At 42.2% G+C, this 124,036-nt stretch overlaps 1 protein-coding gene across 2 annotated transcripts; it reads right to left on the bottom strand.

Moving 5' to 3' along the window:
- Window positions 1-8,535: 8,535 nt before the first annotated feature.
- Window positions 8,536-75,190, bottom strand: LOC125893444 (nuclear factor of activated T-cells, cytoplasmic 1-like). Of its 2 annotated transcripts, none has more exons than XM_049584141.1 (10): window positions 74,623-75,190; window positions 70,244-71,351; window positions 67,631-67,790; window positions 58,340-58,542; window positions 54,307-54,479; window positions 53,190-53,330; window positions 42,669-42,724; window positions 40,585-40,717; window positions 31,321-31,986; window positions 8,536-10,445 (listed from the first exon to the last, which is right to left on the bottom strand). In XM_049584141.1, the coding sequence occupies exons 1-10, from the start codon at window positions 74,741-74,743 to the stop codon at window positions 10,390-10,392; spliced, it is 2,817 nt and encodes a 938-aa protein (XP_049440098.1). In that variant the 5' UTR covers window positions 74,744-75,190; the 3' UTR covers window positions 8,536-10,389. The 2 variants fall into 2 exon arrangements, with proteins under 2 accessions (XP_049440098.1, XP_049440099.1); XM_049584142.1 differs by lacking the exon at window positions 74,623-75,190 and adding an exon at window positions 72,540-72,691.
- Between the last annotated feature and the right edge of the window lie 48,846 nt (window positions 75,191-124,036).

Below are 124,036 nucleotides of genomic sequence, written 5' to 3'. Positions count from 1 at the left end.
GTCTGCGTGTTTATCCTTCCTCCACTCCACGGGGACAAATAGGAATGAGGAACTCACGGCCAGTCAGAGTCTGATTCAGATGCCAGTGGTTCCTCAGTGAACATCTGGGGTCATCATCTCCTGGTGTCTCACACTTCGCCTATTTCTCCTTATCTCCTCCTGCAGTTCTATGACTTATGGTGTGCTGGGTTTAAAAGCTGCAGACCCTGTTTGGAATGACTTTGGCAGCAGATAAAGTTTGGGGATACATCAGGTCCATTGTCAATATGTTTTTCTAATGTGGTCTGATAGAAAAATTGAACAGGTCCCTTTGAGTATTGTGAAATGATACAAATGCACTGAGATTCAGGCAGGTGGACAGTCTGCCCAGTATGAATGTGGGTGGCAGGATGACACACGTAGAAAGTGGGACTCTTCTTTATCTTCCTGCCTGCCTCTGTTTCTCCTTCACTCCAGCTATTTTGATATCTCCTTTTCCCCAAGCTCCTTGTCTTCCTCGATTCATGCATATGGCAGACTTTGTGACCGTAATTTCAATTTAAAACACATGAGGGGGAAATCCTAGCCCGCGCTGCTCTTTAATGGGCCGTCATGGGATTGGAGTATGCAGAGAATGATTGAATTTTGTGAGAAGGCCAGGAACGATCACGTCTCGCCTTCCGTTATGCAATCGACCATTCCCCGCTCACAACGCGACGTCTGGTAAAAACCTAGAGGAGGAGGAGGAGGAGGAGGGGGGCTCAGGGCTGGAAACCTCAACGTCTAGACTGAACGACAGAAAAATATTTTTTCTTCTAAATGACTCAAGACTATATAAAAGAGTAACTCAGCTATCATGTATAAAAGGAGCCAAATGAGATCTGATCCAGCACATCAAAGGCAGATATGCTGAACTGAGCTGCTTTTAATGGTTGTAAATGAGTCTTTTTACACTGTAACGCATGACATCCTATATTTCCTCACAGACGGAAACATATGGATCCTATACAAAGCCTGCCATACTGTTTTATTTATATGATTGTGTCATGTCTGTTTTCTCCCTTGACTCACTCCACCTGTTCGTCCCACTTTGACAATGTCAAGATAAAAACTCTCACTGCAGGACACTTAAAATTACCACTCTGTGCAAAACTTTTTCACACCCACTGTGTTGGATTACACCACTGCGATATATCCTTTCAATGAAGCAACAGAGACTACCTTTCCCGTTAAGTCCATTATATTCAAATGGGCCGGGGCCTTTTTCTTTTTTTCTTCTTCGCAACAAGACATAAAGTAATCAAAAGTTAAAAGCAAACACTCAAGGAGGCACTTAGCAAAAAGAAAAGCTTTTATGATAAAACATTCATATACAGTGCAGGAGACAGGTAATCTTTGAGGATGATAGGGTTGTCTTGTGGTCAGTTTCAGTATAGTATGGCTTGGGGAGCCTTGTAGATGAATGCTCCTAATAACATCCCCGCCCACCCATCATCCAGCGGAGCATCCAGGCAGAACAACTAATACCTGAGTGTATTTCTTCAGTGGTGTGAAGTAGGCCTTAAAGAGCTGTTGGAGGCTGCAGTAAAGTAGGGTTCATTACCTTGACAGACTGATGACAGCTACGACTGGCTGAGATGCGCACATATACATGAAGGCTAAATCATCTGCAAACCTTGTGCGATGCACACACAGTAGGATCTTTATGTAAAACAGAACACCTTAAAAAAAGGAAATATATCAATATTTTCTGAGGCTCTAAAATGTAAGAGTCCTTTGAAAGTCATTTGCTGAAGGCATCCCAATCGATATGTGATAAACATGCTGCAGGAGCAGATAAAATATCTGTATTTGAAAAAGTTTAGTGGGAAAAGGTTGTAAAAGAACGCTTCAACATTTCTTCCTGAGAGCTAAGTAGATGAGAGAAAAGATAACACACGGTAAAGATGAAGCTACAGCCAGCTTAACAGAAAGACCGTAAACAGGGTTAAACAGCTAGCCTGACTCCGTCCTAAGGTAAAAACCTACCAGTACCTGAATGAAGTTACGTTGTTTGTTTAATCTGTACAAAAAAAACAAAAAGTAAAAACCAAAAGTTGTTTTTTCATGGCTGGTTAAGGGCTTAACTATTTCTTGGCTGGTGGCAGTGACTTCCAGTGACTTTTACTAGTCGAGATATATAATGACATATAATGTGTAGGTCATGGTGTTTTTATGCACATTTTGAAGTATTGCATTAGAACAGTTGTATGGAAATGGCAACATTTGTAAAACTTCCTTTGAAAGGTTTTTACACTCACCTAAGTTGGTTTTGCTAGTTGATGTGCTAATTGGGATATGGCAGGGGATATGCCGATTTAGTTCTAACACTGCAAACATTTAACTCACTGTTTCTGCTGTCGGCGTCTTCCTGTGCACTAGAGTTATTGCATTAATTTGTCTTTATTGCCAGAAAGCGTGAAACATGGCCTACACTAGCTAAGATGAAAGAACAAAAAATCTTGCCCAACTGAAACAAATTCCTAAAGACCTCTCTCCATTTTTCTCTTGTAGATGGGTTAGGTCATTGACTATAAAAATAATGTCTGTAACTACTATGATGTCACGAATGGTTTGTGGATTGCCATTTTGAAGTTTGGCATTTTGGCAGTCACCATCTTGTTTTTTTTTCCTAAACAGGTGAGTTATGTAAAACAGTGCAGTACAGCACAGTTTTCACTGAATTTAGCAATAGAGGCAAACATGTTTGTTTCTGCTCTAAAGTTGGACACTTTAACATTGGGATCTATAGGGATTCCGAAGCCAGCCTCAAGTGGTCATCCATGGAACTGCAGTTTTTGGCACTTCCCTGTTGGCTTCATTTTTCAGTCCTGAAGTATGCCACTTGGATTAGATGACCGAGGTGACTTTTTTCTGGTTCACAACATCTACTTCTACTACTCTGTTTACTAGTGGATTATAGCCACGTGTAAAACATAGCCTATCCTGCCAACTTGTGATGAAGTGTATCCATGTTTTGCGTAGCCTAGTTTCCAAATTAGCTGATGGACATGTGTCCAGTAGAATACTGTAGGGAAAAAAAAGCTAACATTACACTATAAAAGAGCACACCACAGTTGCATGACTAATGCTGCCACCACAACAAAGCTGTAAAGCCATGTGTAGTGTGATGTGATGACGTTGTGTAGTCTCGTTTAGCCACTTGTTAGCAACCACCTTTTGTATGACACATAAAAGCTTTCAAATTCACGAGTGGGGTATATACTGATGTATTTTATGTTGTAAAGCAAAACATGGTCTAAATGTAGTCTTTTCAGCTTTTGTTAACCACAGACCTTATTTCAGGCATCAAACCCAAAATCCATTACAAATAAAACACTGACTTCAAGACGAGGGTAACGTGAGTGGTAAAATGCCAACTCATTATGGGTATGAGGATTTATTTCTGCACCACTCTCTTTACATTTTTTTTCTTTGTGACATTTCAAAAGTTTGCAGAAAATTCACTTGACAATTTATTGGGAACATGGTTAGAGCAAGTTTTATAGGTGCAGGGAGGCAGCTTTTTTTTTTCTTCTTTTTTTTTTTTTGGACAGAGCCAAGCTAAGTCTGTCCTACAAATTTTATGGTCTTCATGCCAAGCAAAGCTAACTTCTCCTTTGCTGTAGCTTCATACTAATCCAAAGGCAACAAAATTGCAACAGTGACATCTCGTCGCCACAACCAGTGGAAACTCAAGTAAGTAATATGGCAGGCCAAGAAATAGTTTGAAAACCAGAACATCTCATTTTTACTACGTTTTTGTACAGATTAAACAAACAGATACCATGAGCTAGAAAGTGTGCTTTCGGGGTGCTGGTAGGTGGATTTTGTTACCTTTGTTCGGAGCAGGGGTAGCCGTTTTCCCCGTTTGTGCTAAGCTAAGCTAACTGGCTGCTAGCTATCACCTTATGTTTACCTTCCAGAACTGAGAGTGGTTATCAATTGTCTTATCTTACTCTCAGCGAGGAAGCAGAGAAGCAAATTTCCCAAACTGTCAAACTAAGACTTTAATAATTTGAGTAAAAAGCATACACAAAGTTTTGGCTAGTGACATATTTATAGATCACATGGAAATTGTGTTTCTACAATGATTACAATTCCTCTTTCTTTTTTGACAAATTATAACCAATCTAGTAAAAGAGAGAAATAACTAAAGCAGCGAACTCTCACTGCTTCATGTCGGGAAGTCAGGTTGCATGGGTTGCATGCGGGGTCAGCTTTAGGTCACACTGGGCATCCATTAGTGGCCTTATTTAGAGTCTTATTCCTTTAAGAGGAGTGATTGGCCAGCAAAGACAAAGAATCATTACCTTTGCCCGCCCCCTCCCTGCCAGCAGTCAATAATGAGGGATCATTAAAATGAATAGATGGACATTCCCCTTTTCTCCGGATCCTTATTGCAAAATCAGTGTCAGGGGAAATGAAGATTGAGCTTGGAGAAGGCGTCTAAAAGCCTCACAGTGATTGTCGTGAACTCATCTCCAGTGCCAGGCTCCTTTATCTACTGTAAGAGTCTGCACCTGCCTGAACTCTTGACTAGCAAGGGCTTTTACTGTAGCCCATTAAGAGCATCCCTAATGTGCGCTACAATGTACTTCAACATAAACATTCTGCATATGTACCGAAACATTTACAGCAAACAATGGAGGAATGATTGCTTGGGATGTCTTGGACTTTTTTTGTTCAATGAAGAAATAGAGCTCTCAGAGTGAACTAGGAAGGGACTTTGATGTGGAGGATAGAGAACTCACGTGTTGTGATCATATAAACAGACTCTTAAAGATAATTCTCACTTTTCACATTTCTTAAGCTCAAACATCTGTCCCGCCGCTAAATTTGTATAAATCCTTGCACAACATTTCACGCATCACAAAAGAGAGAGTGAATCAAGCTGAATGATTGCAGATGGAGAATAAAAGACGGCACAAGATTTTTTCCAGGCCCCATCTGGTTGCCTTTCGGAGCGTCTCTTAAAGTGTCTTTTAAAACAGTGATTTGTCTGTGGGTCCGCAACGACGTGACCAAGTCAGCGGGTCATCTGCTGGTCCTGTCACACGTGAAAAGCTCCCATGAAAGGGGTCCGTGTACACCTGTGGAGCCCCAGAAACCCCACCCTACACATTAAAAAAACCACATGTAAACACATGCTTAAATCCACACACATATGGTTTTCATCTTCTTTCTTTATCACTCTAACGGTAATTGATAAGACGGTCTGTTTATCGTCATCTGAAACACGTCTCTGAGGGAAAAAATTAAATCAGATCACAAAAACTGACTCAAGGGAGCAAAAAAGATCAAATGTAGAGCTGTCTTATGAGACAAAACAATCAAAGGTCCCTCAGTATGGTCAAGCAATTATCTCTTAAAGCGTCTCTTAAAGCCACCCCCATGGTTCTCTCAACATGCCCTTCATAACAGAGGTATATTGAGGATTTACTGTGTGCAGATGGCCGATGAGAGACGAGGGCAGCAGCTCCAGCGCTGTGCCTATGCACTTACTTTATAAAAGCCCAAATCAAGGGCTCTATGGGAATACAATGGGGGAGGAAGCGAGGCCGTAAAGACACTATAAATCCACACAATGAAACTTCTAAGTTGTGCCCTCTGCCAGGTTCCGTGAGCATGCAGACCCTGGGGAGAAAATGGCACGCGCTACAATGATTATGATCAGGGAACGCTTTTTGCTCGTCTGTGCCGCTGTCCCCGCTGCAGGGATGCTATGGCCTTTGAATGGCGGAGTCTGGGTCTGTCAGTTAGTCTGAAAGTCATTCATTCAGTCTATCTGTCAGTCAAATCATTTAGTGTCTGGACAGGTGTGTGATTATTGATGACTGACAGAGCAGATGTGTATGCTGAAGCAGACAAAAAACACAACTGCCTGTCAAAACCACGACTTGTAGTTTTCACACAGTTTTTGCAAGGCTATGGGTTAGTTACTGACTTTTAGAGGGGCTGGTAGGCAGGCGGAACCAAGCTACCTGTTAGCTCCGTTTCCAGCCTTTATGCTAAGCTACCTCTCTACTGGCAATAGCTTCATATTTAACGGGCAGCTATGAGAGTGGTATCGATCTCATTTAATTCTTGGCAAGATCGCAAATAAGTATAGAAGAAATGCAGCTCAGAGTGCTTTACAAAAAATGTAAAATGTACACCCTGGCCTATATACTGCAAAGTATAAGCAGATAAACCTTTTTAAGCATTCATTGTTGAAGCATGAATAATTCAGCTGTTCGCTCTTACAGCTGAAAACCAGTGAGAAAATATAATGCAATGACGCAAAATGCTTGAATTCCACAAAATATAAAAAAAAGCTGTGTTTAGATTCTGTGCTTTTGATCATCAGAAAACACTGCAGATCTTTCAGCAGATGTCAACAGATTTTGAAGCTCCATTTGTTTTCATATCATGGATATTCCACTGCTTTAGTTATTCTCCCTGCTTGACTGCCGCTCCGGTGGAAACTATGGCCCGGAGTCATCTCTCCACTGTGTCAAAGGGTACGGCGGCATCAGAGGAAGACTAAGGTAAGGAGGACAGGGTGCCAGGAAAAAGGGGCGTGACTGCATCTGTAAATAGTGGGGCTATTTTGGGATCACCACGGCCGAACGGGGGAGCACCGCCTAGGCCTGCCTTCTGTCACTATGGGGATGGGCGCTTCATAACTTTGCTGGATGGAAAAAAGTCTGGAGGACTGGCAGGTGGTACACAGGAGCGTGGCACAGCTCCCATGGTGAGGAGCTGTTTCACTCATAACTACCCACCGCTAACAATACTCACCGGAAAACACACAGGTCTCTGCTTGTACTTGGCATATCAGCAGCTTGTTGCATTTTATCCTGCTAAAGTACAGTGTAGGTTTGTTTGGATTTGAAACTACAGTGGAAGATCAAATACCATCTGTTGATTGATTTAAGTGCCCTCTCTGCTGGCAGTTGCATCGGAAAAATTGTAGATGTAAAACACAGAGTAGGAAGAATTCAACTATTTGAAGCAATTGGAATTGTAATAAAGCAAAATAACCTAATGTAAATATTCATTTAAAACTGCGTAATATACTACATTTTGTGCACCCCCAAATAAATACATAAAAATAAATAAGTAGGGAGAAAAAATAATATTTCTCCCTACACTTGTCAGTGTCTCCATTTCAGGTTTTATTAGGGATATAGGTACAGGTTGGAACAGTCAGAGGTTTACTAAGGTCAAGCTATATAACACAAGAAAATCACACGGCCAAGTTAAAGTGGAGGCCTTAAAACTAAAGCATAGCCATATGGGCCATACATGTAATAGTCAAAGAATGCTTTTAGAGGAGAAAAAAGTGAGGAGAAAAGACTGAAACCATTACCAAGTGATTCACTGTTCTTTTTTTAACAAAATGTATTATCTCAGATAAACAGAACTCATTAAAGGTTCTGTATGTGACTTTCAGAGCATTAATATAGCAGCAAAACACTATTTGCTACGTAAAGATATAGTGGAGTGATGGCGCCCTGGGCAGAGAATGAAGTCACGTTATCTCCTTGTGAGGAGTAATCTGTGCTTCTCTGTGGTTTGTTGTGGTAAGCTGGTCCGGCCTTGCGTGCATGTGTCTCACTGGCTAGCTCATCACTGCCACTTTGCACTGTGCTCGTACAGCAGTTACCGCTGATATTGGGATGGCATTGTCATGGAAGTGTAGCACCTACTCTCCAGTCATTTCCATGGACCGTGATACAGAGTTGGAGGCGGGGCCCTGCACATTCCTATGCAAGCTGCTTAGTGGTGTGTATGAAGCCAACACAGAAAGTACCTGGATCCTCTGCACTGTGGGTCCCATAGAGCAAGCGCACTGGAGACTTTGGGCCACCTAGCATGACTGAGCAGCCCACTTCCATTGGCCAAGCTGCTGACTTCCGGTTTAGTGCTCCACTAACTTAATTGGGGATGAAATGAATTAACCATGAAGCTCTTCTTTCGAAATGTTATCGGACAGAATAGATCAAATTCTGATTGTGAAACGAGTCATTTTGGGGGGGTTGTGACAGTTAAAAAAAACTATCCACTGATTTACAGACGTCTCTTTCCCAATGTAATTCTATGGAAAAAAGTATTTTGGGGCCCCGTGGCATCGTGTGACGGACCTGGTTGTTGTAATTCCACTTTTGGCCACTATGTAAAATTGGCTTCAAAGCCAGGTGCTGTTCCTGGGGGCTTGGTTCCCACCTGGTTAACACTGTTAGCCTGGTTAGCACTGTTGCTGTTGTTTAGCACTGTTTATGGAGTTAACACCGCTAGCTGCTAGCCCAGCAACCTCCATGTTAAGAACCATTTCCAGACAACTTGCACTCTGATTTTCATATGTGGCCCCTTTGACTTTCTGCAATTAATTAAATACCAAACAGTGAAACAGTATTTTCATTCATCCTTAATTTTTTTTTTTAGTTTTACTTATACCACCATAATGGTACATGCTTTAATAGTAATATGACACCAAAATAACTCAGAACTTAGGTTAAGTATGGTCACCATTATGCCATTTATTAATTCATTGTTGAGAACACATTAAATGCACTTAAAACACATTTAATTTTTTTCATAAATATTTCATATTAAAGAGAAATATGTTTCACCTTGTGCCTACACAGAAAAAGCATTATAGAGTTGCGATGATCTCGTAGCCAAGAAAGAGAGTAAGGCACAAAATAGAAACCTTATTCATACAGTTTAGTCATGCTATTATACTATATGTCCAAAAATGTATTAGGAAGCTATATTGTAAGCTACTGTCAGCTAAATGATCCCCAACATTAGTACGATGTGCATGCTCCAAAAAGACAGATAACATGGAAAAGACTGCAGCTGTGTGAAAGAAGAGCAGACGTTGGTACGTTTGTGACACGACAGTGGAAATCAATCTACAATATTTGGTCTGGAAGCATGGAAACCTGCTCTGTTTCTACGGTAAAGTGCATAATGTTTTTTGTTTTTTTTTGTCTTTTTGTGTGGGGGAACCGCTCTACGCTAAAGTTTCCGACAGAAAAAGGAAACTTGGACAATAATTTCACCAAAGATAAAATCCTTTGGTTTACTCACATCAATTATTGCCAGCTGTAAGTAACAGTCCTGCCAACTCCTCAGTGGAATCACCCAAGTGACGAGAAAAACCAAGCCTGCCGCATACTTAGGTTTTCCCTGTGCCTATTTACATGCAAACCTGCAGTGCAAGAAGTAAGAGACAAATATGTATTGTCCAGGAAGTTTTCTCATCTAAATTCAGCAGGTAAGCATACCATTGTTCAACTATCTTATAGCTGGGGGGAGAAGAAAACTCTGATACCTGCCTTTATAAGCCCCTGCAACCAGGAACTGTTGTCATAGGATATGTACTGTATATTTCTCTGATTGTCTGTGCATTATTATGTCATGGTGTGGGTGGGAGGGCTGGAAGACCAGGGCAGGATGATAAAAAATAGGCACTAAGGTGAAAAGCATAATGCAGGGGTAGTAGAAATGGTACACATCAGGGGAAGACGAATGGAACAAAAAAGGGGAAGCTAAATAGGAAACTGCATGATATAAGCATAAGGCATACATAAGTACATTTTCAAATACATGTTTATACAAAAGAATATCATACAATAACATTCAGTATAAATGAACAATGAGATAATAATGAGGAAGCAAGAAAAAAATACAATTCTAATCTATTCACATACTCCCTACATATTTTCCAGCCTTTTTATTCTGTTTCCCTGTAAACAAATCATTGAAATGATACAAAAATGTCATATAAAAACTTCCACTTTGGGTTACAATGAACCGATTGCATTTGCTGCTGTTGTTTGCTGTCAATATCACTGCTGTAAGGCACCAATTTGGTTGTCGCCGACTGACTGCACAAACAAATGAACCAAAGTGATGAAGCATGACACTTGTTGTCCCATTTAGCTTGTCCATGCATTAACGTACAGATCACACTCGAAATGAAGATTGTCATTTTGTCAACGATAGAAGGAATTCAGTCTCATTGAGCTGTTTGGTCCACTAAAGAACATCTGCTGTGAATTAAGGCAAGTGTAGCTGTATACTTTGCCCCTGATATCACTTCCCTTTTTTTTGTAAATATAACATTCATCTGTTTATTCAAATAGAGCTTGCCAGTGATTGTCAATGTGAATCTGCAGCCAGTCTTTGAGTGAGGAGGAGCTGATGGTGATGACGGTCAGGTGGGAGATCCTGGTCAAAACTTATTTCTTCATCATCTGGATCTCTGGGTTTTTTGTCCTCTTTTTGTTGCTGCTGCTTTTTATGTGTGTGTGTGTGTTTGTTTGTTTGTTTGTGTGTGTGTGTGTGTGTGTGTTGCTGCAGAAGACTTCTGGACGTCTATGCATGAGTGTGCACGGAAATGCTGGAGAGGTCGTTCCTGATGATCTCGTTAACTGCGGAAAGAAGAGAAGTTGCGGATCATTATTAAGTAGTCACATTGAGTAACAATTCAGATCATTAAAACACTATCACATTTAATGAAGAGAGGTGGCCTGGAAGTTACAGAGACAAGGCTTGTGATGGGAAGGTTGTCAGTTTAAATCCCTGTCGATGATAGATTTCCAGCCAAGCAAAGTCAGCAACTGTTTTAGTGCCCTGAAACCCAAGGGCCCAGAGAGTCCTTGCTTTTTGTGTGTCAGTTGGTGTGTGCTAATTTAAAGGGTCATGCCACAGATTTTACACATTACAATCAGTTTACGTGTCAACAGTTGTGCAACGTCTTACAGTATGTGACTGTGAAGCTGAAAACATTATTTCAGTTTTGACTCTAGCCTTTATGGCAAAATACCTTTGTTGCAAACTAGGGGTGTGGAGTTTGAAAGAAGGCTGTTCATCTGTTTTGTAAAAGGATGAAAGTCTGCAGAGTCTACTTGTAATTTTCTACACAAAAAAAGGGAAAATATCGGAGCTCATGGTGCTTATAGGTTATTATGTGATGGTTTTATTGGTCCGGCCCATCTGAGATCAAATTGGGCTGTATGTAGCCCATGAACTAAAGTTTGACACCCCTGATCTAAATGGTAAATGGACTTGCATTTATATAGTGTCTTTCTAGTCTTCCAAACCCTCAAACTGCTCTTACACTACATGCCACATTCACCCATTCACACGCACACTGGTGGCTGAGGTTACCATACATGGTGCCAAATGCTCATCAGTTAAGCATTCACACGCACTCACAGTATCTTGCCCAAGTACACTTTGAAATGTGCACTGCTGATCCTCCAATTAATGGACGACTCGTTCTACATGCCTCAGCCACAGAAGCCCCAAATGAATGTCATAAATCAAACTACCACATAGTAAATCTGGAGGAAGGTAGTACTGCAGTAACTGTAAATCTGAGTCATGTTTTATTTGCAAATTTTGTGTTAGATTTTCTATTTTGCCTCAATCCATTGATATCAGATTTGGCATGTATTTATCTTCACTGGATACTTGGCATAAATGTGGTCAAGTTGGATAACAGTAGCTGCAATCCAAACATATCACTGTCGTTGCCAGCCTTTAAAACTCATATCGGCCCCATACACACATCTCTGTTTTGAAGTCATCGTCTTGTCTTTCCTGCTCTAGTTCCTGTGCCCGCGCCTTTCCCACAGTCGGGCAGACACAGATCAGTCCCCAGCCTTTATCTGCTCTGTGTTCTTTGGCACAACAGAGGGAAGTGACTGCGAAGATGGCGAGGACCCTGAGCCCTGTGGCTCAACGCAAACAAGAAGCTCCTTAGTCATAGAGCTTGCCGTGATAAAGAGGACTGATGTAGACTGAGAGAGAGAGTGACAAAATCTGGTGAGACCACCATCTGCAGCAAGGAGCCGAGACAGGAAGTCCACCCACTCTGAGGCCCAAAGTGGGCCTGCACTTTGTTATCACTAGATACTGTGTGGTGAACGGTGAAGCATCTGCAGTGATCAAGAAGAAAACATAAGAGGGTAAAAAAAACAAGCCAAGGGCATTTTAATACCCAAACATTTCTATGCTGTGAATTTGGCACAGTGCCACAATGAACAGCTATGATGCTGATAGAAAAATGAAAATAACATACTGTTTCTTGTATAACAATGGCTCTGATGTTGGCTGAACTGATCTATTGGAAATGTGAAGACACATAATAGCAACATGTACACTTAGTACCAAGGATGGAGACGAAAATGAATGTGTAAATAAATAAATAAATAATGTGTCACGGACCGCATTTTTTTTAAATAAGTAGGCCACACACCTATAATAGCATGCTGTGCTTTTTATATGCAGGCAAACACCCACCTATCTTCACACTCACACACACACACACACACACACACACAACACAAACAGATTGGTTGGGACTCACCTCCCTAAACAGGAGGAACTCCCATCGGAAAAATCCCACCTGTGCCAACACTGCTGGCTGTTTTCAACTCTATTCCGCTCCGGGCTAAACAGGCATTTACACGCTGACGTTATTTTTAGCTCTGCCATCGCAGGACATAAAGGAAGTGCAAGCACATGTAACAATTAGATGCTCAAACTTTAATGTTGCAGCTCTTTTCTGTTAGCCAACGTGAGACAACAGCTCCAGGTAATTCTGAAGAAAGGAAAGGGAAAACCCAAAAGCTCTGCGGCAAAAAAAGAAGAAGCCACAAATGTACTCTTTATTTTTTCTCAGAGGGAAAGCAGTGGCTTCCTCTCTTCTTTTCAGTCCCTGTAGAAAAAAAAGAAAGCAACGTCTCTCCACCCACATATCAACTGCGGTGTTATTTTGCTGCACTTTATCAACTAATATTTTCCATTGGCATGCCCAGCGATGTTCCATTCTGAAGAAACGAGTGATAAAGAGACAAGAAAGGTAAAACTCTGGCCCCTGTGTTTTCATCTATGTACTCCGTCAGCGATGTGAGAATCTCAAAAGCAGGATGTGGCCAACTGTTACACCACAAGACAACACCAAGGTGCTATTTTTAGCTGTTTAATGGGGTAGCTCATGTCACTATTTAGTTGCAACAACTTCTGGGAAATGAAGAAATTTGACTGGCAGATAAACAGGTAATGACTGTGAATGAAAATACGTGTGCGTGCTATATTTCAAACCAGTCACGTTGTCTTTGGCAACAGCTTTTCCAATGCATTTAGTTTAATTTTGTTTATTCGATAGATTTTATTTAATTCAAATGTTTTGATTATTTTCTCAAAAACAAAAATCCTCACTGCTGACAAAAGAACCACAGTCCGCTCTGCCAGTGCACATTTCTCTGTTTTTCCTTTTAAGTAGAACTCTCCCGCATGACAGCTCTTCTTTTTTGAGTCTGTCTCACCTTCCATGAAGTGACTAGATAACCACAAATATGCAGCATAAGGGAAGTTGGACATGCTGGGGAACATTTTGTCCAGAGTGGAATTTTGGCTCCGAAAATTCAACCCTTTGCACAATATAGACAGGCAGGGTACAAGGGCTTGTAAAGCTAGTTTTAAAAAACATGCCAGGTGATTTTTCTCTACTTTACTGGTCTATATATGATATTGTAAACAAGAATGCTAGGATACGATACACAATAGTAACATGTTTGTTGGCAGGTACGTACATAAATGAACTCTCTGTGGCCTGCCTTCCCTCTCAACAGCCATGGAAACTTATTTTGTTTTTTTCTTTTTTCAGTTGCCCAGGTTAATAATGGAAAGCTGTAACTGGGAGGACACCCTCTCATGAATAAACAAAAACAGCGGAAAACTGAACTCCAAATATTCCCCTGCTGAAAAAAAAAAAAAAAAAGCGCCCTGCTAGTCTTGGTTAAACAGAGTGACATCCTTTATTAGCCGCAGTGCCAGTGCAATCAGTGAACCGCAGTCTGGACCTGTCAGGACTTATAGTTAGGGCTGGGCGGCTGGGAGATCTATTTCAGGCAGGTGTGAGAGTGACACAAAAATATGACTGTGCGTTACTCTGGTGCCAGCCGTGTTGAACAGTTCAATGGACAATTCAGCTCCTTTGTGAAGGCCTACCAGTGTTTCTTGGCAGTGGCTTGCACCCCGTCTCCATCGGGTGTGACTGCTGGCTGAATGAATGTTGACATCGCTAAAATAATCCCTCTGTATCAACTGTGATGGGAAATTATTTGCCTCTACCTGCTTAGAAGGGGTGGTGCAGTACCTCCTGTTCACATGCTCCCTGTGTAGTGTATACATCAACAATACAGTACTAGTCCACCTTTGTAACCTGGGCATGTTGGTTCTCAAAGCAACCATGTAACACGCAGGGGTGGGCCACACTTTGCTTCATGTGTTACAGGTTGTCTAAGACCGACCATTTCAAATGTAATCAACACATTAAATGACCCTTATCAGTTATCAATACCATTCTAATGCTTCAGATGGGACAAACCAGTTGGCCAGAGGTGAACATTCAACATTGTGAAATGAGATCGCAGTTTTAATAGGTTTAAGCACAAAAACTGCTTGGTTAGGTTTAGGAAAAGATAATGGTTTGGGTTAAAATAAGTATGTTTGTTACATAACCTAAGTCATGGAAGTCAGTCAACATAGGTTATGTGTGTCAGCTTTAACTTTTGGTAACACACATCACACGAACAGTGGTCTCGTGGGTGAAAGTCCTGTGTTTGTTATGAAACGTAAGTTAACATAGGTTACATATGTGATGTATTTAAGTATGTTAGGTAAGTTAACTTATGTATGTCACTTAAAATGAGTCAACTTTTACTTTTTGCAAACGGCTGTTTCCTGAATCAAAGTCCTGTGTTTGTTTGATGCCTTCACCACACGGACTTTGCGCTCTCTACGTTACATCACTTGACTTCCTTCCTTGCTCCCTTCATAATTAGTCCAACCACGAGAGATTGCTGCTAACAACAACCTTAAATATAGGAGGCGGAGCAGGGCAATACTGCCTCAAATCTACGCTGATGACAGCTGAGAATGGTGATTTAATGGGCTGATAACATTTGAAGCGGGTGCTAAGACCAACCATAACAGAAGGCCCAGACTAAGTGGGCTCTCAGACCAAAAATAGCACAGCTTACAAAAACAATGAGGGACTGTGTGGGTGTGGGCATGTTGCTACAGGTACTGCTAACAAGATATAATCAAAGCGAGGAAGTGCATTTAGAGTAATATGTCGATAATTCTGAAGGCTTAACAGACGCCAGAACACTGCACAGGGCTTTATAAACCTACGTACCAGGATTAGAGTTACAATTATGACAGCTTAGCCTCCATTCTGACAATGATGGTGAACAGTAGTTAAAGCAAAAGTTGAGCCAGGCTTAACTTTTTTTTGGAGACTGCTTTGTCAGGACACAAATAGGAAAATTACCCTACCCCCTAATAAACAAGAACACAAAAGAGAATTTTTTTTATTTTGAGGCGTTAAAACCCCCAAATCTTCCAAACATGCAGCCACACTTCCCCTATTTTTGTGGCCATTTTTTCCGTCACAGTCTTTTTGACTCTGGCACAGGAAGATGTCAAGACCAAAAGTTTTTCCAAACGTGAAAAATGAGCACAACACACCTACATAACCACCACCTGAATCACTGAACAACTGTGAATATGGGCAGCGATTCTGATACCAGTCTAAACTAATATGACACATTGTGATTCACGTGATAAGATAAAGTTACCTGTGCTTATGGAAAAAATAACTGACTGATCAAAGGAACAAGAAGTTATGGTGGAGCTGCATTTGTGCCTCCTTTTTATTCAGTAATCCAAGCATGGGCGTTGTGACTTAATTTGGCTACTCTGAGAGTTCAGTGTGAACCTGACCTGCACTGGGGATTAAGTTAGCATTATTAGAGGACAGCGCTGTGCACTGGGGTTCGATAACAGCCAGGGCTTCCTCAGAGAACAGAGGATGCCCTATGGTCTGGTAAGATGCCGAGCCTCGAGGCCTGAGAGCCGCAAGGAGGTTCCGTGCTGTCGTAACACGATCTCCTTCGGTCAAATAAGGCCTGACTGGCAATGACCTGGCAGAGAGTGACTTCACTTTCCCCTGGCTTCCCTCAGCTGACTATCCAAAACACAACCCCTGAACTCAAGGTTGTAACGGAGGCTTCCTGCCAGGGATTTCTGTTCTCACTTGGAGTCTCCTGATACCAAAGTAGCGGAGGGCACCTTCCTGAACTCCTCTCACTTTCACTACATGAATAAGCTGCAGCTGTGTGAGGGTCAAGGACCTTCACACTGCAGCAAAGGGGGAGATTTCCTATGCTTACCCCTGTAGTAGCACATCAGGTTAGTGAGAACGAAGAGGTAGTTTCCTTCTATTGTGGCACAGCAGCATTTGAGGAAGTAAGCCTGAGTCATCGCAGCTCTTTTATATAAACACAGATAAACACTGGCATCAAATCTGTGCAGGCCTCACAAAGAGCAAAAGGAGACTGGCGGCAAGAGAGACTCCGAGTTAAACCTCATCTGAACTGCTTTCATGTGATTTGGTGGGGAAGCCAAACTAAAGCTCAAACTTGCTAGAGAGAGACAATTGAATTTCCTGGTACATATTACTTTTGTTTCCCTGCTATATCAAATCTTCTCTCGGGCCTCAGCAGAAACACTTAATGGACAATTTGCTGCCTCCCACGCATGGCTCAATCGGCTGGACGGAGAGAAGCTCGGACAACGTAACTTGTCTTACGCTGATAACCGGCAGCGTCAGAAACAGGGAGGGGTCAAAGGTCAGAACACACACACACAAATGACACAGAGAAATAAAGATGGAGAGACTGAAAGAGAATGAGGGAAACGCAGGGAGACACAATCATTATTCCCACAGATAAACACAAATGGAAAGAGACAAAGTGTTCCACTAATGCTTCATCATGATAAAGTGCTTCATAAATTCATCCGAGCCTTGCAGGTAGACAGCTTCTAATCCATCGCAGGGATCCCTTTGGGCCTAATGATGTGATGATATGTGCAGACAGCATATTTCATCCCCACAGCTAGGCTGATGTGTGAAGCCCTGGGCTTTCCCATGTGGAACCACTCAGTCTCTGCAACTGACAGAGGAGATGAGGAAAGGAGGAAAAAAGAGCAAAAGAGATAGGGCCGCAGAGCCACAGTTAGTTTCAGAACAAAGCTAAGTTTACCCCGAGAGCTGAGGTTTTACAACTGCCCCGCAGCAGCTGTGTGGCAAAGTGAAAACACTGCTGTGCCATCATCTCCTCACACTGCTGAGGTGAACAATGACGCCAAGAAATATATGATTTAGACGTAGAGTCAAGGGTGTTTTCCACTGGGGAAATCCTGTTTTTGTCCCCCCACCTCCACTTGATAGTTTCAGGTTGATTTTTTCTTTACTTAAGCCTCTCTGAGCATTGTTCTGTCCAGCTGCCACAGACATAAAAATAATCCTTTTGTGGGTGAAGTATTCCTTTAATAATATTGTGACCCTTACAGCAGTATTTGGGACCATTTGGAGTCTAGACCCTCAGGTTAGGAACCACTGATCTAATACACTAACTGCCATACGTGCACTTGCATATTTACATATAGCGTGTCCTTTTTCAACAGAAAGGTGAAAGGATGCCACACTACCGCCCACGCAGTTTGATTGATATATGATGTCAACAAGTGCTGTGCACATGCTCAAACGCTGAGCAGCAAAATGATGCTTTCAGTATGAGTCCACAATTAAGAAGATCTGAGCTAATAAAAATGATGACAACCCAGTCATGGAAAGCAAGACTGCAATAAATGGGTGATCAGAAAGGAGAAGAGAATGGGAAGAGGAAGAGGAGAGGTGGGATAGAGGATGAAACAATGAGACTGATTAAAGCAAAACAAACTAGGAATACTGTGTGGAACTGTGGTTTTTGTAAACTTGATTCAGCTGCACACAGAGCAGGAACGCCAAAAGAGGAGTGATACGATCCTTCTTTTGGAGAGCTGAAGAGAAAAGAAGAAATAAAGCACAGAGTGTAAACAGTAAGTGCTCTGATGTCACTGAAGAGATTTCCAATCAATATGTCTGCTGCTGTTTTTAGACAAGGGCTCCTGGCTCAGTTGGATAAGAGAACTGGAGCGGCCTTGAGAAATAAGGATGACACACTCTCTGCGCCTCTTGTGGAGACTCAAAGTGGAGCTCGGGCTCTAATCTCCACCTGTGAGTCTGTAATGCGTCTCACTCTTCAGAGGACATGCTTTATGGTCCTCTGTTGTCAGCTGAATCTGACATGTTGCCAAAGCAAATGGTCTGACCCAGGAGGATTTAGGTGTCTGATTAAAATCACTTGAAAACAGCCAAATTAACTAGAAATGCTGTGATCCGGGCTTGAGGACAATAAAACAGCAGTATCCTAAATTGGAAATCTAAAGACAAACAACTTTTACTGAGAGCCCCACCAGTGATGTGCTTATTTTGGCCACAGCGGTGCATAACCTTTGTCTTTGATCTCACATGGTGTGCTGCGCCTCTCCCTATCTCACCTCACTCTGTCTCTCTTTGTGAGCCACTTCCCTCTCCTCCTCCTCCTCCTCTCATTTCCTCCTGGGCCCAGGAGGCCGCGGGTGTGCTCGCTTGAGGTCGGTCTCTGGGGAGGATGAGGGGGAGGTGTTTACATGGTTGGAGCTGCTCTTCAGTGCCCTCATCACTGACTTCTCTGTAATCATTGTACAGCAAAATAAACAATATATTGTTACAGTCCAGAAACAATAAACTGATATTTGTTCTTTTTTGACTTTAAAGGAATACTTCACCCAAAAAAGGAACATCTGAATATCAATTACTCTTAACATTTGTTTGTAAAGAAAACTATGTTTCTTGCATGTCTCCATGGTGAACAAAGAACATAAAAATCGAGAAAGTTCTTGACGAATTCAAGTAAATGGGGGCCATGTTTAACAGCAGCAAAACTATATTAAAACATCCCTTTACAAACTCACACAAGTTGCGCAGTATAATCCAAGTCTCTTTTATCCAGTCGTATACTCAGTACCTCCCAAACACTAGAATTTCTGCGTACTAGTTAACACACCTCCACATAAACATGCTCAGGTGCATGTTTTTAGTAATATTAAAGTGAAAACGCATGTGTTTGTGAAGTACTGAGCATGCAACTGGATAAATGAAGCTTGAATCATACTGCATGAGTTGTTTGAGAGTTTGTAAGCAGTTGCTTTGATGTATTTTTGCTGTTGTTAAATGCGGCCCCCCTTTACTTAAATTCATTAAGACTTTTCTCTGTGTTTGGATTCTTTGTTCACAGCGAAGGCACGCAAAAAAAATCTCATTTTTCTTTACTAATTCAACCTAGCATGAGTTTAGTAAATGATATAAAAATTATGCTTTTGTGGGTGAATATTCCTTTAATAATCTAGTGACCCTTACATCAATATTTGGGACGCTTTGTCGTCTAGACCCCCAAGTTGGAAACCACTGATATAATCACTGATCTAATACACTAAATGCCATAAGTGCATCTGCATATTCACATATAGTATGTCCTCTTTCAACAGAAAAACAAAAGGATGCCAGAGTACCGCCTACACAGTTTGACTGATAAATGATGTCAGTGAGTGAGGTGCAGATGCTCACTGCACACTGAGCAGCAAAATCATGCTTTCAGTTGTTTTCATTTCACAGCTCAGTTTGATTGTGTTGAGTTGAAAAGTATTTATTTAGCTCCAGTGGAGGAAAAGCACAACTCAACAATCAAAGTGTTTATCAGAGGCAAACCTAAAAGTAAGAAGCTAAAGAGCTTCTGACATAAAGTGTGTATGGATGACTCAAGACTGTGAGAAAATCAAAAGCTCAGTTCCACACAACTAGTGAAGCATAACAGCATAAAGCAAACACCAAAGCCTGAAAATACACCAAACTGAGTGAAACACACACATCTCTGTGATTGAGATATGAAAGGAGACAGATTAAAACTCTTTGTATGGCTCATTACCAGTGGGTTTATGGTAAAATAACTCAGCCATCTGATAAACTCACTGTGATTGATTCAGAATTAGAAACGTATGCCGATGCAGACGGCCTGAGATTTCACTGGTTTTCAAAATGGCACCCAGTGAACAAATATGAGCATATTGAAACAATCATACTTCAGTGGGTTGCAGCCATCTGAGTGAGAATTTGGCAGCGCACCTGCATATGATACGATTTATAACTGCATTTGTATTGTGCTTCTTTAAATCACCTGTTGCCTGCCAGTCGTTCTGTGGGATTTCAGAATTGTTTTCTTTTATTTATACGTAGAGGAACTGTTTTTAGCATGTCCAAAAAGGTTTACCTCAGTGCGAACTTTATTGTTCGCTATCCATCACAGACAGATAGCTCAGAGAGGCTCCTTCCTGTTTTTTAATGTGCATGTCTGCCTGTGAGTGTGTATCTGCACACCGTGGCCTTTAGTTAACCTGTCTGTTTTGCCATCCGAGCCGTAGCTCTGCTTGCTGTCATCTGCTAGCAAGAGTTTGGCTCTGTAAAGATGCTAAAACTGGTCAGTTCATTCTGTGTTTTTTGTTCCAAACTAAATTGCTTGTGAGGAGAAGCAAGGTCTCTGGGGAACCTGAGCATGTATTTTAGACCTCTCCTCTCTTCTATCTTCCCTCTAAGTAGAAGAACTACAGCCCACTGGACACTCTGGTGCAGTCCTCTTGCTCAAACTGGCATTGCTAGTCTCTTATGGGTTGTTTTAAAGCTTTGAAAAGCATGCTCTGATGAAAGTCACATTTACACTGATCCAGCATCTGGATGAGATAGACAAAGGGTTTTTGCAGGTGTCACCCTAAAGTCAGAGAAAAGGCACTAAATAGCATACTAAAGGTAACTAAATCTTTAAAAAGCTCCTCCTGCACACAAGGACATGGCCTTTCTCTTTTCAACATCCCCGCTGAGCTCTAGTACTCTGTACTGAAGCAGCGTGTGATCTGATTAACACTCTGTCTGCTGACCCCGAGAGCTGCCCTGCAACTTTAAATCCTCAGCGCCTGCAGGGAATCAAAGACACCGAGAAGGAGGTCGCCTCAGGGCACATCGTGGACTTATTCAAGTAGACCAGACCGAGGCGATCTTGGCAAATGCTGCACTTATCTCCTTTCCATCGACCTCGCTTTGATTTCCATAGACAGACAAACTTTGATCCATCTAGAGACAGAGTAGTTTTCAAGAATCCCAGGCTGCGTTAGAGTCAGAGATGAAGACCAGACTACTCTTCCAGGGATAGTAGGTGAGACAGACACGTTCGCTGTCACCTGTAAATCATACAAAGGCATTTTCACCTGCTTCTGTTCGTGCTGTTTCGCACCACACAGTTTTAACAGTTGCTGGGGCTCGGGGAGGGAACCTGCCACTTAAATACCTTAACAGAAGCAAGAGCCTGTTATTTCACTCTATGATGCAGTAAATCTCGCTGATTTAATTAAAATGTACATGACATTTTCATTCACACAGTGTTTAGGAGCTGAGCTTTCCAGCTCCAGCTCCCTGCAGATTTGACGTGACTGATTTACAACATGAGCAGAGAGAGTTGTCTTGTCTTCTCGTATTAGAAACTCCACTGGATTTGAGGAGTCGAACAGACAAGTAAGTTGTCAGTTTCAGTGTATCAAAACCTTCACACGTCTTCCGAATAAGGCACCCTTTATAAAGTGTTTATAAATTGTACTTAATGGCTGTATTAATAGTTATATTAATAGTTATCAAATAAGGTAATTTTCTGATCACTCATAAGCTATACACGAATAACGAACATCATGAGAGATGTCGTTATTAATTGCTATCAGTATATCAATAGTTAATATATGGTTTATGGAAATGTAGTTGTAAGCAGATATTAGGACATTTTTAGTGTTTATTTATGTACTTGCCAACAGTTTTTCTATGAGGCATTTGCAACTGGTGGTACATTAACCAGTGACAGTTGACAAGTGATTGATAACAAAGAATAGCGTAGTTGTAATTGGAACTGGGAGACATGTCCTGAAAATTATATCATGATATTTTTGGGCTATATCTCGATACACGATACATATCACAATATTTTTGAATCTTCTCAAAAGCACTTTATCAATGCTAGGACTGTTGTATTTATGTTCGAAATAAAAATGAACAAAACAATATTTCTGATCAAATACCCTCTCTGATTTTGGTTTGTTTGTTTGTTCTTTTAGAAAGTATTAGCACAATATGATTTTTTTAATCAATAATCATCAGTAATGTGGTCTGTGAGATGATAGTCTAGTAAGATGATACATTTCTATCGCTTTATTGTAATGCAGCCTTTAAAACGAGGGAAAAACACCATTATGCCAGATCACGATATAACGATACCCAAAATCTAAGGGGATATATAGTCTCATATCACGATAACGATATAATATCGTCATATTGCCCAGTCCTAGTGTGTAATTCTATGATTACACACATCCTTGCAATTAAACACATGCACAAATCATTTATAAATGTTCTCATAAGTCATAAAGACACGTTGAGCTTTCACATGAAAAAATCTCAACTCAAGGTCCACTTGCTATATTTCTTGTGGGGCTTTTAGCTACATCTCATGGCCTTCATCAGTGCATGAATGTGAGTGTATAATAAGTATGTAATTAATGAATAAAAATATCATATAAATAATCTGTTTCTATTAATATTTATATGTGTTACAGATTATTATTGTTGACATGTACATAAATAAACACTTACATTTTCCAATTACATTTAAGTTTGCTATAAACAATTTATTACATTTTTTATATACTGCTATAAGGGATGTGGGAGCAGGGTTTGGGGGCGTTTGTCAAAATGTAGTGTTAGTTGCTTTACCATATTTCAGTACTAAACACAGCACAGCAGTTAGTTAAGACCTTTAACTGTGAGATTTGCGTAGCACCACTGTAGCCCTTCATCAGTTAATCTCTCAGTGCCTTCACACTATAAAAAAAGGCTTACTGAGCGTGAAAGGATTTCCCTGTTTGTTAGAACGTTGTTTTGAGAGGAACTGAGCTCAGCTGAGTACAATCAGGAGAGCCAGGGGACCCGTTGAGGTTTATAACTGCCGTGGGTCATATGTCAACAGTAGGACACTTACAGTTCAGTAGTTATGATCATTCCCTCCCCTGAAGTAAACCCATTCACCCACTGCTTGGTAAGTCTCGGCGCTGCAAGCGGGCCGCTGGTGGGAGAGGAAGAAAATTGTGATCTTTAACTTTGGCCGTGTTTATCTTTCTTTGACTTTTAGACTTTGGGTTTTAACAGTTTTAGCTGTGAAAGGAGCACAAAGTGTCTGTGTGTCCGTGTGTGTGTGTGTGTCCATGTGTCTGTGTGTGTGTGAAGAACAGGGGCAGTGGGAGAAGCTGCCAGGGAAAATCACCAAGATTGCATGCTACTTTCTTCCACCTCAGATTTTCCCCTCTTTCTCTTAGTCTGTCTGTGTGTCTGTGTCTCCTTTATTCCTATGGCTGACCTGCTTCTTCTCATGCTCGCTGAATATTCCTGGATGTGAGGACATGATGAGAATCTCCTGACCCCAAAAATTCAAAACCCTAAAATGCATCTCACGACTCACAGCTGTCCCTCTGTTTTAGGCCCATAAGATATGACAACGGATGACACACTAAAAAAGAACACACTGAATCTCTCTTCCAATGTTTGTCTTAGGAAAGTGATGGATTGGGTATAGGGTGATTATTTTGCTTTTACGTTAACCTGCCTGTGTTTACAGTCATTTGTCAATGGGCTGTAACACTAAAACAGGCGAAATGTGCCTTTGGTTTATAGTCTTGTGACAGATTCTACCGGGAATCTCGCCCTTTTTAAGTTTCTATCTGCATCTGTGTTTCACTTTCCATCTTCATGCCCCCTCCTCCTCTCCCTCTTTATGACTCTCCCACCCTCTTCTTTCTGAGGTATCTGCACATGGAGGAGACAGTGAACTCCGCCAAGAGTTGCAAAACCCAACGGCTTTCCCCATCCCCACCGGCTGGATCAGACTTTTCTGTTGACATCCGTCGCTACAGGATACTATTTCACTGAGCTAACAAATTTCAGATGGGGAGCTGTTATTAAGTGGTCTGGGACGGAGACCTGCTCCTGTTTACTGATGCCACAGGTATTTACATCCCCTAAATACAAAACCAAAAACACTGCAACTTCTTGGGGGCGAGTATCTCAGTGTGGTTATGTTTAAATGGGGAATCTCATATGTGTAGCCACATTCAACTGTCCATGACTGCTTACGTGTCCTTGAGCAAGACACCCCGCAAGCATAGGGATGTTGTCCAGAAGGTTTATCCCGACCCCTGACCTGCCTGTAGAGAGTCAGAAAAGAAAAATGTGTCTTTATGCAAATAAATTCTGCTTGTTTGGTGTTTGGTATGTTCCCTGGACCATATGAGTTTTCCATGTGCTCATATTTTTAATGCCAGCAGGAAATATCCAAGATTCAAGGCAAATTTATGGTTTCTGTGACTGTGCCGTGTTTGTGGTGTTCGCAGCAATATCAGTTATCTCCACAGACGAACAGTGTTTTATGCTGAATGCAGTAGTGCCGCAATGTTTGTAGGGATTACACAATGCTCTTTTAAAGAGGACCTATTAAGCTCATTTTCAGGCTGATACTTGTATTTTGGGGTTTCTAATAGCATGTTAACATGCCTTAATGTTAAAAAAACAGTTAATTTTCCTCATACTGTCTGTGCTGGGACAACTGTATTCACCTTCTGTCTGAAATGCTCTGTTTTAGCACCTGTTTCTTTGAGCCCAGTCTGCTCTGACTGGTCAGTGTTTCTGGGCCTTTGGTATCTGAGTGTTTTTACATTATCACTGCAGCCAAGAAATTATTGTAACAAGGAATAGCAGCACTTTATACTGTGAAAAATCACCAATAAAAGCTTCTAAACATGTTCCAGCAGAAACATGATCTGAAATCAGTGAGAAATCAACAACACTGGCGACCAAGGTTACATGTTTCTCTGATGTTAGCATGTAGCTACATGTAGCAGTGTACGTAATGTAAACACTTGCAGTAGCGTGCCTGGAGCAGATGATCATGTAAAGTATTCTGTCTCAAGCTGACATCGGCTTGTCTCGAAAGTAGAAAAACCCGTTGGAAACAGAGTATTCAAAATGGTCTGAAGCCTGAGATTTTTGCTGACAGGCATTACTTTTACATATGTTTAACTCATTATGTGAAACTTGAGCTATGTTTAATATGAACATCCAACACTATAAAATTATATAAATGTAACAGAATATAAGAAAAAGAAGTAAAACAGTTCCCTTTAAACATAAAAAAACAGCTGGTAACGATCACCTGATCATAAACTAGGAAATGACAAAAGGGGCTTGAGTTCTGCACATGTCATAAAGACCTTTTGCCTTATGGCACCTCGAGAAAAGGGGTGTAAATTGAGCCAGAAATACAGACAGCAGATAAGGGTAAACACAACCTTCACCAAGGCACAGGTTAACGACCTCACAGCCTTGTGGAGGAAGGAGACTCTCTCAGTGATCATGCTGTCAACGGCACTGACATATGTCATATAATGATTCAGTAATGAGAGTGTCTGACGTGAGGTAGCCCCATGATCACAGATGTACACAGAAAGATCCCAGCCAAGCCACAGGCCCCTGTCTGAGTCCTGACCCGCTGTGATCCGTGTGGCTCAGCGGCTTTTCAACGCGTGTTTCCTAAACCTCAGAATGTGCGCCACATAAACCGAGCCTCTGAACTGCTGTGTCAGGAGAAACTATAAGAAATACATGACGTATGATGAACGAAGTAATATAATTTTAATGAATAGACTCAAAGTTGTTTGGAGAAGGAAGCCCTGTGGCTTCACTTGGCTATATTTGATTGTATACTTCACTTAAGTCAATTTTGCTGGAGATGCCAGGTAATAGACTTCCATACAAAGTCCACACAGTGTGCCCACTTCCTACACAGCTTGGAGCAATGGAAGAAAATAAGACCCAAATCTTAACAGTAACAAATCTGCCTCACACATTTCTGACATTTGGGTAGAAATAAAACCATTCAAAGTGTCTCATCTAAACGCGTGCGTGTATCAGACCCCAGACACAAAAGAAACCCAATTTGTTTAGATAATTTAGCTGCAGTTTTTCAGCAGACACATTCTTTCTCAGTGACTGTGGATATTATGACGGAGCGACTGAAACCAGACCAGATCCTCTGGCTCACACACACGCACATAAAAGCCAGCACGCTGCGGTAATGAATGGAGTGAATTCTTACAGATTCATCTCGCTGCGCTTATCAAAACTAATAATATTCCCAATGGTTTTTACAAAGAGCTAAAAATCAAAGCGCTAATACTGTGACCCCATTGCCACTGTCATGTGTAACCACTTAGATCTAATTATTTGCTAAACTGCAAGCAATCTTGGACAATAGTGTCTATAATTGAGTGGGTTTCATAATATGTGTTGCAAAAAAAACTGATCACAACCAGGAATCTAAAGGCTCTTATGTTCAGCCAATGGGACAAAGATAAAAGAGTTGTAAGAGGAAACAGAGGGTGGTAAGGTAATCCAGAAGACTTCCACCCAACTGTGAAGGTGTTCCTCATCTATTGCAAAGACACAATGGTATTCTCTGGGTTCCATTACCATGCGTCCATTGTAACTTCCACACTTTTTATTACAAACTAGTGTTTAAGCACACTGTTATCTGCTTTAAGAGTCTCCGCAAGTTTCCAACTGTGTGCTGCCACAGAGTATAAAAACTTTTTTTACCACTAATTTTGGCTACGTTCCTCTTTTCCAATGTTATACAACTACAGTACAGGTCGTAAGTTTGTAAGATGAAGTAAAAAGCATGCGTTTTTAGTAATTTTTTTAAGCTAACTGACCAATTAATATCATCTATTACAAACAGATCAACACAGATTTTCACATTTGCAACCGGGCACGCTCCTTCAAGCACTTGGTGAGGTCTGTAATATCTGATAATGGGCAATAAGAGCCACAGCTGCTCTATTCGCACAGTAAAAGTAAGTAATGGTTTTTCATCCTAATGAGAAGAAATTGAATCAAATCTATTGCTGATCCCAGATGTGTAGTTGTTGATCCATAGCTTAGGCGGTCAATGACTCTTAAAGGCCAGTCCTAGAGAGCAGCCGCCTATTCATTTTTCCTATGACTATAAAACTTCTCCTGCAAGCCCAAACTTTTACTTATATCTCACCGTGTCAAGAGCTGCCAGGAAAGCAGGATCTCTTATATGGGAACGCAAGCAATGACAACAAGAGTAAAGAAACCACATCCTCTTTGTAGTCATAAATAATACAAAAAGCCATCACCCTTCTCCTCGCACCCGTCAATATCACTATGTCTAGAAGGAGACTATGTTCTTGGCATTGCACTTAACCGCAAGGCAGCCTTTCTTTTGCTGCACTATTAGCTTGAGCTTGACCTGCTCCCAAAAGGCCGGGAGGTCAAAGGTGGAGCACTGTGAAAGTACAGGCTGTCACTGCCTCTTCTAGTGCTTCCACATCTCGCTGATTCTACTACCTACAAGAGACAAACACACCACACACACACACCAGTACATACCATCTAAACATACAGGAGCAGCTCTGCTTTAGTGAGTCCCATTAGACACTTGAACCTCCACTTTAATGAACACCTCCCCCCTTCCCCTTAAATCCTCTCTCTCCTCTGCCCCCCTCCAATCCTGAGCCAGCCTTGCGGCACACTCCAATGTTAGCGACTCAGCATGTTTTCAGCGCGGTGCGGACGCGCTCTCAATCATCATTAGGGGTTTTGCGGAGTCCTGGGGTCTGGGCAACTTGCCAGGATGTGTAAAAGTTTCCATGAGGAAAGCCTCGAGTTGCCTTCAGAAGCATCGGTGGTGGACGGAGATCCTCAGGAAGGTTAAAATACCTTTTTTTTTTTAGTTGCCAGAGGGAGGGAAAGGAGGAAAGGAAGGACGACAACAATTCTGTTTTCATTTTGAGAAAACAAGCCTAGTAGAGTTTCAAATGCACCAACCTTGAATTGAGGAGGAAACAATCACAAGGAGAACTACCCTGTAACACGAGGCAATCAGAGCACATATGTCAAATGTCAGAAATCAGCAGAGGCTGCGTTGCACTCTGTGTTTTTCTTATTTTGGGGAATAAGGGCCCTCTGTTTCCCAGAGAGGCAGCTGGTAGAAATCTGGCCCTCTGATTAGCACTCGTTCCTTTGCTGTGTGCTGCATTCAGCTGCACTTCATGATATCACCCATCACAGCAGTGGCTAATGAGACAGGACACACGGCAGCAGCCTCACAAGGCAAAACCTCCTAGACCAGCCAGCACACTACTTCTGCTCGACACACAGATCTGCAGCAAAATACCTATAAACACCCGGAATAGAGGTCCAAATGAAGGGTTTCCAGCAAGTGATGTGGGTTATTTTCCAAAATCATTTGTGTTCAAAAAGCCAAGTCTAAGAAAAAAAGTGTACATGTGTGTTTTTGTGTGTAAATGGACATGTGTGTTAGTGTTTGTTTGAAACAAGAGGGGCTATGATGTCACCAGAACTGCTCCATCAGACGTGTGACAAAGCATGTCGTCATTTTGGCGTTTCTTTTTTTGGCCTAATTAGTGCGGCTAACATGGCAAACTTAAACGCTTCAGACCGTGTTTTTCATAAATTCTATTGTTATATACACTGATGTCATTTGACTGGCGTTTTGCTCACAGTCATGTGCCTTGTAAAGTACAGATAGTGGGCTGTGAGTAAGTACAAAATGTCTGAAACTTCGGTTTTATGTGAGCCCCACTGTGCCTGGTTTACGAGTGAGTCAACAACGCATCCAGGCAGAGCCTTCCAGCAGCGATGGGTGTTTCATCCTCCTCTCTAAACCATGCTGATCTGCTTTAGTCCAGCTATGAGAAGTGAGAATGAAACAGGTGAGAGCCAACATGCCACTGAGTGAAAATGGCTTCTCCGATGTAGATCTAACTGCCAACTGGATTCTTCCCACAAAACCTACTGCAGACACTAGAATCCTTGCCTCATGTCTCACACTATAGTTAGTAAGCTTCTATCACAGCAGAGGGAAGAGTTTAGCAGATTACAATGGAGACTGTGTATGGCAGTCAGGGGGGTTTACATCTCAGACTCCCTCCATACTAACAAAGCTCCTTGTGGTACAGTAGCTCACCGTTGATAAGTTGAGTGATTTCTCAAGGGCTGCGTAAAATCTGGGCCTGGCCAGAGAGACACATTTCCTCTGGCTGATGAGAGCCGGAGGCCTCGGCGTTCGAGCGTGGGAGGTGCTCCACTCTTGGGGAAGATCAAGTGTGCTCCCGCAGACTCCAAATCACCGGCCCCCCAATTGCTGGGGAGGAACGCTGCTCTACATGGCTGGCGTTAAATCACCACCGCTGTGGTGAGGTCATCCGCTTGTCTTCCCTCTCTAATGGAGCGCTCAGCTCGCTAACACACGGCGGTAATGCGTGCGGACGGGGAGCGGGACGCCCTGCGAGCTGCCTTCCGATCTTATTTATTTTAGCTTAGGGCTCATTTGAGGGGTTTGGGATAGGGCCGGGCCTGGGAGCAGTAGATGCCTTTGGAGTATGCTGTTACCACCACACACTTACAGGGACTCCAGGAGCTCACCACAGATGCTTGCACAGACGTTAGGTGATGCTAAAATGGCAGCACATTGAGGTTTTTCGAGGGGCTGCCTCTCTGTCCTCGACCAATCAATACACATTCCTGTGCGTCCCTAATGCAACTGTAATCACTGGCTGAATACATTTGGCCATCGGGTCTGAGAGAGATTGAGCCTGCTAAAGTGACAGTGGATGGAGTAGTGGGAAACAGAAACAAGATTACCTGATTTCACCTTAGCACTGCTATGTACACTTAGTATATCTTCATACTGTTGGTGTAAAAGGACCCTTTCCAACCTCATTACAAAATGCAAAATACAGGTACAGTTTCACTTTATTCAATTAATGCTGACATGAAAGCTTCTGCCTGCCATAGGTATTAAAAACAGTCAGAGAGAATTTCAAATGAGCAGTTTTGTCTCAAATTAGATTTACGGAGCATTGCTACAAAGTCAAGAAAATGAGGCAAGAGAAAAGAAAAGAAAGGGAAAAAAGGAAAGAGAAAAGAAACAGGAAAGAAAAAGTTGGAAATCAGTTTATAGAGCTGATAACAGACAGACACCCCCCCTGTCTCTGTACTGTCTGTTTATGAGGTGAGGACTAATGGGACTCATCAGGACTGACAGATATGCTGACAACTGCATTTCAACTCAATTACAGTTCCACAGCAAAACTCCCCTGGTCCCCTCGTGCCTATCACCCTTCTACTCCCTGAGCTGTTGATTGAAGTGTGCACACAAAAACGCACACACACACACGCTCTAGTTGGTTAACTGAACAAAAAGGTGCACAGGAAGGGTGATATTCCAGAGTTCAGTACGGACTTGTCTTCCCCCCCTCCTCCATTAGGATGCAGGGGGATTTTAACATTTCAAACTGGCACAGCGCCATGATGTGCTCTATGCATACTGTATATATCATAACAACAAGTGGAGCCTCTGTTAACACAGATAACAGGTTGGTGACCTAAGAGACACGATGTTGGATGGACACAAGAGGCAATAAAGTCGACCATATGGTCCCTTGGGTGTGACTGGTTTAATTGCCAGAGGGAGACCAGTGACCCCACAGCCTCCCCTGATGACGACAGCCGCATGGTGTCGACTCCGCAGGGAAAAGACGGGAAAACAAAGCCTCTGCCTTCCGCCTCCCGGCATCCCTCCCAGAAAGATGGAGAGGGGGGGAATGGTTCAGTTCAGGAAACCCCTACCCATTGTTTTGCTTCCTTCATTAGTCGTTGTGTCAACAGTTTGCTTCGCTACGCGTGTGCCACTGTTTTTGTTCTGCTGCACCCCGGCTGACCTCACTGCTCTGATGTTTTGACAGATTGTTTCAAAATCCCATCAAGGCAATTTACTGTTCTAAAGTAAAGCAGCCACTTGGACAACATAAGCCGGACCGCTAAAAAGCAAATAAATCTGCCGGGGTCTAAAATTAAACAAACGTGACGTAAATCTGCTGCCAGGATTTCATCAGGAAATACTGAGAGGTGCAGCAGGGTGCGGCTACAGTATGTGTGGTGGCTTGCAGATAAGCAATAGGTGTTAAATAAATGTGATGTGCTACATGAACAGCCATTTTTGGCACAGACAGAGAGCTCCTACAGAGAAGCTTTCATCTTGAAAAATAAAATGCCTCCTGTTATACTAATTGGTTATCAAATGGAAACTTTAGATGTACACCTTGTTTCTTGTGACTCACCATCATCTAGGTACATCTGGTCCAGTTCCTGGGGCTCCTGTTTGACAGTGATGGCCATCGACGGGGGGCTGGCATCCTCGGGTAACAGGCTGGGTGAGCTCCCTCCGGTCTGGACTGAGCTGGCTGCTGCCTGAGCCTGACTGGGGCTGTAGGCCTGAACGAACGGGCTCTCCGCAGTCGCACCGGGAGTGGAAGGGTGGGATACCGGGGAGGATGAGGGACTGCTGTTGGCATAGATAGGATGGTAACCATGGGGCCCTGGGCTGTTGAGGTGGTTGGGGCTGCCCTGGGAATGAAGCATCCCTAGGGAAGAGTTGTGGTCTGGCGATGCTGGGTGGGCGAGGCTGGGACGGCCAGGGGTCTCCTGGATGGGGGGCACCGCGGGGCCTAGTGGTGCTGCATGGGTGGGGCTGTTGGGGAGGCACTTGCTGTATGCCACGGGGGACAGGTCATGCAGGGTGGGGCTGGAGCTGGGGGACGACGATGGCATGGCAGCATGGCGAGGCGGGCAGGGAGCGTAGCCACCAACCAGACAGGCATCGGGATCGGCTACAGGCATGATGGGAGTGAGCCTGGGCTGGCTGTAATAGGGCTTTGAATGCATGTGCAGTCCAGCAGTCCCCAGAGAATCATATTCATCATTGGGTTCTGTCTTTATTATCGGCACTGGGGGGGAAAAAAGTAGAAAGAAAGGTGGAGATATTAAAAAACGTGCAGGGAATCCACGTGGCACAGTGAGTGCACGAGTGAGGCTGACTAAAGCAGTGAGCAGGCACAATTGTGGCCCGCGATACCCTCCATAATCCAAACAAACAACCACCAGTGGATATGGGCTCGGTGTCAACTTGGCTGAGCTCTCTAACAGAGAAACCCTCACGCCTCTCAACCGCCACCCCTCTTTACCACACCATGAAAAAAAGCAAAAGAATAGGGGGGAAAGAAAAATGGATGAGTCATCAGTGTGGAAAGCCACAGCTGGCTCTAATAATGAATAAGACCTATTTTCTTTGGACTCTCCTCCAGCTCTGATATCCAATAAAAGACTACTTTAAAGCACTGGGCTGCTGCTTTTGCTGCTGCTGCTGCTGCTCAAGGAGCCCAGGACCCCAAGGTTTCCTCCACACTCTAGAAGTAATTGTTTCTCCCAGGACCAAAAGATAGAGGGAGAGAGTGAAAAAAATGGAGATGATTTGATTTTGATTAGGCCGCCTGAGCTCCTTAAGAGGCTGTAGAGCTGCGCCTGTGGTTTCAGGAGCTTCAGGCCTCAGCTAATGCAGCAGAGTGCAGTGACCCCACTTGATCATCCTGCCTCCTCTCTTCTAATTTCTAATCCAGTGCAGACCGTCTGCGCTGCTTCCTGATTAGCTCTGACGGACAGGTATCACATGCTTCCTGTTCGCTGTCAAAAGCAGTTACTGAAAACAACTTTCTATTAATTGAAAATTTCAAAACAGAACAGTGTTGAGAGATGGAGAGGGATCCACTTTAACAAGCTCACTGGTGAGTTATTATATTAGTACATATGCACAGACTGTGCCAGCACAAAACTAATAGGGCAGTGTTAAGATACCCAGATGCATAGCAAAGGCTTCTGAGTCACAATGGACACACTGTTTCTATTTCTACACATTGTTAAAACGCATTAATGGGTGTGGTGAGCGTTTGATGCCAACCATTAAGAGTTTTTGGCTAAACTTACTCCAAGTGACATTTACTCAGAGAGCACAGATGTCAATATGAATAAGATGTCTGTCTAAACTGTGTGTTTGCATTTGTACACAGTCAAACCTTTGAGCGATAGTAAAAGCAAATAAAATGTATGAAGCGTTAGTGTGTCAGGCTGTTATTTTTTTGCGGGAGTTGGATTTGAAAAGACATTGATCAAGTACTGCAGCCTCTGGGGCGCTGAGATGAAGGGCAGTGATAACGCAGCAGGGAGCACATTTACGTCAGCCCTGTCTGCTTTCGGAGCCCAGGGACTAGGCTTGGTGTCTGGGGGAGCATCGTAAGGTGAGTCCCATGATGCACGGGCCTCCTCTCCACAGCCCAGGGAATAACGAGTAAGTCACATGCTTCACACTGTACCCACAGCCACTACCCTCAGCGATTCTCTATCTCGTCCCTGCCTTGTCTTTACTGTGAATGGATGGGGCGGTGTCATGGTGCCGAGATGAGTAATGCCAAAGCTGTCATGTGGAAATGTCATAAACAAATGTGATCATTTTCACATTTTTGCCGCAATTCAGGAACTGCATTGTCATCTGTGAGCTGAGACACATGTTGACCTTTTGCCTCATCAAAGTCCTGTATAAATATCACAAAAAAGGTCATATTTTTGTTTAGAATGTCATGGTTTTGTGGCTGTTCTTGAAATATTCCAGAAGAGTTTGAACTAAGTAAAGCACACTCATCTTTACCAGTCCTCATGTTTAGTTATAATTTAGAGAAAGAAAAAGAAGCCTGAAAGAGGCAACTTGGCCAACGTTGGCAACTGGAGCTTTCTCTGGATGCCCTTTCTAAAATTAAACAAATCTGACGTACCGAGTCACAAGATTTCCTGCCTGTGACCAAAACTAACATGAGAATTTAATTTAACGAAATAGGGTGAATCAGCGGTATCTCAGAAGGGATGAGATGCTGTTGTCCTTTGCAGTCCCGCTTTGTAATCCAGTTAGAGTCTATTTTTAAAGAGTTTGCTTTATTGCAGACAATTCAAAGTTTTCATTCCCAGTGAGGTAATTTGTCAACATTATTTGCTTCTGACTATGAGCAAGACTGACGAAACAGGAAATCAAATCAAAGGTTAGACTAATGGCCTTTCTTTTAACTTTCAAACATTTTTTCCCGGAGATTCTCCCTCCACTGCTACAGATATAAACAGAGGTCTCCCTCCAGCTCCATCCATCTGTGTGTCTCCTTCCCACTTTGTATGAGAGCTGAGAAAACAGATTCACCAGGCGAGTCCCAACTTCAGCTGGCTTCTATTTCCTCCCAACCTGTGGGTTATGGCCCACAGACAGTTGATGTTCAGCACATGGTTTTTTCTCCATCTCTGGCAGTTTCCCCCTCTGTCTGCTCATATTAAACTGATCAGGCCTGATCTGCGTATTTTATTGAGCACTCGTTTCCTCTGAAGGGGAATGTGAGTCGGGACATAGATGTGTGCCTGTATCTGTGTATTTGATTAGGAAGGGCAAGCAAACAGGGCTTGTGTAGATTTGGAAATTACCTTCCAAAGGAGACCTTCTCTGCTTGTAGCCACCAGGCAAATGGAATTATGGGATGCAAAAGGTTCTGATTCTCATTTCCGATGCTTGTTGGTTGGGATATGACATTGTTATGCCACTAGGAAAAAATCATGGATTGTCTCCTTGCAGAAATGCTGAACTCATCTTGTGCTAACGGTGCAATGACATTTAACATTGAGCAGGTGGTAGTTCATTAACTCAAAGGTACCTGGTGCACTGTGTCCCACTGTGTAGGCAATCTGGTCACCCAGTATACTGTTGGCTTTAGCGTGCTGTAGGTGAGTCTGACAAAGCCCCAAGATGACAGAAACAGTTCAGTCTTTGTTCAATTTTCGGAAAAAAACATGACTGTGCAAATATTTACAAAAAAAGAACAATGTGTGGTTCATTAACTTTTTTCCTGTATGTGTCACAGAACATGTTTCTGACTTTCCCCCTCTCCAGCTCCAACCACAAACCAATGCAGCGGAGGGAGTCGGCACCCGTTTGCGTTAAGAATAGAACTTGATATTACAGAGGAATCTCCAAACGGCCTGTAAAAATAAAGGGGTTCCGAGAAGTTCCTGGCTCCAGCTTTTGGTCATTGCCAGAACTCTTTTTCGCCATTTGTTGTTTAATGTGGTTGGTGAGAACTGTTTCTTATTTGAAGAGCGACACGTCACATCTCTACTCACGCAAGAATGATTGGAAGGGAGCTTGGAAAAGCGGGGCTCATTCCGGGAGCCAGACAAGGACACTTGTACTGTATGTGCATCTTAACATCACAGACAAGCAAACCACAAATACTGCTGATGGTACACATCAACAGCACATGTCTTCTTGATCTACTGGCTGAGGGCAGCTGTAACTCATATCCAATAACTCATGAGCAGCAAAAATTTGACATAATTGGCCTCACTGTTGTTTACTTTTTATTAGGGGTATAAAATCAATTGACCTGGATCAAAGTATGGATTCATAACCAACAATCCAATATCATCAAGGCAAAGTGAAAACACTGATCCATATCCTCAGCCTTCAAGATACGCCTCTATGTTGAAATTCCCATGGCATGTTTGTCACTATCAAACAGCACCAGGCAGATAATGGTGAGAAGCCAAGAAAAAAGGAGTATTTATTTTGCTCTCAGGAATAAATCAGCAGTGTGGATTTTGGAGTAAAGACGGTTCGCAAGTCAGAACATGCAGTATGTAAACAATGTTGTTACGAGATAAAATACTCAGGAAACACGACATACCTGGTGGGAATCTTACTCTGCTAAATTGTTGCTCTTGCTATGGCAATATCAGCTGCTCGGTTTCAGAAATGTTAGGCTGAAAAAAAAGGGTCATGCTGGCTGAAATCCAACCGTGCTGTTCTGTTGGGAAATGCAGTGACTTAAACCAAAGTTGAATATAAAAAGTATAAATAATAGATGTCATTTCTTAAACTATGAGTGCAGGAAAAGTCCACTAGCTGCTAGGCTAATTTTGCAATGTGAAAGTGCTTAAGCTAATTATGGTGACTGTGGAAAAACAACTGTTTTGTCTCTGAAGCTTGACAGTTATTATTTAGCCAAAATTTTTATCTTTGTTAACGCCTTGTTTCATCTTACATATGTATACAAAGAGGCAGCACTGGGAAGACCATTGATTCCTTTGGCAATCTCTTTGATATCCAATGTGCCTGCTAAACTCTGTAATATATCAGTGCAAACTTTCCTCAAGTATGTTAAAAAAACAAAAAAAACAAAAAAACGTTTGTGGTGGATTTCAGATCATTTGACAGTGTGCTAGCTTAGCTAATAGGCTGCTAACTAGCTAACAGGTTATTTCCTTCAATTCAGTTGCTTGTGTTGATTGTCAGGTGAGTTTGTAAGATTAAAACAACTTGTTTATCTATAGTAGTTTTAACACATTTTGAATCTGAGTTACGTTATTCTTCTAATGTGGTATATCGTTATACATTATGTACAGTCATATTATCATTATGACTCGTTCAGCCGTTCATATGTCTTTTTAATGAAATATTTAACAAAACATGACACGTACCTGGCAGGTCCTGTTTCTGTCATTGTAATGTACTGGATGGTGAAAAACGGACAAAATTAGCCTCTCCCCCATGGCTGCAAGTAGTTTCTATCGAGTATCTATCCATCCGTAAAGAAATGCACTTCCTTGCGCTGGACACTAGAGGCATCATCTGTATATTTACGGATCAACGGACACCACTCACATATTTAAGTGGAAACGAGGCATAATTGTTCTTGTTGTTAAGCTGTGTTTTATATGTAAGTGGGGTCAATTTAACGTAAACTTTACTGCACTTTAATGTATAGTATGGGTGATTTTTTTTTTGAAAAAACAAAATAAAAACAAACAAACAAAAAAAAACCATGTTTTAACTCATACTAATATAATCCCTCTCAATCATCACTTACGGCCTGCTAGAAGTGTGTGGCAGAGGATTTATCTGCAGAGACTCAGTCCTCTGCCTGCATTATCTTATTTTTTCTAATTTTGCTGTGTTTGGGAAGTTCCTGGCCATAATGCACAAGTGAGGTGAGGACTTCATAAAAAGGTAGCAACCAGGTGCCAGACCGTAAGCAGCAGGCATCCAAGAGAAGGCTACAAAAATCGCAGACAGAGTGCAGAAAAGCACACAAAATCAGAGGAAAGAAAGTAAATCTGGGGCTGGCCTTCTCTTTTACTTTTGCTGGTAATGCTGTTAACAAACAGTAACCGACAACTCATTATTGTTGGCTATTGTTTCGTATGTGTTGTTTTATTTCTTTTATGGCAGTTTCTTATCTAACCATTTGTGTTAATGGACATATATGATTTTGTCCCATAGATCACAGGCCCCTGAATTGAATCATATTAAAATTGTATTGAGGCAGACTTTGTGATATCAGCAAAATATCAAATCTTTGTCCAAAGAACTGATGTGATATAGTGATGTGATGAAACTAGTGATTTACCTTTAATGTATATAACAATAACAATTAATTGGGATAGTCGATCTCCAGACAGTTTGTATCTGCCTCACACACTTTACATAGTACATGTTTAACAGATTAGCTGTGACAACATTTTCTCAGAATTATTTAGTTGAACTTGAACTATTCATTCAACCTATGCTGCCTACAGTAGGTATTGCTTTAAGAATTAAACCTTTAGATAAAACTGTCTGGAAAGCTGAACTTCAGGCTCTGTTGTTCATTACAGCCCCAATGAAGGCCTGCTTTGTTCATAAAGACATTTGACCTACGTGCTCCCTGACACATTGTACAGCGCTAATGACACATTTCACAGAGGATGTTTCTGAGTGGCTCAAATCCTGTTTCAACATCACAATGCATTATTATGGCAGCATTTCAACAGGTCTACAGAACCCCTCTGTTCATATCACTGAAACTTATCTTTGTCTGTCAGCTAGCAGCTACAGTATGACTTCACTACAGACTGAATCTGATGCTATAATTCCACGTTGGAGGCAGGGTGAGGCCCAGAGAAGATAAGAATCTGCTTACATGTCTGAAACAATACCGTCTGTATTGAAATAATATTCTCATTGGAGCTGAGGGGAACATACAGCATAGTGAAACCAACCATCGGTGTTCAGCCCCAGTAGGTGCCAACCGCATTTGCATCAAAGAATAACAAGATGGTCACATGACCCGAATGGAAAATAAAGGTGGTTTTCACTAGCATCTGTGTCCCAGAGTGTTTGCTTCATCCTTCCGCTGTTTCAAACAAGTCGAGCTATTTTAAGGGCTGGGTTCGCCTTTTTATAGACAAGCAGACACCAGAGTGTGAAAGAAATGTTCTCTCTAAACAACGTCAGTGGCCACAACTGTGCTTGAAGTGGGACAGCGGGGCCGGAAGAGTCTTTTCATACAAGCGAGCAAAAAAAAGTGTTGACAACGGTGTGTGTATGTGTGTGTGTGGGTGTCCTCCTCCCCAGCCCACCCTGAGTACCTGGCCACAGTGTTGGTTGTTTTCTCTCAGTGTTGACACACACATACTGAAACCCTCAAAAGCAAACAGCTTCACTAGGATTTCCTCATTCTTTGTTGCAGTATTGAAACCATGAATGTATTACAGTCATCATTGCCTCAGAGGGTCTGTTTACACTGATTATAACCTTATCCACTATTCTTTATGAATGCCTCTTAATCAGTCAGCAATGAGCAAATACATTTTTGTCATTGCATTTATATTTTTAATCTACATTTATAATTACAGCAATAGAACTCACATATAGCCTTCAAATGTCACTGACAATGTATAGCATGTGTAAATTATATTGCAAGTTGCATTTACTGGCTTTGAGGCAGCAACAGAGAAAATCTTTTTTTGTGGTCGCCCGCGGATGTTTCCTTACTGAAATAAGATTATTTTTGCACACAGAGCAGTTCTGTCTCAGCTGTTGTAATATCACACTCTAGATTACGTCTTTGATTGAAATACTCAATATTTGTTTTTAGAAATGCTGTATATTTTACTGTGTGTCTTTAAAAATGTGGTAAATCTCAAAATAGAACTCAATGGCTTGTGATTCGCGGTCTCTCTGGCTGTTACACTTGTGAGTTAATTATGCTCCTTTAAGAAGACATCGGCCCTGCCTGTGTGGTCCACACTGTACTTGTGGTTTACTTGGCAGTAAAAGAGAGAACACAACAAGTCATCTTTTAATTAGGGCTGTGTTTATGCTCAGGGAAATGACTTAGAGATGCATTGTGGAGGCTGATAAGCCTCTACGTCTCTCTTTCTCCTCTCACTCTCCTTCACCGTGGAACTACAATATATGAAATGGACCTGCTATATATGGACACGGTTTGTCGGCTCCACACTGGTCCAGTTACCTACAGTGCTCTCATTCGTCATATAATCAGGCATCTCCAAATAGGGCCTTGCTCTCCTTTCTCTCAGAGCCTCATCCAAAATCCCAATCACTTATCTCCTGTGGCCGTAAATACATCTGCTGATAATCTAAATGTCACATCTTATTAACAGCTGTAGACTTAAGAACACAATGCATGCTCTCCCAGCAGCATTAGACCCATTAGACACTGATCAATGAAAACATGATATCATTGTTTTGATCTAATGGATTCTCACAGGTTATCACGGGGAGGACGAGGGTCTTTTAAATGGAAGGTTGCTGGATGGAATCTCTAAACCAGCTGGGACTATGCTGGGGGTGGGGAGTCTGTGGGAAACCCGCCTTCAGCAACTATTGTTCAGGTGCCAGAAAAGTTCTGCTCAACAGCCAGCAGCAAAGGAGTTTGGCACTATAAATGGGAAGCATTGTTTTGCTGAAAGAAGAGCAAGCATGCTTAGTCAACTTTTTCTGGATACACAATGATAAAACACTATTCAGGCTGGTTGGTTGAAAACGATACTGAAGCTGATATTTCACCTGCGCCCATTGTGAGGAGTCAATAGCTCACAATGTAATTTTGAGGCTGAACTCTAAACTCTCAGCAATGCATTCTTCAAATTCCAATGTGAAAGCCATCTATAAACACTGAGGCCAGGGACACATGATAAACACAGAGAGAGGTATTCCTGGGTTTTCAGGTTGCTACATGAATGACAGGGCAAAGCACTGCCTGGTAGATGCATGTGTGTGAGTGTGTTGGTGAACTGTAGGGGGGGAATTGTGTGAGGTGGAGTGTGAAAGTCAGGTCACCGGGGGATTGACTTCTCTTCATCGACAGCGCTCGGAGGCTCTGTCACTCAGCAGGTACACCTCATCGCTGGGGAACGCGGTCTCACTACAGAATAAACACACCTCACATCTTGTGCTCTCGCTCAAAGGCCATGGCCGAACTGTGCCAGGCGAAAACACGGACCAAAAACTGGCTGCAAATTTCACGTGTGATCTTGACGGCTGTTGTAAACTACAGTTGATGGATGTCAAGAGCTGGAGAAATACTCTATGTGATGAGTGCAGAGTGTGAAAAGCATACGTGTCTTTCAGTGTCACTGGTGATAAAAACAAAAAGGTGGGAAACATTTATGATGATTACCGTTAGGAGGCAGGTAGGTGAAGCGTTGGTACTGGCTCCTCTTCCTCTTGCCGTTGCAGACGTAGAAGTTAACCTGCACTGGGCTGGATATTCTCTGGTTCCTGTACGGCGGGATCTCCACAGCAAGAGAACTCTAATATACAAATAAGATACAGTTAGATATTTCAACATGTGAGATAAGGCAGCTGCTGATACCATCAAAAAATCATTAGTTTTATTTACTCATCTGATTTCACCGCACTCTCTCCAAATTCAAGTTTGTAGCATGACTTCCTGCAGAGTATTAATCAACAGCAATGTTTATTTTACAGCTGGCCTGCATTTAGGGTACTGTTTCCAAGAGGCTGGACTGGGAACTGGTCTAAATGAGCTCGTCTGGACTGTGGAGACATAGTAGTGGAGCCCATGAGGTTGGTCCAGTGCCCGTGTTTGTGTCTGAGGAAAACCCCAGGGCTTTAGCTTCATCCCCAAGAGAAGAGAGAGGTGGCCAGCTTATTTGTTTGCACAGCCATGCTTCCCTGTGGAGAAACTCGCCTGTCCTACTCTACGCCCCGAGGCCAGACCTTGGCAAGTCTGAACGGAGGTGAACTTTCAACTTAAATGGAACATGGAAGAGAATTTGTGAAGTGTTCTAGGGGTCTAAACAGGCCAGAATGGGGCACGTTGAGAGGAAGCAGGTTTCTGTTGGTCATCACTGTGGATGGAGGGAGGGAGCCATGGGATGTGGGCGTGCTGGAAGTGAGGGGGGCTGTGTCCTCAGCCCCGGTCTGCCCTCCAGATGACGACAAAGAAAACATGCAGGTGGCTGATTGAGTGTGTTAACTGTGTGTTTGTGTGTGCACATGGCTTTTCCCTCTCCATCCTAGCCAATGAAAGTTAGCACGCTCTGGATGGCGATAAAAACAGAGTCGGGCAGGCAGTCTGGAGCACTTTAGGGCAGTCTGGTAGCAACTGACATGAGAGGAAGGCCAGGGCTCTCTTGCTGTCTCTCCCTACTTGTTTGTTAGATGTAGAAATAAACACAATGTGGTATTTGTCTTTCATCGACCTCGCCTCCCTACACCGCCACCCCCGGCCGAGCCTTGCGCGCCCGCTAATTTTCCAGCATCTGGGACTCCAGCCACGGCACATCAGCCAGCCCTACAGGCCAATTAGACATCAGAGTCCATATTTACCCTCCTGATGCAACCAAGTCATTTACCTGAGTGAAATAGCAGCAACAACAAGGAGAAAAACACCCTGAAGTTGCAGCATTTAGATGCATGTGGTTTATTTTAGTCCCCGTGCAAGTGTAAATTGCCTCGGTTAGTTTACACAAAAAAAGGGGGGAAGTGGGGGAGGGAGGATGAGACGCTGCTGATGAAAGGCATCGGCAATTCAAAACATACTGTCATCGCTCACGAGCAAACAGGTTTTCGCAGATCCTGTACTTGACTCTCCTCACTGAAAGCAGACCTAACGAACCTCAGTGAAGTCTTAATTAACTCCAGAGCACCAGCTTTCTGTGACACGTAGAACAACATTTGCTTCATTCCCTCTCCCGACGATTCCCTTTCACTCCGTTTTATATTAACACAATCTGAATGTGTGGCTGAGCGTCAGTGAAACGAGTGCGCTGGTTTATTTTCTCATTATGGCTCTCATGAAAAGCAGCAGGTAAAAGCAGGGGCGTAATCTACTCTTGGCTGCATGATTCAGCACAGACGAGGTGTTTAAGTCCAATTCACCACAAAACACTTTGCTGTGAACTAAACGTCTGGCTATGCTGGGAGGACTGTGGCGTGAGTGTGTGTGTGCGTGTTTATGCTCCTATTTTGTAATCCGTGTGTGTTTAGAGGCAAAAACAATATGACAGCCCGTGTTTACTCCGTGAGGGTACAGAGATTTTGTGAAAATTCCACTCAGGATTGCATGGGCTAATCATCATTGTCTATGTTGCAACTTGTAATGCCTTAGCAAAGGTTACATCATTACAGGGGACAGATGAGGAGGAGACAGAGAGGAAAGGAGAAAGTGTCAAGGGAGGGTGGGACTGAAGACGGCGGGAGCATTGCCAATGAGTCACGTCATTGAGGTGTACTCACATTTTTGACAGAGTCCTTGTCAACTTTGGCTTCGGTCTCCCACAGATGATGCCCATCTATTGGGAAGAGAATAAAATACAATATTAAGTATGGCTCATTATACAAACAAGACGGACCTCAAATCAAGGGTGACTAATCTGCAGATGAACCTCATATCAGTTAAGAAGGAGAGATGTGCGCTTTGGCGGTGGGTATTAGGGGGTTTGGCATTCTGTTTGGTGCAGTGCTGAAACAGTTAGTCCATTAAGCAATAAGTAAAAAAATGTGACAACTGATTCAAGTCCATTTATCAAGGAAACATGCAAAGTATTTGCTTACTACTTTTCAATTGCATTTGCTGCTCCTCCAAGTCTTTGAAAACAAAGGAAAGATGTAATTTGGGGATTTCAAGTCAAGTCAAAGTTTATTATAGCTCAGTATCACAAAGCATGTCTCAAAGGGCTGAACAAATAATAAGGGGGATATGATGAGGAGGGGGATATGATGTATGCCATAAAGCAGCCAAATTTTGTAGTCTTTTTTGTGTCCGGGTTCCTACCCGAACCCCGAAACTGCATAGTGCCAGTGCAAGTGAAACAGACACTCTCAAGCAATGACGGAGGTGTCATCCAACCTATTGTGAGTTGATGTACCATCACAAGGATCTCGGATACAATACATAAACAAAGAAGGGATGGGTGGCATCAGCATAATATGCTAAAAACCTACAGAGAGAGACAGCTCATGTGCATTTTTTTTTAAAATTCTGAATGAGTCCAACTGAGCTATTTGTTTAGGAAGACCATTCCAAAGAAGAGGCGTTTGGTAAGAAAAGGTCCTACCACTGATGTTACTTATTTTCGGAATGACATTGGCATTTTGGGACTGTAGCCGTAGCAGGTAGGCTGTATAAGGTGTGACTAGGTGATAAGTAGGATGGTGCAAGTCTGTGTAATATTTTGTAAGTTAAAAGTAGAATCCTGAAATCATGAACAGGGCACCAATGTCATTAAATAAGGACAGGAGGAATATGATCACATTTTCTGGTTTTGGTTAATATCCTAGCAGCAGTGTTTTGCACACGTTGTAGTTTGCTGATAGTTGATTTAGGTAAGCCAGAGAAAAGTGTATTAGGAAATCTGTGATTTCAAATTTATATGAAAATATCATGAGGTGAAACACTGATTGCAGCCTTAGGTCAGTGAAAGTAACGCCTTTTTCTCTTTTTAATGTCAGATCTTCGACTGGGACTTCCCAGAGTCTATTTCAGTAAAACTTATCGCTATTTTTGTCCCTTTATTATCCTTGATTATACTTTCTTCCATTCTCATTCCTATTGTTAAACCTGCTTTGTGAAAAATATAAAAATAAATAAATCGCACACACAAAAAAATAGCAGCTTTTGTTTGTTCTCTCTTTCTTCTCATCTCCATCTTGTTGTGGTGAGGAGGTTTCCCTCGCTGCCATGCAATAAAAGGCCTGTGAGCTGCTGCAGCTGTTGGGAGCCTGCAGAAGCTCAGCTCACATTCTTTGGGTTTTCTCTGTGATTTCATGCCACACCTTAGTGAACAGACTCTCTGGTCTCTGCTAGGGCAATCAGCACCGACCACAGTGCCATTTTTTCTCCTTTTTTTCAGAACTGATGACTCATTAGGGCTGTCAGAAATAGAAGTGACACAGAACAGTCTTTGTGTCAGTGGCACACCATGTGAGGCAATAGCATGGGCACTGTGGCACTGCTGCTACTGTATGCTAGCTGGGGTAGGCAGCTGGTCTTTGCCGCTGCTGGGACACTTTGCTTCTGGGACAGGAAGCCATCAGATAAGATAATCAGAGTCAGTTTCCAAATAACTGATAGCAGAAGTCCAGCAGCTCTGGAAGATGTAAAACCTTTTTTTTACCGAAGCATTATGTTTTTCACATCATGCAGCAAGTGAAAGAATAAAGGATCCCAGTTATGGTTGGCTTATTATTGTTGAGCCGTGGTAGTGGGGGCGGGTGGTCAGCTTTATTATTCAGGGAGTGAACATCAGTAGATATCTCTTTTCAAAATGGCCATATGAAAACTCAGGGAAGGAGAAAAACAGACGGTGAACAGATCAGATAAGGGCTTTCTATTTGAACTGGGGGAAATCAGAGTTGCATATGGAGAAGTGTGCCTCGCTGTAATGGAGCTGATGTGGAATAGAAGCTGGATCCTATAGGACTGCCATGGGGCACGGCTATGATATTGTGCATGTGGCAGCTGATTGAGACGCTCAAAGAATGATGCACACATAATGCCGTGAAGTGGCTGGGAGCATGGAAGGGCAATTAGAGTGAGCAGAGACAGGGAGAAGGTCAGAGAAAGTGAGAGAGACAGAGACAAACAGAGATGAGCGTTCCTCATGTTACGTCTAGGGGAACCAAGAGGGAATCTCACCCGCCTCCGCTCTGGGAGACACTCCAAGAGGGAAACCTTAGACTACGACGTCAACCCCAAACTCCACTAGTAAACATGTTTTTCATCCTCTTTTTCTCTCTCTACCTCTCCTCTTGATCTTTTCTCTCACCTTCTACACCTCTCTGTCACTTTGCATCCTCCAAACTTTTCAATGCTTACGCCATCAGACTTAACAAATCTAAAACTAAGACTGAATTCGGATGGGGCCACATGTGGCATACCTTTGCGAGTCAGAGAGAGCTGTACGACTGATAACCGCAGAACTTTCCATTCACTCCTTCTTCCCTGCAACATCTGCAAAATGCTTCTGTTCCCGACAACACCTCCTCCTTCACGCAGCCTCCACCCACGCGTAATGTGCACACACACAGATGCAGGAGCATGCACATGAGCAGCCACAGTATCCTCTACCTTTGTTCTGGCCTTCAACTTGAATGATAAGAGGGGGAAGCACAAAACAATAGGTGGTACAGGAGCTGTGCCTGGAGAAACCCTGCTGTAATCCAGTCACATTTAAACAGAAAAATGGATGGACACGTGCATGCACACAGACAAATAGACTTGCACTTATTCATAGGCTTTGTGCTTAAAGGTAACCCAACCATCTGCAGATTGCTCGACATGACTCACTTGTGCAAACGATATCCACCAAGACTAACACCAACACAGACAACCAGGACAACACACTCATTCATCAGGAAATTAGACCACATGTAGGGTGAGGTTTCTTGGAGTCTTCTTCAGTTCTTGACAACACATATTGTTGTGTACATGGTGACAACACAGCAACAGTGTTGCTGTTTTAGTAAATCTCACACAAACAAATCCTCTCATTTGTCATATTTTCATGGACTGATGTTTGGTTAAAGACAGAGATGAAGAGAATATTCCTTAGGATTAAGAGAGCCAAAGATAGCTGAGTAAGGCATCCTTGTCCTCATAGTGACCTTACAGGTTTTGGCTTTCCAGAGGTGATTTTCCACCTATAAAGTGTTGTGTAGTGCACAACAACTTCCACTGACCAAAGAGAATATTTTTGAGAATGGAAAATATTGTTCACATGCTTAATTGCGGAGGTTGTCTTGTGAAACAACCCAGACATATTTTGCAGCTACGTCTCTTTTCCAGAGATGGTTTTCAGGAGCATTTTTTCTCTCTTTCCTGTTTACATATGTCAAGTTTATTTTCCGTTTGAGTAGTACCGTTCTGCTGCTGCTGCCCGGACTGAGAATGCTTCAGTCATTTTATACATATTTTCACAGCAATTACCTTGTTGTCCAATAAGGAGCAAAACCGAAAGGCCAAAAGGGGTTCCCCAATGACTGATCGCAGAGGTGCAGCTGCTTTCCCCTTCTGAAACACCTGACCTCTGCCAATCTGAGGAGTGGTGAAATTGGAGAAATGTGGGTCTGCTCCAAATTGAGAGGCTTCCATATAAATTATGACCTGACAGTAGATTTGTGATGGGTTTATGGTCAGGAAGTGAGTTATTCTTGGTGTAAAACAAGGAGCATGAGCTGACTTGACCTGTTTGTGCAGACTGAGGAGGACAGCAGTAGAGACGGATTTTATCCTTTGATCAAGACTCCAGCTGTGTGGCATTGGGTCTGAAAATGATCTAAAGATTGAGAGGGGTGGCTGGGAGATCATCCAAACTTTTACATTTGTATAGTATTTGTGTTCACATGGAAGACATCAAGGTCGGTTGCTCTCCATGGTGTGCACAGAATATCAGAGCCTGGGAAGGGTCACTGCAAAACCCTAACGTACAAAGACTCGAACTGAGTGAATGGTAAAGACGATAGGACAGATAGATGCTGCTTTGATATTTGTGCAGGGTCTTTAAAGGAATACTTTGCCATTTTTTAACAGCTTTGTATCATAGCAATGTGGGTAGGATGTGTAATTAACCTATGTCAAACTCCCCTCCATCTTGCGAGTGCCCAGATGTACCTGCTCATTTGCCGTCGAATATTCGCCAAATGACATGTTTTGTATCATACAAGAAATGTGTAATTCGGCAGATCTCTGATCCAGCATTGCATTCTGGTAGTTGTAGGTTTTCTACCTCTTGAGCAAAAGCAAATGCCACAGCCCTTTAACTCTGGTCACGTAGCACCAGTTTTTTTTTTTTAAGTATTTACATCTTTCTACTGCATAGACAGCCCAGTTTTGTGAACAGACCATCTTTTCAGCAGTAAAATACTTCTTTAAGTGTTTGCAGACAAACTGGACCCAAAGTCCCATGCACTGAGCAAAGTTTCATCAAGATATATCACTATTCTTATTCCATGGAAATGGCATTTCTTAAGACCTGTTCCAGAAAAGGGAAATGGAAACAATTGTCTCTCTCTGATTTAAACAACTTTTCTGGCTATAACATGTTCAGACGAGTCTGAAGAAAGGGTGGAGGCCTAAGGACAATCGAGACATCTTTCTGTTACGATCCAACTGATCCCTTTGATGTATAGACGTGCCCAAAGCAGAGGCATTCCAATATGGGGCACTCGCCTGTTGCTGATGAAACTTTACATCATGAAAGAAATACATTTTAATGAGCCAGAGGTTTTGAGGGTAAGAGGCAAATATTCAGTTATTTTTCACATAAGCTTCCCCCTATACAGGACATTTATATAATGCAGGCTCAGCTAGCCACGTGAACCTCAGTAAAGAGGCCAGTAATGTCTCCCCCTAATGTACTATATGTCATGGTTCAATCTTTTAAGGGTATTGACCCATCCATTTCCCTTACAGCCACCTGCAGTAGTTAATGTATGCTTTATGGGGTATGGCACAGGCGCGTAAGAGGTTAAGCCCCTACAGCTCTATTAGAGGCTTCCTCCTAGAGCTATGATTATTATACATAATCATTGATTTTGGTGCGGTATACCATCCTAATTAGACAGGATACTGTAACTCACACTTCTTTAATCTTTAGCCTCAAGCAAGGGTGGCGGCTGACCTTACACTGCCTTAGTGCCAAGATATGAGCCAATATTATGCAGGTTATCCTAGCCTAGAGCCAAAGGGCAGTCTAGACATACCGCTAGAAGTACAATACATCGACCGATTTGTCTGGTGTTTAGACTTGCCCAAGGTAGACATGTTCAGCGAAGAATAAACAGTCTTAGAAAGAGCTCTAACAACACAGCTCACAGTTGGTAAGACATGCGTTCCTCGAATTATGAAGGTATGAGAATCCAAATATTTCAGCCTGTTGCTGAGGAGTTTCCACATGACAAGAGAAATAGCCGAGGGGTATTGTTGTGGACTCGGCTGTCCTAATGTTACAGATTATACTGTAGCTGAGAATTCTCTTAGTCTTGACTGTGAGCTCGACCTGCCTGAAGCAGAGGTGGAGAAGACCAGACTTCTCCCTGCTGCAGCCCAGGCGTGTGTTGGTGCTGCCGAGCTCCAGGCAACGCTCCAATCCCACCAGATGTAAAAACTATCCAGCTCACCAGGGAATTCCCTTACCTCCCCTCTGAGTCAGAGTGCAGGCTTTCCCCAGCTCTCTCTCTCTCTGTTTGTCTGTCTGTCTGTCTCTCTCTATTTTCCCTGCCTCTAGCACTCATTCCATCCATGGAAAGCAGGGCAAGCCAGAACGCACACTGCGTTAGGTGCGCCAGGTATGTCTTCCTAGTCCTCCGCCAAAAAAGTGGTTTGGACAAACCGAAACACTGACACAACCTCAACACATACATATAATAAAAACCATGCGCAACTAAGCAAAAGAAGATGGAAAGTTTCAGAAATGCCCACATTGTGGCTGTGCAGAGGGTACAACTCTCCATTGCACAGAAAAAAAATGATAAGGCCTATTAAAAATACATGTCAACAATAATTACCATTGAAAAGAATGTTTACGTTACAGCAGAATCAAAAATGCGGACTTGAGGTTTTTGAGTCTATCATTATCTAGCTCCAGTCTGAATTCTTTACTCTTCCTATGTGTGGTCTATGATGAACTAAAAAACTAGGAAAAGCTGCTGTCTTCATTAATCCATTGAAGGAATAAATCAAGTTTATTCATAAAGTCACATAAATACATAAAAACCTTTTGTTGGGATCCAGAGACACTGACCACTAAACTAAACAAGAATCACTAAACAAGAGTCAACACCAGGGCAGGATCCCATCACTTCTATCCTCCGATGTCTCAGTACACAAGGTCACAAGCAGGATTTCTAAGGAAGCCCTGCCTCCCCTCTTCCTCTCCTCTTCCTCCCCTCTTTCTCTTCCCTCTACCTACCCTCTGAGGGTCTTGTCTTTTCCGTTTCACCCCTCCACAGGGAATCCCTTGCGGATGACTCACTGAAAACACTTCCTACTGAACAACGCAAACAGGCCCACGGGCTAACAGCAGCAGTGCGCGCACACGTACACAACAACAAACACACACATGCGCTGGATGCGCACAGTTTGCATCAGTTATCCTGTGGGTTACGGAGTGGAGCAGTGGGGCTGGACGTGGCATTTGAAAAGTAGAAGTAATTATTTTTCGAGGCACATTAAGGTCTCCCGCAGTGGCAACAGCTATGAGCTGTGCTCATTTGATACTGAGGACATCTCAGGGGGGGGGGCAGACAGACAATCAAAACAACACAGGGAGAGGGAGAGGAGGATTAAAGTGGCAGCGGAAAACCAACAAAGAGAAACTATGATTTACTGTACCAGTACAGCAGGTTAAAAGGATAAATATAAGTAGGTATTTCGAAAGGTCTCCCATTTATCTACTTTCCCATTAAGAGATAACACCAAAATGAACTATTTGCCCTTCAGAGATCATTTGTACTGTGGCATGTAATCATTAAAACAAACACAACTGTATGTTCCCACCAGTTTCTAGCTTTTAAAAAGTCTGTATTACCCATATTTACTATTTTTTTCACAAATCTTAAATTAGCATCTCTTAATGTTTATCAAATTTTATATTATTTTTCTCTCTTTTAGGATAATGCCAGTGGCTCGGGTCCCTAAACAGGTGTGAACTAAAGTGGTAACATGGCGCACCAGTGTCAGTGATTTGCCAAGGACTGGTGGATGTTTTTGGTGTCTCTGTTCTTATTAACCAGAAAGTGTTAATGGAACAATCTCTCAAACGTTGGTGTCATCCATTATTTAAGACTTCAGTAATGAATTGATATCACTTCTGTTGTTTTCAGAGTGGCAGTTCAGAAACAGGCATCTGGGTATGTTTGTGCTAAAAGCAGCTACATCACTGAGTGTGTGAAAGCAAATGGAAACAGTTGAAGAAATACATGTATTTATGATTTATGGCCGTCTCATTTGGGCTAATAGGCTTTTGTTCTGTGTGTGATCTCCGTCTGACTCAACTTGGACGATTTTAACTGAATGTAATTATTCACACAAGTTGGATTGGGACACTCAAAACCCGTCTGTTGCTCCTTAGGATTTGTGGAATTTTCTGGAAGGTGTTTATTGGAGTCAATTTTGGAAAATGAGCAGCCGTCCTGACCTTTGATGGCAGCGACAGTCATGGCTGTCACCACTGTGGCGAAAGCAGTGATTGGTGTTGTGCTGTACAAAGCGCTCGGCTGTGCGTGCGCATGTGCGTGTCCCACTGTGTGTATAAGCACATGTCTGCGAGTAGTAATTATTGCGGTGCATTGCTCTGTATTTCATGGGTGCACTTAGTCATGAACTTTTCCAGAGGAAAATAAAACCAACATTATAGAATAAATCTGTAATATAATTATAATTTTATTGGATTCTTCTTTTTCCCTTATTCCAGTTTGGTCCTTCTAAATCAACAATCAGAGAAATTTTCAGTCTGTGAACCTTCATGAAACAGCAGGATTCTCTGATTAAAATGCCAAAAGACGATATTTTGCAGTATATCTGGGTCATAAGTACTTTTCCACACTCGTACTTGCTCATAGATAGTTGCCATTAGTGAGTGATGTGTGTGTTCCTGTGTGTGCATGTGTGTTGGTCTGTCCGTAATGGGCTCTTTGACTTAGGAGACCCTGGAAGTGGTGGGTCATTAAAGTTTACATAAAAGCAGACTAAGTAGTAGACAGACAACCTCTCTTTCGATCTCTCTCTCTCTCTCCTTCTCGACACCACAGAGACGGAAAACAAACCACTGAAATGTAGATGGCAGGCACGAGTGTGGGGATCCCGCTAGCGCAGAGCTCCACACCGGCTAATGTCTTTAACGGGTATCGAGGATAGAGGTAAGAAGGGTGGAGGATGAGGGAATGAAAGAAGAGAATAAGAGGAAACAGGGGGGAAAGACAGAGGGGGTGAAAAAAGGGTAACACAACCTAGAAGGGGTCATGAGTCTCAAATAGCAGGGAGTGAGAGAGGCGAAGGTGTTGTGTATGTATGGGCTTTCCTCTCCAGGGGATCCCCCTCCATGACTAAGTAAAGCCAGGAGGAGGGAGACCCCATATTACCAAGTTCAACCACCTCCCCTTACCCCATCCCTACCTATCCCTTATCCCCTAAGGTACTTAAGAGTACTCACACAGTCATTTTCAAGAACATATTTCTTTTTAATTTGAGGAAATTGAGTAATGACTAAAGCCAGTCTTTTTCCATTCTAATGATGAGACTCAATTTTACGTGAGCTTTGATGAACCAGTGATGAGGGTTCATATATCTTCTACTGATTCGGGTAATTAATTCATCATTTTTTTAAGCAGTTGCCTTTTCATGTGAACCAACTGGTAAATAGTTGACAAGTAAGTAACTGAACATGATTTAGGAGAAGTGGAAAGTAAGTCCCATTTTCTCATGTACTGTGCACACTAGGAAGACTTAAAAATGTCTGTTTTCCATGAAGAGGTTCCATACAAAACTGACTGTCAAGTATTTACTCTGATATCCAGCTTTATTTTTTGTAAATAAGTCCACATAGGGCGGAGGTCTGGGTGGATGGATTGGTCAAACAAACACAGGACTTTCACCTAAGAGACTGCTGTGTGCGCCCTGTGTGAAACATGGCATTAACATTTTAACTTTCGTACATAACTTATGTAGTATACTTAAATTATGTCACGCACCTAATGTATTCAACTTACACCACATATATAGCAGAAGTTAACTTATGTACCTAACTTAAGTTACTTCACAACTGTACTAATTTAACCTAAACCATGATCTTTTTTCTAAACCTAACCTAACAGTAATAGTAGTTATTGAATGTAACTCCAGTTCTATGAATATGTATGCCTGTTGCTGGTAGTCTCCATGGTCATGTTTAAATGTGATTTTTTTTTTAAAAATTATGGTAAATGACATATTTTGCTGCATGAGGACGTGTTGATTTTGTCTGCTTTATTTTTAAATTTCACAAAAAGGAAGGATCAGAAGTGTAGATGGTGTTGAGGGTTATTAAGTATTTTTGTGAGTAACTAGATTCTTAACCAAAATCATCACCACAAATTGTGAAATCTATGATTAATCAGTTGGTGGATACTATCAGAGCTGCTTCCCTCATCCCTCCTTACTTGTTGCTCATCATTAGCAGCACGGTAGTATTTCAACAGACTTCAGTGGTGTCACTGTGCTTGACCTTTGCTTTGATTTAGTGGTTGCAATCAAGGAAATGATCATTCACTTGCAAACTTGATCAGTGTTTTTACCAGTGCTCCCTCCCACACAGGGAGGAAATGAATGGCCGAACAATCTGGACAAAATATAAAAAGAAACTCCATAATCATGAATCAGAGACGCTCAGCTGGGGTGAGTATCCAGTAGAATGGGTGGAAGAGGGAGCTCCTGAAAGTAAGCGAGAGGGTTAAATGTCAAAAGCAAGGGATTCAGGGAGGGAGAGACAGCGAGGGAGAGAGGGAAAGTGAGAGAAAGAGACGTTGCACATGCCCTGGTTGTGATTCATTCCTTAACTTGTGGCGAGCACCAGTGAACAGGCAATGGAAACTTCAGCAAATGTAAATACGCTTTGGTTAAAAATATAGTGGCTTAATGCACACCACATGTGGCTCCCTGGCAGGGTCTGCTCTATTTTGACGGGAGGAGAGACTGAGGAAAGGCGATGGAGGCAGAGAGGGAGAGAGACATTCAAAAGAGATATTAAGAGGGGAAATTGAGAGGCAGTAAACATGGCTTACCCTGGGCCTTCTCCACGAACACCACCTTGGAGTCAGGGAGGAAGTTGAGGCCGCTCAGGAGCATCATTTTGCCTCCAGTGGCAGGGTAACTATCCACACTCTGTTTCTCCACCAAGGGAAGCTCCTGAGCTGAGCGCTGGGCTGTTTGAGGGGAAACACACACACACACACACACACACACACACATTTCAATACAGTGTGTGAGCGCACATAAACTCACTGCCTGATCTCCATTCACTCCAAGAAGCACAAGCCCAGTGCAAAGCCAGTAAAACAGCAGTTCTTGGTTAGGAAAACATTCTTATCAACTTTATTATGATGATTTCATGACCCCTAGCTAAGAGGTTTTCAGCCAACAGCTGCTCTTTAAAATGATATCGAAAAAGGCGGACCACTGATCAAAACAACATTTTCATGATCTGATCCTTAGTCATAATTTTCCATCAAGAGGCCTACAGCCAACCACCTGTCTCTGCTTTCTATAACTGTAGTGAGCTAGTCACCTTTAGCCTCTGGGATTTGGTGACCAGATTCACAGCCAGAGTCTCATATATTTATTATCACAACTGTGCATTTAATCCATTATTATCCCATTGCACAATTTCAGAATAGGAACTCAAGTTCACAAATCGGATTAACATCCACTTTAGACCATAAACTACAATGCCAGCTCCATTTCACCATCTAACTTTAATTGGCTTCCTTGGGTGCAAATAACATCACACCTATATACACAAATGAATGACAAAGAAACAGAGGTTTCTTTCAATGCGTTCATTCAACCGCGCCAAAACTAGGGCTGGCAAATGACCTTTGTGGAACCTGTGCTAATGGGGTAGTCTTACCACAATAACTTGTGCATTCAGTCATAAAATGTGAATTGAGATAGATAACACGTGTGTCTGGCATGGTGTACAATGCATCTATTGCCTTGGCAAATTGCTTTGATCATATAAAGCTTATTGGCTGCAGAGGCGCTGAATTTGCTCCAGCAGGTAATAAAATAGCAGCTCAGTTTATTGGATTACAACAATAGATGCCACCTTTTGCTTAAGTGGAAAGCCAAGAGAAAAGGCATGCCAGTTTGTGAGTTTGTTTCTGTGTGTGTGTGACTTACAGCATTCAATGGGGTTTGAAGCAACCTGTAGGGACACCGTCCTGCCGTTGGGCTGGTTGATGTGGACTCGGAACACCAATCTCACACGCGTGTTTTTACGTCCGATGTCCGTCTCTCCTTTGCGAAGCTCAATGTCTGAATTGCGCAGCTTCAGGATCCCTGCACAATCAATTCTGCGACAGAGGCAGGGGAGGGCACAATTCAACACCATATCTAAAGATGACATTATTCAAGATAATGGAAAATCATTTTGGGGTTCAAGGCAGATCTGTATGCTATTACAAAGCAATTATCTCAAGAAAGCATCAGTCACTGCTTTTTTTACTACACAATGTATGGTCATGCAGGACGCTCCCCTACAGAATATTTTTAACTGGAGGTACTGTATGGACAAAGGCTGACATGAGAGCAGTTTTGATTTAGACACTGAGCAGAGTAGCACATCAAGACCAGCAGTAAAGTCCCCGCTGGTGTTACAGATCACACACTGGAAATCTGCTGGAGCGTGACCGTGTCATTATTAATCCAGCATGTCATCAAAGACAGAGTTGGACATTAATGACTTCACATCGCAGTTTTAAAGGGTCACGGTGGTCCAAGAATTAGCCGTTCTCTGGAGGAATCCTCTGGACTGAGCACACCACCATCAAACAAAGTCCCATCAGCTGCAGTCAGTATACACAAAGTCACTTTATTGCTATCAGAGTGCAGCAAACCTCTCCAGTCCCTTCACGCCACTGAAGCCTTACACTTCATATGTTTAAAACCCCTGCGTGTCGTTGCCATGTGTAGCATTAGTCTTTTTTTAAGCTGTCTGTCTTTAGTTCATTTTGCAGTTCGGGAGGTAAAGGCATAAATTTTCTTTCCCTTTTCTTAGTGGAAAAAAGGCTTTCATTTTCAGACATAACCTTTCGTGAATTTAAATGAAACTAGTGTGGCTGGTAAAAAAGCGAGGGAATACAAATGGGATATGGTTTGGCATTTCAATTATTTTACATGGTAGCTTGTTGGCACTCTTCCTGGAACATGGTAAATGTCAGGTTTTATACTAATTCATTTCTCCCCTTGACTTTGGTTTGGACAGTCTGAATAAATAAGAAAAAATAACATGTAACGCTGACTACCCACACCTTATCAACTGTAAGTAAGTGATGTGTGGTGAATTTAGTTTTAAAACATAAACAAGTTGATGGACATCATGGATTATCTTGAAGTCAGTTTTCATAGACTAGTCTTCTCTGCCAGCAATGTAACAAGACAGTCAAAAATGTATTCTAAGCATCACCTTACTGATAAGGTTACAGGCATTTATGATCAAACAGCATGATATGAATTCACAGAAGGGTACGTACTATTTTAAATTAAGCTACCGTATGTGTTTGAGATGGATTTTCCTAGAAAAGGAGAGAAAGACAGATTGAAACTGTCTGAAACTTTGATTGCAGTCCCCCACTGTCTGCATCCCACACAGCGAGCAAATGATTGCTGGCACGAGAGCAGAGGGATGGATGCTGCGTTATCAAGGCGACTGTTAAACAGCTCAGTGGAAAGAGACAGTTAAAGGCTTTTCTTTGACCTTTCAGATAGTCGGGGGAGAAGGAGAGAACTTTCACTCCTCTTCCTTTAGCGTGTGCGCTGACGACAAAGGGGAACAGAAACTTCCTCTAGAATATTTTTTCAATATCATATTCATCCCGAGGGACAGATTAAGTCAAATGGGTGAGGGGCGCCCCTAAATATGATACAATATAAGGGATATTGTGGTATTGTTGGAAATGATATTGTAAGGCAGTGCGCATGTTAAAATCATCCACGCTCCAGAAGGCAACTGCCCTGAAACTTTTATGTCCTATTAATATCCAGAATCTTCTGCATTTACACAAACATTCATTAGAGATGCATTAAATCATTATATAGGCTAGTATTTTTACAAAAAAATCAAGTCTTTTAAAATTTCAAACAATGACGGATAAATTTGAGGTGCAATAAGAGGTAAAGGTCTCATGTAACCTATGCAGTTGTTTTATCCATAAGCCAGAGTTCTGGGCCCCAGTCCAAAATAATTCACTGCAGCCTTGTCTGAATGGAGCCCCAGGACAGGAGCTGCTGCCTGGACACACCGCAGAGCACAGTCCCTTGGATTACTGCAAGTCCGGAGGAAGGATGAGAGAGGCCATGGCTAAGTTAGCTAATGTATTAAAAGGTAAACTAAAGTTATATTTAAAAGAGAGCTTCATGCAATTTTAACCCCACTTTCACTAAGTAAAATATGTCTATAAATTTCTGATTCAGCTTATAGACCACCACAACTCAAAATGAGCAGATGGCCACCTTAATTTGGAGAAAAATTTAGCTTGTTAGCTAGCTCATTTTGCAGTACACACTAACATTAGCATTTATGCTAGCCTTAATTTATATGCCAGCATTTGTAGTAGTAAATGTTGGCAAGCAATGGCAAATTGTGTGTCATTACAACCTTCAAGTGCTACAGGGCTAACGTTAGCTAACGATACTTTAGCTGTCAACGTTAGCTGAAGAATGGAAACACAAGAGCTACAACAGCTTACAAAAAGCTAAATTTGAATGTTTTAAAATGTCTCATACTTACATTCACATAGTCTTTCCCTAAAAGTCTCTTGTTGGTCATGGTGTTACAGCTGAATAAGTTTTACTGTATTGTACTGTGTATGCAAGCTTACTCAAACACCTTACAGTAACACCTGTGTTTTTCCCCACTGCGACAAGTCAAAATGGGTGCTATTGATATTACTAAGAGACATAAATTTTACTCCATGAGTAACTTGTGCACTTTCTCTTCCTTTATATATTTTTATGGTCTTAAATTAACATTGCTTTGCTTTTGCTAAATGGCTACCACAATTGCCAGTTCTGGTCCTTATGACTGCAGCAGAATTTTGGGGTGGAGTATTCCTTTCACCAGACCTGTTAGTTCAGTAGACCGAATGACTGCGACGTCACCACATCCACCTAACACCTTCGAGGAAATGACTAGCCACTGTTTTGAATTGCAAATGTGTAAAATCAGCAAACTTTTTTTTATTTCTGTTGTCATCTTTAGCTCCAGGTTTAACTGTAACATTTAAAGATATGTAGTAAAACACCATGGTCCGACCTATCTGGTATTTCTGTTGTGTGTATTTTATGTACCCTGTTACTTTGCTAGCATCTTTGATAAACCTAATCTACCTGCATGGAAACTAAGCTATGTAGCTACTGCTGTGGAAGTGTGCCGCAGCAAGATGTGTTTTAGCTGTCTAAAAAGATCTACCAAAAAAAAAAGTCAGTATCAGTAAAGTGTATGCTATGTTGGGAATATTTTCACCGCTTTACCTACCCTACACACTAATGATGGAGACTGGTAGCTTTTAGGTAACAGCGTCAAATCCCTGTAGGACAGGGCTGTCTAACAGCAACGTAAATTGTGAAAATATTTTAAATATAACTTACATGGGCCTATTTTACGCTGCAAAAAACTAACCAATTCAGGCAATGTTTGCTTAGTGCCGTTATATCTTATTTGTTTTCTACCTGAAAGTTATTAACATTGGGATTCATTCAATATACTCAACAGGCTGACAAATATTGACCAAGCCTAATGTAATGGGACTGCGGAACTCTCAGCATGTCACAGCTGTATTCTAGCTGTTACTTTTTAAGGTATTATTTGACACCCATGAGGGCTCCAGAGTCACTGTATAGTTTGGTCAAAATTCAGTCACCCATGAACTCTGTGTGTTGACACATAATGGGCCTTTTCATTTCACTTCCTCAGAAACCATGCTTCTCTTGGGGTGAAAGCACAGATATGAGTTTTGGAGGTCTATTCAGAAGTGTGCGCTGTACAGTACCTATCATCAAGCATTCTGTTTGTAGAACCAAAGCACAGAGGAAGGTGCTGAGAGAGAGAAGAGTGTGTGTTTTTTGTGGGTGTGTTTCAAAGTAGGGGTTATCAGTGAGAAATATGAAAAGAAAAAGATTGATAGGCAACTCATGGAGGTCCAGGAGCACTCACATGGCTCTCATGTTGTTTTCAGGCAGCAGAGGGATCTCCAGAACTTTGGTGTTGGATTGCATGACTTCATGGCTGGCGGTGGAGACGGTCTTGCCAGTGATGCGGTGAACCTGGTAGAAGGCATGTGGTCGCAGGAGGCGGTCGTCTGCGGTCCCTATGAACAGCTGGAGGGTGAGCGGCTCGCTTTCCATGTAGCCATAAAGCTGGCGGGAGAACAAAGGTACCCAGGTGAGAGGCAACATCAGGTTTTAAGACCCACATCTCAGGCAACCCCTCATTTAGGAAATAGAGATTGAATGCACATCAGCTACTGATAGTTAAAGGGGCCTTTAATGATAGCTCTGACATGGCAGAGGGGCTGCGAAAATAAGCCCCTTTTCTTTGTTTGTTTTTTGGTTGGGAAGGAGACCCTCTTTTCGGTGGTCTTTGCTGTTCTTTTTTTTAACTAGTTCTACATTCCTTTAGGAGAGAGTAAAAGAAAGTTTTTGGATGTCTCTGAGTCTGTCTGGGGTAAGGAACTCCTTGTTACAGAGACATGGAGGCTGATGGAGAGGCCGGCTTCCCATCACTTCACTGTTCATTAAAATCTCACTGCTGCTATTAAAAAAAAGTGCCTACAGAGAGGCAAGCAGTCGAAAGTCACTCAGTGGAAAGTGACCTTAGATAAAAGAAGAAACCAGGGCAATCGTCTTAGGTCTACCTCAAGAGACATTTTTGGACCGGAGCATCTTTTTCATAGTTGTATGAACCCACTTCTAAGAACCCCCTTTTTTGTTGTGTTCATACCGCAGGAACCGGGGTCCTCGTAGTCCTTATAGCGCCATTTTGAGGGACTTTTTATAGAGTAGGTACTCCCACAGCACAAAAGTAACCATGAGTGACGTAAGTGTACAAAAAGGGTGAGACACAGCCAATTCAACACCAGCAACCACCATTTTTAAAAACACACAGAACAGCTCGAATTGAAAATAAAAAAAGAAAGAAAGAAAACACAGACAAATGGACCGACAGTGTAGCCTAGCCTTTGCCGAGCATATATTTGACGATGGAAATAGAACGGGATTTTGACTCTAAAGTGACGCTGCTATGCCAGCTGCTGGCTAGCTTACGATAGGTGACTTTAGTATTCTTTTTAGCGGTGCAAATGCAGACAAAAAAAAAACCCTTGAAGGTACGTATTTCTGGAGGAGGTCCCCAGTAGGTCGTACCTCTCAGGAAGTCCCCAGAACAGTTTGGTCCAAAAATGCCTGTGGTGAGATCGATAAAGTTTATATAGTTTGATAGGCTCCCTGTATGTATGAGTTGCAGCTGCAGGATGGAATGAAAATTCAAACACTGACAAACAGTACTTTAATATCATTTGTGTAAATAAAACGTAACAAAATATTTTCTGTCTTTCTATGACAAATATTAACATAATGGTACAGTTGTTGCCAAATTCATCAAACTTTACAGCTAAATAAAATAACACCCAAACACTTCATGGAGCTTGGAATGCAGACGGGACCCAGCCCCTTTACCTTTGGGCAGTTATGAACATGCATTATGATTTCCATTAAAGCTCTGAGACTGTGTCCCACTGTGATGAAAGAGACTCCTGTATCAGAACCACCACTTCAAACAACTACCACTTCCTCTTGAAGGCCTCCATTAGCTGCTACTGCTCAAGTAATAAAAAGATCAAATCTTTTAAAAAAGGAGAAGAAAAACCCCACAGCCACGCATAGTTTGAAAAGTACTGTTGACTTTTGGGGTCAACAGCACTTCAAATATAAAGTGTAACTGCCAATTTACATTCACCATCCCTGGATTATTTTCTGACAGTGTCTAATGTAACATTATTTGATGATTTAACCGAGTGTGTAATGGGTCGAAAATATGAACACACAGGCAGGTCCCAAATTCAAAAGCGTGGTGAAGGAGAGCTGATACTTTGTGAGGGATTTCTGACCAGAATACTTTACCAACCAAATGTGGATTTCTGGTGGAACTGAGTTTTACGCTGCAGACCTCCCAGGATATACTTGCTCTGTGCAGTGGTCATTCGGTCATATGGGCGGATGTTGGTGTGGACTCAGAAATCTGAAAACTGCAGAATCCATCTAGTTCAAACCGAGAGAAAACTGAGAGCTTCTCATCGGGTGGACCTCCGCGGATCCACCCAGGTGGCTACTTGACCGCATGTGACATTTACTGTGAGGGATCACTTACTGTAGACCAAGTTTCACTAGGCCACGGCCATCTGAAAAATCCCACAAATTGGTCAATTACCCCGGCGCACACCAACGCATCGCTTCAGACCAATTTTCTTTGAGATCCATCCGAGTGAAAGCAGTGGTACCGTGGAATGGAATAAAAGACCCCTGTTGTTTATCTAAAAGACTGAGTCATATAACAAAATGCAGACCACATGTAACCTATGACATAATCTGATTAATGGGTTTATAATCACCTTTGTGAAAGCGGTCAGAGCTGGGGTGTGAGGAAGAGGGAGGCTGGTGGAGGACTGGGGAGCTACGTCATTAGTAGTCTGTGGAAATTAGTGCTGCAGTGTCATGGACACCTAATGTCGTTGGTTTGAGAACAAATTTGTCTGGATACTGTATTAAAAGTTGTCTGGTCCGATAATAAACTTGAAGGTTAAACGCCTTTGGTCTGTACTTGATGACAGATCTTTTGGATTTGGGACAAGGCAGAGGATGTGTTCTTTTTCTTCCCACTAGAACAAATTTCAGAATTAATTACGTTGACTAAAAATAGGACATGACCAGCTGCTGGAGTAAAGCATATATCCATATGTCTCAATAATCTGAGCAAGAGTGGTTATCTGGCTTTGCTTTGATTCAGATATCGTTGAAGTGCAAAGGGAGTGGTAAAGCTAAGGCTGTCATTCATCTCCATTTCCAGCCGTCCTATTTTTCTCTTCAGCTCCACATAGTGTCTCTAGCAGCTGTCTTGACCCTGTGAGCTAGTCACACATGCTAGTCATCAGTGAGTTAGGCCGAGGTCAGGAGCTTCTTGAAGTCTTGGCATCCCAAGGGACCACTTCATCTATGTGGTGATCTCACCGGCAGACCCCGCTCTGCTTGTTATATTTTACTTATGGTGTCACCAGAGGTAATTATCCATAGCCACACATGCTACCAGTTACTTGTGTATTGACTCGTGAGAGCACTATAGTGGAGGCACAAATCCGAAACACCGGAGCGTTAAATTGCATGACGTTCCCTTATGATTTAATAAAATGCAGGCAGCCGCGCTACAAAGCCGTGTCGTCTGTCACTTTTGCCTCGGCAGACTTCTTTGGATATCTCGGTGACCTCCAACCATTACCTCAGCCGCCACGTGGCTGTAAGGAGGCCCACAAGAGAGGCAGGGGGGAGAGGGGGGTCTTTATCCCTTCACTCGTCTTGCGGTAGCACACTATGACGGTGGCATCCACACTCAAAGCCATAGTGACCTCATGAAGGAGAGGAAGTGATTAATGAGGTCAGGTAGTCCTCTTGGTGACGCTGGTCTTCCCAGCAGCAAAGGAACGCGGTCTAGTCCCCCCTAGGCAACCTCCCCCGATCCCTTTACCATATGTGCTCCTCTGACCCTCTCCCCCTTTGCTTCAGCTAAACTCCTTGTGATGCTCACTCAAATGCGCACCACAAGCAGAGCGCAAAACTTACTTCTTCATTTAATTCTCAAAGGGGGGATAAGATGAGGAAAAAAAGCGGAGATAGTGTCGTAAACTTGAAGCGTGGGCTGACGACAGAGGCTTCACACACACCTGTGACCTCAGCTCTGTATTTGTGTCTAATGCAGCCTGTGAGGTTGGAGCAGAGCAAGGCTAATTTTGACCAGATGAGCTTTTCGAGCTGTAACTGCAGCCTATCTGGCAAACGTACTGTATATTTATTTTTGAGATAATCTAAACCGAGTTTGAATCGAGCCTTGATTTGCAGCTGTTTCAGGGTGCCAACTTCTGCCACTGTGTCAGCTAGATCCATTTACACCTCCCACCGCAAGCCACTGCTGCACGAGCCATTTCTGATAGCTGAGGCTCAAGTAAAACATTGTGGATATGGCAGCTGATGCATTAATTGTGTAATTGTAAGCAGCTGTATTGTCTGGGTCAGTTGGGATGATGTGGAGGGGTGTCGAGCTAAAAAAAAAGGAGAGGAGGGTACATCCTGTCCACTTTCCACCATTCATCTCTTGGTCCCTTTGGACCGTTACAGATACATCATTGGTATCAAAAGTTTCAGACCCTGACACACAGCCCCCAAAGCTTTTTTCCCCTCAATGTTTTTACTCACTCAAAATCTATTGTAATAAAATAACATCAGAGGGTGTTTTTTAACTGATTTTTTTTTTCATAGCACATTTTCTCTTTCAATTTCTTTAGTTGCAGTGACATTCTCAATGCTGCCTACACCTGGCTTAGATAGTCCAAAGAAAGGATTTAAACATCTAATATTTAATAATGACTTGCTGGTTAATTAGATGTGTCTGGCCTTGCTAGAAATTGAGAGTGAATACACTCTACAGGCCTGCAGTGGGCTGCCTTCTATCCCTCCGCAGTGATTTCATCACTGCCTGGAGAAATGTCATGACTCGAAGAGGTCCACGTGGCGCAGAGAATTGGGGGAGAGGAGAAGCAGGAGACGACTGGAAGCAGCAGAGGAGGAGAAGGGGGGTGTGGGGTGGGGACTGAAGCAGGGGAGGAGAAATACAACAGCAGATTCAGGCTTTTTCCCATTATCACGCTCCTCTCTCTCTGTCAAGTGCTGACAGTCACACAGCCAGCCTTTGCTGTATCCAATTAAATGTACACTCATCCAAGTTGTCTCTCCTTCCAGACTTTACTCCATCACCCCTCTGCCCCTGCTAATGTCTCCAGTGCCTCGTATTGAATGCGTAAGGCAACATATGCAATCCTTTAATGCAATGCATATCCATAGCTCTGAAAGCTGCTCCTTTTTTATAAGCAACCAAACAGCTATATCCCTCAAAGTTTTTGTTGAACCGAGCCCTATAGCGTTATGTCACTGAGGGCATAGTTTCAAGCACAAGCCCATGTCTAGACCAGTGAGGGTCCAAATTCCATATAAAAAGAATGGCTACATTACCCACACAGCCTGCCATTAGAAATATCATCCAAACCTACGGAGGATTTGAGTAAGATGATGCACGGATGATTGCTGTGCCCCCCAATAGCACAAGTCCCCACCAGCGTCTTAGCTCATAAATCTGCGGGCTGTCTGGTTATCACCTCAAACCAGTGAAAACGATGCACATTTCGCTCCATTTTTTCCACTTGCTATTAACCGGTAATTAGTGGTAGCCCAATACCAGTGTAAGGGAAGCCCCGCAGATGGAGAACCGCAATTTAAGAGTGGCATAAATACCCCCTTGGGCAACGAATAACAGCCCTGACTAAGCTGTAACAGCACTACAGGGTACGCCGGGCCTTTTGAATATCAAACAAGAGGCGGCAGTATTTAATGAGCAATTAGCAGTTACAGTATAGGATGCTGTAGATCAGAGGGTTTTCTTTGAGACATTACGCAGCCAGCAAGCACCGGATCCCAAGGTGAAACCGCACATGCGAAGAGCCGAGCGCGTGTATGCCTAGGTCTTTCATGTTGTCGTGGCGGAAACATACTGCAAATTTGATGTGCATTACATACAGTTGCAGAGGAAGGGAGATGGGTATTAAGTCACGCACACGTTAATAGGGATGATGGCCACATCCTGCTGAAATTACACCATGTCTGTTGCTGCTTTAGATTTAATGAGAGGCTGAGTGTGTGTATGCGTGAGGGGGGAAAGCCCTATAGGCCAGTCATTATCCTATATGAACTCGCCATATGCAGGACTGCAGTGTGCGCTGCTCGATAGGTTTAATACTCCACAGGTGTTGCTGTCTGCTGTAACTAAGGGTCTGGCGGATGTCTGTGTGTTTCCTGACTGAGGTTGAACCTGAAGGCCTTTGCAACATCTTCAACTGAACCATATTTTAGATCAGAGCTGGGTCACGTCTTTGGTCACTATATTCTCAATTAACGTAATCCACTGGTCTCCTTTGAAAAAAACCATCAATCAATGTTGTGGTGACCAAAGGTAGACCAGGTTGTTTTTTTTTACTGCGCAAAATCATCCTGTAGACATTTGGCATAGCTGTGGTAAGAGAGGGGAGAGTCTGGAGCAGTGTGAGAGGAGCCGATAGAGTACCCTAGATCCCCTTAATGGCGCTGTGGTCTGCTGCAGTAAATAAAGTGGAAAAGCAGCCGCGGGGGTCACAGAGTGGACCAATCAAAAGAGAGGAGGTTAAAAGGCTGCGGATGCGGAGAAGGGGAGGGGAAGGACGGAGTGCAAGTCCAGAATAAATGGAGATTTGGAACAGGAAGCGCAGAGAGCCGGTGCAAGCAGCAGAGAGGTAATGAGTCGAGGTAACCCATAATCTGGAGGTTTTCATCCGTGTGTGGCTGGAGTGCAGACACTCCATTCTCCCAGTCCCACAATGGGTGTGTGGGGAAAAGCACCGAGTGTGGTGTGGTTGAGCTGCTGCAGCTTAGGATGATGTCAGAGCATATAGATGCTAAACCGTCCTGTACGCTTGTCAAGAAAACACCTCTGCTTGTTATTGAATAACAAGACAACAACAGTAATTGAGCAGTCGAGTGTCCTGGTTTGATTATCTGTCAGTTGCTGTCTCTCCCGGGAACGTCGTGAGATGAAGAAACAGTGTGTCCCTTCATGTTTTTCATCTTGCTCCACTGTTGCTTTCCAACACACATGTCACCATCACTCATAGCCCGTGTGTCTGATCATCCATGAGCTTAAAAAAACATGAGCTATGGATGACTGGGCTTCAGCAGAGGGAGGCCTGTTGGTGCTGGTTTGGGAAATGGTTGAAGGACGAACGGCTCACAAGGAGTGACATCCTCGCCCCCCTCCAGGGAGAGAGGGAGGGAGGCACCAGTGCATGGAAAAGGGGAGGTGGTGTCCGATGGGTGCTGGCTGGGACTCCTACCCGCCAACCCCCGCCACCACTATGCTCAGTCAACCTCAGTGCCACCCAGGCCCTAATCAGCAGGATGCAGAGCATCTCCAGGGGCAGCCAAGCCAAGCCCCAGCTGCCTGGTGACTCCCTATGCCCCTTCTCTCTCCCTTTCTTTCTACTCACTCTAGTCCAAAGCATAAACACACACACAGACACTTCCTTAGCTGCTTCCTACACTCGTGTCCCTGTGTCATTATTGACTCATTCTCCTTGACTGCACCTCACCCATCCAGCGCCTGCGCTCATTAACACTGTGCAGCGGGGACTACAACATGCTCTATCCTCTAAGACAACAAAATTTCACTGCAACAAAGACTAAGAGAAGCAACTGTGCAAAAACTCCCTGAAGATACAATATATGTTCTCCTTCATTCTACCCTCTAGCATGTACACATGATTGCGTAATCCTTATAGATTTATCTTTCTATCAACTGCCATGCTTCCAGTGGTTTCCACTGTCATGACACCCTCAAGATATTGCGATTGACTGCACATGCAGGCACATAAATCACTCCTCAAAAGTAAGAGTAAAGTGTGAGCTATGCGAGTAAAGGGGGAGGTGTGACAGTAAAGCAGCTGTCATCATATTTCCTCCATGACTACTACTTACTAATAATTGCTCGACATACACAGTAAGACTTGAAAACATCCTCGCAAAGTTGGCAATAAATCGGCGCCCGTGTAGAATGAAATAAACACCCCGAGTCATCGATCTAAATCAGGACAACACTGTGTATGCAAAGAGACAGAGGACGCTTACTCATGAATTTTGTTCTCGGGCCCCCAGAGTGAGTCACAAAGTGGTGTAAACTAAATGAAAAGCAGCCTCACCTGCCACAGCTGTGCATGGCAGAGCAAGTCTGGTCAGCCTCACGGGTAAAATGTTGATTCACCCGCATGTGGATACACAAAGGTTTGTAATGAAGGGGAGTAATTGGCTGTATTTACAGAGAAAACCTGAAGTCTGACAGGCCTGTGTATAACACCACGTCGGCCAACAGCTGTCAAGCGCGTTTGACATCGAGCAGACCGGGATGTGCTGACAACATCTATTTACAAAACAGCTTTGGCACTTACAATGTCTAATGCTAAAGTGTGTGACAAGGAAAGACCACCAACCTGACTGTACTGGACCAAAAAAATTGTTTTCTCAGTGTGCAGGGTTTGGCTGCAGAATAAGATCTGCTACCTGAAATCTTTAAATCCAGTTCATAACAAAATCATCATCAGTGAACGCCACTGTGTTAAGATGCACCTTTATTTTGAATTGACGACATTAAAGGCAAATTGATGCTTAACCTTAAGGACACACAAACACATGCACACTGCTAGATCCCCACCTTGAGTAAACCTAGATGTCAGCGCAAGTGTGATGACAGTGTAGCAGAGAAAGGAGCTCTGTGCTGCCGGCAAGGCTGACGTGTGCTCTTTAAGTGTTCGCCAAGCACAATAGTGAGAGGCGATGGTCCTGCTCTATACTAATTGAGTCAGCATGCCCTGCTGCTGGTTAGGGCGACCTTTTGCAGCAGTAGATTGACTCCTGGCTTCAGGGAACATTTATAAATCAGCATACAAGCACATGCAAAAACATAAAGACAGTTGTGTGTGTATACAGAAGTGACTGAAATGGCTTGAGGGCTTTTGAGATCTGCTTAAGTGGCCTAACAAGTTTGCAGAGGTGATGTAAAGACACTGAATTTTCTGTAAGTTTAAAACAGTTGACTGCTAGGTTATTTTTACTGTGGTTAATCTTCTGGTGCAAACGTTAGTAGATGAAGACAGACTGCTCAATTCTGATTTTCTTGGGAGATCTGATGTGTGTCACATATTAATTCTGCAGAATGAGCCACAGAGATTTTTGCAGATGATAATGATCTGAAAGGAAGTTTATAAGTACAGAATTAAGTCTGACCACTCAAATCTGATTTGATTTTTCTGAAGGAAAAACCAAGAAAAAAATGTCATGGCTGCTCTGACTTTGCTCTGAGACTTTAGGGTGTCATAAAGTCAGCAACAGCCAAACTTCCATGTCACTAGTTTGTTGTTGGACAGAAAAAAAAAATACTGCCATTAATCAGTCAGCCTGCACTTCTCTGCCTGTTCCCACTTATGCTGTAATGACAGCAAATTATTACACAGTTCAAATACACAAAGCTAACCTTGTTTCTGATAAACACAAGTGTGTACAGTGACTCTAAAAAGAACATTTCCTGGCTAACATAGTGCTGGTGACATACCTGTACTACAGGGTGGCTGCCACACAGCGCCTTCACCGCCCCTCGGCTGCCTTCGGTCTCATAGTGGGCCCTGTGGTGGGACTTTGGCTGCACCTCAATCTGTAGGCTGTACGGGCCGGAGCAGGACGGAAGCTGCCAGTCAAGAGCTGGGAGAGATGGGCTGCAATAAAATGACATCTTTTATTAGGATAAAATAGCAATACACAAAACATCTGTTAATGCTAACTAATACAGCTTTGTAGTGATTTAACTTCTAAAGATTTGCACTTTCTGTGCTCAACACGTACTCTCTGGTTATTCTTTGCTCAAAAACAGGAAGTGCTGTGATTTGCATTTCCTCTTTGCTTGAAATAAAACCACGGAGGATGATTGTCTTTTTATCTTTTTTCTCTCTTTTTTATTCTATTCTATTCTTAAAACTGCAGATACATTTTATTTGCCAAAGTAGAAACTGCGGGGTTGCATTTTTTTCCGTGGTTCCATCACTGGAATCAGAAAGTTCTAAACTTGCTTTAAATTAGCCTCAAATTAGGACACTTTAGTGTAATCCAACTGGCTTGATCCTTCTCCATGTCATCATGGTCTGTAATCTAATCAATTGAAGTCATTCGTTGACGTGTGTAATTCCACGGGCATGGGTAATAATTAGTGGCCCTTTTTTATGAAAAATAAATGAGAGACGAATGTGCCCTGGTTAGAGAGCAGTGTGTTTTGTATTATGGTGTGACAGGTGGAAACAGACATGGGGAGTTAAGAAAGTGACAGTGGGAGGAAAAGACATTTCTAGGGCACAAAAACAAATGTCACACACAATGGCAATCAGTCTGTCCCTTGATGCAGTTATTATCCATTCCATATTGACAACTGTAAAATTATAAAGCACAGCCATGGTAGTATTGATATGATATCCAGAGCTTTAATAAAGCAGCAAACTCTTTGCTTTGTAAAGATATAGTGGAGTAATGTGTCGTGAGCAGAGAATGAGGTCACGCTACATCTGAATGTGTTGCAATTTGAGCTTCTCTGTTCTTTGTTGTGGTAGATGGTCTAGCCACATGTGCGTGTTAGTGCATGCATGTCCTTGTGTGTTTATCTCACTGGCAGCCAATTTTTGCCGCTCTACACTGTGCTTATACCCACGGAAGCATAGTGCCCACACCCAGTCCCCGCATGGTTTACACTGTTAGCTCTGTCAGCACTGTTGCTCTTGTGAGCTCTGTCGGTGCTGTTAGCATCGTTAGCTGCCAGCTTCAGCCTCAGTCACCTCTATGTTGAGAGCTGTGTGCAGACAACCTCTGAATTATTTGTTTTTACAATTTTAACTTGCATTATTTTTGCTTGCACTCTATGCATCTTAGGTATGCAGGCTCAGGGACTGTGCTGGACCATATGAATGCTTGTGTTTTTGAATATAGCGTTATTTATTTATGTTGCACCTCAGTCCCAGAGGAACGCTCTCATTCTGCCTTGTATAGAGATGTATGGTAAAATGACAGTAAACTGGACTGATTGACTCTGAATATCAAAAAGAGCTTCTTTAAAGACAGGGGAGTTATACCATGGAATAAGGTCAGCAAGCGCACCCTGCCTTGGAGCATGATATCTCTTTCTCAGAGCTACAGCTGGCCTCCTTTAACATCATTGTTCTCTGGGATGGAGAGTCAGAGCTTCCCATGTGAACACCGTGGAGATATCTAAACCAAAACAAACATGTGCAAGACAATATTTCGCCATGCCGGATGCCTGGTAAACGCAAACCCCTGACCTGAAGGGTGGCTCAGCTGAAAACAATCTCTGGCATCTCTGTGGAACTTGCGGGCTGTTTGTTGACCCAAAACGAACTGATTTCCCCCCGCGGGGCTTTATCTGCCCAGTCAGTGCATGACATCAGGTTAGCTACACAGAAAGAGATGGGCTGATGGCGAGACAGGCCACAGCAGCGAGCTGGCTGATTAACCCACAGACTGCTTCCCCTTCAGTCAGGCCTGTCACCATTACTTCCTGTTGCTCGCTATCTTAATCAAACACTTGATTTCCGACAGGAGAGTGTGTTATTGGCTTGGGAAAATAAGTGGACACAATTGAAAATGAAAAAGGCTTGTTTTGCTCAAAAGTCAAAATCAATGATATAGTTGAGTGCATGTGTGTATTTGTGTGATTGTGTCTATGTGTGTTATTATGTTTGTGTGTGGGTTGCCATAGCAACAGTGCCACACACATGCTGGGCAACTCCTCCCTGTGAAATATGATTTATGAAATAGTTTTCATCTTCAAAGAGAACTCCTTTGGAAGTGAAGAGCATGCAACTTTTGGATTTCTGCCTTTTGATATGGCCTTTGAAGATTAAAAACTACTGTAAAACTCAAAATCTTGTCCTTGCAATAAATTAACCACACTGACTGGACACAAATAGACAATGGAGCGAAGGAGTGGCATTATTGGATGAATTGTTTTTCCTTTGCACTCTCAAGTATTTAATCGGCAGAATGATAGAAGCACCAGTGATTGCTTCAATGCCTTCTCAAGGCAGTTTAGACACAGGACTAAAGGGTCAGTTTTACACAGTTCAGCTTTTTTACAGTTCTACTGTGTTGCTGGAGCAGCTCCACCCACCTGAGGTAAGGCTTGGGTTTAGACCACGGGTATGGGTGCTGGGGCACATCCAGGAACCCTCCACAGTAGTTCTCCTTCTTTAGGGCCAAGCGGGAGGGGTAGTCCTCATGGCAGAGCTCCCCCTCAGGACCCAGCACTTCGCCACCGGGCTCCACCTTCAGGCTCATGGAGGCTGAGTGGTCGAGCATAGTCTTCCGTGTCTTGATTGGGATTCCTTCCCCCATGTCGACCACTCCATCTGTGGTGAGAGCGTTAATGGCGGCCACGATGGCAGAGTTGGTGTACTGGTTGGTGTTGGCAAGCCAGTTCTCATCCGTGACGCTGACCCTGGGTGACCCATGTGGGGACGGGGTGGGCGACTGGTTGGGCGAGCAGGATGTCTGACGGTAGGTGGTGCCATTGAAGCTGTACTTTCTCTTCCCAGTGCTGCCGCCACCACCACCGTTGCCTCCACCGCCTCCACTGCAGGAAGGGGAGTTAGGCCTGGAGCCACGAGGTTGTGCTGGCCAGCCTTCCTCTGCCACGGCTCCTATCTGAGGCGAGGTGGAGGGTGAATGGTGAGGGGAAGCTACAGGCCCGCTGGCATGTGGGCAAGACATGAGCGAGGATGAGCCTTTGGGAGATACGCAGGGAGACTGCCAGGGGGAGGTCTGTGGGGAGTTGTCATAATTGTAGAAGCCTGACTCGTAAGAGGACGCCTCCGAGTTGCAGCTACGTGAGGAAATGCTACTTGCGGGGCTGAGGCAGCTGGGATCACGGTAGCCGTCGGCATTGGGCAGTGTCAGCGTCACAATGGAGTTAACGCCTCGTTTGATGATGTGGTCCTCACTGCTGCTCTCTTCAACCTCATCCTCGGGATACTGGCTGTAGGCAGTTATCTCAATACGGGGGCTTTCCAGGGCAGGGGCCCCATTGGGTCTCAGGCCGTGGGGCAGGTAGTAGCCTGATGCTGCATGGTTATCATTTTGGAGGCTGTAGCCTGTCTGGTGGCAAGAGGAAACTGAGATGACTGGGCTGGACTGTAAGGTGTGGTACTGGGTGGCCAGACAAGGGTTGCCCATGCCCAGTGGAAGGGACAAGCTGACATTTGGTGTGTAGCTGTATGCATCTGGAAAAAAAAGAGTATATTGTAAGTATATGGAAGTATGACAAAATGCCACTGCAAATGCTCAGAACCATTACATTATGGCGGTAATTAAGTCTGATTACATTTTAGAACAATACCCCTACACAGATCTTACCAATATGCCTTGCAGCGAATGACTGCCTGCCTTCTTTACAAACATCTGGAGAAGCTTAGCAATCATCTCTGAGCAGTTACTGTATGTGGTTGCTGTGTAGTCGCAAGTTGCACAGCCACTCTGTTTGTTTGATCAGTTCATCTAAGGCTCTATTTGGCACTCCCTGCTGTCATATGTACTCTACACGAATTCCTCCAGCAGCGCTGATGGATGCTTTATTTGATTGATTGCATCACTCACTGAGTGAATTAGGCCCTCCCCTGTGGAAAACTGACAGCACTCTCGCATCGCTCTGAGCTTGTGATTAAGTCAAAGAGAGTTTGCTGCAGCGTTACACACAGATGTGCCGTGGTACACACACACACAAACAAAAGGGCACGCACAAGCAAGCGCGCAAGGAAATCACTGGCAGACAAGTGTAATGACATACAAACTCAGTCAGTGGAGGCACATGTAGCCTGGCAGGTATGCCACTTCAGTTAGCCTTGTAGCGGCTGACTGCTGTGTCAACAGTTGTAAACCTCACGTCTTTTATTGATAATGTCAATGAGGGTAAAAGTGGTCGACGAATGAATACCATTCAGTCTGAAACCCAGTGAAGGGCATTCCCCTTGATGCATCATGCTATATTTGTTAACCACAATGCTGCACATCACATGAAATGATGAATCTGTCACACACCGCGTAATATGTGGGTAGGCAGTCTAAAATTAGTTTATGAGACTCTATTTTCAGAAGTGATAATGTGGTGTACATCAGACAAGTTCAATATATCACAAGTTCACTGAAGCCTAGGACACCTTGTTATAGGTTGCCAGTACCAATTGACACATATTACTCACAAAACAGAGACTTCAGAAAGTTATTATGAAATTATAATAAAATGAATCATCTTTTCTGGGGTTAGCAGACTGCTAAATGCAGACTCTTTTACACAGAGACACACTAACTTCTAAAGTCTTTTTGATCCCAGAACACAGGAGTGCCCTCACACTCTGCAACATACAGGACATACAATAAAGAAAAGACGCCTTCCACTGCCCTCGAGTACCCACCTCTCTCAGGTACATCCTGGACACCTTGGCTGTACTCAAACACATAGCTGAAATCAAACTCCTGCTCTTCATGTGGGAAACTCATCTTGGCCCCAGTGATCATACACTAAGTTTCGACATAAACACTAGCATATCCCTTGAGCTCAGTCTCCTCTGATGCTTTTCTCCTCTGGTTTACCCTCTTCTAGTGCTGAACAGATGATAATCTCCTGCCCACTCCACCCGGTGTGACACACCTCCTACTTCAGGCCTGACTGACTTTGCTTAGAGTTGCAGCTGTTATTCTTTTTTTTTTTTCCCCTTTTGAATGTGTGTGCAGATCAGTGAGCTTCGCCGCAACGTACTTGACTTCTTCTGCCACCCACTCAAACACACGCACTGGGGCTTTCACTCTTGTGTGCTGCATGATCTTGAAACTTGGCTTTTTCCGGGTCACATACATCACGTCTGCTGAACTAACAAAATCATCCCAGATCATAATTTTGTGGGGTGAAACAAATGAAAGAAAAAGAAAATGACTCACTCTTGCACTCAATTCAAAGCCTCTACAGTTGTTTGCAGTGCATTCAAAATGCGGTGCAAGCAGAGTTAATTTGAAAACACTGACTATCGCACAGATTATAGCGTGCTCTTTCTGTCCTCCACAATTTTTCTCAATTATGCTATCATGATCAAAACGCTCCCACCCCACAACCAAACCAGCGTGACTAAAGAATGGATGGGCTTATCCACAGGGATTGTGGTCGAGGCTGGGCTCAGACTGACGGGACCTCAGGGAGAGATAGGTGGTCGCCCACAGAAGTCATCTGCAGCCTCTGGAACTAAGAACCCAGGGGCCACTTATCACACATGGCTGCCTATGGGCTATGGCAAAACACCAGTAAAGTGTGTGTCTGTGTGCTTGTGTCTACATGTCTATGTGTCTGAGTTTATGTATGATAATCAAGCAGCCCTCGGCATATTGCTGGAGCTGTGTGTGGTTAAGCACGTCTCATTGTCAAGCAAGCTACCCGGCATCCCTGAACGCACAGATCACAGCTCCCTCTCTCGCGCACTCACACACACACACACACACACACACACACACACACACACGTCTGTTACCAATTATAAGGCTTAGGACTGAGAGACTGAAATGAATAATAATACAGCCCGCACCCGTCCGCCTGAAACCTCAAAGACAAAATGAAATTACCAAAATCCACAAAAAGCCAGTTACATCAGCACTGGAAGACTCTTTGAATTATGACAAGACAGACTATCAATGACTTCTGATGGACCAAATCAAATTTTGCTACCATAAATGCTGAATCAAAGCTTTTAAAAACAAAACCAAGCCTTTCACTCTAATGGTAAACCAACGCAGAATCCTTAGGCAACCCCTGGTGTTGCTGTTCTGTGGTTGACCTCTGACCTCGCTGTGCATTTGGAGAATAAACTCCCTGATTTTTAATTTTCTTTAAAAAAAAAAAAGAACCTCTTTTCAAGCGTTACATCAAGTTGTTGACAGCAACAGTGTGACCCCCATCAACATTCTTTGCACATGATGAGCAGCACCTGCACAGACAGCTGGAGACACCTAATGGTGTGGATGTTAAATGGGTGCATGCCATTCAATTTACTTGAGTACGTGCTAATTTGATCCTCATGCAGAGCAAAGATCAAGAGAAAGGTTAGTGGCTAGTTAGAAAAAATAGTAACACACCCGGGGATCATTTAAGATGGTTTCTCAAAATTAAGAGTTTTAACCTTTAATAAGAAGTAAGAATTTATCAAAGTGGCCAAATAACACTATAGCCAGTCAGCTGCACAGTTTAATATTTGCAGGTGGATTATTTATTTTTATTCATCAAAAATAAAAAATAAATAAATAAATAAATAAAATTGTAGTTGTAGTTTACCTTAACTGACAGCCCTTCCCTCTGTAATATGAGTTTACTAAATGCTTCACCCAGACTTTACAGCAGTGCACAAGGTCCCTATCAGTTTGCATCATAGCCGCAGCACCTAGTGTAAACCTTTACGGCATTGACAGCAAATTTATGTTTGTGTGCTATATTAAACTTAAAGCAATATATTTTACCTTCCTCTGCAGACTTCATATCGGCGGCGAGAGAGGTGAGAAAGTGGAGTCCCCGCTCCTCACCGGCTGCTGCTCCAAAGCTAAACTTGGAATTGACGCTCAGGCAGAAGGTATCCTGCATTCAACAAGCGATGCGCAGCAACTTTCTCCGGCTGTGAGACTGCAGTGCCGATGACAGCGTTGCAACAGCTAGATCACTTCACACACCATCAAATAAAAGCATAATTCGGGCGAAGTTAAAGCAAAGCGAGTGTACAAGTTGGAAACACAGCGCGGTGGAGCGTGAACGGGGAGAAATGTTAGTAGTGGTGGATCAGGAGACCGGCGCAGGTAGGGCTGCTGAGGGGACCGCGGCTGAGGTGAGTTTGGCTCTCTTCAGCTCAATGAAGGTTTTCAAGAGTCTCCCCAGGTCGATGACGCAGCGCGGTTTGTCAGAGGGGCCGGCTCCGGTGCTTTTAAAGCTGGAAAACACCCTCCGTCCTCCCGTCAGTGCGCCGCCCATACAGGGATGATGACGCGACCGGCTCCTGCAACCTCCTGGACCGCCTGATGATGTCTTCTACCCTGGGATCCCATCGGTGGAGGTGGGAGGTGTGTGAGATATGTGTGTGTGCGTGCGTGTGTGTGTGTGTGTGAGAGAGAGAGAGCGACAGAGAGAGAAGCAGAGAGAGACCCCGCCTGCCACAAAGTTTATTTCTACTGCTGCAATTTTTTAGTCTTTTTACATCACCTATTTGGTGGTATACTTCTATTGTAAACACAATACTGCCACTATAACCATCCATAACATCTAGGCTACTGATATTCAGTGTTAGATTAAAAATACATTTATATTTTGAAATAATTTCCACAAGTCAAAATGGATACTGAATGGCCCCAAGCTGTCAATTAAACACTTTATTTATTATATTTCTGCCATGAATTAATTGAAATGATTGCCAATTTCTTTATTTCTGGTTATTATTTAATAGTGAAACTATATCTAACAAAACAATCTCGGCACAAGGTCCATTTAGCTGCAGTTCAGGAGCTTTCAATGGGGCAAACTCCTCTCACTCGTCTCAGTAGATGGAGTTTGCCCAGTGTACATTAGATGTTTTCTTTAAAGCTACAGTTGGTAATGTCTATGAAAATGACTTTTGTCATATTTGCTGAAACTGTAGCTATATTCTAAAAGAAGGACACAAGATCTTTGGGATAGTCTGTGTCTCTCCTCCTCTTCCTACTGCCTCTAATGACATAAGTTTGTAACCCAGCTGCCATGTTGGAGACAGTCAGACAAAGTACTAAGCACTGTCTACTGGATGGACCAGTTTTCTCATTTAACAGCACAACAGTACACTAAAACAGTGGTTTTCAAACTTTTTTGCCCAAGGCACACTAAAGGGCGAGCCAAAATCTGTGCACAATAGCTTCTGTAACGTGTGTTATCACTCTTGTCACAACGTAAGACAATTAAAAATAAGAAGAAATAAGACAGGTACCTTTCGTGATACTGTCTACTGATCCCCCCCTTGTTTCTTTGGGTGGTAAGTCATCTTCGCTAGTGCTTTGTTGTAATTTGCTCTATGCAATAAAGTGATCCACTGTCCCACTCACTGCTTTCTACTTTTAAATGCTGTCATCCCTCACACTAGCTGCCAATCAGGGCTTTTAATGTGTCACACACCTATAATTCCCATGCACCCGTGACTAACAGGTTTCTCCTGAATGTTTTTCCAAATTACATTAAATTACATTTTAAGCTAGAGTTTTCCTCTTTATTAGGAAATGGGTGTGCACAACATAGCCTACTGATACAGTGAACTTAGAATTCTTTTTGCATAACAAAGATAAGCCGTACAAGTGCCACAACTGTAACTGTGGTTATATAGGTGATTATCACAAAATCCCACAGCACACCTGAATTTGCATCACAACACACCATTTAAGAACCACTGCACTAGAATATGTTTCTGAAAACACTGAGGCGAGAAAAAGGCAAAAGTTACAAAATCTTGATTCATGTTTGATCAGCTTAGTTTGACAGTTCATGAGAAATAATTGACATGATTGGCAGCTAAGGCAGGGGAAAATGATTTTTTTTTTTTTTTTATAGATTATCTGTCTCCTTTAGTGCTGTGTGAATGTACTAGCAGTTTCAGCAAATATCACAGAAGTTATTCTGTGTAAAAGTTACCAGCTGTATGTTACTCTGGATATAGATAAAGTTGATTGATGAATCTCATTCCAAAGTCATCAGATACCAATGTTTTGGGTTGGTGGTTTGGTCGGACAATGAACCCAAAGCGTCGGTGCTTGACATCCTGGGAATGAGCCTCAACAATCAGCTCACTCTAGAGTTACATACAGCACAGTAAATGGCCTGTGTTCCATCATAGCTTGCAGCCAATAGCACTGAATTGGGGTTTTCTGAGGTCAAATGCCACTAGATTGCAGTCCCTGGTGATTATCAATAAATCTCCTGATTAATTTCAGCATAAGTGTCAGTTTGCCTGATATATAAACTTACCATAGCTCAGTGGCAGCTACTGGATACATGCAATGTAGATCATTTCCCCCCATGTTTTTCTGCAGCTGACCCTGACCAGTGACTTCCCTACAGAGCAAAGAGGAGGAAGAGGGGTTTCCCTTAAACGAACAACAAAGTATCATATTGCAGTAACTTCTACTGATATGAATATAATGTCCTTCCTCGTTAATGTTGGCAACGCTGACATTATATCATCATTAACATTATTCAAACATTCAGCGTATCCCCATGATCAAAATCAAAACACAAACGCTATCAAATTTCATCTCCAAATGCGTTTTCCAAGTGTTTGAGGGAAATACGGTTTCACAGATTCGCCCAAAATAACTATCCTGAACCGCTGAGAGCACAAACACACCGTGTTCCTCATCTCTGCTTTCCACTACTTTGTATCAAGTCAGTCCCCCGTGAATCTGCGGGCATAATGCCTTATGCTTTGCCTATGTTAAAGGAAAATACTGGCGTTCACTATTCAGCATATTTTCTTAATTGCACTACTATTACCATTTATCAAAGTAATAGTTCCCATTATATGACTTTGTTGATATATTTTGGGGTCATAAAGTGATACTGAAATGTGAAAGCACATGCTGGTGGATAAGACATGGCTGACACGTGCTCTAGACATGCACACATCGCAGATATACACATTTAAATGGACGTTTCTAAGCACTGAAATGGCGCTCACTCATGGCTGCCAACTGCAGAGATTTCCTGACAGGAACACTGAAGCAATTGGCAGAATAATGGACACTGGTAGCTAACATGGACAAATTAAGTTTTAATTTGTAATGATAATGTGTCATTATGTTACTTGATGGGGCTTTCAAAATGAACAGGGTCTGATGAGTGGTACCATTGAATGCACATCTTTTGGCAAGTGCAAAGCACTGAAAAATAGAGACTCCATTATGTGAGCTACAAATAGTATGGAAATGATAATGACAAGTAAAAAAAAACCAAAAACCTCTATATAACAAGTAGAGCAGGAGTGCTGGTAGCTGCCATGAGTGCAATTAACAATGGCTTAGACAAGCTACAATGTAATTCCTTTTGAATGGAGGCCAGATTTAAAGAGAAAAATGACTCCCTTGAGTCTGAAATGTAGCTGGCAAGCTCGAGGATGATCACACATAATCAGAAGCAGACTGCCTTTTGGGGGCAGGCAGGCAGGCAGGCAGGCAGGCTGTGGGGCAAGCGTGAGCAGACTGCACGGGGGGAAAGTAATAGTACGCTGTGTTTTCTTTGCCTACAGTAGCTCTCTGGCGTCAGCTGCGGCTTGGCCGATGCGCACGTGTGAGCGCAAAGATGAAAAAGCAGCATCACATAGTTGAGGAGATGAATTACGATACAAACCAGCGGTAGGAAAAAAGTAGCTGCTCAACTGATTGGCACTGTCAGTGGGATGGGCTTGCCCCTGGTCGTTGAACAACTTTAAAACCCTGTGGTGTGGCATGGCTCAATGGCAGTCTGAAGGCTTATCTTGATGGATTCTGTGCTACTGAGTAAAGTACCATTAGCTGCCGTGTCTGTCAACAATCTCTACAGCGACAGACATTATAGCCGTCAGGTCATTAAGCAGTTTATACTTCATTAAAAACGATGCGTGTAATCTAAAAACCTGATGGTGTCATGCTTCTCCTAATGAACGTGTGATAAAACTAACTTTACCTTTACTTCTGGATTAGTTCATATGTCTGGCTTCAAATCCCTGCCACAGTTTAACTACACATGAGGTAATATTTTTATGTAAAAGACATCCATACTGTGACTGTGTTGGCTTGCCAAAATACACCCTACAGTGTTGGACACTTGCACTCGCAGGAAGGGCCAAATCATAACTTAACAGAGGTTCAAATCCAAAGTGTGTCCTAAACAGCAGTGAATGAGAAAGCTGTTAGCTGGTCTCTTTCCTTCCTGCAAAGTCACCACAGATGGGCAAAGTAACATAGCAGGCTGTTCTCATGTACTGTTCATACATTTTCCTATGAAAAGTAATGCGCCAAAATTTGTACATAGCTTACGTAATCATGAGCCAGCAATTCATGCATAACCCACAAATTTAGAAACGCTGCAACTCAGTGGCATAAGGTAGTTACGATGGGCCCCAGTGCATATCATCTCATTAAATGATCAGAGACTTGACATTGGATAACATCAATATACATATTACCTAGCAATCGTCACTGCATATCTATATAGCAAAAAATACCAGTGAAGATAAGAAATTAAGAAATTATTAATTCAACAATCTTAATTATTCATAGAATAAGCATATTATTTTGTTATAGAAAAAAAGAAAAAAACCCAAACTTTTTCAAGGGCATATAAAGCACACAGCACTGTTTTTAATTGAATGCGAGTTATTTTTTGAACACATGTTCTTTCAAGGTGGCAATCACTCATAAGGGCCCATTCTTCACCCTACACATTATTGGAGGGCCCACTGTCTCTGTGGGCCCCCACCTCATGGGCCCCAGTGCAACCGTACTGCCCGCAGGGTCTATATTTAGGCCCCTGCTGCGACCACCTGACTTAAGCGCTGATGGGAGTACAAAAGGATGCAGTTAACATTATGAGGCAGGCTGGGGTCGTACATGGGTCACAAAACACAGGACTTTCCCCAGGAGATCAGTGTTCAGAGCCACATGAACTTTGAGTTATTTTAAGATATGCTGTCACCATATTTCTTTTCCTAAACCTAACCAGAATAACTCCACATACCTGAACCTAACCTACGTAACTTTTCTTTAAGTTTGTAAATTTGTTAAATATGTTAAGTTAATTGTGGGCACTAATTCCTAAGATGTCATACGAACTGTTGTGTGTGCATTTTCGTAGGATATCAAATAAACCGTCAATGTGTCCTCATGCAATGGTTTGAATGATATACTAAGAAAATGCACACAAAACAGTTTGTATCATATCCTGGGAATTAGCAGCCCATGAACGATGTAACATCCTTAACATAAAATTAAGTAATAAAGGAAAGTAATTGTGGTTATGTTTAGAAAAAGACATGGTAAAAACGTACCTTAAAATACCTCCAAGGTCACACGGTTCTTGACATCTGTCTGCTGTGGAGAAATGTCCTGTGTTTTGTGACCCATCCACTGCTCAAGCCAAATACAAATACAAATTTTTGGTGCTTTACTTTCCATAAGATAACATAGAAACAGTGTGTAAGAACAGCCTGGAACCATTGTATGAAGATATGTAGAAACTTATGTGCATAATTTGCTGAAGGCATTTTGAGGCACTTGAGTATTATACTGAGTAGTATTTTCATTGTATGTTACTTTATTCTTTTACTCCACTACATTTCAGAGGGAAATATTGACCTTTTTAGTCAACTACATGTATTTGATAACTTAAGTAACCAGTTACTTTGAGGATTCAGATTAATAATACAAAATATAATCAACAAGTTATGATGTATAATTGTCGGTTTTAATTTAAAAGCTACCCAGCAGTAGATAAGGTAATTAAAATCAGCTTCACTTTTACCAGCTGCAATATTAAAGTTTTGTATACATTAATGAATCACTTATATCCCAAACTATTAGAAATATCATTTTAAAATGGGCCATTCTGCATGAGGATTGCCTTATTTGGTACTTTAAGTATATTTTGATGCTCATACCTATTCCTGGGGTAAATGTCTTTTACTTGTAACAGATTACTTCTACACAGTGGTATTGCTACTGTACTTTTACTTGTGTGAAAGATCGGAATACTTCCTCCACCCCTTCTGGGTTCTTTTCTCTTGATATATAATTTTCTTTGACATAACTGTTGTTGAAGTTTGTCTTTGGGTCTGGCTGTCTCAGTTCTTTGATTAGCTTTGATTGTCAGTAAAGATTAAGCTCTAAATGGTTTGTATGTAGCATCCGGAAAGAATTGGCCTTCTCTTCACATCTTCTCTGGAAATGTAAGATTATAATTTATTGCGCTACTACATCTGGCCCTGTGACACTGCACGTACTGAGCAGCCACAACATGTCTGCGGAGAGCATTAGAGACACACTACGTCTTCTCGCGCTCAGATTTATGAGCGGCTTGCTCCTCTCTCGCGTGTTTCGCAGAAAATGATCATTGCTCGTGTCTTGTAAACAGACGCACGTTGCTTTTGCATTTGCACAGATTGAGATGTTGCTTTTGTGTTTTTGCTCTTTTTCCTTATGTTCAGCCCATAAAGCAAGGCTATTTTCTCTCTCTCACACACACACACACACACACACACACACATACACACATCATAATATGCCAAAGATAGTTCAGGAGTGTCCAATACAGAGTTTCCTTGAGGTTATCCTCCTGTTTTCTGCTACTGGGAGTATACTGCTTCTGTGTCAAGGGACTGGAAATCTTTGCCAAGATTGCTGATGATATAATAAAGGACAAGAGAGGGTTTTTCAGTCCGAGTGCTATATTTAATGCCAGTTTCTATAATGTTTACTACCAGTGGTTTGGCCCAGAAGTCAGACTACATCTTGGCATGGCCAGAAACCGTTTCTTAGAACTCTCCATAAAAAAAATTACATGTAAATGACGAACCTAAAGTTGACAGGTATAAATAATCCCATCTAAGGCTCTTCAAGCTGTGGGCTTAGTCTTGTCGTACTTGTTTGTCTAGACACTAGGAATGCTACCATTTGGAAAAAAAATAGCTTGTGGCAGATATTAATATGGACATGGACACTAACAAGACATTTAAACTGAGAGAAGTGTAGCTAACTCTGGGTGAATCCCTGCGATACATAAAATTCAAGGCTGCAAACCCGAGTTCTTCCCTCAAAGCTGCACAGTTAATCCTCTCCTTTTACAACATATAATTCATGTTTGACATATCCGGGGAAATGTGCACACTGGCATCTTGAGTTCCCTACACTATTATTATCTATTTTCTGAGTTTTTTCTATGGGCCATAACTTGAATCAGGCAGCTTTTAATAGCTGTAAACACTCATTTGTGTGCACTCTGTTGATACAAGTTTGTTACTCAGCCGTGTTGAACCCTGCAGCATCTACTGCAGCTACAGACGTGATGACTAGTCAGCCCTTTTGATTGTAGTCTAATATGAGTGCTGATGGTGTCTGCGGTTAATGAAGTTGTGAATGGCTGTGGTCAGATCCATCCTTTAGCATGAGTGTAAGCACACACATGCACAAACAGTTGTACACACTTCCCCACTTCTCCTTTTCTTCTTTGTTAGTATTTCGACGCATGGATGTGCCGCACATACTTGAGTGCTCACAATGGAGAACTGCTCGGAGCTATCTTAGGCATGTCTGGACACTGCTGTATGTTTAGCTGCTGGCTTTTTTCAGAGATTCCTCTTCTGAACAGGAAGTAATGTACATGTCTGGCTTCTACCCAAAGGAGCAGGGCTGTCATTGTCACACGGCCATTGACTAAGAATCTGTGCTGGTAGGAAAAGAGGAAGGAACAGTGTGAGCCTGGCACTTTGTCATGGTTGTTTACATGATAGACTTCAGATAAATCTTTTGTTTAATATGTGCCTGGGATGTAGTCCAATTGTTGCAGGTTTGGTTTTATAAGTGAGATTAATATTCCTCTTAAAATTATTACTACCCACTTAAGCTGATATCCTGCAACTATACTTTATCATGAAGTCAATTCAGGAGGCAAAATATTTTTTTTAAACACTGTAAAATAACACAAAAACTAGAAAAGTGTCCTCAGTAGTGTGCAGATTTCCACTGTCAGCTGCCCGTGCTGATTGTGTCCCCTCTAGACAATTCTTATAATTTCAGCAGATGCCCTGCAGCACATTTTAAAAGCGTCCCAGAAACGGGAATGGAATTAATCTGCAGATCAAAATGAGACCAGACTTTACTACAGATGTCAGCTTTTGAGCCACGATGACGGCCAAAATGTGGCCTGCAACAAAAAAGGTAGGGCTTGTTGTTCTTAGCCGAGCCGATTTTGGAAAACCTACCAAAGAAGAGTGAGGAGACAGTCAATGTCAGCATAAAAACAGTCAGTAAAACAAGTTTGTCAACCATTTTGAATCAATGCAACCACAAGAGCTCTTTGAGTATACTGTCATAAATGTGCACACAAAATATCACGCTAATTGGTCCAGTAGTTTGCAAGATTTGCTGAGAAAAGAGAGCTACACACATACACACACACACACACACACACACACGTGTCCAAATGCATGATAATTATGGAAAAACATTGTAAATGCAACCAGAATACAAAACCCTGAATATAAGCCAGCAGTGACTACAAGTGAAAACAAAATCCTAAAAGTATAATAATGCCGTCTATTGTTTGTTATTGTCTAGATTAAATACAGCTCCTCGGGGCTGAAATATCTGCACATTGTTTTTTTTAACTAATGACCTATTACTGCACCCTGTCAGTGTTGTTTTCTCTACGACTGCTTTTGCTGACAGTGTGAGATGTGATAACAGCTCTACCATGGGCACTGTATCTTACCCACATGTGTAGCTAATTCAAAACCTGTGGCCAATAACAGCTTCTATAGGTCAAAGACATATGACCTATGAGACAATTTTCCGACATCACTCCTAACACAGATAATTACTCAGCCAAGACATCTGAGGAGGGCCATATTGTCAGTTTCAAACAAAACAGTATGATATAAGCTTTGTTTTTTTTTCCCCCCCTCTCTCTACCGAAATGTCTATCCATTCAGTTTTGTTGCAATCCCAGTAATGGTTATGGGATTATGAGGGCGGATGGTTTCATTTTTCTAGCCTATGACTGTCACATCCAGGTCCATTACGGTGATTTAAACCCAAGCATATATGCCAAGGCCATTTTTACTGCAGGGGCTCTCCAGCTTGGCTGCTCTACATTAAAACACATTTATATAGTCCAGCACAGCCAGGGTCCTGGTTATGCGAAAGGGTCACTCACAAATCTGAGCGCAATCTCCCTCCGTCTTGAATCATTTTGTCGACTAAAGACTGAGAGGTGATTTGTCACAGGCAGTCATTGTTTCCATAGCTGTTTTATCTAACTGGAGGATGACAGGACAGAAGGTTCAGTGATGTATACTGTATTTAAAGAAAAACACAAGGTACTTGGTGAATTCCAGATGCATGTACACTCAGAATTAGCTAAATGAATACATACTTTGCGGACATATATAGTACTGAATGATACATTATACTGCATCATTTATATATTTTTACTTATGCTGACTGCAGGCTCTTCAGGCATTCACCAAAGACCAGACTGCATGGTGCTACGATTACAAATGAGGATTAAACATTTCCTCTGCTACTTCCCAATTTTTAATGACATTGCTAGCTCATTATTAAAGCAGAAATTTGATACAATGACTCAAGGAAACATTTAAAGGAACAGTTCCACATTTTTTGGAACTGCACTTATTCACATTTCCTGCTCAAAGTTGATGAAAAGAATAATACTACTCTGAGCTCAGGGAAAGTTTAGCTTAGCATGAAGACCAAATGTAGGAGGAAAGAAAAAAAAAATCTGCCACCACCTCTAAAGTAAAATAATTTACCAATAGCTCAGACTTAGAAAATGGATCACCAGAATATTATTTCTCAGTAGCCTCTCACGACTTCTGTACTAAACCTCTTTAATTAACTGTTTTGGGGCTGATGTCACAATAACGTCAGTTTGTTAGCTGGAGGCAAGAGAGGAGTCTTAGAATATTGTCTTGTTGTGTTATTGGGCGCCAGGATAGAAGGAGTCATGGCCCAAAACATAAATTTTTTTAGAAACAAGCCACCACTGCCTGTCAGCAAAAACAAAGACAGCTATAGTTAAATGCAACAAGACGAAAGGACAGGCTGGAGGCGATCATCAAAAGTGCTCACATGTGCAGCACAAACTTCATATCAGGTTAGGGAAAAAGTATTTACTGTTGTAGGGATGAATAATATTAAGGGTACTGAGGGTTCCACCTAATCAGAAATTGGGGAGGTATTAAGAGGAATATTGGATTTCTCTATAACACTAACTTTTTAACTTCTAACTAACGTTATCTGTGATAGCAACACAAACTGGAGGAAATTTTTAAAATGTCGTCCTCTGTAACACTGGCATAGTAATCAACCACAAAACCGGCCATCTAACCTTCAGCAATCCTGTCAAATCATCCACCCGCTGAGTGAGAGCATACAGGTCGGCAGAGATGACTGGTATAAATGGGCTCGCAGGGCTAAGCCCTGCCTATCTTTTACAATAACGACGAGAAAATTATTAAAGAAATATTAAAATATTAGTTATTGACCCTTAGCACTGATTGTTTTTGTTGGAACCTATAGCAGCAACAGCACTAAAATAGATACAAAAACGCAGGATTTATCTAAATGGGCTGATTTTTTACAGCCCATACTCCTAGAATCAGCTTCTAATCGTTGTTGTCACATTGTGAGTGACAGGTGTCGTGACACGCCCCCTTGATTTACTGTCCAGTTGGGCTAAATTCATTCAGCCCAGGCCACAGACTTTTGGCTAGTGATAGTGCGTAGAAATACAGTGAGGGCCTGCCCGCTGTTACTGTAGTGGGAGAGTGAGCGTTGAGTCTTGCGAAATGCGTTAGCATCATGCTGAACGAGGTGGATTATTTTAAATGCTGTCTACCGAGCGGGACGTCATCCAAAAATCAGCGGACTTAAATGACTCAGTGATTAACCTGTTTGCATCCCATAAAGGCCGTCGATGTGAGCTTCTCTTCAAATAAGGTAGGCCCAAGTAGGGCTGGGCGGTATTCGCGGTGACAGTAACTTACCGCAGTAAACATGAGCCGCGGTACTGCTTTTGTGGTTACCTTCATACCGCAGTACTCCGGCTACGGTGACAGAACGGGGCCGGCGGCTGGCCTGGCCTCATGCACCTCCCTCGCTACGTGATGGAGGTGGCCTCGCCGACCGCCCCAAACCCAGGCCCGTGGGAGAAGGGGGGCCCGGGAGCCGCCGGCCCTCCCTCTAACGTTTATACATACTATATAACGTTTTATACACAGTAATAGATGCAACCGTTTTACTTCTGACTATAAATAGTTTCCATCCTAGACTTGTATGGCCTTTTAAATTGTTTTATTTAAGGTGTAAAAAAAAAAGAGAGAGAAGACGATACTGCGATATCATACCATCACCGCAACCCCCAAACTAATACCGTGATACTGATTTCAGGCCAAACCGCCCAGCCCTAGGTCCAAGCCCTAACCTCTTATTAAAGGAGCATTACTCCTTTCCTTTCTTCACCTTTCCTGTCTGTGTGTATAGCGGAAAATAGTCTGTGTGTGTGTGTGTGTGTGTGTGTGTGCGTGCGTGCGTGCGTGCGTGCGTTTGTGCATGCGTGCGAGCGAGCGAGCGTGCAAGCCAGCGAAAGAGGGAGAGAGAGAGAGAGAGAAGGAGAGAGAGCTTTTGGCATCAGAACATTTTTGTAGTTAGCCTAATTCTCTAGTTTTGTTGTAGTGCATTGTTGCTGTAACCAGGTACTGTCTCTCGGTGTGATGTTACCGTTACTGCAGCTGAACTGTTGATCAGTATAGGCCATAAGCCTAATGTGTTAGCCCTCCCACCCAATTTCACCACGAGCCGCTATTGCAGGTCGGCCATTTTGGTCCCGTTGGTCAGTGTTTACTCTTTCAAGTAACACTCGTAGTCCCAGAGAGTGAGTGACCTGACATGGTTCATTCGTAAATTCAGTCTGATGCTCTACACTAAAATGAGAGCCGTGTTGCTCGAAGAAATGGAGGGTTGTATTTCTATATGAATTAATGCACAGTTAAGTTAATCACACATTCATTCTGCTCAGTGCTGTGCTGCTCCGTCTCCCCAGACAGAGTACCAAGAGTGCGCTCTGCCACTCCAGGAGTGCAGTGCTCTAGATAACCAAACGGTAGGCTACGTTCCAACAACATTCCAAATTTAGGAATGGTCCAATTTGTACCAGAGTCACTCCGGGATTCAAACAGAGTATTTCTGAAAGCACCACTCATATCATCATCCTTCATTAACTAAAACAAACCAACAGAACTTGCTAGCCAGCACAAGCTATGTTTGTGGTGAATTGTTTTGCCTCCAGCTAAGCCCAGTAAAAGTAAAAAGGTTTATGTTATGAATGTAATAATCCAAACAAAGTCATACATATAAAGTAGCATTCACCTCACTGGTTGCAACTTATGGTAACAAAACTCCTGGAAGTCACAAGCTATACCTCTTTTTTCAGTCTTATGCTATGCTAACATTCTTCTGGCTCCAGCTTCATATTTAACTGATATGAGAGTTGTATCAATCTTTTAATCTAACTCTTTATGAGAAAGCTAACATGCATATTTCCCAAATGTTGAACTATTCTTTTAAAGCATGTGCAGTAGGCAAATGAAAACAGAGAGGTGAAACAGTAGGTGTAATTACTCTGAAATAAATGTGTAAAATCAGCATGGTAAACAGAGCTGCCAGCTTTACTTAACATTTGGCATTTGTTACTGGGGCTATCAATGTGCACTATATTATATTCCCTAAGGCTTTTTCCATATTTCATTATTATTATGACTTCTGTCAAGATGCTGAGGTCCATTTGCTCATTTATTCTTTTAAATGTGACCTCACAAATGCAATTATCCATCATTATTGACCTGATTCACAGGAATTTGCTGCATGCACTTGATATCCCAAGAGGGGACATTTGGTGACTCCATGACCTTTCTTTCACTGGCATCATATTAAGCCAGCCTTTCAATTTTCAAATGACCCTGTATCTCCTGAGTCTTTGGTCATAAAACACACAATATTTGCTGTATGCTTTCCTGGTCCCAGCAGGAGGAAACCTATTGATTCTGATGACCTTTATCCTATGCTGCTGCCAACAGGCCAAACCTTGGCTATCCTAAAGTAGTTACTCAGTCATCTATACATGGCAGTGCTGACTGTGAGAGTGAAAGCTAGGCCTCTGCTCTGATCAGCAATTGAGCATTTATTTGTTTTTCTTCTATTATGGGATCTACTAAAACTGTGATTGGTCCCTTGAAATTAATCATGTCCCACAATGTAACACACTGCACTTCCTCCTGATTGGCTTAGATGAGATTCATCATTCACAGATGACAACACGTTCAGTCACTACCCTGTTTCTTCCTTAACTTTTTGACTTGAATTTGGAGTATGGAATTAGTGACTGGGTGTCCTGTCACACCAAGTGATGCTTCTGTCCGATCAGCTTTTGATTCCTCCAAACTGCCCGCATGTAGTCTCACATTTCAGAGGAGCAGCTTGTGTTTGCACTCTCTTTAACTTTGCTAGACATGTAGGACACTCACACAGCAAGTTGAAACAAGATCCCATCCATCAGGTTATTGTGCTGCATTCTTCACCACTTAAGTTCATGAGCAATATCAGTGTATCATTCGTGGAATCTAAACGTGTGACAGCAGATTGACAGGAGGAAGATGTCAATTGAAGTTAGTGTTCGTCAATGCTGCTGCAGAGGCATAATATACAGGGCTTTTCATGTACAGACTCAAAGAAAGCTTGAGGCAGGCCGCTTCCACTGCTGTTGCTGTGATTCTATGACCTGTCCTTGGTGTTGGTATTGACATGTCATAAAAGATTAAAAATAGCTTGATCCTGGCATACAGTGCTGCAGCAAGTCACACTCTCGTCTAAGATCGGTCGACAGTCATTCTAACTGAGGAGTCGAGAAAAATAACCCCTGCTGGACATTGATGCGGGGGGGTGGGGGTGGGGGGTGGGGTCAACTGAAGGACCAACCCCTGTCTCCTTCCTCTTTTTTTCTCCTCCTTTCCTGTCTCTAGTCCATGCCTTCCTATTTCACGGCCCCTCTGATGGGATCCCCTCTTCTGTTTCCTGCTGTTTGTGTGGGTTGCTCGGAGACCATGGCAGCTGTCCAGTTGGGAGGGATTTTTTTCTTTTTACTGGTGTGACTGGGGGGGGGGGTTACAAGGTCAGGACATGGGTGGGATGCTTTACAGTTTTTATGTAGGCATTTTGATATATGGGCACCAGTAATGCCATGTTCCACTAAATTGGCATATCCTTCTTTTTAACCATAAAATAGGGTAAATATCAGCATTTAATAGAAATACACACAAACTGATTAAAGTTAGGAGGAATTTAAAAGTCATACTTTTAAAAAGATAATTTACTTTTATTAGGGGTTGCTTACCAAAATGTCAGCTGTTCCAAATTTACCGAGCCTTTATGTACCTCTACGTCACTGCCCAAATTTGCCTTCAAGTTAAATCAATCAATATTCTTTCTGTATATTACCAAAGGAAAAACAAGGCTTTGTTCTTAGTGTTAAACCTGCAAAACCAACCGCCCAACTCTGTAGGCCCCCTCACTCTTGCGGCGCTCGTCAATCACACCAACACCAAACAGCAGAAAGACAAAGTAAATAATCAGTGAACACAGTTGAGCATTTAGCAGCTAATGAGCGGATTTGTCCTTTAGAAGTTGGTGGAAGCCAAAATTGAGCTAAAAGGAGAGTGAATATTGGACTTACATTTGCCAGGTTGCCAGATACAAGGCTTCAAATTAATACTTACGCCGCAATGTGTATGCTGGAGGTATAAATAAGCAAGGGCTTGCTAACATGTTTGCCATACAGGCAAAGAGGCTCTCAGGAAGTTACATGGTATCTGCAGCTCAGTGCGTATGAGGAGATACATATTACTCTTTATTCACACAAAAGAATGTGAAACAATAGTAGGGTACACCTTCTGGGTATGTCGTGCATAGTATACGATTTTGCATGTGACTGGATTACATTTACACTTGCTATTAATATGTGTCACACATTGAGATCCAATTGAGATCGCAACATACCATCTTATCATCATTGATTCCACTGGCACTGTTGGTTGAGTCCATACTGATGTTAGCATCTTCATTCACCAGGTCAGAATGTGGGTCGATCACCCAGCACTGCATCCAGTTCATTAAAAAACAGACAAGTTACCCTGCCCCTATAACTTTTCTTGTTGCTGTCCCTGGTTTTTCTGTATGCCAGTTTCATGTGTTACATTTTTCGTTGACATTGCAGCCAGGACTGGCTGTAGCCGTTCTTCCCATTTGCTTAGTCATCAAATGGCTAGGTTGCAATATGAAGTGCCAAGATTCATTTGTATACTTTTGTCACACCAAACTGAAGGCAGACACTTAGTCATGTCTTGACTCCGTCCATGAGTGTCTTTGACATCCATAAGCTTTCTTGCTTGTAGCCTAGCTCACCTACTGGCTAATGGCTTCTACCTGGCTGGGTTGGAACAGTTGTGCGCAGTAACGTGTTTCTGCCAATGTCGTTTTTGTATGTGGATTTATAACACAATTGCATTTACACTTGTGTTCCGAGTGGTCACAGTGTGTCCCTGACCACCTCTGGAGGTGGTCTGGCTGACTGAATCAAAAGCTGCCCTCAATGTGTTTTGGATGCATCTACACTTATATTCATGTGGTCAAGCACCGGTTGCAATGCGATCACCCAAACAGCGTTGTAGAGCAAGGTATAAAAGATTTGTAATTTTAATTAGTTCTTTTTTTTGTAACTTCTGGAACACAGTACAGAAGTTCTGCTTTGACTTTGGCTCCCTATAAAGTGATAATATGTCACAGTTATGTTTACAGATTGCTTTGTTGCCCCCAGAAGGTAAAAAAAAAAAAAGAATTATGCAGGTTTAACCCAGAATTTCAATTTCACTTTTATTTATTCTCTCCCAGTTGACTCTTATATCCTCTTGGAACAATAATCACCATAACCATTATCTATTATTAGACTTTATAGCAAAGTACTAAAACTTTAACTGCCATCTAAGTAATGGTTCTTCTTACATTGTTCAACACGTGCACACAGCGACAGCACACACAAAACCTTGTTAAAAATGTTGTGATTCACACTGTGCTATTAGTCAACCCTCTCCTTTGATTCACCCCCATCTGGCTCTGACACGGCTGGGGTGAGAATGTATCACATGAGGAATAAGCCACATAGTGACGCTCAAGTGTTGGAAGTCTCCGCCGAGGCCGAGGCTTGACCTTCACATCCCTCACATTACCTGTGTAGTGATAGCACTGATAGCTGTCAGTTTTACACTCTGCATTTTAAGATTTTTACAAGGTTTAACAGCAAACACACATGCATATGAAACCATGCGTTGAGTGTGCCGACACACAAAGTCCAAATTGTGTGTGTCTGGATGAAAAACTCATCAGGTCAGAGTGACTCATGAGTGAATTCCACAAACTAACATATTCATACACACATCAACCCAAGAGGAGAAGCTGTTTTCCTTTTCTCTCAGTCCATTTTATGCCATTAAAACACTGTTGAGATGAAACCAGACATAATAAAGTGCTGCTCCGCTGGGAGAGAACATGCTGCCCTGCTGTGGATCCATCTGAAGTCATTCCCCTCAACCCTGCAGCCTTAAGCGTCTCCCCAGTCTCTGGAAACCTGATCAGGCGGTGTGTTTTTCACTTGAATCCTACAGCGGTGTTCCTGACCTCAGACAGTGATCCCAATCAGGAGGAATACCCTGATGCTGCAGTTTGGACCCTCTGTGCTGAAACCAAATAGTATAATCGTGTAATGAGGGATCCCTCTCCAGGAAACATACTCAAGTAGGAAAACTGGCTCCTGCTGCTCCTGCTGATAACTCGCATGGTTTATTATAAAAGCACAATTTCAGTAAGTAATAGTCTCAATTTACAAATTACCATTTTGTATTCAACGACTGTTGGGATCTGGGATTCATTTTTTAGTTGTTTCTCAGATGTGGCTGCCAATGTTACAGTCATATTTGCTACCCGCAGTACAAATCAGCATTTTCAGTTAAAACATTGTCATATTTCCTTCTGCAGAGTGACTCAAAATGTGATGAATCATGAATTCCAAGACTTTTCCAACAAGCAAACACTGACCAGAGTCTGATGTGGATGGTATCGCGGTTGTGTGGATGTTGTGTAATTAATAAAACATTCAGGGAAGAGCTGAGGTGAACGGCAGTGCACACTTCTAAGAATCTACACAATAAACAGGATACTCTCCTCCTGTCCTGTGCAAGCAGGAGAGTGTATCCAGGATTAGCCTTGACTGCACTGACTTTGAATGGGCAGGGCGGGATTGCGTGCCCACCTGCCTGGCAATGGGCGTTTTTTATTGACATGGCTGCCAGAGGTTGTGTGTTCTTGTGCAGGCTACACTGTGAAGTCTGCATTGTTTTCTAACAGGGCATGGCTGCAGCTGAAGTCATTTGTGTGTACATAAAGATCACTAATTATACAGAGTGATGCTTGTTTTATTTAGTCAAAGCATGAGTCGGGACTTTTTTGTGAGGAGGCACATTTGTTTTTTTTTTTCTGCACGCCATATGGTGGATTTATCAGTCCTGTGTACGTTATCATATTTACAAGAGCACATGGCGCCTTTCTGTGTGGTGGACCTACATGAATGATGGATTTTGGGATAATGACGCATCCCCCTGAGTGAAAGATATGGGATTGCGAAAGTCCTGCATGCCTTCATGGTTTGTTAGCTTGTCAGCTCTGGCAGCAGGAGGCAGTGTTACTCAGCTGCTCCCATGTGTCACAACCTTGCCACTATCTACGTAACAGCTATGGCTTCTGGGAAACCGTCTGGGCCCATAATCATCGTCCAGTAAAAGGAGATCAGGAGCCGCGGCGCTGCCAAAGAAAAATATACAAGAATGCCGAGAAACACACACACGTGCATGATCGAATGTATGTAAAAAAGTTGTGCATGCTACACACGTGTGCCCACATGTCAGGTTTGTTGCCAAATATAATGGCTCTCTCTACTCAGTTCAATTGTGGCAATATGTATAAATACATCTGGACAATATAATTTCACACATCGTCGCCTACACACACCCACCCCCCTTCCCTCTGTAAGAAAATAAAGCTCAGGTCTTGTCAGAGGGAATCCCTGCTACCCCAGCTGAGAATACACACTCCATACTGGCCCCTCCGACATAATCCTCCTCCAACAGTCTGAAACCACCCTGACCCATCGTCTAGAATGACTCAATGCCTCGGCTTCCCGCACTTCCCAGAAAGCCATGCCAGGCCACGAGTGAGGAGACCTCCAGACGAATGAGATTTCCCACTTTTGCATCGGTTGGGCTTGAGATTGCTCTCCAATCGGAACACATTACTACTGTGTCTGTCTGTGTGGGAGTGTGTGTGTATGTGTGTCCCCTCTTGTGGGCTTTACGGAGCTCCAAGATCTCTACGGTGGAAAATTATCCCAGAAAGTATTTACATATCATCATATGAACCAGATCTGTGTCCTAGCTTCACATTAGGCACAGAGTGCAGACTGGCTGCCTTTTTTTTTTTTTTTTTAAAGTTACCAGACAGTTACGAAACTCACTGAGCAAATAGGTTATTATGTCTCAGTTATGGTTCCATGATGTGGTTTCAGAGGGATACGTCTTCCAAAGTCCCATGTTGGACAGGGAGTTCCTCCTGCGGGCCCACCAGTGAAGTCAAACCAAAAATGACCACTTCACTTTAAAAGTTGTTTTTTGTCTGTGTAAACTATTTACTTAGCTGTGACATCAAGTGTTGAGCTTACTAGAACATTTGTAGTGCAGTCACAGTTGCACCACTTGCTGCACACACAGACGGCTGTCTTTAAGAAGCACGGTGTTAATGATGGAGTAGTTTTGTGGTACACCTGCACTCAGAAGAATGAGTGTTTTTATATTGCAGTTGTGTTTGTGTTGTGATTCACACAGATTTGGGAGTAATCTATGGATCTGTGGAGTTGTACACAGTGGGCTGTATACGCTGTAGGTAAAGCTGAAAGCAATTAAATCTTCACAGAGACTAGTTTACTTGTCAGAGCAGAAAAGCTCTGTATCAGTTCACAGAGGAAATTAGAGTGCAAAACTCACATCAATAGATGTTGCTTTTTTCCTCTTTCCTCCGACACAAACTCAGTTTTAATTGACTCCTGTTGTGATATGAGTCTTTGAGAAGAACACAGTGGAGGATAGAAAAACAAAATCAACCTAATAATAGTGATGATGTCTTTCAAACTTTAGAAACTCCCAAAATAGGAAAACCTGCTCCCTCTTTCCTTCTGACTGGAAGAGTACAGCATAACCCTGCAAGGAACATTTCCTTAAACCACACCACTCCTTTTTGTTCATGTAAATGTCTGGTTGCATTTGCCACAGGATGTTGGCAACTGACAGGCAGGTCATCTGGATAATCAGGACATATTTGGATTTGGTGTCAGTCCATTAATGGCAAGTGATCTGGCACAGGGTTGGCTACCTGAGAGACAGTGGGAGAATAAGACAGTAGCTGTCTGTAATGCATTTATTTTTAGTTGGCAAAATATCAACACACTGAAGGTGGCTCTTGACTAAAAGGAACAAATTTTAGTGACAAATAATCAGCATATTGTAGAAGTACTTCATGGAATATTTTAGTTAAACTGGCTTAGTTTCAGTGTCACACTGTGGCGGCACGGTGTTGCAGTGGTTGGCATTGTCGCCTCACAGCAAGAGGGTTCCTTCTGTTTGGAGATTGCATGTTCTCCCTGTGTCAGTGTGGTTTTTTTCTGGGTACTCTGGGTTCCGCCCACAATCCAAAGCTTTGCTCAAATTGGTGACTCTAAAATTGGCCTTAGGTGTGAATTTGAGTGTGAATGGTTTGTCCTTCTCCATTTGTTAGCCCTGCAATAGTCTGGCAACCTGTCCAGGGTGTACCCTGCTTCTCGCCCAGTGTCAGCTGGGATAGGCTCCAGCTCCCCCCAGCAACCCCTCATAGGATAAGTGGTTATGGACAGTGACTGAATGAAAGCTAAGATTAATAGGTCAGAAAACAAAAGCAACATACATTTTAAAAAGTAAAGACTCAGTAATAGCCACAAAGCTAACACACACACACACACACACACACACACACACACACACACACCATTACATAACAAAGACATCTATACTGTCCATCAGCAGTGACACAAAATTACTTTTTGAAATCTTCTGTGTATTTGTCTGAAAACACAGTATTTTTAATGGTGAGCTTTTCAGGTTTGACTCTGGCAGAATGTGAGACTGGTGTAAATCACTTACACGGTCATACACCTCCCTATTTGAATTTCCTGTGATTACACTACTTCAGAATACTTAAGGTTTTAGAATCTATTGTTCCATAAAAAATAAAAAAGTTGAATTTGCTTTCAGTTCACCTGCCATCTTGATCTCATCATCATCGAGTATTATGGAATATTAATAATTCAGAGGAGCCGTCACTTTACAGATTGTGTGGCCTCGCAATGCACTGACGGAGCAGATCTGACTGAAATGAAGTGTAACTAATTAAAGTTGTCAGTCGTCAGGCTGTATGGTTGAGTTAATGCATTGTGATCTTTACATTATCTCAGCTGGTTCAGTGACAGGTTGTGGGGATCTGCACAGCTTTTTTTTTTCTCCAAGTATAGACTGTCAGATGGTGATGCTGGTTCATGTGTCGTTGCTGCCATCTGCTGGGCTGCTGATTTATCACATTATTTCAGCTCTATGCTTGGCAAGCTGTTTTGTGCAGGATATAAATAAACTGACTAACAAAGGAAACAAATTAACTAACAAAAACCAACCTACCATTGTGTTTACACTAAGTGAATTTTCTTAAAGAGGAACACAACCTTGATTAAAAATCCGATATGTTTTTTCCAAGGCCAAGGCAAGTTTAATCTGAAGAGAATGAGCTACTCTCTCTCAAAGCCAGAAACCAGAAGAGTCTCAAACTTGTGATGTCAAAGGGTATAAAGCAGTGGTTCCCTTCTGGTCCAGCTTGAGGGTCCAGATTTTCCCTTAGTCATCATTTCAATCATTCAATCATTTTTGTGTTTGGCATGTCGTCAGGCTAGTTTATTGTGTCCGTTAAGTAGGTGTCACTTTGTTACTCAGTCTACAGCAAGAGACAGCACTTTAGAATAAAAGCTCTGAGCCAGAAATTCACCGTACTTAAAAATAAATTGTGTTTTTTACAAACTTGACACATTTCAGAGTCACTTGCGGTCCATTCAGAATGGATCCATGAACCACTTTTGGACCGCAACCCACCAGTTAGGAACCACTGGTATAAAGTCTTGTGCTGCTCCATAAAAAGGGGAACAAGAGAGTGATGTTGTAGACCAAGAGTATGTTTGTTTACTGATATTTTTGGACTGTCTTAGGCCATACAAATAATATGAATTTGAAAATCTTCCCCTTGAATTTTTGTAAAAATAAGTAATTGCTTCCTCATAAATAACACATTTATAAATAAAATACAGCATAAAACATGTGTCACATTCTTCTCAAACAAAGATGACTTCCATGGTTTTCCTAAAAAATGTATACTATGCATAAAAGAAGACGCAACAGAAAGGGCCTACTGGCTATCAGTTATGAAACCTTGCACCATCTGGTGGAGAAAACAGTCATTATCATCTATCACTTAAATTTTACCAATAGTACAGTAGTGTGAATTAGCATCAACAAGCACTTGTCGACAATAGAAACAAGAACTTTTCCTGGGTTACCCTAACCCCACCCACAACTCTTCTCTGTGCGTCTACAGTATTTAACGCTTCACCTCAGCTGGTACACTGTAAAGGCTCCGAGAGGCATCAAGTGAAAACGTCACCATCACTGCACACTGACCCCCTCTTATATAAAAAGAACCTGCTGCTACAGGCAGACAGAACTGCATTTCTTCAGCCCCTGCATGAACTGTACAGCCCTCTCCTCTCTGCTCTGCTCCCAGGCCTAATGCTCAGTGACTGATCCCATCATTGGATATGCAGCAGTATGGCACATTCCACGGGTGCAGCGTGTGTGAAATAAGGGAAATGTAATAGTGATTGAAATTCAAATATTTTGCTCATATTTCCCGCAACTGCCAATTTGTGTCTTTTAATTAAAAGCAGCCATGGTGATGTCATGCGTGGAAGGCGAGAGAGGGAGCAGGTCTGCCTCTCAGGCCCGCGTATGTCACACTGCACAATTGCCAGAATATCAGATATCTCGATATAGAAAAAAGAAGGGACGTGAGGTAGTTATGCAGATGTAAGGTAACCTAACCTACTGAGAAAATACCTGCAGAGACAGGTAAAAGAAAGGACAGGGACATTATTATTAGTCAAAACTCTCATGGGAACATTCTGCACTGTTAGCACAATATAGCTATTATACTGCATGCACTCTGATCTGATCAGGAACATTTTCCCTGTCAGTGAAAGCTGCCTTTTCATTGAGTTAAATATAATTTCTATTCAAGTTCCACATATGCCCATGTCAGGCCTGTTTGCTTCTGAGTGATGACCCTCACAGGGCACAGATTGGTCTCTTCTGAAGCAACACTAACTGGTAATGAGCATCCGTGTCCATCAGCCGCTTGTCTGATACATGACTAATAAACATGCAGCGGGCTACGTGGAGCTATTTAAAGGCTCAGAAATGGAGGCGTTGGGGAGAGAAGAGGGTCTTTTTCTTGTCCTGGTGTCACTCTGTGTCAGCCACGTCGGCAGCGTTCATTAGCATGGGTCAGATCAGCGCTGTCAAACGTGTGAGGGTATGCATGTGTGCATCCAAACGCACACACACACAGGGACACACAGAATGTATGTGAACACACGCAGATTCATATACATGCATTACTTTACTGCCACCATGTGGCTAAGGCATGACATATCGGCCTCTGGAAGCAAAAATGGGATGTTGAAGGTCTTTATTCTACACGTCTAACCCAGGAAATTTTAAGGTAGAGCTAATTTTATATGCTCATTTTTATTATGGACTGTATTATAATTTTTGTTAGAGCTGGAAATACTGTGATCAGAGCTTTTTTTTCTGTTTTAATTTCTGCATAACAAGCCAAAAATGTACTTGGTCACGAGCCTTTCTTGTACATTATTTCTTGAAAGACGTCAGAAAAGTTCTTTCACTTTCAATTGTCCCAAATTTTTTGCACATTGTCTCCATTATTTTGTGCTCTAATTACAAAAGTGGTGGAGGAAGTACTCAAATCCTTTACTTAAGTAAAGGTACCAGTACCACAATGCTACGTTACAGTTAAATTTTGGCGCCTCAAAGGCCCTGAAAGATGTCCCCCCCTATGCTTATGCAAACAAGATATGAATGTACAAACACAGTAATTGTTTGGAGAAAGATACAAAAAATATTTTAAATTTACAATGTATTATTCGTATCAATGCATGATGACCTGATGTAAATCCCAGCAGAGCTTTGCACAGCTCCAGGTCTACTCAGCCGCATTCACTGAAAACACCTTTAAGTGTGTGCAAGGCCTTTAATTTACAATACTGTGTAATTATATGATAATTGACCATATGCAGATTTAAAATAACTAGTAAATAAAGCAACAGCAAAATTGTAGTGGAGTAAACAGCACAATATTTCCTTTAATATGAAGTGTATGAAGAGTATAAGTATAATGTAGTTTAAACTGAATATCCCCATATAAAGTACTTGATACTTTCCACCTCTGATTACTATATTAATGAACTGTAGTGTCCCATATATCGAATTATAAGCACGACCACATGGGACAGTGTTACCCAGAAGTCCTGTAATGTAGTTACATATTATGAAACGTTCACCATGATCATTTTAACAGCAACAGAAAATGGAAATTCCAATCGAGGCCCAAACACTCTGAATGACAAAAGGTCAAGAAGAAATTGTTCTTGAATATAATCAGCACGTTCAACATTTTAATTGTAAATTTTAGTCTTGAGGGTGTCATTTATCACTATGGTGTATTTGTATTGTTCCTTTATTTTAATACAAAACACATTTATATGTAAATGATGTCCTAAATAACATTCCCAAATTAATTATTTTGCTTGGTGATAGGTGCAAGGTTTGGGGTGTAATCCTTAATTTAAAACAAAGACAACACAAACATAAACCTTTTTCCCATTTATTTATTTACCTATTTTAAGAAAGTGACTAAATGTCAAGTCTGCTTTGATTGGGATAGTTCATTAAGTCTTTGAACATTACACAGAAAATCATTTCATTTTTTTTTTTTTTTTTTTTGTCCCAGCATGCTTTCAGGAGATATGAATATCTGAGCCCCGGGGTGTCATTTAAGCACGCGTGTATTTACTGCCACAAATCAACACAGCTTTTCTTTTAATTTTTTAATAGAAAAGAAAGAACAAAGTTAACAGTGGTGAAATGTGTTTATTCCAGTATTCAGATAAAAATTGTATTTTTTCATTTTCATTACAATTTGTCAAAACCCAATAAAATCAGCACCGTGGGCGCAGCATGAATACACACCAGCACATAATAACTCAACAGGATGATTAACAATGACAAACCGCAGAGGGATATTACTTTGACCTGTTCATAATTTGCACCATTGTTATGATTATGACATATAGCTTGTACTTACTCCAGGGAGAGCAGTCTAATCAGGGCTACTAGTGTAATTAAATCAACCTGCCCTGGGCTCTTATTGACTCGCTAATATGGCCGATACAATATGACTGTTATGACCTGCCGCTCTCAGACATCCATCCATACATGTTAGCCAAGCAATAATTGCCTCAGTTGAATTAGACCGTAATGTATGAAGCAGCCTGATAATGATGAAGCAGGGGTTGGAAGGCGGTTTTATAAACACACACACGCACACACACACACATGTTGTCATACATACAGTAATTAAATGGATTAAAGGGTAACACTGTGACTGCTTCACCTGTATTTAGCAACAGGAAAGAAGACAGTAATTACTGCATTTTTTTGCATGCATTTTGGTGTGTAAATAGAAACAGAGCTCTCAACGCACATGCATGATGTTGAAAAACTTATAATCCTATTTGCAGCTTATTAAACATACACACACTGGAAGTATGTTGTTGAGAAAAGGCTGCAGAAAAATGACTCATGTTTATGCCACGTGAAACACTTAAATGACAATCTTTATGTTTGTATGCGTTGATTCAATTCTGCAGATTTATGAAAATGCCTTACAAAACAGCAATTATCTCTACCTGAATTCACTACTTGTAGAAATGACGCATTCTTATTGTACACAGTGGTGCAAACACACCGCAGATAGGGGAACAAAACTGAGGGTTATTGTAAGACCCAAGAGCAGAGATGCACAGAATCCACATTACTTACATTACATTATACATACACTGCGACTGGTGACTTTGCTATAGCCAGTCATTAAGGCTAAGTAACACTGAGGCTCTTATTTCACACACAGACACACTGTATGCTGTTACGGATATCTGCTGGATGAGACAATGGTCGTTATTCTGTGCGTCTCTGACTGGATATGGAGCGAGGGGATGATTGTGTTGTGGAGTTCAACAGCTGCTCTGTAGCCTGGTGATGCATTAACAAGTACAAATATTTTCAGGAAAAAAAATCTCCTTTGTTATGCACTGGTTGAATAGCATGATGTATTATTCCAAACACATATGTTGATCATATTTATGTGCTAAAAATGTACAGTAAGATTTAGATCTGTGGATAAAACAAAGCATAAAGGTGAGCAATTGCGTTTAAGGGGGCCCTTATTAACTTTTTTACTTCATGCAGACGAGTTTATACACCCATCCTTCTCGGGGGAGTGATAAATACGATGTTGTCCTGCTTTTTATGTATTGCATTTATCTATGCCTTATAAAATAAAATAAGGTATGTACAAATCATAATACATCAGGGTTATCTTGATCCATTTGATACCAGAATTGTATCACACTAAAGGATGCTGAATATATCTCCATGTGCTGACACAAAGAGAATAAAGTATATGCAACACACACACATTATTCACACACAGACAAGGTTAGGATGATGCTCAGCTGGAATGATACTTCTTAGGAGCATGCCCTCGCTCTTGTTTTTACACAATAGCCTCTCACAACTGTAAAAGAGCCCCTCTGTGTGGTGAACGGCGCACTCCTCTCCCTCATCACTGAGAGAATGACTGCGTGTCTGAATTGGTGTGTGTGTTGCAGGATCGAGAGAGAGCAAGAGAGAGAGAGAGAGAGAAAATGCTTGTATGAGACAGATGGAAAGCAAAAGTGACAAAAAGAAAAGAAGCAGGAGAGAGGAGAGACAAAAGAGATAGACCTCCTACTCCCCCCTCCCTCCCTCATTTTCTCTCCTGAAACTCCTCAACATGACATCACCAGCGCTCAGGCAGACGTACAGCACAGTACAGTGCTTATTCATGTATTCAAAGCTAATCCCCAAATGATTTAATCTGTAACATGATTAACCGTGGAGCAATTTAGAAATAATCTGTTAGCATTCAGAAATAACACTACAGTCTTAATCATCATGGGAAAAGAAAGTGGGGGCTGCGTTCTTGAGACCTTACTGCAATCATGACGTCAGTTTTTTCTCCTCTTTCTGACCGCATCAGACCTTTATGTGACTGAGAGGCCGGAGCCGGGGTCAAATGTCAAACTGCAATTGATGTCACAATGCTCACATGGCTGCGGCTGATGCATGATTAGTTAGATATATACATTTAGATAATGTGCTTGTCCCCTAATCTATTAGGAGCCGCTCTGCTCTTCGCCCCAGGACCCTAATGCACTCCAATGTATTTATGGTCAATAATTAAAAGGGAAAAGCATGCATTAAAACCGGTCTCTACTTAACAGATCTTAACTAATGAGATTAGGATAATGAATAGGCCACTTTACCAGCTTGGCCCGGTACAGTGGCCATTTCGCTGACAGCTGCTGAATATGACAAGGTTAGCATCATAAGCCTTTTCTTGCAGAGGGGGTTTAGGGCATGGATTAATGCCCCGAGGAACAGCGAAAAGAGGCCAGCCTATTTGTATAAATGCATTAATCCAGGAGAAAAATACACTGGACCTTGACTCGTTTGTTTTTGGATTCCATAATTCGATGAAAAATGAGTGGCATTTTGTTTTGCAAACGGGATCATCCAGAAATGTAACTCTCCTACCTTATAGGCGCACACAGAGGGGCTGATTTATGATGACGCAAAACAGGCATATTTAAAAATGATATGCTGTGGAAACAGAATGTGAGAACAGGACGGCACGTGCCGCTCTCTCAGCGCTCTGTTTCCCTCCTGATTTTCTTGGCTGCAATGGGTCCTGAAGAGTGGAGACAAATGAGAGAAAAACCCCAGAGTCATAAATATGATCCGACTTCATCACCACTGATTTCCCTCTTTCCCCCCTACAGCTTTTTTTTCTACCACAGCGAAAAACGCCTGCCGTGCATGTACGACATCAGCTGTGAATGATTCACTGCCACCAAAGGTTAATTTTCAATTTGCACAGCAAAGGGTTACCATTACATTTTGACCTGCAAATTGTATCTCCCCTTTAATACCCTATCATTTCATTTCGGGGTCCCTTTGTAGTTTGAACTGGGGCTGGCTATATTTGGTAGTGGCCATCTGTTTATTATTTAGCTGGTGCTTGGGTGTGCAGCCTGACTGCATTAGGGAGCGAGATGGGTAGCAGGAGAACGGCTCTACCTGGCCCTGGTAGGGTCTTTACCAGTCTCCCCGGACCCATTAAAATCCTGTTAACTTTGATAATCCCTGGCAAGAACTTGGCCTCTGTGGACCACTGAGCAGGAGAGGAATACTTTAAAGTGCCACTGTTTAAGAGGTCATAACATCTTGTAAAGCTGTGTGTGGTTGCTGCTCAGGGTCACATAATGACACCTGAGAGAAGAGACAAAGGGCAAGCTGCCGAGCATTGAATATGATTTAATACTCCATTTTTTCCAGTGGGGAAACTCTCCTTTCTTCTGTGCGGCTGGTTCTAAGTCAACTGTGTTTCACCCTGTTTCAAATTTCTTTCATTAGCGCTCACTCTTGACCCTTACCCTTCTCATAGTCTTTTAGACGAAGCATAGTCTGCACCACTCTGTTGAATCTTTAGATGATATCTACAGTGGCATTATTTTCACACTTTCACACTTACTGAAGGGTTTCTCCAAATTGAGACCAACTTCAAAATAAGATGAAATGTCCTCCCTCACCAACCGAACGCTGGTGGCCGACCATGTTATGCTGGTTTCAGATTACTTTGGTAAACGTACAGATAAATTAAATAGAAATACTTCAGGGGTGAGTGTTATCATTCACTGTCCATCATAGTCTCAACAAGCTATATTTTCAGCATGCCAAATTTCAAATGCCTCCATCCTCCTCCTTTCTATTTTTTTCTTTCCCCCCTGACATTTGCCCTCTGACAGGTTCATATTAGTTAAGACCCGCCTACTTGACATTTGTCCAACCAATCAATAGGACAAATGATACGACCATGACACTCGCTAAACAGCAGTTTATATAAGCAAAATATAGCATGGAGGATCAAGGGACACTGTCTTCACCACAAAACAACAGCATGGGTTGCTTGTTTAAATGTTTAAAATGAAACCAATGCCACTGTTTTCTAGTGAGGAGGACACTCTTGTTTCATCCCTTAAGTAGAGTTGTCCTGATAAGCAATGATTTCTCAAAAGCAAAGGTGGAAGTACTGTAGTGTTACGATGGCAAAACCTCTGTTGGTGTGTTCAGAAAGAACGTGAAGTAATTTTTTGTCCTGGCATAACTTCTGCAAATTTGACCACAGGACATGCAATCTAAATTCGGGCCAAAGGCCAATGAACTGAACAGAGACATGTTAGCTGTAGCTAGCTAGCAACACATGCACTGACCGTGAGGCTCAGGTGAAGTTTTAGAGTCCTCACATCCCTTGCGGAGATGGGGCTAGCAACAAAACTCCACATAATGGAGGCGCTAGACCGCGCTCATGTGTGTGCGCTTGCGCGAGACCGTGAGGCATAGGCACTACGTTCGTGTGTGTTCACGTGCTTTCGTTGGTTGCGCACACATGAGCTCGGTGTACACAGAGGCAGTTAGAGCTACAGTCTACAATGAGGCTAAAAACAGTTTAATGACAATTTAAATGACAATTTTCCAGACAACTTTTTATGTCAGGGCTTCAGGACACTTGGATCACTATGGACGAGCAGTATGGAGATATTCTGTTGTTTCAATTATGTGTTTTTTGGATGTTTTAATCTGGGGCCCCTTAAGCCTCCATTAGGTGGAGTTTTGTTGCTAGCCCCATCTCCGCAAGGGATGTGAGGACTCTAACTTCACCTGAGCCTCCCTCGGCATATGGGTTAGTAGATAATGGCTGAATTTTCATTTTTGGGTGCACTATCCTTTTAACCAAAGTAGTTTTTTTTTGTTTTTTTTTTTAACCATGACCTTTCAATCTCAAGTAGCCTGAGTAGCCTAAACATAACCAAACCTTAACTATGTAGAGGTGGCATGCTCTTATGAATTGCGTCTGTAATGGCATAAAAGTTCATCTTTGAGGTTCGCAAACAATGAGCTTGGAAACAACCATTTAGATTTATATGAGTTTTTTTTAGAATGCATCTATCTTTATTTGCTGATATCTGTTCATAATGATTGCCGAAATGTCCTCTGGACTTAAAACACTACCTCTCAAGTTGCTGATGGGACAGGTAACAATGACCAGTGCATGAGAGAGGAAGTCTTGGCCTGGATATCAGCTGGCTGCACCGCAATCCCCCAAATTGACCATTGACCCCAAAGCCTAAATTGTCACCAGACCGATAGCTGGTGAGGTCTGAAAAGCTTAACTGTCATCAGGTTCCATACTTAGGTCACATGACGTCAACTGCGCTACCTCCATCCGTTGGCAAAGGCTGAAAGCTTTGAAAAAAAAGCTAGTAAGTGGACCTTGATTTAATTTCTTTAATGAAATGTCAGTCATGTGTTTGTTTTGACAGGTAATGACAAATTATCTTCTTTTGTCTGAATGAGAAAGTATCTAAAAGATCCAAGCATGGCCTTCAAGTAAAGAGGAAAATTGACTAACTCGTAGGTTGTCATCCCGTCTAATATTTTTTAAATTCAATTATACACAGACAAATTGAATAAACTGCACGTTACTCAAGGAAATTAAACCATATTATAGCGATTATGACAGAATGGTAACGCCTTCCCACCAGATTAAATAAAAAAATTAATTGGCAATATGGCTTCCTTTGTAATGATTTCTGGATGACTAAATTTCTCAGTGAGAGTAAGTCAGGTTGGTTAAGCAGGGTAACCAGAGCAGACGTCTATATGGATGCTGAAGCTGGCCCTAACAGGTGTTGTGAGGGCTCCAGCATTAACACCAACACCTGGCCTGAAGCCCCAGAGACCACATGCTGCACAACACTATTAGTCAACTATGTGGATCACAGATAGACAGAGCTAAAACTGGCTGCTGCCACTTCACAGAGAGTGAGAGACCTATAAAAGAATAGTTCCCCCCTCTATTTTTGCCCTCCTGATAACATTTTATCACCCGATTTCAAAGTCTTTAGAGGGGATATTTCAAAGCGAGCCAGACATTCTGAGACAGGAACAACTTTGCGAGAGTAATTTCTCCTCGCCGTGTATGAAAATTTAAATTCCTCCCTGCTCAATGGGAAGCAGAGGTTGAAACGAGCCAGAAACCACCAGCATGTGCTGAGAAATTCCTTCATCCTTATGGTGGCGATTACCAAGAGGGGCAAAGGGAAGGGGGGTATAATGGGAGCCGCGGTGGCACTGCCCTCTATCTGGAGAGAGCCCCGATGGCCTGCAGTCAAAACTATCAGCTCCCTTTCATGATCATCTACTGTACAGCAGCACTGATAATCCAAGGAGCAAAACAGGGATGCTTCATCTTTTTTTTTTAAGTAACTGCAAGAATGTGTTCAATCCGCAGAGAGCCATTTAACATTCTTCAGTAAAATGGCATCAGAAAGGAAAAAAATACCCGTCTTTTCCGTAACACGTGTTCGCCCCTTTGATGCCTAAAGTGAGCTTAGGCTCTGATTTGTATCAAAAGATCCAAAGCCATTAAACACAAACAACGATTTTTGATACTTTCCAGTGCGTAACATCTGTATGTCCCACAGAAAAAAGTACAGAGAAGATCCAGTTTTTTCAGTATTAAATCAAACATATGGGTTAATTAAACAGGGCTCAGGGGTCAAGATAATAATGGCTTGTGTCACTGACGACAATTCGCTCGTTTCAAATACATCGACAAAAACGCATGATTAGTTGAACCTGACTAAGCAGTTGTCTCGAGGTTTTATTGGCAGGGCCGGGTTTCCAATTTCTCATTTTCAAACCAAAGCAATGCAGTGTTTTCCCTCTGTCACCGCTCATCCTTTATTTTGACAGATGCAGCTTCAGGCTTTTGCAAAGTGGCTTCAGCACATCAAAGTGTCAACATCTTCTAGCATCGCCACCAGATATAAATAGAGACATAGCAAAAGACAGTCCTGCCTTTATTCAGCCTCTTTTCCGTCCTTTTCTTCTTCTCTGCTTATGGTGCAAGGCTAGACCTCCCAGTCTCTAAAGTGAAAAATGATCCATTGATTAGACTGGTCAGTCATTAAAGGGCACATCCAAGCACTGGGCAATGAGCATATGGGATCAAAGGTCAACAAAGGGCTGTGTTCATAGTAAGGCCTTCCTGCAAGAGGGCACAGCAACTCCCTTTATGATCCTTCATTACATTAGAGGTTAACCTCAGACCTTTTTTTCTATCAGGCGACAATCCGAACCAGCAGGCACTTTTGTTCAGCATGGGGAAACAGTGGTTAACAGAGTAACAGGAAGAAGGTGTGAAAGAGAAGATGTCAGGGAGATAGAGGAATGGGATGAGACAAGAGATGAGGGAAGGATGAGGAAGGGGAGAGGATGTGAGAGTGAAGCCGGCGTGTGGAGGAAGATTTCCTGAGTGTCACTGCAGCCCGATTCCTCCCCACTCCTTCTCCCAGAAAATTAAATATTGATCAATCTCACAGGCCTACTAACAACGAAGGAGATAAAGAAGAGTATTAAAGGAAATAAATAAATATACACTTGTATCACCTGTCCAAGCTGGGGAGAGGGGGTCGGCTGTGTGGCGAGGACAGGGGGAAGGGTGTGTGTTTATGGAGGGCGATTCCCAGGCTTGGGAAATGCAGGCCCATCCATCAGCCACACCCTGAACACAGGAAAGGTTTGGCTTGGAAGGTCTAAAGGCAGGCAGACACAAGGCTGGGGGGTCTTCTTTATCGTGCTTCTTCCCTGACAGTGAGCAAACAACCCCTCATCTCTGATCGGCTTTATCGGTAAAGCTTCTGAGCCTGCGCAGCCTTTTAAATAATTAACAAGGCGTACATTTCTATAGCCCTCCTGATGAGGGATCTGCATCTCAGAGCTGTCCTTTATACCCAGAGCTGTTGTTTATGCCCCTGCTCCTTGTCCTCCCAGGAACAGGGGCATAAACAACAGGCTTTAATAAGTGTGCAGCTTCAGCCTGGCCTCACATTACTTTTGCACAGGAACATCACAGTATTTCAAAATAAATGCATTATAAGATACATTGTTTTATTCCCCACATAAAGAAAAAAAATGACCCAGAATGAAATATATGGCATTTGATATAAATAAAAGCACAAACAGGAGAAAAGTTTTCATCATTGCAATTACAAACAGCGGGAAGAAAGCCTAATTAAATCTAAGCACTTTCTATTTTCCAAGATATTTCAGTTTTTGTAGTTGCTAGATGTCAGTGGTTGTTCATCAACATTTTGCTTTAAAAGCCATTTCTCACTAGTGTGATGCAAAAAGGTGGTGTGGTAATACAGACAATCTATATGTGAATTTTCTGCATGACACCATGCACGCTGGGTGCTGTACAAATCATCTACATTGCAGTGTTCGATGTTGTTGAAAAAATAAAAAAATAAAAAATGTCCACTCCACACAACAAAAACCTTTCCAGACTGTAGATGTATAAAGAGAACTGGATACGGCAATGGAGGTGGAGCCCTGTTCATTCCTAGGAAAGTATTCATGAAGCCAAAAAATTCAACTACTGTGTATAAAATTACCTGTTTCCACACTGTGTGGCCTATAAAGTGTTCCACAAACTTGAATGGGGAAAATGATTTGGCCTTGTGGCTCTTCAAAACTTCCCAAATGTTATTGGACTGAATGGATCAAATAACAAATCACCATAGTGAAACGGGTCATTTTGTGTCATTTTGCAGGGTTACAGCTGATTTACAGATGTCTCTTGTGCCATGTAAGTCAATGGAAAAAATTCTTTTTGGGCCACACATCTCATCACGTGACAGATGTACACTGTTGGCTTCAAAACCAGATGCACTTCCTGGGGGGCTGATCCAGGCAATGAATGTCTAAGGGGCTACTGTTAACTTCACGATACATAACTTAAACTACCTGGAATTTGATGCTAACGCTAGCTGTTGTGGCTAGCCCCATCCCATGACCAACATAAAACATTAGCAAGTGCATATCAGCTACATGACAGTCTTCATCATACCCCAGCTGCAGGTTGATCTCAAGCAATATATAGTCCTATATTTGATCTTAGAGGTGGTTGTTGTGGTGCTTATCGTGAAATATTTGGCGCTGAGAAATCAAATTGGTAAGACTTTTATTCTGGCAGGATGCTACCTATGACCTGGAGGTATGACATCAATTGGAAACAAAGAATTGAACTAGTCAAACATATATTTTCTCAGTTGGAAATAAGGGAAATCGAGGTCTGTCTGAGTATTTTTCCCCGAACAAATATTCCACAGGGCTCTGCGAGCATTCCTAAGAGCCCACAAAATCGTTTTTCTATAAATGTACGCAAATTTTCGTACTTGGTGTGAAATGTCTCTTAATCCACCTATTTTACATTTATAAGCATAACATACTATCATCTAGCTGAAATATAAAGCGTTTTTAAATTTCTCCTATACACACATACATCTGGTTACAACTAGGGCCTACATTATGGTGCATTTTAAGCTATAACCGTACTGCTTATAATGCTAATAGGTGGACTCAGGTAATAGTGTTGCCATTATGTGTTTCCCACCCTTTGAATACAACAGTGTGTAACAATATTATTTATGGGTTTATATGTAAATTTTTCATGATATAGGAAAAAGACACCCTGTTTTCAACTTTGTGAGCATTATTTAAGACGGTCAAATGAGTCTGTTAATGCTTTATATAGCTTGAGAAGCAAATTAAGTATTGTGAGAAAGTTAGGCGCAAAAATAAATATGGCTTCAGTTTAGCTCCGTAATTGATTTTCACTGTATTCAACAAGATAAACATCACCAATCATCACAAATGCAGTGCTCCCAGTCAGGATTTCTTAACCTAGTTTATATGGCAGTGTCATTGGGAGCTCTTACGGCTGTGAATGATCTAAACAAAAGCCCATTTCACTTCACCAAATAATGAACTGTTTGCATTTAACGCCCCCCCCCTCCACACACACACACACACACACACACACACACACACACACACACACACACACACACACCATTGACAAGCCCCAAAACAGCTATTGGATGCAGGTCCTTAAACAAATTATGACAGGGGATCTTCCTCGCCGACCGACCTTTGCTGACCTCTTATATTGCGGATATTTATTACTGTCCTTTATCCTTCAGATAACACTGTGCCTACATTGCGAGTTGTGTGTGTGTGTGAGAGAGGGGGGGGTGTAAATCCTGGAGTGGAAGCAGCCAGGCAGCTGGTCATAAACGCCAGCACTATAGGATTTCCACATAAAGAAAAGAAGTGCAACAGCCTCTCTATCCTTTCCCACCTCCTCCCGTTCCTCCACTCTCAACCCCTCCTCCCCCCTTCTTCCTCCTCCACCATGCCCCCCCTCCCCCTCTCCCCCCTCACTACTCTCCCCCCTGCTGTCGTTCCACTCATGATCTGGAGAGATGTTATCGCTCCATTTAAGAAAGGAACAAACAAGATTATACTGTAAGTTATCCACGATTATGGCCACAAATCTGGTGCTGCTGGAGCGAGGGCAGGGGGAGGGAGGGTGGGAGAATGAAAGATGATAAAGTAAACTGAGTTGCTTTTCCTTTCCTCTCAGTCTATCTCTTTTTATCCGCCACACAAACAGATTTATGGGATAAAGAAGAAGAGGCTTTTGTGGACAGTATATCTTTCAAAAACAGTCAGGCCTTCTGGGAGGATGTGAAAAAAAATGTGACAATGACATATGTCTTCAACAGCCTGTACCTTTTTCATTCTTATTGTGAGTGTGTGTGTGTGTCTGACTATGACATAATCCCTCACGCAGAGTCAACAGCATTCCTTAAACACACACAACCTGACTGAAAGGGAGAAAAATAATGAATAAAAATGTCAAGCTCTCAGATTGTAAATTGAAAGGCCGTTGTAAAGGCGCTCTTGTCGGTTCAGCTGCGGCACGCTCCCACGTCTCGGGTCGACACGCACTTTACATCTGCGCCTCCTGGCTTCTGACTGCGGCTCATCACAAAAACGACAGAGCAGAAAAAAAAGCGACACCTAGGAGTCTATTCATGTCATACAGTAGAGCGAGGGGGCTTTTTCCCCGTCTCCTCCGCAGCTACAACCATCAATTTAGCTCTGTGGTGGCCAGTCAGCCCCTCTCTGTCCCAGCTGTGTTTGACACTATTTATCTGCTCTAGTGAAGCAGATCATTTTTGATTATTAACCTCCCACCCCAAAAAAAGAAAAGCTCCCCCGAAAAGGTTAAGACGCAAAATGACAACCTCGCACGATTCCCACCCGGGCAATCAAACACTTGACTGTTACAGCTGCAGAGCCACTCCATCAAATCTTCTTTTCAAAGCACACACATACACACACTTGAGCTCTTTCTTTCTCACCCTATCCCTCAATATGTTTTCACCCCAGCCTTTCCAACACCCCCCCCCCCCCCTTCCATCTGACTCCCTCTCCATCTCCATTGCTTTCTTGCTATCTTTTCATTTGTCTCTCAGTCCAATCTTTGTCCTCCTCTCTTTCTCTCCCTCGCTCCCTCCCTCGCCACCCTCTGTCTCCGTCTCTTGCTCGGCTCTCTCAGTCCATGTGTGCACCCTGCCCATTAAATTACAGTCCTCTCTAATAAAAGGTTGAACTTTCTTTACCCACTCATGTGGATGAAGAATCTGCCAGTTTCCTGCTGTTCCAAATTTCTGTCTCAGAATATTGGACACACACACACACACACACACACACACACACGCACAAACACACACACGCACACACACACAGACAGAGGACCCTGCTATGCCTCATTGTTAGCGTTTATCTTTCTCACTTAAAGTGTCACACATACTAACTAACTATACAAACGCTCTCTCTCCAGTACACACCGATGATGTATTTGTCAACCCCTATTTGCCCCGCTGTTTCAAACCTGTCTCCCTGACATCTTCATTCTATACACACCGGTGCCATTACGCCTGCCCATCCAATAAATTAAGCCCATTTACTCTTCTGAATTATGTTATGTTTATTGATGCTCGTATAATTTAATTTCACACAAATTCCATTAAAGATTATGCTCTCTGTCACAGAGCAGCACTTCCAGGAGAGGGGGAATCTAATCGGGTTATAATGGATCTGAGACATGCATTACAGTCAGGAGACACACAGCGCACGCCCACGCACACAATTGTCATCTTAATAACGCAGAGTCAAGCAAACGGATCAATGGTCGCTGTGATGATGCTGTCAAACCGCACTAAGTGACAGGAAGCTTTCAGAGCTCGCTATCAAAAGGAAGTCATCTCTGGGGGATTATACTGTCCCCCTAGCCCTGCAGGGAATAGAATGTCACCTCAGTTCCACAGCGGTGTCAATAATGACACAGAGCTGCAAACTAAAGTACTTCATGTGAGAACCCTGTCCCATAAAATTAGGTGCAAATATTATAACTGTAAGCCAAATATTTATATGAAACCCATTAGGTTGCTCTCATAGTCCATTTCAGTGTTAATTCACCTTTTGTAACTATATAGAAGTCTCTATCAGGGCAACTCAATCGCCAGAATAAATGTTGGCATTGTCCATTTTTTCAAACCACAAGTCACATTTGTTTGTTACATATATGTTTTATATGTAGTGAATATTTTTGAGTTTTTATTTTTATGTTGTGACAATGCTGTGGTAAACGTGGGGTTAGGTTTTGGCAAAAAAAAAAAAATAATAATAATACTTGGTTAGGAATGTAAAGGGTCCGGATTAGGTGAGCAAAAGATAAAATACCCAGTGCTGTAGCTACAAACACAAATGGAAATGTGGAAAAAGGTTGCAAATGTCCCAAACTCTCATCAAAAAATACCCAATTTGTTGCCACAAACAAGGCTGGAAATGTTCCAAACTCTTGTCAAAAAAATACTTGCTTCTGTTGCTACAAACACTGCTGGAAATGTTCCAAACTCATGTTAAAAATACCTGCTTTTGTTGCTACAAACAAGGCTGGAAATGTACTTAACTCTTGCCAAAAAAAGATACCTGCAATTGTGACAAATGCTGTTGGAAATGGCTTAAATTGTCATTAAAAAATGCCCAGTTTTGTTGCTACAAACGAATGGAAATGTCCCAAACTTTTGTTAAAAAATACCCACTATTGCTACAAACTTGGCTGGAAATGTACCTAACTATTGTCAAAAAATACCTGCTTTTGTTGCCACAAACAAGGCTGGAAATACAACAAACTCTTGTCAAAAAATACCTGCTTCTGTTGCTACAAACACTGCTGGAAATGTTCCAAACTCTTGTTAAAAATACTCACTATTGTTGCTACAAACAAGGCTGGAAATGTACTTAACTCTTGCTTAAAAAATACCTGCTTTTGTTGTCACAAATGCTGTTGGAAATGGTTTAAATTGTCATTAAAATACCTGCTTTTGTCGCTACAAACATGGCTGGAAATGTCTCAAACTCTCATTAAAAAAATGCCTGCTTATGGTGTGATTAACATGCTTGAAATATCCTGAACTCTTGTTAAAAAATTCCCACTTTTGTTGCTGTGTACACTGCTGGAAATGTCCCAAACTCTTGTTAAAAATACTTGCATTTGTCATGATAAACATGGCTGAAAATGTCTCAATCTAAAAATACCTGCTTTTGTTAGTCTAGAACAGTGGTCTGCTGTCTGCTGCTTGGCAGCCAGCTCGTCTAGGTCTCACACCATCCCCTCCTACTCCTGATGATAAACTCAGCCAATACAACTGGAACCATGTCAATTCAGAAATGTTACAATGATACGTTTGACTTGTACAAATGTAAAATATTTGTGGTTACCAGAAAAGTACAATGCCAAAATTTCATTCTAGCAATTGGGCTGGAAAATATACGACAGCAGATATTACAAGTTCCCACAGCCTCAGTAGACCAGAATGCAACGCAGCCGGTACTGTACATTCTCTGCGAGTGACATGACACGGATGTTGACAGGAAAAACTGTTGCTCCACTATCATCATCATTATTGCTGTTCACACCCACTCATGAAACCCACAGCTGAACGCAACACGTTAACACAGCAGGGTGAGGAAAGTGGGTTCATCAAAGTAAATTATAATACACTGACATGTAACCCCTGCACTGAACAACATAGATTGACAGCTGTGATAGAGGATCAGAGGGTGGTTCACAGTCACGTCTAAAAAATCTAATCCTCTAAACAACACCTGAATGGCCAGTATCTGGTTTTTAAAGGCCACTGTTGATGTCACGTGTTAGCAGAAACCTAAAAGTATGTGCTCACTAACATATGTTCACACGGAAGCTTTAAAGAGGAGAAAATCAGCTCTAAAGTCTTGCACAATTGTCTGCTTCTGTGGGAGGTGGAGGACAGGGTACTGCATTAGCAAGTGGGAGCATTTCAACTTAACTGCCCACAGGGGGGCGAAGGATTTAAGGTGCCTCTGTTTAGCAGGACTAATATGAGGATGGATGGAACTCTTAACATGGATCTCTTGTTGATGCGTTGTCCACATATTGTCTGGAGTGCTGCGAAAGCCCCTCGTCTTTGTGTCTGCTTCTTATAAACACAGAGCGGGACAAATAAAACAACAGGAAGTGTATGACAGAACAGCTCTGTTTGGTGTACGGTTTGATGTGTCATCACATTCGGTTTATGGATGTTTCTGCTCTTGTTTTTGTTTTGAAATTGTGTAAACTTTTTTGCAAGAGATGTACACAGATGAGTGGATGTTTGGATTGGTGCTTGTTTAGTCATCCGTGTGTCTGTTATTGCAGTTATAATGACAGACAATAATTGCAAATATCATTTTCATGCTGGAGCTACACAGACTGGAGTATTTGGGATGTTGATGCGCAGTGTTAGACAATGACAGCAGTTCAGATGGGACAACTGAGTGTGATTTGTGCTGTTGAATCATTAAATCCTTTCTAAAATTAGACCTCATTTGTTAACTAAAAGAACAGGAAAAACTACTTCTATCCTCTTCTCATCATTCATCGCCACTGCTCAGGTTTCATAAAATCTAACTTGGTTGCCATGTGCGATTTTCCATTGCAGCAATTGCCTGGAAAAAAACCTAAAAACAATTATCCTGCTATTTTGGAGGCATATTTCTTTAAAATTGGACAGTCTGGGGAACTGTAATAAACCTAAGTGCAGGAATGAAGAAAAAGCTCCTTTTAAAGCTGTCCACCTTGGGGAGCATGCCACTGGAAATCCTCTGGCTCTTTTTAATACATCAAAGCAGCAAATTAATCCTGAATACAACACATGTACAGGCAGGTAAATGAAGACAAAGCCACAGTGGACCTAGGCTACATGCCTCTTATTACAGGCCGTTGATAAACTCCACCTCAAGCCTTACAAATGGCTTATTGGGAGGTGTGGGAGAAACTTATTCTTAATAAGCCTGTCACTTTACAAGGGAAGTGTAAGCAAGAGAAAAATGGGGTTAAGAACACAAAGGCATTCTCTGCACATATTGGTGGCACTCTTTGCCAGTATCTTCTCAAACTATACATCATCCAAGAAAGAAAAACGTGCCGAAAATTCAGTCGTTTAACCATGAAAAGATGAAGAGGGCATCACTGGTGCCAAAAAATGTAATGTGCTCTAATCATTCGTCACTTAGCCTCCTAAATAATACCAACATAAATCCTCATTATTTGTCTCCGTTCTCACTGTGACTAAGCTCTTACTCATTGTCATGACAAAGAAAGGCGAACCATGAAGTGTTGTGGAAGATTATGGTTTGGAGCAATGACTCAGGAGAGGCTGACGTGAAGCTCCAGGACGTCAGAATTGTCAACCGGCTCTTAATTGCAGTTATTATTCAGTTTTAATTGTTGCATGATGGGGATCAGTGGTTAGTCCTCTAATAAGGGATGTGCAACCCTCATTTAATGCTACAACAAACAAAGGGAAGATTTTGGATGTACTGTCTCATCAACAACTTGTACTGTATAAAAGATAGGCGTGAAATAATTTACATTGTTGGGAAAGAAAATGTACCACTGCGATGAATATGGTCAAAACAGCTGCACCTTTGAGAAGAGGTTTCATACTGTATTCATGGCACACAAGGTTTCCAAGGTGATGTTCAAATTACATGTATATGAGCTGAGTTTTCCATCAGGAGGAGGGAAGATGATGGACGCCTAGGTGAGACTAACCCATTCCTCATTCACAGTTCATCAAATACGTACCTTTTGTCACCATCCTCAGCATCTCTATGTGACACACAGCTGAAACACAATATGACACGTGCTGAATGTTTAGAAACAGTCACGGTTAAGATTAGGCACCAAGGTACTTGGTTTGGTTTAGAAAAATCATCATGTTTTGAGTTGAAATAAGGACATTTGCTATGTGAAAATATTGTAATGTGACTTAAATACATAAGTACTGGGAGATGGGTTTACATCTGAGTTACTTTAAAGCCTGGTGCATCTCAGAAAGACGTTAAGGGATGCCTTTAGTGTCAATATCAAACGCTGAGGGACGGGACAAATGATGTCCAAGCAGCAGATCAACAAATAACAAAAGCGGTTGTTTGTGGCAACAAAATCGAATATTTCTTAATGAGATGTCAGGGTATTTTCAGAGGAGATCATGGTGACAAAAGTGGGTATTCTTTAAAGGGATGCTGAAGAAGCTTCTTGGATGAGAGGCGAAACGTCTTCAAGAAACGCAAGCAAGTCCAGTTGCCTACGATATAGCACTTACGATTACTGTGACCTGGATGACTGAGAATCTTCACCAACTTTAAAGGGATACTTAGCTGATTTTCAACCAGCTTTGTATAATAACAATATGGGTAATGTCGGTGAAGATTCTCAGTCATCCAGGTCATGGTAATCGTAAGTGCTAATATCGTAAGCAAGAAACACAAGCAAGTCCAGTTGCCTACGATATTAGCACTCACGAATATGGGTAATGTGTGTAGATGATCTGTGGTAAACTTCACTCCACCTAACCAGTGCCTAGACCTCAGGCTGTACAGGCTGTATTTCCGCATTTTCAAATTGCTCACCACGGACTCAGAGTACAGAAGTGGGAGAGACAGATCCACCCCTCTCTCTCTCTCTGATCAAACGGCAAAAACTAGGCAGTGCCGAGTTTGTGAACAAGAAGTGGGCACCATACTGTTTCCTATACTGTTTAACAAGGCAGTGCTGATCAAATATCAACCAAGATTCGGTTACTGAGTTGCCTGTGTCTCACCTCAGATGTTTTCAGAAACATGTTTTAGCTTACCGTTAAATACGAGATTGTTTGTTACTAGCTGGCTGCCATTGTGCCAAACAGACAAGTTCACAGTACAGCACTTACTAGTGGGAGCAATGCTGTGCATCCTGGTAACTGTAGGTTTTCTACCTCTTGAGATAAAAGTGATTGCCACAGTCCTTTTTCTCTGTTTTCTCTGGTTATGTAGCATTGATTTGTACATGCATCTGTTTACTGCCCAGTTTTATGAAAAGACCATGAGTGTGTCTCAAATCACATACTTCCATTAGTACACTTCAATGTAGTAAACTACATACTTCTTGCTTGGTGCACTAATTTCAACAGGGTAATGTTGTCTCAAATTGCACACTGCTGTTTTGCACTTACAAGAAGGGACACCAGTTTTTTGTTTTTTCCGTCCCTTCTTCTTCTTCGTCCTCTTTTTAAACGGCAAATTGCAACCAACGGTGGAGCATAACGCCAACATTTGACATATCTCCGTTCGCACATAGACCAAATTTACGCCACAACATCAATGCTGATTAAAATCAAAATAGACTCACCAGTCTGTTTATTTTCACTTTACAGTTTCACTTTAAAGGAAGAGAAGTTGATGAAAAATATCGATAAGCTCATGTAAGAGGTCTTTAGCAATTACTGTGACCTCACAGCTGTAAGTTTATGGACAGCAGTGGGTAATTTTAAGGGGATATTTTTGCCCTGGGTTTTGTCTCTCAAGCAAAATACAGGCTGCCCTATCTGCTTATTGGCAGTTGTTTGGGCTGACAGGAAAACAGATGCAAGACTCAGGGCAAATACAGGACTTCCACCTCCTATGCATGTTTCTGGATAAATAAATGGTAACATTTTGCTACAAATATGCTTGAATTGCACACTAATCAAAGGTTGTCATCTTTTAAGTAAAGATGCATGCGTGTTATGATTTTCTCCAAATTTAATTTTTAGCCTGATAACCACTGGCTATTTGCTAGACTGATTTAAGAACCTGTGATGTCACTGTGTTTCCACCACCATGTGAAACTAAACCCATGCGGTTGTATGTTCAGTCAAAACAACTGCTAAATAAAATCCAATAAATAGTTTCTTAATAAACTTTTATTAGATCGGCCAGACCCCAGCTCATCAGCCTGCCTGGAAAAGGGTTAAACCCAACAAACGCAGACCTTTGTGCTGCCATATTTTTACCCAACGTGTCACAGGTGAAACACTGTACGTAATCTGTCCAGCAGGTCATCTCTCACTGGAACACATCTGCATTCAGACGCCATTAGTTCATCTATCACAGCGGGTCAGTGTCAATACGCCCAGCATGCTCTCAGTTAACAGATGTTATGTGTTGTCCTACGTGCCCACGTGCCTTGCTTTATGCTTTACGCGCTAGTGGATACAGATGCACGTCGCTATGGTAACTTCATTCATCTGCAAATCTCACCGGAAATGTATTTAACCCCCCCTCTCTTTTCCACCACCACCATCCCAATCAAACCTAATTATACCATATTGCTTTTCTTGTCCAACAATAAGGAAGGTTGCTGGGGGTGGGTGAGAGGGAGAGATTTAATGTAATTATTGAGACACTTCTTTCTCTGCTCGGCGTGGCAAGAGTGAGATGCGCCGTGATGGACGCTGCTTGTCAAAATGCCTATTGATGAAGCGCAAAAACCCAATTTGCAGTCATAAGGCAACTACCTTCCAATTATGTTAGTGCCAGAGCATTCCTCAAGCCCAGCAACTCCAATCCTTCTCTCTTTTCTGAGTGGCTAGACCATTGCCCTTGGCAGACAGGTACCAAATGGGCTGCTCTCTGCATGCTGCCTTTAATGTTTTATTGATTTGCTTAGCATACGCCCCGATTCAACTCACACACTCCAACACTATTGCCCTTTGTACTCAGAGCCTGACCTGCCCCACATGAAAATTACGTTATTGAAATATGTTAAATGTGTCACCCCCCTCTCCGCGAGAAAATATCTCACCTATTGATGGATCTTTCAGGGGCTAGCAGATTGGTAATATTAGATCCCCACCAGCTTAATGACTTCTATTACTACGATTCCATCACCCCCCTCAACCAATCAATCATATGAACTAGGTAACATATCAAACCCATGAATAAAATCAAAAGGGGATTAGAAGATATATTTTCCAATTTTCATGTCAAATACAAAAAAAAGTATGAAAAGTGGGTGAGATGAAGCTCTCAGGAGTAAATCTTCTCACCATGGAGAGAGAGAGAATTGGGACAAACATTTGAAAAGAGGAGTTGTGAAATTAATGAGCAAAGAAAATGTCACCTGTGCAACAAAGAACACATCCAGTCTTCAATTTTCTCTTCCCACTTAATACGAGAGCTCACAATCATCACTCAGTTGACTACAGGGGATCCAATTACCTCGATCTAAAGATGGTATCAGCGAGCAACCGAACCACACAAATATTTCTTTCTAAATCCCATTATAAGTAAGAACAATGATTAAATCTAACTTTTCTTTTGACCTGTGAGCCAAGAAATGTACAACAACGCAAAGACTTTACACCCATTAAGATACTCGCATGCATGAGAAAACGTGCTTCTGTGTGTGCCTGTGTGCATCCATGCTCACATGTTAATGATGAATATGTGTCTGCCATGTCCTCAGACTCCCCGAGCAGAGGAAGGGACCCTCAGACAGAATACACAACAGGGACAGACACAGCTTATTCCCAGACAATGTCAATAGCTCAAGGGTAAAATCATTTGTCACCGCAGCGAAATCCCTCTAAATGTATACATTTATTATTGTCGCGCTTTAATTGATCGCAGGGCGCCAAGAGAAATACCAAGGGTCTGTAATACTCGCCTATCTCATTTACAAATCACACTTTGCAAAGCTTCAAGGACATGCGGGGCTCCTCTAAGAGAAAAGGGGAAGAAATATCTGTTTCTGGCCCTCAATATCGTCAAGTTACGCATTAATCTGGCTGCCCTATGTTAAGCAGAAAGATGCACTGTAGAGCATGTGGATGAAAGTTTAATAAGTCATAACAATATTTTTAATGCTACATATGTTTCATTAAAATGTTGGTGATAAATGGTTTGTTAAATGAAAATATCAATGTGGCACCTGAGAAGATGTTAGTTTATGACATGATTATATTAAATATGTTTACTGTACATGTGCAACATATTTATTTTACCTTTACTTTTATTCTATACAGAGATTTTTATGTGTGTCAGTCATATCAATCTCATGTTACTTTCTAGTGATTTATAAGGCTCTCTTCCAGTGAGAGTGGTGGCTTGCCAGTACAAATGGTAAAAAGTGTAGTGAATATGGGATGTAGTTTCGTAAAGAGAACCAATCACATGCGATTTTACAGTGTTAGTTCTGAACCAACCTGTAAAATAAGTTTCAAACAGATAACAGACACTAGGTGCATGAATTGAAAGTTTCTGACTTTGGCAACTTCCAAATTCAATTAAACAAAATTGCACCATTTTTTCAATTTGGCTGAAGTGAAATATTCGGCATATCAAAAAAGAAAAGACGCAATAAAGGGTGTTTTTTTTTAAAATTCAAATCGTCCCTGCTTTTGCTTCATCTGCAGTAGGTAAAGTTTTTATGTCATACAGAAACTCAGAGGTTTATGCCTCCACTATACTAGAAAGCCCTCAAAAACAGCGGAAAAACAAAAAGAGTGGAGGTGTCAGGGGTGTGCGTAGCTGCAGTCCCAAATTAAGACTTGAATGGGTGTCTTGCTACATCACCTCCCCAACCTGATCTCCTAGAAATATGTGAAATGACCACAGCCTTTTAACACAGCATTAAGTGGTGGTGGCACTTGATGTGTTAAGATTACATGCCAGCACCAGCAAAAACAATGCCAATGGAATGTCAATTACTATGTTTTGGAGTTTAAAACACAAGGTCAATGCTGTGAAACAGTCACAGTTCAGTTCGGTTTAGGGAAAAAAACTTGGCTAGGTTTGTTCTGTACGGGACATAAGAACATTGTAATGTGACGTCGTTACATTGCTTGGTGATGCAACTATGTAAACTATGTAAGTACATTAAGTTGAAATAACGAAATGTTGACATTTAGTTTCACACAGGACATAAACAGCAGTCACCTTGGTGAAAGTCGTGTGCTTGTTTGACCCATCCATTACCCAATCTGCTCCCCACGTGGACTTTCTCACTCTTTATACTACCTATTGAGGGACACTGTTGAGTAGCACATTGCGTGCACTACCACGTAAGGCAGTGTTAAGAGGTCGTGGTCATTTTATGTATTTCTGTGAGACTAAGCTGCACCTCTATCTCTGTTGCCACCTAATATAACCCCTGATTATGGAGGGAGGCGGCAATGATATGCCATGATGTATCAGAGTTTGTGGTGATCAAATAATACCATAATGACTGTTGCAAACCTTGATAACAATGCAGCACACTCTTCTGAAATATTTTACACATAATGGCTTTAAACACTCTCCATCATTGTGTACACAAATAATGACAAAAGCAACTAATATCATACTTAGATTGCAATAATAACAGAAATAATAATAACCTTAATGTAAATCAAGTCACTTTGTGATGTATAAACATGCTACAGGGAAATAAAAACAACTAATGTCACAATAAATAATCACTTAGTGTGTTTGACTTTTCATCCCTGGTTCTCACAATCATCAACACAACTTCCTGCCTTGCATAAGGGCCCCATTGTAGGAGGCTTCCATTAATCCACCCAGCGCTGCAGGGGTTAACTGCTCTAATTTTATATTATCAGACAACTGCACTGCCTTTGCTGTTACTATATCTGTCCACATAGGAAGCTATCAATTGTAAACGGCCAGTAACAACCCTACACATACCAATGCAAGCACACACACACACACACACACACACACACACACACACACACACACACACACACACACGCAGATCAGGCACTCTATTCTCACAGGGACCACCCAGGTACAAGAGGTAATTACTTCAACATCTTTGGGTTACAGCAACACTCTTAACCCCCAGCTATACATCATCTTCATAGCTGGCTTATTAAAGCCTGAGCGTCATATGCAACCTCCAGGGCTGAAAAATGAAGCCAACACAGGGGTGCCAAAAACTGCAGTTCCTCTAATGGCCACTTGAGGCTGGCTCTAGAACTTTACAGCAGAAATAAACATGTTTACAGCCCGGTACAAAAAATGGTTTTGGTACTGGAGCTAATTTCCCCCCTTATGACAACTGTACGGGCAGTGAATTTTTATATAACACACTTGCTAACATTTTAAATAGGCTTAAAGTTATGTCTGTGAAGTTTCAACACAGAAGTCAGATCCACCCCTTGCTCCTCCACAGCTCCACCCTTTTGTCCAAATATGGTCACTTCTCTTCTTGACGAAATGCTGAACTCAAGGCTTCATAATGGAAGGCCACAAACCATTTGGTGATGTCACAGCAGCTACATCCACGGTTTTTACAGTGTATGGTCATTTGGTAATCTCCAGCAAATAATATGTTATCCACTTATCTGCATTTTCTGTTCAGCTTGTTCACACAGAAATAAGTGAAATGCACAACCTCTTCAAGACCGCGTTATGTGGTGGTAACAAGTAATGTGTTACAGCTACTGATGGCACCACAAAAGCAATGCCAATGGAAAATAAATAAGGATCTTTTGTCATGGTGGACACACAAATGCCCTGGTTGAACAACGTTACGGAGTGGATGGTGGTTAATGTTACAACCCCATAGGCAGAAGAAAGAGCAACAAAGTCCACATAAGGAGGAAGTTGTGGTGTTGGATGGGCCAAACAAACACAGGACTTTTACCCTTTTGTGTCCTGTGTGAAACCAAAACCAATGTTGTCTCATTTAGAGTGTATGTACTTACAAATTTTACCTACTTGTGGCATGAAACATGACAAACTGTATTTACATGATGTTACATACTTACTTCCTAAATCTTAAACATAACCACACATGTTTTAAACTTCAACCATTCCGGCATGTAATTTTAATTTCAACACATTACGTGCCACCAGTTCATAATGTATTGTTAAAAGGTTGTTGTCATTCACATATTTCTATGAGACCAGGATGTACTGATGATGTATGATTGGCAGACTTGACTTGTAGCGTGTCCCTTCCTTAGCTGTACTTAACAACCAACCTGTCCATGCATTTGGAGTGACTTCAGCTCGCTCTTTTTCCTCTCTCACATTCCAAGAAATTATTGTCATATCTAAACATCGCTGTAATTATCTCTCCCATTTGGCTGCGCTGGTAATGTCTGTATAAAGCAATAATGTGTCTGACATGCAGCGTCTAGTCCGACATCTGTTCATGAGCCACGCAGCGTTCCCCTCCGATATTCACTTTCTATTGTGATCATTTTCAATTGATTCTTTATGAGTCATTTCAAAGCTAATGGCTTGTGAGTGGCGCGGTGAAGAGAGGACCTTTGGGAGAAGGTACCCAGACTGACAGAGGGATCAGAGATGAGTCGTGTACACAGCGAGACCAAAGGGGGCGACGACAGAACAAAGTGATCAACAATCTGCTGAAATTTGTGCATAAAAGACCACAATCACACAGCTCTCATCCATGATTATATTCTAAAGTGCCAATTATGTCGCGTCAGAAAACTACAGTGAGAGGTTGACACTCTACAATAAAGCAAATAATTTCCAGTTGGAGGAACAGAAAAACGTTAATATGAGGGGTGGAAGATGGGGTGAGGAGGATCTCAGTTAAAGGAAGTAGCTAATAAGGTTTAATGGTGCGTGTCAGGAAGCCACAGTATGCAGGGGAAACACAGCTGGCTTCATTTTGTAAACTATTTGATATACACATCTATCCCGCTCACAATTATCAGCTGCTCTCAGGCCACTGGGGACAGTTTAGAACTCCAATCAGGGACATTTTCTTCCCGCTCTTCAATTGTCATGGAAAAAGCATTAATGTAATTCTATAAGAGTAGACAGGTCGTGTCGCACCCGGTGCTGCTTTGGAATATTTTTATACACGGAATATCAGAGAGTTCATCACTCTTGGAAGCAGTCAAGTGTGTGAAATATGATGAAACCTTGCAGCATTAAGGTGATGAGACACACCTTAAGGAGACAAAACAACAGGTATCATTGGAAAGCCTTTATTTCCAAACACCTGCATTAAAAGTCCAGCTGAAATGTTTGCCTAAAAGTAATATTCTTGTTTGCTTCAACATGTGTACTTATTT

The sequence above is a fragment of the Epinephelus fuscoguttatus genome, linkage group LG8, assembly GCF_011397635.1.
Source record: "Epinephelus fuscoguttatus linkage group LG8, E.fuscoguttatus.final_Chr_v1".
Taxonomy (NCBI): domain Eukaryota; kingdom Metazoa; phylum Chordata; class Actinopteri; order Perciformes; family Serranidae; genus Epinephelus; species Epinephelus fuscoguttatus.
The sequence above is the reverse complement of the archived record's forward strand: the minus strand, read 5'-3'. Positions and strand labels throughout refer to the sequence as shown.

Bases quoted from the DNA above. Each gene is read 5' to 3' on its own strand.
- LOC125893444 (XM_049584141.1), bottom strand. From the start codon at position 74,743: ATGCAGGATACCTTCTGCCTGAGCGTCAATTCCAAGTTTAGCTTTGGA. The intron at 58,543-67,630 runs GTATGTCACCAG...TTCTCCCGCCAG, and splicing joins GCAGCCACCCTGTAGTACAG to CTTTATGGCTACATGGAAAG. The intron at 54,480-58,339 runs GTGAGTGCTCCT...CCTCTGTCGCAG, and splicing joins GAAAACAACATGAGAGCCAT to AATTGATTGTGCAGGGATCC.